The sequence below is a fragment of the Aulonocara sp. 'chitande type north' Nkhata Bay genome, linkage group LG5 (genome assembly GCF_057382095.1).
Source record: "Aulonocara sp. 'chitande type north' Nkhata Bay isolate Kocher_YH1m ecotype deep benthic linkage group LG5, A_spYH_male_GT1.1, whole genome shotgun sequence".
NCBI lineage: Eukaryota > Metazoa > Chordata > Actinopteri > Cichliformes > Cichlidae > Aulonocara > Aulonocara sp. 'chitande type north' Nkhata Bay.
Window position 1 is genome coordinate 42,915,751 of NC_141348.1, and position 120,490 is coordinate 43,036,240.

Sequence of the window (120,490 nt, forward strand, 5' to 3'; positions counted from 1 at the left end):
TCGTCTGGAGTTTTACTGCTGTGATCACTCAGTGTCTGATGTCAGTTGTTGTTGGCGTGTCCTTGTCATAAATTCTATTTTTGTCTATTTTCAATCACTCTGGTCTCTTTGTGATCATTTTGCAGAAACCTTTTGTTCTTTACTTTGTTGTTTGTGTTTTTTGTGTGTTCAGCTTGGTCTGTTTTTTTTTTCTCTTTGTTTGTATCTTTGATCACAACAATACGTTTTCTGTCTTTTACTGTGGAAGTCTATGGGGCTGCCACGCTGCTGCCTCTGCTGGACGTAAGAGGAATTGCAGATTGCGGCACTTCCGCGTTGGCTTGGAGATTTCCGCGGAGTGATCCTTCTTCCTCCATCAGGATCTCCACAGCCTTCACTCCGCCGACACGTCGATCGGGATTCTCTGCCTGGAAACATCGCAAACTAATCGGAACCGGCGGCCGACACAGACGGAGGGTCTCGCGGGCTTCGTGGGGGTCGATTAGGTGGGCTAAAATTAATCTGTGCTCCCCGAGCGGCTGTCGGAGCTCCTGTGCTCTCTGCAGGCGAAGCGATCAGATGTAAACATGTTTGCAGGCTGGAGCGGACCCACACGTGTCACCAACACGGAGTTAGAAAGCCTGAAACACGCGTGATCCCCTCATAATGGGTGACACACGATGCTTAAACAGTCAGGACATGTTTGGTGTTTGTAATGAGGAGCAGGCCGTGGAGGTCTGATGAGGCACAGCTACACAGACACAAACAAACACACTTCTGGTTCCGGGGTTGTCCTCTTAGACTCCGCCCACATCTGCACAGGTGTTCCTGCAGAAGGGAAACATGAACCTGCAGCAGCTTGGGCGTGGTCTTTGAGTTCGCGCGCCTTTAGTTTTCATGCATCTTTTCAGTCATCGGTCTGTTTTTGTTGTTTTGCGTGTATTTTAAGTCTATTTGTGGTCATTCAAGCCTATTTTTAGACATTTGAGTGTCTTTGTTCTCGGTTTGTGTCTGTTTGTGCAGATTTTGCACCAGTTTTTAATTGTTCTGTGTCCCTGACGTCATTTCTACCAATTTTTAGTCATTTTGAGGCTCTTTCTGGCTGTTTTGTATGCAGTTTAAGTTGTTTTTGTATCTCTTTATACTGATTTAAAGTCTTTTTCATCTCATTTTCAGTTCTTGAGTCATCATTTTTGTTTTTTCTTAGTCATTTGTTTCTGCCTCCCACAGACTGCTTTCTTTGAGATAACTGGCAGGCTGACAGTTCGAGTCTGAGCCAAAGCCAGCATGTGTGATTTAATCTGATCATGTACAACATTAAGCACTTTTATAATCATAAACCTTTGCTGCAGTATTTCCAGTAGACATCAGAGATTTCTGGTCTTGTTTTTTACAGAAAAGGCTGATGTGGGATTTTAACCTGCGTATCGTATATCAGCGAATAAAGAAGCTGGAAACATTCAGCACATTTACAGTAAAAATATTAAAGTCGTGGATCTATTACGCATGAAGCAGCGTCTAACGTCTGTCAGCTAACGCCACACAGTCCTGAATCGGTGACAGCCGTTCATCAGAGCAGAGAGAGAATAAAACTGAGGCAAACTCACTCTGGCTTTAATCGAATCAGTAATGCAGATAGGCTGTAATTAATCTGCTGCTGAGAGATTATTTATCTTAATTATTTCCTAGTGGGTGGACCCCATTCGTGCCAAAAGTCTTTCATTACTGACAGAAAAAAAGCGAGAACTGAAGTCAGCATGGTTTGTGAGGCGGTGTTCGAGTATAGCAGCATTCAGAGAGACGGCCTTCTGTGTAACTTTGGTCTCTTTGTTGTCACTTTGTTCATTTTTTGTTGTTTTGCAGAAATATTGAGTCTTTTTGCATTTCGTCACAGTCATTTTCAGTCTCTTTGTGGTCTTTTTGCACCTGTTTTGTGTCATTTTTTCTTTTTTAAGTTGTTTTACAGAAAATCTTTGTGGTTTTTCTGCATTTTGTCATTTTATGTCTCCTAGATGTCACTTTGTCATCTTTGATGTTGGTTTCTGTCTGTTTTTAGTCATTTTGTGCCTCATTGTGATCATTTTTGTGCATGTTTTGTGTCTGTTTTCAGTCAGCTTGCCTCTTTGTGCTCATTTAAAATCATTTTGCATTCACCGTTGGTCTCTGTGGAGTTGTCAGATCGGAGGTACCTGCCACAGCGTTATGCTGTTGCAGCCAGCAGCTGCTTTCTGTGGGTCACATGTAGTTTTGTGTTCAGATGGGAGCCCTCGGGCTGTGGAAAAGCCGAATCAGTTTGTCGTGAGCTGAAGAGGGCAGCGGCAGAGATAAGGAGGCGCACAAGTCAAAACAAAACAATATCTGAGAGGAAGGAGCTATTTTTAGCTCGGGTTTCTCTCCCGCTGTGATCCGTGCTGCACAGAGTCGAGGAGGGAAGCGAGGCGACTGCTCTGAATGCTGATCGAGACACTCTGAAGTTCAGCTATGAAACACACGTCGCTGTGATGAGTTTGTTCGGTGCTCGTTTGTTCCATTTTAACGGGACTGCTTTCTGACCTGACTCATTTCTAACCCATTAATGAGAAGAACTTTGGGGGTTGCCAGATTATTTGAATCGTCAGGTCAGCTCTGTGAATAAAGCCAGTAAACAGCAGATTTATGAATATCTTTATTTATCCAGGAACAAGTATCATGATCCTTTTTTTGTGGTGCTGTGCGGTTCACCTACAAACTCTGTAGCCAGTGATGAAACAAGTTCAACATGCATTTTTCTAAAAGTCACCAGGGGGCGACACCTCTCACCCAGTGCAATAGAAATCTGTGAGAAAACGAGTTCACCTGCTCCGTGACCTCGGTAAACACTTTCCTCGTGAGTTTCAGATCTTTAAATCTCTCGTGTTCCTTGAGCTTTTACCGAGCATTTTTTTTGTGGTATAGTTCTATAAAAATGGAACGTGGCCGCCGCACCATCACCTGTTGGTTTGTGGCGTCCTAATATGAAGACTCAGGTTGGGCATTTTCCACTTTGTGTTTCGAAGCCGCTTCCTCACTGACCAACAACATGTCCCCAAAACATCTGTTTCTTGGAGCTGCCATCACTTAAGAAATGGGCCTGAATGTCTTGGCCCAACTGGAGTCGATGGCTGTTTTGATGGAGGTCGCCGCCATGATGTCACCTGTTGGTTTCTGAAGTCACGTTTTGAACTTTTATGAGGCGCCTGATGGCAGCAAGCAACTCTTAATATATGCAAAACAAACCAAAGTACACAAATCTCCAGTAAAGCTCTTTTTTATCTACTTGGTTCAGATGAAAGGTGTTTGAAACGAAGCCATCAGCATTTTTACTGTTAAAACAATCCAGCTGTTCTCTTTCTTTCTTTGTGCTCCACTTTAACGCTCATCCAGCAGATGAGCCTCCTCTGGTGTTAGATTTAGATCTGGGCCAAAGGAGAGGCTCATAATCACATTTATGTGAAAATTATCACAAGTTACTGCCTCGGGGTCCAGCCAGAAGGCCACAGTCATTACACATTTGTGAGGCAGTTAATATCTTCTTGTTTTACTGCCGCCGTTTCTTCCACTGGCTCGCCGGCGGTGTTAGAGACTCCGTTTGTCTCTGTGCCTTGAATGAAAAGTGTGAAAATATTCAGCAGCATTTTGTTCTCGTTTGTTCCAGAAACGTCCCAGCTGTCCCCGAGCTGGTGCTCATGCGTCTGAGTCTGGAGCGTCTGGAGCCGCAGGCCGACCAATCAGAAGCTGAACGATTAGTTCAGTTGTTTTTCTCTAAGGATGAATCATATTTAACATCAGCACTTCTTAACGGTAGGACTCGGTCACACAGACCGGTCTGCAAACATCTGGCAGCCGCCGGCCGTTGCAGCGGTTGCCCATAGTTTATTTGGGTGACACCAACCAAAGCAAGCGGGTGGAGGTTATTGGTACAGCACCATCCTCCAGCAGCTTCCAGCAACGGTCACCAACCAGGGCACAAACATCCCAGCGCTGCTGTGGCTCCACAGGACATCAGCAGCAGGTGTAGATGCTGCTTCCTGTTACCAGACAGAACTGGCTCTGGTTCGGCCTTCAGGGGAGGACTGCAGAGGAACTCTCAGATCTGAGTGGATGAGACTGCATGATTTATTCAGACTCTCCAAACAGCTTCTGTTCAGACAGTTAATGAACTTAGCAGCGTTTATGCTTTTAGCTGATGATGGCGGTGTTTTCTTACTGTTCCAGCTCGTGAAGCACCGACACACTCGTGTGCTTTATCGTCAGGGTAACACGATGCTGAAAAGCCCTTCTGGTTATGTGTAATTTCCCAGCATGCATTACACATGGCCGGGAAAGCCTGGGCAGCTCGCGGCGATCGTGTTGAGCAGAGTAAGATGATCCCTCGAGCTGCGTCCGGCGAGCTGATTGTGTTTGTCTGATTGGATTGGTGTCCTGGACGGGATTAGGGATGTCCGAGCTGATAACCAGGAGTGGCGGTGATGTCTGCTGTCCTCTTCCTCTCCGTCTGTATCTCTCTTCCTCGCTATCAAGGCCTTTCTATCTCTGTCCTCTCCCCGTCTCATTTCACCCTCCACTGCATACATTGCACCGCCTCTTCAGTTTAGATAGAAGAAGAGTTTGTGGGTAACAAGCCTTTGACTTTTCACCCTCTTCACTCTGCGGTTTCTTTCAACCTGCCATATTTGCTATTTATTAACCCCAATTAAATGATAAAACTTCTCAGGTAGTCACTGCTCCGTCTTCTCATTCGGCTCTGACTGAAACCAAAAGATCTTTTTAGTGTTTTCCTTCTGTAAGTCCTTTAACCTCAGCTTCCACCTGTGTGCTTTTCCTCAGGCGGGACTCTTTTTCATGACCAAAGATGGGAAGTGATCAGAGCCACGAGAGGAAGGCTGAGGAGGCCGAGAAGGAAACTGAAAAACACGAGCAGTGTGACACAACTGAGGACGCGACTCCTGAAGGTAAACGCTCGACTCCACGATGGAAGCACAGCGATGTGTTTGTTCTCCTGCGTTCACGCCAAGAATCTGGTGTATTTTTAGTAACTGTTGACCTGTAATTATAAAAAAGATTGTTTCCTTTCAGAAGAGGTCGTACTCAGATTTTCATTTTACAGAAGTAAAATGTCACCGCGCACTGAAATTCATGCAAATTTCAACATTTTTGAAACGTGTTTCTCTTCCACAGAGGTGCCAGGAGAGCTGCCCCAGTGCAGGATGGGAAACAGGAGGGTGGACAGCATGTGTTTCATGATCTCGTGCACTAACTGGTACTGAACTGGTCCCCGTGTGTTGGGCTCGTGATGAAACAGACGCACACTGGAGGATCTGTCTGCGTCTGTGCTGCTACAACAACAAATGCACCGGACTTCACTTTCCTTCAACTCGAAAACAAGACTAATGATAAGAGGAAGGGATGGAAAAGGATTTCAAACGATGGGTCACAAGAGTCGTGGACTGTGTGGGAGATGCTTGGATTTCTGGTCATGCCAATAAAGACTGAACAAAAGTAAAGAAGTGTTGCTCGTCATGCTCTGTGGGTCAGAGAGACGCGAGAGCTGAACTAAGGTTGCTCACTTCAGCTGTTGATGTTCAAAAAGAATTAGACTAGAAAGGAAAGGAAAGGAGGATGGAAGAGGGAAAGGAAGGAAAGAAGGAGATTGGGAAAGGGAAGGAAGTAAGGAAAGGAGAAGGAGGCAAAAAAAGGAAGAAAGAAAACGAAAGAAGAAAGGGGGTTAGGGAAGAGGCAGGAAGGAAGGGAAAACGGATGACAGAAAGAGAGGAAAGGAAGGAAGAAAGGAAAGGAAATGAGAGTACCTAAGGAAGGAATGAAACGGGAAGAAGAAGACTAAGAAGGAAAGGGAACAAAGAAGCAGGTAGGAACAAAGGAAGGAAAGAAGGATGAAATAAGGATAGCAAAGGAGAAGTAAGGAATGAGACCAGAAAGGGCAAATGAATTAAGGAGTGAAGGAGGAAAGGGAAAATCAAAGAAGGGAGCAAATATGAAAGGAAGTAAAGAAGGAAGAAAAGAAGGGAACAAAGAAAAGGAGACCTTTGGGTCTAATTTGTTTCACTCAAAGCTGTAAAAATGCAAACACACTGCAGCGTGTTCAGAGTTCAGCAGGAACGACATTAATCAGCAGATCTAAAGACGTTTCAGTTGAAGACGTGATGGATTCATCAGGAACATCATTATTCAAGTCTGTGATAAGATTAATGCTGCATATCTGACACTTACTGTCTCATAATTATGAGAAAGTCTTCAGGTGGTTATAAATCATCTGTGCTTGAGAGGACGGGGCGCCGAATGATTTAAGTTTAATGAATATGAGCTCGGGTTCTAACACAAGTGGCTCCTTTTTCCTTTTTTTCAACAAAGTCGTTCGGAGAACGTCACAAAAGCCCCGACTGGTGTGAACAGACGGGGAATTTTACAGGAAACAAGACGGATGACGTCCCAGCCGGAGACAACATGAGCCTCAGTTTGGTTATTATATCAGATATTACAGCTCGACTGAAATAGTAAAGGAAATAAAGAAGGAAACAATAAGGAAGAAAAGAGGGGAAAAGGAAGCAGAAGGAAGAATGACAGAAGTAGAAAGGAAGGAAATATGAAAAGGAAAGGGTATGAGGATGAAGAAGTTGAAAAGGGAACAACAAATGGAAAGGAACAAATGAAAAAGGAAAGGAAGCAAGGAATTAAGAATCAGTGATGGAAATAAAGAAGTATGGAAGGAAAGGAGGAAAGAAAGGATGAAGGAAAGACATTAGAGAAGATGATGGAAGGGAGGAAGAAAAGGAAACGAATGAACAAACTTAAACTGTAGTTCCTCCTGTGACCACTTGAGGCTCCAGCAGTGACTCAGTGCCTGTAAACTCTGTGCTATGGATCGATTCCTCCTTCCTAACCCTGTACGGGGTTTACAGGCTTTATAACCCACCCAGCTGATGGGTCCAGTCTGTGTCAGAAAGCAGGAATCAGGACTAGAAGATAAGCCTGGTATTAAAATGTCCTTTCATGCGCTTTAACTCGTCCTGAGCAGCCGCCTACAGTGTCTCACATGGTGGTAGAACTTTTAAAGTTTACCCAGAATGCACTTTTTTGGTTTCCTCTGCTGAACTATGAGAAATCAGATCAATAACGTAGCAACGCGTGCTTCTGTGTCTCTACATCACAGACATTACGACAGGAAGACGCCCTTTTCACGTGTCACGGTTCTGGTACAAATAACAGAAATGTGAATTTTGCACAAATATAAGCTAACAATAACTTTGATAACGCTCATGTTGGGCAGACTTACTCACTACTTCCTCTTGTGGTCCAAAATGGCATTACACCAGAGAATCCTGGTGCTGTTTTAACTTTGGGGATCTGTTTTAGACAGAACATCATGGATGTTGCTTCTTCACGTTCTCCTGGTGGGTTCAGTTAATTTTACAATTAAAGAAACATCTTTTCATTTGACCTTCAAGATGAGAAAAATAGCAGCTGTTCAGTGAGGCAGGAGGACAGAGCGTAAGTCTTTCCATAGCAGAGTGTGGACGCGTGTCCTTGTGAGACGTTAGCAGGTCAACTCCTCAAAAACCTCCGAGGGGAACCCTTAACTTGCTAAATGGTGATGCACTGACCCATTTCGAGCAATTACAGTTTCAGCCATAAAGCGTATGAAGTCAAAAGCATATGAACGACCCAATGATCCATTTGGACGTAATAAAAGAAGTCAAATTTTCTCCAAATGACACATTAAATCTCCATGAAATTAAAACGGAGTTGGAAGGCATCAGTGTCTGAGCTCGTCTGCTCCGTCACATTACTGGGCAGGTGGCTGAACATATTGCATTTCATCAGAAGAGCAGCATACGTGTCCCTAAAGGGGCATTTCTGCAAAATACCACAAGGCAGATTTATGATGCACATCTGTTAGATTTTTCCTGCTCGTGTTGCAGATGCTCCGGAGCAGTTAACGAACCTGCGAAAAATTCATCCCCGATCAGGACTATTAAAAAAAAATGAAATGTGCAGATTAATGCATGTACAGAAAACACAGGGAAAAGGCTTGTTTTCCTTTTTAGATCAATAAAAATATGTCTGTTATGCAGCAGCTGTCTGACACAGTCGTGATGAAGCAGGGAAACGGCATTAAAGCGAACACAGAAAGATCAAAAGTTAGATTAACGACGTTCCTGATATACAGAAGGAAAAGGAGCACAGCAGGAAAAAATTAAATGATGCCCTCAAACAGCCTGCGGGGCAGCGACACAGAAGTCAGTCAGAAGTGTTACCATGTTCACGGGAAACTCGGGCGTCCACCAATCAGCTCATTTCAGTTCAACTCAGACAAACATTATCTTCATAATGTGCTTTATAGACCAAAAAGCTCACAACAGAGAGACAAGCCCAACAATCACACAATCCCCCAATGGTGACAGCTGGGAGGAAGAACTCCCTTTTAACAGGAAGTGACCTCAAGCAGAAGCAGGGTTCATGGGTTTCAAATGTAACTCTGGGCCCATCAGAGATGTAATCCATGACTCATGACGAGTTATTGATCTGCAAAAAAGTAAAAGACGCGTCTTAGACGATGAAGTTTTCACTTTTATTGACAGTTCATTGTTAACAGAACAGGTGTTATTGGTATATGACCAGCGTGGACAATAAAACCAAAGCAAACATAGAAAAAACAACAACAAACATCTCTGTTCCAGTCAAGTGTTTAAATAAGAAAACCGCAATTATAATTTTCTCGAGTCATTAACGTAAACATGCCTATCAGACATAAGCATCGTCATAAAAATGGTACAACGTCGTGTGCAAAGGATGATGAGGTTCATCTTAAATAAGAGAGAAATAAAGATAGAAAAGGTTCTATTTACAGGATGTCCGACTGGAACACGAGAGAATCCAAACTGTGCTTTAGTTCGCTTGTAAAGAAGTGAAGCCAAGGTCCGATTTTTTTCATTTTAATTTTATAATCAACCCATTTAGTCATAAAAACCCAAAAATCCAAAGAAAAACCAAACTGTATTTACAGAAAACGTCTTTTTCTCTATAAGAAAAACAAACTGAAGCGAATCTCTCTTAAAGCTATTTCTGATAAAATCTCCCTAGAAGTAATAGTAGTAGTGAAACTATCCAGAGAACATCAGTATATCTTCAAAAAGTCTGCCAGACTACCTTTGATATGTTTTTATTCTCCTACATTTTTTAGACAACGTTAGAAACTAAAGGCAACAACAGGCAAGTTAAAGGAAGACTCAGCCACGTGACGCCACTCCCAGACCTCAGCGACGCGTTTGTGTCGGTGGAATTTAAGAAAGCAGGTTTTTGCATTCGTCGTGATAAAAACGGTTCTGGATGCAGTAAAACGTGTTGTTTTGGATTTTACAGGCTCCACAGCTTCATACGACTCAGATTTGTGTCTCAATCACAACATAAAGTGTGTTCAGCTCATTCTGAGTCAATCAAACACTGAAACATTCAAAGTAGAAATATAAAAGAATCTGCAATGGAAACGATTTAAATAGATATTTCACATAAAATAAAGATTTCATAGTTTCTGTAACATTTTCTTTTGAACAGATCAGGTGAGCATAACTAACAAACATCATTTCATCGTCGTGTTATTGTGACTTCATCCTATTTTTATTTATCTGGTTGTTTTGAACTATTTCAGTGGTTTGACTTAATCAGCTGCGGCGTATCCGACGCTGTAGGCGCCGCACTGAATGAAAAACATTTGACTTGAATAAACATATGTATATGAAATCCAGCAAAATAAATATTTCCTACTTCCTGTAAGTTAGCAGCACTAAAAAATATGATTTATATTTATCTATAATTAATTTTCGCATTTGACACCATCAATAAGAGTAATTTTCAGCTAATTATTTTCCTTTTATATGAATTTAATTATACAAACTTTTTTGTTATACTGTCTGAAACTGCTCTTGTAAATGTGCGCTGAGCCTCGATGGGATTATCTGATTGAATAAAAGAAATAAAAAATATTTGAGGTCCTTTCTGAGGTATTTTCACTGCAGCTGCTTTCTAAGCAGCATTTAGTGTCTTACAGAACTGCTGATTTTTGACATTATAAACAATGTAAAATAAGCTACAATGTAAACCTGTTTGCTCAAAGTAATTAAAGATTGTGAGATAAATATATATATTTGGATAAAGACGATCCTTTTTCAGATATCTAAACTCATTATTATTTATTAACTTGACAAATGAGATTTTATAATCAAAAAGTTTCAGGTTGAGGTTATAAACCATGACGTTTTTAAACCTCTGCTCGTGTCATGAAACAGGACTTTGTAGATGTAAACCTGTAATCAGGAACTGGAGGCTGTCTGTGGTTACTGCGTCCATCCATCATCTTCACTCAGAGCTTCATCGGAGCCTCGGCTTCTCCTGCTGGTCAGGATGGAGCACAGAGAGGATTACAGTGGAGCTCATTAGCTGTTAAGCTTGTGATTGATTTCCAGGAGAAAGAGCAGCTAACGTGTTATTGATCGGAAACACAAAGATCGATTTAAACCCGAGTACATTTCTATATTATTACAGCTCCTCATATTTGTTTTGCTGCCGTGGACTCTGTAGGATTCGGCATGTGGACCAAACCAAAGCTATTCTGGGAGCCAGTCATGCTGAAACACATCTGACATCACTTTAATGGTCGTTGGGACAAAGTCAACTAAAATAATCAAAAAGTTTCATGATTTTTGCCCCAAAAATCTTTTAAAAAAATCTTTTATCTATCGCCATCTTTGCCAGTTCTCTCACCTTAGCTGCTGCACACTGTACGGATAATAAATGGATATTCTTTGGAACCATATTTTTATAATGTATTGAAAATATTGTGCATAGCATTGTTTGCGTAATTTCCAACCGCCTTCCCTGTTATTCAATTTCTCAAATGTAGAATTTAAGTTAAAGCACTGCTGCATGGATAACATGTAGAGGTCATTATAATAATTGGGCCTATAATGGGATTTGTGTGAGGTGCTGCAGCACTTGGGTTTGAAATCTGCTGAGCGTTTGGTGAATTCAGGAGCCTTTTGCTCCCCGTGTGTCTGGAGTCCCTGAACTGTCGCATATTTGCACAGCTTTGTGTGCTCGGTGCAAAAACACACCGATTTACTGTTTCTCTTATGTTTTTGCCTCCTCTGTGGATTTGTTACTTAAACAGGTCAATGAGCAGGTGAAAGCCTCGTGCAATCAGTATATGCAAGGCCCCTGCTGACTTTAGCATCTTCTAGCTCAAGTTATATATTAATATTATTTTTGTAATATATTGTGACGTTGATTTGAAGAAGCCGTGAGCCTTGGTGAGTTCTCCGTCACCTGTGGTGTCCCTCAAGGATCTATTCTTGGCCTGGTTCGATTTTCTTTACACCCACTCCCACTGGGATCCACTTTTGGAGAGCTCATAATAATTTTCAGTTTCATCTATATAGCACCAAATCACAACTACAGCTGGATCGAGGCAGTGTTTAATGTAAGATCATCTGTTCCACAAAAGGAACCCAAACTCTTTGCAGTTGCTTTTAGATTTTTTAGGATCTAAACTCAACAAACATGCAATAAAAACCTGCGCATGACTTCAGCCAGTGTGCTGACACTCGACACAGACGCCACCATCGAACACTGGCTGTGGTGTACCGGCCTACAGGGAGGTCTCAATATGTTGTTACATCAGCATCAGTTTATTACTTCCCTGTTTATTTTAAAATTAATTTTAAGGTTTCATTATTTACTTTTAAGCCATTAAGTGGGCAGATTTTCTAACCAGTTGCTTTTCCTGGTCTAAATCTTTGACCACTTTTACACTGATGCTCAACACATACTGCATACGGACCTGGATTTTATTTGAGGTATAAGTAGGCAATGATATACTTATTATGTATTGTATATGAAGATTATTATAGATTTGTTGTTAGACAGTGTATCAGTGTTTTGATATGTACAGCACTGAAATCTTCAGATTATATTTAATTTCAGGGAATGTTAGGAAACCGTTGGACCTGTAAAATAAAGTGTTACTACATCCACGATAGCTGCATTTCTCAGAAACGTTTTAAAAAATCAAAGATGTTGCTTTGCAGCGTCTCGTTGCTGCCGTTTCTTCTGAACGACCATCTCTGAGTGTCACCCAGATCAGGAGTGGCGGTGTCAGATAACTAAGTCTACCTTTAAAGGCAACTCACTGTTGTCCGAAGCCACCAGAACATCGTCCGCAGACCTGGGACAACATGACACAGACTTCTGTTCACTTCTTTGATCTTTTTTCATTCCTGGCGACCAAGTTTCTCCTTTTGTTAAACTGAAGCTGACACACAGACAGTCATGAGAGTAGGAATGTGGAAAGAAGAGAAACCAGGTGCCAAAGTTGACAAATCCAACAACGGCAGCAGAAATGAGACACAATTCAAAGACAGTTTATCCCAGGTCTGCATATCCATAAAAGAGGACCTTTCGCCCTCTGTGACAAACACAGAACTGAGCTGAATAAATACGTTTCAAACTGAAAGAGCTGTGGACAGACAGTGTCCTTCACATACTTTAAAAATCTCATGTACATATATCTTGTCTCTATGCATGTCCCATAACTAATATGAATAATCTGATCACAACAGCATGTTTTCTTCCTGTATCCTTCTTCACGTTGCACAAACAGACATCTGCTGAGAACACTGTAAACAGCTATTCTTCTGTAAATCTCAGTAAATATATACAAAGACTTTTCTCCCAGAGGATTAAAGTAGAGGTGGTGGTGAAACTTTAGTAAAGAGTGCATGATTTAAAAATATCTTTATTTTTAAATCATGTAAAATACGATGGAAAATTTACCAGCTCACCACCCCTCCTGTGTGAAAACTGAATCCTCTCTTGAAGTACTGCAGGCCACTCGAAAAGCTGAACTTGCTGCTTAACTGAGAAAAAACCTCCATAAAAATTTGTTTTGTACAACTATTCCAACCTGATGAGGATGAATGAACACAAGGTCTGGTTTTACAAAGAGATTTTAGTTAGATTTTCTTTTTTTATGGTTAAAGCGTAAAATCTGTATTTTTAAATAAAAATAAAAAATAATCTATGAGATCTACAAACGTTTAAATTTCACTGTTCAGCTAGTTAAGGTTAGCTGTTGATCCAGTTTTAATTAAATCCAAATTAACCTCCTTATACCTGTCAGAAAATTTAAAAAAGTACAATATCTGAGTTACTGAGACTATCACTCTGTAGTAATCTGAAAGCTAAATCTGAGATTATACTGTAGAAGTATATATAAGCCTGATGCAAATTTCATCTTATTGTGGTTGAAAAAGTAAAATCACAGTCATAGGTAACTTTTAGATAAAAAGTATCGTTGCATTAATGCATAGTTTACCTTTTGAGACAAAGCTGTAAATACAGTACAGCCATAAACATGAGTGTAAAATTAAACTGGAATGACACCAGATAATTACAATAAGCAGATTTAACTAAACCAAATATTTCACTTAGACTTTAAAATCTAAAACATTGTTCTTAGGATCAGAACATTAACTCTAATAGTTAAATACAAATCTAATTTTAGGAATTTTTAAATTACAAATTTTAGCAAATTAAACTAGCTAGTGTCAGTATGACTTTATTTCAAATGGACACGTTCACTGACCTCATAATATTACATTAGAATATTTATTATTTATTTAAAAGTTTTCAGCCTTTCACATCTGATTAGTCCGACTGAGAGGCAGCATTCAGAGGTCTAATTGAGCCTGACGTTAAAGGTAAGCAGACTACAAGTCTGTCTTTGTGAAACCAGCCCTCAGTCACTCATGTCAACCTTCACAGGAGCCTGAAAAAGAAATACGAGTCAAGCGACCCACCGTAAAGCTGGCAGCTTTAACCCGAAAAGTGCTGAAAAACCAGCACCAAGAACTGCATGAAAAGTGTTTCTCTCAACATGAACAAATACTGCTGAAGTGCCCTGGAGCAAGGCACTTAATCCCCAACTGCATCGGTGCAGCGACTCGGCGGCCTGCGACATGTAAGAAGATGTAAAGAGATTTTTAATCTGCCTGCTACCGTCATACATACAGTAAGTACATGACAACAACACTGACATTAGTAATAATGCTGTGTGCGAGCTAAATAACAGCACTCTGAGACTGCGGATCAGCACCGAGAGCGAGAAGAATGACGTAGGAGACCGTTATTATTACACGCGTGTGCGCTGAAGCGGGGTGGGAACCCCTCGTTAGTGTTAGCGGCATGAAATGTTTACTCCCTCAAGGTGAAGACACTGCAAGAACACTACAACTCTCTATCTCCTCCTCGTCTCTCAGAGCAGCTATGACAGCGCCGAGCCTGGAGCTACGCTATTTACAAACCACAACAAACAGCCAACTACCAGCTTAACAAGCTCGAGGATCACACGACATCTGCCCCACGTTTCCTCCAGAAAAGTCAGGAAGGCAACCAGCTAATATACCCGTCGAAGCAGTTTACAGTTCATCAGCTCTGTTCATGTGCAGCATGTCTTTAAGCTCCGTTTTTAAAATTAAGATTTCAGTGTGACAACAGTATTAAACACTGACCTGCTGAAAAAGCCTCAAGCTGAGCATTTTCCTCGTTGCTATCAAGACGTTTTGACCAACAAGAGGAGGATCTGACTGCATGTTATTGACTAACAACGTGACCCATATAATGACCATAACGTGTTTTAATCACTCAGACGTGAGACGAGTGACCACAGAGTCAACAACAAAGTGTTTACTGAGGTCACAGCGAGGAGCATAAACGTCTGCACGAGTCAAACCCGGGCAGCCATCAGAAACTTTGCTTTCTTTTTACACAGAAGTGCACCATGAAAAACAGTAAGTCACCTTTTTGGTCATCAAGAACTGACAAATAAAGTCATCTGACCAAATATCAATAAGTATCGAAGTTAACCTTCTGTTCATTGTACAGCCAGCTGTTTGTCCTCTGCACGACTGCGGTACTTCGTGATATCCCAACAGAAAAGCAGTCAAACTGTCGGTGCACAGCCGCTGAAGTTGGTTCACGTTCTGAACCTTAAAGTTTCTTGTACGCCTGTGAGAACGGTGATCGTTTCTAACTCTTAGTGGAGCCGCCGTGTTTGCTTTTGCAGCATTTGTACATGGAAATCTCCGATAACACCCAACCTACTGATGACAGCACACGTGACCCCGTCGTTCTCATTACTTTTCAGAGCGCAGCTTTTCAATTTTCCTCTTTTTAAATTTCACCCGCCGAGGAGCTCTGTTCAAACCATCGAGCTGAGAAAGCACAAAGAGAAAAGACGCGTTTGGTCCTGGAGGCAATTTTCTTTGGATAGACGTTCGTGTTTCCGTTAGCTACACGACCCTCCCAGCAGACTTTTTCTGCATGCTGTAAACAGGCTTAAAGGTAAAAAAGCAGCAGAATGTCTTGTTCTGCATTTATTGGACACCTTCAAGGAACAGATATGCACTTTTCCAACCTAGTCGAAATAGTGCTGCGGGGTATTGAACGCCATCGATTTGTGCTGAATGCTGCGTGTGCTGAATTGCTCTCGACAGCAGCGAGTAATTGCAAGGATATACGCCGCGAACACATTCAATTACTGCAGGACAGAGAGCTTTGTGGATGAGCCGACGAAGGCAGGGTAGAGAGAGGGAAAGCTTTTTAAATGTTTGGGGTCTCGAGTAGGTTTGTTGCACCTACTTGTGCAGGAATCACATCATTAAGTGTTTTAGGAACAAGATAAAACAGGGACATTGTGTTTGCCTGGGCTTAAAGCAGGCCTGTATAAATGTTCAGCTGCGTCTGGATAAACAGTGACTCAGTCGGGATGTCCCAGCGGTGTTTTTTAGCTGGAGGTGCGAGGTCACGGACGGGGGACTCCAAAGCCCCTTTGGGGAGCAGAATGGCCTCCGCGCGACCCATTATGAGTCATGTTAGGAGGGTTAATGGCATTTAAATGAGCAGCTTGTGTGTTTAAATAAAGCAGCCTTTATAGTTAGCACCGCAGCGCTGCTGGAGTGTTACATAACAGCACTCAAATCTGCTTCTTTGAGGGTACATCGCTGCCTTTGCGAGGCCAGATGGATAAAACTTTTCATCAAACAGCACAGACATCTTTATGTTGGCGTCCTGCTCGGCAGCTGTTAGAAACGTCCAAACTTACGCCCTAAAATTTTTCATTTCAAAGGATTAAAATGGAAACAGATTGGATGTAGATTTCAGTCTGTCCTAACAAACCTTAATGTACCCAAACACATATCGTATAACTTCCCACTTTAAATGCATCCATATAACTTCATATTGTGAGTTGACTGAGCATATTTGCACAAAGCTAACACGTAAAGATGTTTAAAACCATAAAACCTGCCAAGTCAGAGCTAAAGACGAAGAGGAATATTGGCACTTTTTCACACCACACTGTAGCCTCCACGGTGAAATCGCTTGTCAAATCAAATTTATCGAGTTAGTGGTGCTCACTGGACATGACAGAGGCCTTCGTACAGATGGATTTAAATCCTAAAAAAAAAAGACAGGAGAGGAGCCCTGATGGATTCAGGAGGTCGAGGGGGAAACGATTAGAAGGACAAAGAGACGAGAGGCCGGACGGATGAGGAGAATTACAGCAGGACAGCGAGAAAAGACAGTCGGATTAAAGCGAGGGATGCGAAGGGCATGTAGCCCCTATTAGAGCTTTGTGAACAGAAGTACTTCATTAAGCTTGGTCAATGTCGCGGCGCCGCAGCCGGCATACTAATGCAGACCCACGCTCTCCAGCTCCCTGCAGTCAAACCTCTCCTTTAACTTTGTGTTTCCTCCCTTTCTTCACTGTAATTAGTCTTTCATTAATGACATTTATAGAAAACTGAAAATATGCTTTGGAAGAAACATCTCTGCGAATTTGGTAAAGTTTCCACCAAATCATCTTTCCATCGTGTTAATAGACTGAAGGTTGGATCTGGTTTAACCGCATCCTGCAGAAATGCTCATGCTCAGTCTCTCCTTATGTTGAACTGACGAGGATACTAAGGCTACGTTCACACTGCAGGTGAAAGCGCATCAAATCCGACTTTTTTGACCCTCTGCGACCCATATCCGATCCTGGTGTGACAGTGTGAACGGCACAAATCCGATATTTTCAAATCCGATCTGGGTCACTTTCGTATGTGGTCCTGAATCCGATACCTATCCGATGTTTCAGAAAGCGACTGCTGTTTGATGGTCACGTCGCATTAAATCCGTCTTTTACGTCACCGACACAAGACAGACGCCAATTATCAGCGCCGGAGAAGACACCGCGAACGCTTCCTGGACATCCAGCGTAGATGTTAGTGACAAGACAACGTTGGAGAAACGTGAACATTTTATTTGTACTGTATAATCTGCAGATTCTGACAGAAATCTGCAGCTATCCTTTGAAGCAGCGCTCCTCTAAAACAGCAACAAGGATCATTATTAGGTTATTTACATTATTATGTGAATAACAAAATAACTTAAAGCAAAAATTGGGAAACGTAAAGTCCGAAGTCTTTATATTAAGGGCCATCAGTCAAACAATATTGTTTGCTCTGGGTCTGAACAGAGCGCGTTGTGTGTGACATCATTTTATTTGTAGTGTGAACGAGCAGACAAAAAAATCGGATTTGATCAAAAAATCTGAATTGAGCATTAAGACCTGCAGTGTGAACGTAGCCTAAGTATCCCTCACCAGGTGACCCGTGCAGTCGTAAGTAATCGGTCACCACACCGGTAAACATTCACAAATTTTTTCTAGTTACAAAGAGGCTGCCGTCTTATTTTCACTCTGATTGGGTCACAACTAAAATAAGTTTGATGTGCGTGCTGTAGTAAAACACAAAGTCAAAGGTGAGAATAAATACTGACTATTATGTAACATTTAAGAGAAGCTCTGAAATCATTATTAATCACATGTATGTTCAGAGGAGGAAGAGCCAATCAGACATGAGGTTACTTTAAAGTTCATTCCTCAAAAATAAACCCTTACAATTTACCCAGTGATATGTTTGTAGCTGCATAAACACGAGTAGCTTTTCTCTGCGTGTCCAGTAACAACAGTCCGATATATTTTATAACATATAAAAAGGGACAGAAAGAAAATCTCCTGCTGGTAAAAAAGTTAAGTCAAAGAAATGGTTTTAAAGGAACTCTGAACTTTCTGTTGTGGTTAGCACCACTGCTACATGCCATGAAAGGAAACAAGATTCAAGTAAAAAGCACAGCGAGGGCATGAATCCTTTTTCCTGGTTCATGGTGCTTCATGAATGATATTTTCTACAATCATTAAAAAATGTCTCATGAGGCGTTTCATGGATTTATAGAGCTCCTTAAATCTGAGAGGATGTTTAAGAAGTTTAGTGTTAGCATTTTGCTAAGCTGTAGAGCTTTTCCACGTCTATACGCCGATGACTTGCTATTCTACGCCTGCAGAAACCAACCAGTGTAAACAGGCAGTGTAAACCAGTGCATTTGCTTTTTGATTTTAGATGGACCAAGACAATAGTGATGTTTTTTGTGAATGATGAAAAAAGAGAGAAAAAGATCCTCTTTGACAGTTTAACATCTCAGAACAGCTGAACGCAAATCAAACAAACATCAGTGATCCACGGAGAGATCCTTGGTTTTTTTGTTATGGCCTTTCTACCTATATTCTATTTTCAAGTTTGATATTTGAAACTGTTTCTCTTTTTTTCTTTAAATTTCATCTGACTTGTAGCAGTTCACATATACAAGTTGTTAAAACAAGCTTGGAGGTGATATCTGGCTTAGAGGAGCATCTTTCTTTCTCCACTCTTTTTAAATTTTCACTGAGCAGGAGAGCGGTGTGTTGTACGTCGCAGAAGAAGGTTTCAAAGTTCATACGATCCCATTTTAAGTGAAAGCACAACCAGAAAGATGCATTTTGAAGTCTTTTAGATCGTTCTGGATGTGCTATAAGAAACAAATCTCTCCCACTCTGAGCCAGAAATCTGAATCCACTCCCAAAAAGACATTTTGAGTGAGCCTACATCTTTAAGCAATCGTTAGCGTTTTGTCCTTTGCTAGCATTTTTGGCCATTAGCCTACATTAGCTAGCTAACGCATGACTACAGCTCGACCGTCCTTCAATCCACGACCTTTGACCTATTCTGAATCAAGTTGGCTGTCATACCCACTCCTGAACAGGGTATTTATAGTAGTGCTGTGTCATGGTGTTTTGCTGCACTCCTTTGTTTTTAAACTGAAAGATCGTGTACACGAGCACCAGGATGCACAGCGACAGAATGCAAGGGATCACCACGGCGATGGCATTGACTGTCGGGGGGACGTCGTTGATGGTCACAATGATGCCGACATCATCCGGGGGCAGCTGGCGTTCCCCAGGGTTACCGTTGTTGCCGGAGCGCTCCATGTCGGACTGGTCGCAGCCCATCCAGTCACGCAGGATGGACTTTGGATATCCAGGCTCCACAGTCAGCTTCTGGTTATCGAATTTCCAGTACTCCTTCCCCTTGTAGAAGTAGGTGTAGTCTGAGGATGGGAAGATGCAGGGGCAGGAGGATGGGAGAGTGATATCAATGAAAGACCAGAGCAGAGGAATCAGTCAGGTGAACTTTTTTTTACTGAAGCAAAAATAAACAGAAGACACTGAAAGTACAGCAAATTAAGCAACTACCCAACGGCCTCCGACACTACAGGGACCCAAAAGACTTGAGGATATGTTGCTGTGCCTGATAAACGTGGCTTGGTAGAGACACACAAGGTATCTTTGGGTATGGGCGCATTGAACGGTTTTTTCAGATTAGTCCAATTTAGTTTGTGGAAGGACTGGCAGTGCATTTGTAGGTTTGTGTAGAGTTTTGGGAGCTGTTCCTCGCTTTCTTTACTTTAAACCAAGCTAATCTGATTGCATTCAAAACCAGTGGCAAAATAACAGCGTTTGAGGCAAAGCTGTAGACTGACTGCAAACTATTCATTGGCTGGACTTTGGTCAAGTCTCCTTAAAACTTGTTCCAAAAGGAAAACTGTGACATTCAAGACACTCTGCTGCTTTCGAGAAAACACGTGTTCAACATTTGTTGCCCTCCAACAATTCTTGCATCTCTTTATCTGTTATCTTTTTATATATTAGAATAAAGCAAACATAAATAAAGGCTTCTTGAAAGAATGAATGACAAGAGAAAAAAAGTTGCGACTCAAATTCAGGATCTCCAGCCAATGGTCGCATCCCCGGGTTGATGATGCTGACATCAGAGACGAAGAGGCGATGATTATGAAACTAAAGTTTATCACACAATACATGAGCCATAGTTTAGATAGAACCATTTATATGTATGTACAATGTGTTATCACAAACAAACACGCTCCAGTAATACTAGTTATTGTTGTGTTTGTCATTGAGGCAGGACACAGAGGCTCCACCACCTCGACTTCTGTGCAGTTAACTTCATACCTGTTCATATGGAATTTCCACATATTTGACGCACTTTAAATATAGCATCTTGTAATTTCCAAAACGCTGTTTGTTTAGCATGTAGCTAAATAGAAATCAGCACTAACCCCTAAAGCTATTTGATTTTGACCTGCTGGACGTTACGATGTCAGAGTCATGTGCCCAACCTTTTAGCTTTTTTAATTAAGAAGAATCGTGAGCTTCAACATAGCCGCTGGATCATCGCCCTGCAAGCTTCAGAGCTCCAGCTGTGAACCATCTTAAACATCTACTGTGGTACCACAGGACCACAAAACAAACACTTCTCAACCATATTACACACATATTGCATGAGCAGCTACTGGTTCAGTGTCAGAAACACTCGAGGTTTCTCGGGTGAAGTGGCGCTGCACTTACTAACACCAAACAGCGATTAACAGGAAACTCCTCAAAAACTGTCTCCGAGGGAACGAACACGTCCATGCACGGCACAGAAAAACGCCGTCCTCCACTCTGAAACTGTAACTCATCCGTCTGCAGCTCTGGTGTGTCCCTGTGGTGGTGGATCTTATTAGAGGCAGTATCGTTTCTGCTGTGATGTGGCGGCGACCATATTCTGGTCCCAGCAGTGGATGTTCTCACTGAAGGACGATGTTATGCAATGCCTGCGAGACGGATGCTGTAACAGGAAACACTCAGCGACACGTAAAGAGAAGAGTGCATTTGTTAACTAATATTACTGTTTTATAAATATCAGCTGTTTCCTCTTCAGGCGTGTGGAGGCAGCCCTTCAGTTCAGCAAAGAGACCATCTTATAAAGTCATGCATTCAGAATTTTACTGTAAAAACAGAAGCAGGTGGTTGGACGTTCTTTAAAAAATGAAACAACTTCGGGGCTCAATGGATCCTCCCGATGGATCAGTTCGTCTCCATGGTCACTTAAATCCTGTTTGTTGTTACTGGATGTGCCAGCTATGATGTCACTAGAGCCCATCATCATTTAACTGGTGGTAAACAAACCAGATCCAGTTTGTAATAAAAGCTAACGTTTGCTCTAACATGTTGACACGCTGCTCGTCTGCACACACGCGACGGTAAAGACTGACTTTGAAGGTTTTTCTGAGGACACGAGGTGTCAAACATCACTCTGGTTGTTGCTCTGGAACAAATTCTCAATATCAAGTTGTGCAAGATGATGTGCAGCGTCTGGCAAAGCAAGAATTTCTGACGCAGCGACTAAAACACGGTTTGAACCCAGCTCTGTATGTTTACTCCTCCACAGACTCCACTGTGAGGGGATCACATGCCGAAGTAGCAACAACAGAAAACACCCACAGGGCTTCTTGTGCTGTCTGCCTTTTCGTCTGCTCCATCACCTCCGAACAGCCCCGAGGAAACCAACGCACAGTCGCACACATTTGTCTGTTGCCTCTAAAGTCCCTGCAGGACGGTTTCTCATCTTTGACACCACACCCGGCTGGCCGTGTCGTCCTGTCACCACGTCGCGCATAGATCGGCCTCAACTCCACAGAGGAAGCCGCAAGGTCACAAGGTCACCGCTCAAGGAAAGGAAGTGACGATGGACAGTTTTCTGTGTCTCACACCTCTGTCGCTGCATTTTATGACCCTGCAGCATAAACAGCTGACTAACAGGGTTTTTACTCAGGTGTCCGAACGTACACGAGTATTTTTGAAAACGCAGATTTTTATATGCGTTTGGACCTTTCGTCCACACGTAAACGGCGTTTTTGATCACTGAAAACTGAGATTTTCAAAAACTCAGTTTTTGCGTTTACGTGTGGACGAGGAAAACGGAGATTTAGCAGATAGAGACAAAACACTGCTGCTGTCAATCTATCTGCAGTTTGTCCACGCTTACATACACACACAGTTACTGTCCCTCCATTTACACAGACAGGCGTCAGAGTGAACATTCAACACAGACACTCTCACAGTCCTGACGTCGTCGCTTTTGAATAAATGAAATTGTTTTAAATTAAAATTTGTGCATGCTGTATGCATTTGGTTCATTCCTAAGTTGTGAGTCTACACCAGCCAAAATGCTGTTTTTGGTTATTGACATTTGAAATGATGACTTGAAAAGTAGCACAGAAGTAAAGCCTGTTTACTATTTCCTGCCCTGACTTCTAGACTTCTGATTGGCCAACATTTCTACACGGCTAGGATTTGGCCTGTTCTTGACAACGTTTGACTGCGTTTTTGCTGTTTACATGTGGACAGAGATATTTTTCAAAACTGCACGTGTGGACGTGGCCTCAGTGTAAATATAAGCTGCTGATTGTGACTCTGCATTGCAATTCTTCTTCAGTTTACAGTCAGCTGAGTTCTATGGAAAATGGAAATGGACGTATTTTTCTGTCAGCGCTATGTTAAAAGTAACGTTTTTGCATTAAAATTGCTTTTACCTGATGTCTGTATATTATGTAACTGACTGGAGTCAAACTCTCATAAAAATAGAATTTAATTCAAGGAAGTTTATAAGAAAACAAATGTAGGAGACAAACGGTAAATATGTTGGAAGAAATTATTGCTGTCTGCGTTAATCTCGCTAAAATGACATTAACGCCATAAATGCATTAATGCGGCAAATCTCTGTTAGCGAGGTACCGCGGATCGCCCCGTGTGTGGGGCTGCACGGCGTCAATGGCTTAGCACGGTTAGCTCGTTTAGCTCGTTGACACGCTGACGCGTTAATATCAAATGTCCAAAACCTTTTGTTTGATCTGTAGTAGAAATTCTTCTTCAGCTTGCGCGAAAATCAGTGTCAGAAAAGTTTGAACATTAACACAGAATCAAAACTAAATTATACTGAAACCATTGTTTTTTCTCGTGTTTTGAAATCTCTCAGCTCCAGTGTTGCCGTCGGGCACGAGGCGACGCTGAGATCGATGAAGGATACCTCCAATTTGACCGGATTTCGTCCCACGCCTGAAACCAAAAGAATAATTAGCTGCCACTCACATCCCTCCCTGCTGATGAAGGCCCCCTGCGGAGCGTCCGGTATTCCCTTCCACACAGTGATGGGTTTGGGGTATCCTGCGTCGGTGGTGTGCTTCTCCTCGTTGTAACGCCAGTACTGGTCCCCTTTGAAGAAGTACGTTTTCCCGACTGGCTCCCACCGCAGCGCCGTGTCGATGCCACTCTTGGGGAGGGAGCTGCCCAGCTCCACCAGGCTGTGAGGGTACCCTGGCTCAGCCGTCACCTCCCTGAACACCCAGTATTTATCACCTGGAACCAGCGTGAAGAAGTAAGTGAGCATTTTAATATTTTCAGTTTGTGTTGTGATCTTACAGAAGCAGCAACAGAACTGCCATAAATGCAGTTCCTTTGATGTCCACTGGGGGCTCCAGTGAGTCAGGCCCCACAGACCCAGCAGGTTTAGTCTTTACGCTTAGATTCAACCATAACGACCTGGCTGCCTCCATCTTCTTTATACAGTCTGTGGTTCTGAGCACAAATAGCTGCTCTCAAACTTTATTGACTTGAACTAAATTATTTATCCTCCAAACAGTCTGAGAAAATGTGTTTCTCCCTCAGTTTCTCAAATGATTATTTAATATTTGAAATTCCAGATATAGATCATGAACAATCGATTGTTCTCTGGCAGACAGCCGATCCGTCTGCCAGCTTTTCTCTTTGTAGGTTTCAAAATAAAGCCGCTAGCTGCCAGGAACACTAACAGAGGCGAAAACACGACCTCCCCGGCGTCGTATCATAAATAAGAATCTTTATAGATACTCTTGTTTTTGGCGGTGGGGTTGCACAGGACAGAAGACTGTGAAATTTAACAGCCGTGGTTAAAGAGCGTCGATTTCCACTACAGCGAGAAAACAAAGATTAAAACAGCTGCTCTGTAGCTTTGTTAAATATTCAGCTCTCACTGTTCGGAAGAAGGATATGGGCGAAAAGGCAAAGAGACATTAAATAAATAAAAGTACTCCACGAAGCCCCTTTTAAAGGCTGATTAAATATCCTGCTGTGACAGACGCTCCTTTAGGAAGCCTGTACTGATCATCTGGAAAAACACACACAGTAAAAACAAAGATTAATACAAAGCCACTGAATCCCAATTATGTCCTTTACAGACACTAATAGCTACTCAGCAGGCATTTAAAGCAGTTTGTAATGTACATTATGAATTAATGGGTAGATTTAAGCAGGAAATTACAGTTTCTGATGTTTTTTTAATGTCTTTTACATCCTTTAACTTGAAGGCTTCTAAACTGGAAAGTTTGATTCAGACTTATTTAAACATTTTGGTACAAATATGTGTTCGTCCTCACAAACATGAGAATAAAGCTTTGCAGTGCGTGTGAGTGTGTGTTCACATCTTTGTGGGGACCAAGACTTGTAGGTTTGCTACGAGTTTGAAGCCATTTTTGAGACTTAAAATGTGATTTAAGTGTCAGGGTTACAATTAGGTTATGGTTAGGTTGGGTTAGGGGAGGGGCTTGTGTCAATTAGATGCCCCCACAAGATATGAATACCCAACGTGTGTGTGTGTGTGTGTGTGTGTGTGTGTGTGTGTGTGTGTGTGTGAGAGAGAGTCAGCAGCTGAGAGCTCAGACAGAGCAAAGCTATTAATTGCTGCTCCTGGCTGGCAGAAGACGTCGATGAACGAGGGGTCCAAAAGTCTGAGAGCACGGCTGAAAATCCTTCACTTTATTTCATTTACTTGAGAATTTGTCACCAAACGTTTTATTGCAAATGAAAATATGATGTGACGGCGTTCCTCAGAGCTTCCCGTCACTCAGTCCTTGTAAATGTTCAGTGGGGTGAGGTCGGGTTACCGCAGGTTTTTCTCTCCTCTCGTCCTGCCTGTGACACGTAAATCAATCTGGACAGTTGATTTTGAAGCACGTCCTAAAAAGCACCTGGAGCAGAGAGGAGGTCGCACAGGTGTGTCCTTTTCACCTGTGGCATGAGGCGCCCACACATCCAGATCCTGTCAGGAGGAGGACTGCTTCTTGGATCTGTGTTGCTATCCTACCCAGCTCAGCCCCTCCCATCAGCGACGTGAACAGAGGATGAGCTGGTTAAACAGTCCATCGATTCTGCTTTTAAAAGGACACGCCCACGCGTCCTCCAACATGGCGTGCTGAGATTGATTTCCGGTTCACAAGCAGGAGGAGACGAGGAGGGGCAAATTGGAGAAATGAGAAAAACCCTCAGCCAGAGTGGGTCTGATCCTGGTGCCTCTATCAGTGCACTTCCTGTTTTATTTTGAAGGTTAGACGTGACTTTTTTCTCACTGTTCTTTCCTGAGAGTCCGTTTGACTGTCAGCTCCTCGCACTCCTCGTTTTTCTGGGATGAACCTCCTTGTCCGTTTGAGACGTTCCTGCTGCCATCGGCCTGCAGCGCTTTTTGTTGTTAATCATTAATCACGTGTTTCTTTGGCTCTTTTCTCATCAGTGTGACGCAAATCTAAGATTAAGATTTGAACACAAGTGAACGTGATGTCCTCAGGAGTGATGCAAAGACAGAGTGTGTCAGTGCTGACGGGAACGTAAGAAAGAGTGAAAGAAAACGAGAGACACAGTCAGCAGGAAGGGGACGAGGGGCCTTTGGGCCGGGTGCTCCCCGCCGCCACACCATTCTCTATTTCACACTTTATTAAATATCAGGAGAAGGCGGGCATGCACAGAGCAGGACAGAGCCTCATAGCGCTGAAGCAGGTGGCAGATTCTGGAGAATTTTTCAGCTTATCAGGTAAAATCAAGAGATTTTTTTAGAGCAGGTAAATTCAGCCTCAGTGAAAATGAGAGACAGAAATCTTTAAGCTCAGACTGAAGGTGGAGGAAGGAGTCAGACCTGAATTTATATTCCTCTGTTTAATTCTGCATACCTTCTCATGTAAACATCACACAACTGTTAAAAAAATCTGATTTAGATTTGGCTGATGTTCTTATCAACATCATCTTTTGTGCACCTCAGGATGTCTGTCACTGTCACGCTAACAGAAACTGACCTGAATTTCATGTGGAAATGATTCAGCAGTGTTGGGGAGTAACATGTACCACTGTTACGTATTTAAAATACAAAATATGAGTAACTGTATTCTGTTACAGTTACCGTTTAAAAAGGTGGTATTCAGAATACGTTACTAAATACATTTTGGGGCATGTAATCTGTAATCTGTAGTGGGATACATTTTAAAAGTAACCTTCCCAACACTGTTATTCTGGGTGTAAATGCACTGATCCAACATTGAAAGGACAAGAGGACCAGCAGCAGCACACACTTTGCTCACCACTTGGTCGACATCACAGAGTTACCTCCCTGCAACTTTGTCGACTTCTCAAAAAGGTAAACGACACTTAAGGATCGCTGCTTTGACACAGTGGAGGACAGCGAGTTTCCATCACAGAGGCACAAGAACGATTTAGCATAACGTGACTTTGCTGAGAGATCTCAAAATATTTGAAGTGGTGCACGAAAAGCCGACCGTCAACACGACAGCAGGCTGAATTTAAATGTAAGGCTTTTGATTTTTATACACCTGCTCTCAGAAAACAGGCCGAGCGTGTGATGCCTGTTAGTACGGCTGCTAAATTATGCAAAATAAATAAGTTTGGTCAGTAATGAGATCACATAACATCAATACAACATGAACCAAATGTCCCTCAGTGAGTTTACAGTTTCATTGAGGGTCAAATAAAATTCAAAGGCAAAAGGAGTGAATCGCTGCCCGTGCCTACTCTTAGAATGCTCCTCCATCTGTTGATGCCATTAACAAATACGACAGTTATCTATACATGTGTTTGGACCCTCAGAAATAAAATCCTAGTTCCAGCAGGACTGTGACGCACCGATATTAACTGTTAGTCAGTGTAGGAAAAAGGAAACTATTTGTATACCTCAAATTTTATTCCACATACCTTTGAAGAAGACAAATTTGCCGTCAGTCCTCTCGTAGGCGGCGTCGATGCGAGGTGGCAGGCCTTTCCAGAACTGATCGATCTGCATGGGGTAGCCCTCCTGCACCTTGTTGTTCCTGAGACGCCAAAACCACCGGTCCTAAAAAAGCCCCACAATTCATCACTGCAGAGCGCTGTGCTAAAACGGCGGCAACGTCCCGAACTCCATAATTAGACAAGCGTGAGAAGGAGTTACAGGTGACCTGAGGAGAATCTGAGTCATGCAGCTGGTCATAAAGGACGGTGAGAGGAGAGCGAAAACTGGCAGAGATAAAGAAGATGTGTCCTTAGTGACGGTACAACAGTGAAGTCCTCCAGCAGAACCGGAAGTGCTTAATGTGTAACAGCTGAAGCACAACAGTTATTATCAAATATTCTCATCGTTAACAAAGTTGGCTTCATTTTTTTATCTGGAGCTTTTGTGGAGAATGTGTTTAAATGTTTTCAACAAAAGAGAGAAGCTCAGAACGACAACAGAAACCACTGTGAAGGTAAGAGGAGAAGAAATAACTGGAACAAAAGACGAGCAAAGACGAGACAGAGACTGAGATGTGAAAGAAATGATTATGCAAGTTAAGAGGAGGACTACAGGGAGGGGCGGCAGCAGGAAAGAGGAGGCGAGCATAGAGGAGAGAGGGGAGCTGAAGAGGAGGAGAAGAAGGCGAGCATCAATCTGAGCTCATTATCATTTGGCTTTCGTGAATCTAGGACACAGCCAAGCTAAGTCCCCCCGCTGAATGATGTGCGCGCGCAACCACACACACACACACACACACACACACACACACACACACTCGCTTGTGCTTCTATTTTTGTGGGGACTCTCAGTGCTTTTCCACAGAGGAACAGCCTAAAAATGTCCTCGCTTTCTATAACTGTCAGTATAAGTCGGGTGCACACGCACGCGCACTGCTTCTCGCCTGGCCTAACATCATCGAGTGGACGCTAATGCTTTTCTGTCTGAACCCAAACAGAGAAGAAAAATCAATGCTTTGCATTCAGCAAAGAAGCCATGAGTGCTTCTCACAGAGGAAACATCCCATAATGAGCGTCTCCTTTTAGACGCCCACCAGCTCTCGCTGCTCTTTATGTCCTCGCGTGCCCCCGTCCTCCAGTTTAAAGGAGACAAAAGATGCTTGTTTTCCTGACTGATGATGGTGCATTCAGGGACCCAGTTCTTCCGTGGAAATGGCGGCTTCATTTTTAACTATTATTGATATTTATTGGATGCTTGTCTGTGTCATTCAGGGGCACACGAGAAAAGCTTTGTTTTGTTTATTACATGTTAGTGCCACCATCTGTTTTGTAGGTGGCATCAACTTTATTTGTCAAAGGAAAACCAAAATGAGCTTTGTGGGTTTGTGAGTTTTTAAAGTGGCCCAATTTTGTGTTTCTTTGTTTCCTGTCATATTTCTCCTGTTTAGTGGTGGGCGTTCATATTAAAGAGGTTTCTAATAATAGATGCAATCCCAGTGCGCTGTTTTAAACACTCAGTTTAACCTGCTTTTAAAACTCTTGAGCCTGTATGATATTACAGAGAGGACATATCCAGCATAGGCATCTCAGGTGCAGGAGCTCCGCCTACCCGCCTTGTGTTTTTAAAAGGAAGCCGATCAGAATACGACAGCATACATTAGTACTACTTTACATTTCTGACTTAGTTTGACTCAAGAATCCATGCTGGCCGCTGATCTAGCAGCCACAGGATCCTGTTTTAAGTGATGATTGAAGATTTTCTCCTGTTTTTGTCACAATGGGAATGAATCCAGCTGAGACTGACAGAAAACAGAGAGACTCACTGACAGGCAGGAAGGACAGAGAGCCAGACGAGTCTGTGACCTTTTCGAACATTCAGTTTAAATATCAAAGACATCCAAAATGAATTTTTCTTCTGCTCAGGATGAGATTCTGTCTCAAAACAGAGGTAGGGCTAGCTAGCTAACTGCAGGCTGTAAGAACAGTAGGTGAGATCCAGAGAAGGATTTATGTTTAAGCTAAAGAAGCATTACAAGTTTTACAAGACAAAAGTTAACGATTGGTTGGTGTGACATTACTCTGCACCATGTTGGACTTTTAAAAACTCGGCACTGTCCAGTATGAGGCAAAAGAGTTCGAGGCTGCAGGGGCAACGGTTAAGCCAAGCTAGGCTAGCTAGCCTTTAGCAGTGCTAGTGGTGATGAGTTTTCTGAGAAATAAAAAAACTGGATTTGTTGCTTGTGTCATATCAAATTGTTATTTTTTAAGTTACTGGAGCATCACATCAATCACGTCTTGCTGTAAAATTAGCTTTAGCACCCAAACCTGCACTTCCACTAATGTCCACTCGAGGCTGTCTCCAAAAACGAGTCAGTCTTCATTGACGCCCATATTAAAATGATACGAGTCTCTATGGGCTAGCATCCTGTTTATACAAACGCTACAGGTGGTAAACTGTTTATAACTCACATTTAAAAACTATATTAAGAATTAAAATTAGTCTCATGATTTAAACTCATTTCAAATGCAGTTAAGTGACTAAAAATTCATCTTACTTTGTACTTAACTGCACAAACAGACCTTCCACATCCTAATATTTTATTTATATGCTGCGTCACACTGATGTGCAGGTATCTGTGTGTGTTACTTGGCAAGCTTGCTGGTATTAGCTCATCTCTCTACAGTCTTTGGCCTGTTGGGTGCTTTGAATATCTAAACATTTAAAATATAAAATTAAATAAAGCCATACAGTTTATACTACTACATGCAACACGCTGTAAATGTGCACGCCTGCTGTGTGCTGGCATGCAAGCGCCTACAGAGCTGCATCGGTTGGTTACTAACTGTACTGGAAGCATATGGCTGATGCTAATGATCATAGGCTGGATAGCGCCATATGCCACTGGGCTGCTTCTTTCATCTGACGGCACCATGAGAGTGGTCGTTTTTAGCACCAGCGGCCCCGCGGTGGCGTCCAAACCCATAATGTTGGCAGTGTTAAAGCCATCGTTACCTTCCTAAACACTAATCTGGACCACGCCGTCCAAACCTGCGTTTATGGATAATGATTATGAGACATAAACTTCAACCATACTTCCAACATCATTGCTACTCTGCATCCTCCTCCCGTAATGTTCAATTAAGCTTTATCTAAATCCCCCAGTGACACCCTGTTTTTTATAGCAACCCACGGCTGTGTGACTCACCGTCTGTAGGAGATAACAGCCATTAATTACAGACACAACAGCATCCTGTTCAATAAGCTCGTGTTGGAACGAGCACTCAGGTTCTTTAACAGGATGAGATATCAAAGACTTTTATTGGTTTGATGCATTTAAATATTTCTTATTTAGACGTTTTAATGTTTCTGTTATTTGATGGAAAGCAGTTGGCACTAAATGTTTGTTCTGGCCTTTTTTCATATTTTCATTTACAAATCTGGAAAATAAATAATAAATTAAAATATTTTGCTCTGCTTTTACCCAGTGGTCTAATTGTTTTTTAATACTTAAAAAATAGTTATTTTATGTTATCGTAGAGATATCTTAATGTGATATGAGATTTGTTGTTGCTTTATTTTAATGGAGTCCCTCATAATTTACATTGTTTTGGTGTTTTCAATGCTGTTGTTGAATATTTTCAAAAATATTTTTAATTTGTGTCCTACATTTTTTTTTAATATAAAATTAGTATTATTTTAATTATTATGATGACGATGACGATGATTATTTATCAACGTGTTTGATACGTGTTGTGCTACTTGCTTCATCATTGTAATCACCTGTAAAATAATAATAAAAATAATAGGACTAATTCGATTATATATTTTCCTAAATTGGGAAATGTAGTTAAAAAATTATGTGAAATTATTTAAAAACAATTAAAAGTGTTGTAATGTAACTTTTGTGTTGCATTTGTGGTGGAAAATACAACCTTTGATGAATCAGAATTAAGATTGAGTTTGATATTTTATACCAGGTCTTTAATGTATCCCAATAAATCACCACAGAAAAGAAAAATCCAGGAGTTAGAGTTCCTGGAAAGCTACAGTGACAGGTTTTCTTGGGCGTAAAGAACAGAAATGTGATGAATCATCGATCTTCTGCCTGTTTGTCTGCGAGCTGCTGCCTGATCGGGAGCTGAGCAACCAAACTTGGCAGACGGGTACATCGAGCATCCTGAAGGCTCTTATCTCTACCAGATATTATGATGTCATCGCATTGCTTAGCAACCACATACCAACTTGCAAAAACGACATTTTTAATAATTATTATGCATGCACAGTATCTTACAATACCATCCTGTCATTTTGATTTCACAACAATAACACCTCATTGAAAACTTGAACTTCATCTGTGGAGACGACGTCAGCCTGCCAGCTGAAATGATCTATCATTTTATTTTACTGGAGATTCACCAATTAATCAAAGGGAAGAAAACTAATGTGAAAACTGATTCACTCCAAAATAACATTAACTGTCTTGATTTGTCACCTTCGTCAGCTGTTACAAGTTTCTGGCTTTGTCAACAACGTGAAAAAGTAATCAAAGAATTCAAAAATGAGCGACTGTTACTGAACACTGTCAAAGAGACCAGCAGCAGGCGTCTGCGCCGCTACGTCTCCGCTCACCTTGAACACGAACATCTCCCGTCTGAAGAAGGCCACAGTGTTGAAGTTGCCATCGCAGATGTTGGGTTTGCCGTTTCCAGGCAGTGCGGGCCGGTTACCGGGCGGGTGCGGCGGACGGGAATGCCGGTCGTGCTTGCGCTCGGAGGTCGAATGCGTCCGTCGAGAGGGTAAGGTGGGTAAGGGCCGGGTGGGTTCCAGCATGGCTGTGGGGATGCCTGGAGAATCACGTCAATCACAGCATGAATCAGTCGGGCACCGTGATTGGTTCCAGAGGATCATTAAGAGCACTGAGACTCAAAGACCCACAGCAGCATGAGTCACTGGTCATCAGCTGTGCGAACACGACTTCTTATGTAAGAGCCTGTGAGACAGCATTATGCAGACCGCAGAAACACAACTAGTACATTTGGTTCAATGACTCATTTGTTTTTATGGGCAGAAGGAAAACCTCGGATTATAAATCTGTTTGCTTAAATCGCTGCCTCGCATCGACACGGGAGCGAGACGCCTGAAACAGCAGTGCGGCTCATTCCACCCCATCTCGTTTGTCCATCGTGCGTGTTTTTGTGTCTATTTGTGGTTGTTTTGTGTGGTTTTATGTTTCCTTTGTGTCTCTCTGTGTTTGGGTTTTTCTAGTTGCGAGTCTCTTTGTGCTGCTTTGTGACACTTCTGGTGATTTTTTTGCATCTTCTTATTGTTGTTTTGTGCCAAGCAGCCAAAAATAGATCATTTTAGGCCTCTGCTGTGGTTGCTTTGCTCTCCTTTTCATTTCTTTAGTCTGCATTGTTTGGTGTCCGTCTTATTTTCATTCTTTTCCACTTCCTCTGCCTTTTATTAAAAAACAAACAGAAACTCTTTCTGTTGCAGATCCGTCCATGACAAAGACGCTCAATGTTCCAACAGGAAAAGAAAATCTATTCTCTTTTTTCTAAGCGTACCAACACGAGTCGGTAAATTGCACAGAAACAGTCTCGTTGTAAAATGAACAGTGCGGTGCTGTTGTGGCGGCTGGTGTTGAGAGCAGCACATCCAGCAGGATGAACTTTGAGCAGATAAAATAACAGGCTTTGTTATCCACACTGAACAATGAAGTGCAGCGGAGAAAAACCGCCGACTGCACAGTTCTGGCCGGTATTTCCCTTCAACGCTGACTTCAAATGTCACCTGTGTATCACGACCTTTAATGTGAGGCTCAGTTGTTCTGAGGGCCGAGATAACCTTCTTGCTTTGATTATTAAAGGAAACCAAAGCAAAGAAAAAGAGAAGCGTGATGAAAAAAGCTGCAGATACAGTAGATTTCAGCTACCTGGGTGTTTTGTGAGAGATGGTGCAGATAGAAATGTTCTTATCTTTAACAGAGCAGACGTGTTTCTTTTCCCTGCCTTTTCTTTGTGTCTCTGCATCACAAATAAATGTTACACTACATTACAACAGAAGCTGTCGTGATTACTTCAGCGCAGACAGAAAGCCTGTCAGGAAACGCGCCTGCCGCTGACAGGCCTTCGCTTTTCTTTGTTTACTTAGAAACGTTCAGTGAAATGCGAGGCTTTGCGCCTTTTCTGAAATGCAACACAGCGTCTCTGGTGTAAACACAAAGGGAAAGACTCGCGTTTTCTTTCCAGGCAAAGACGGCTCAGGTCTGCTTATCAGCCGGGCTCTTCTTCACGTTCGAGCTCCGCTGCCGGCCGACGGACGCCGAACACTCCTGCAGCTGCACTCGGGGCTTTTTCAATTAATATTTCATATTCAAATTTTACTGGTTTTTGTTTTAGCGTAAAGTCACCTGTTCAACCAGTCAGAGGCAGAAAAGAGTCAAAACATCACGTTTTTCATTTAACGCAGGCAAATTTCTTCAAATGAAAATGTGCAGTGACTTAAAAGATCCCTCGTTTCAAAGTGAAGAGCTCTAATATGAGCTTCATATATTTTCCTCTTTGCTATAAAATACACACTCTGTCCCGGAGAAGGCGTTTGCACAGCACAGACTCAGGATTGACCATGCATCTATAACGTCAGCATCTTCCTTCTGCTTAAGGCATGCAGGCTTTTCATAAAATGAAATCATAAAAAGTTTAATTATAAAAAGTTTATGAAGCTCATCCTCCTGAAACGTGTCGTAAACCTTTTATTCACCGCAGAGGTTATTTCCTGCGACGATCCAAAACCCTGTGAGAAGCCGCTGGCTGTTTAGAGGAGATGCTGACGTTCAGGTTGCTCATGCTCTGTCCTGTGCGTTCTTGCTCAAGGACACGTCGGCAGGGTCAGAGATCAAACACACAATTAGCCACAGCTTCATGCTCAACAAAGATTGTAACCATGATTATTTTGTTCAACGGTGATATTTTTAACTTTACTTTTCAAACACTGTCCATCAAATATTCCATGAAACTCGTATTTATTGCTCCTCACCGACTCTTTGACATTAAACTGATTCCAAACTGCTGCAGGCTGAAGTGTGTAGGAGGATAAACTGGAGCGCCGCAAAGAAAAGAACGAAACGAGAGCGCTCGAGTTTACATTTCGATTCACTGCGCGGTCCTTCTGCTTTTATCTTCACACAATATTTGTGTATTTTGCGTCATCCTGACCCAAAATTGTCGGCGTCAGTACACCGTAAACAGAATGATGTCCTCAGCTGGATACAAAACAGACATCTATGAGAGGAAAGTCTCTTCATTTTTTTCAATAATTTGGAATAAGTGTCTTTAATTCAAATTCGATTTTCTTGGCTTTTATTTTGACATTTGTTGAGTTCTACTTCCTGTCTATGTGCTATTAAAAAAGGGAATTGGCTAAAATCAAACCTGGATGGATATTTGGGGGATTTTACTTGTTTCTCACACTTGGAGACAAAACTGACGTCAATGTTTGTTGAATCGTCTGAAAAGCTGAAATAAAGAAGTGACTGAAAATCTTTTGTTCTTCAACTAAAAGGACAAAAACCCAAACTAACGATGTTTCTTTAAACAAATGACTGACTTAAACCCATTCACTCAAGCACCGTTTCTTAAGGACCTTCTCGCTGACATTGACACAAACTTGGCGGTCAGTATCTCGCTCAAGGAGAGGCAGGAATCGAACCACCAACCTTCCGATTAGTAGACGATCTGCTCCACCTCCCGAGCTACAGCCTACACAGAACTAAACCCGAGAGCTCACCGTAGATCTTCTGAATGCCCTGCAGGTCGTCCAGCGGCAGCTTGAAGTTGTGCGTGTCCATGTACTGGTAGAAAGGAGCCATGATGGCACTGGGATCGTTGGAGTGCTCCAAACCCAACGCGTGCCCCAACTCGTGCACCGCCACCAGGAACAAATCGTTACCTGGAAAGAGAGGAAGATGATTAGAGGGGAGAGGCGACAAAGAGGAGGAGGAAAAAATGATGAGATTAGAGAACGCAAAGCAGAGAAGCAGCATCGCTTTCAACATCACTCACAGCGCCTTAAAAGCTTGTTTCAGAAATCAGGTGATAAAACAGAAAACAGGAGCATCTCTGTGCTGCCTGCAGGCCGTCGCTGCCGGTTCATTAAAAGAGAATCAGTTTACTGAGAAAGCCTCAACATCTCCCTCCTGTCTGAATCAGAACAAAGCCTCCCCAGTGTAAACAGCAAAGACCAAAGACGGCGTCAAAGGCGCCGGCAAAGTGAGCTAAAGTTAGCCTGTGATGTGTTGACTCATCAGCTGTGTAATATGAATCTCACATCAAAAGCAGAATTGGCGGCGAATGGAAGCGACTGTCAGGCTGGTGAATCCAAAGCTCCTGTTTCTAAAGTCCAATTCTTCAAAGGCTGCTGCTTGACGGGGATTACTTCAGAGCGCGCCGTACTGTTTGCCTGCAAAATTCACAGAGTTCACAGTCTCACAGAAAGCGACTTTAAATTCATAATCTGCAAATGTATAAATAATGTACGGCTGTTTTCGAGACTAAAATACGCTGGAGAACAAGCAAACATGTTGAATTTGGAGCAGGAAGCCATCAGAGTGGAGATGCTCCGCAGTCAGGCTGTTTCATTAATGCTCCTGTGATGACGGGAACGCTGCATGTTTGCTGTGGCACAATGGGCAGTAATATACAGCACTGGATCATCTGCATATAAACTAGTTACAGTGAGATGAAAATGTGAAAACAATCCATGTTCATGTGCACAATTAATGCTCCGCGACATGTTAGAAACCTTATGTGAGTGGATCAAAACTCTGCTTTTTTAATTTGTCCCATTGTGTATATTTATTTAGTATCTTTTAGCCATAATTAGTTGTCAGTTTGTGTCACTGTTGGTCATTTCAGTCTGTTTCTGGCCTTTTTTATTCCCTTTTTTTATTCACTTTGCATCTTTTACAGCCGTGTTGTCCTCCTGTCATTTCTAAAACTCTCCTTGTGGGTGTTACACATTTTCTATGTAACTGCTTTTCATGAGTCAGGTGCTAATTAGTCATTACGTGGCCGTTTCACACCTGGGTAGTTGTTTTGGACTTCTTAGTTATCATTAGTTGTGTTACTTTTGGCCATTTTGTGCAGTTTTATGGTCGTTTCACGTAGAACAGTTTATGCACCACAGCAGAACCAGGTGTGATGCATCCTCACAAAGTCTCAACAATTCATCAGAGCTCACATATGCAGACGTAAATAAACAGGATTTTATTCAGATTAAGTACCTGAGGTCCAGGAAGTCTTTGGAAAAAACTGAAGGATGTGATCGAAGCACAAGCTGAGGTTCTGGAAAAAACAGACTTTTCAATAGTTTTCAATTAAATTCAGGTTTCAATTTTCCAATTAAAGCACCTGATAGCAGCCAGAATAACAGCTCCAGTTCTACAGTTCACGCTGTTACGTGTGCTCTTATCACAACTTATCAAAAGTAAAATTACGAAGGAGAACAGAAGGTCTTGTTTTCCCGGACGTCGTGTATTCATGTGGGGTCTTTATTACAGCCAGACTCTGAGCAGAGATCCAGAGCTGCTGTCATGTGTTTAATGACTTCTTACTGTCTGAATGCGGAGCTCAAATTAATACTTTCCCTCAGCTTTGTAATTGGTTTGACTCTGTTTGAACCAAATTACACAACATAATTATCTTTTTCCTTTACCGAGGCCACTCTGTTTGAAGATTATAGCCTCGGTGGCCTGCGCCTGACTTACAGACTAATGGAGATGGAAATGAGCAGACGCTGACGACCGTTTGTGTCAATCCTTTTATTCATTTTCAGTTCCTCTTCCCGAGGTCTCTTCCAATTCGACTCATTGTTTCCTGTCTCGTTTGTTCTATTCAGGAGAAATGATTTTTACTGACCTATACACTCATCAGCATGTCTCCTAAAGTTTAAAACCAGTCATTTTAGAGTCAGTAACGGGTAAAGGGCTTCCTCTACAACTTGTTTTATTTTTTTAGAAAAGACTGAAGTGATGTCAGTGTGAAATTTCTGTGTTTCCTGTTGAAGTTTAACGGGGTCCAGTTATATATTTTTATTTCCTGGCAAGTTGCTGTGTTTAACTGAATCCAGTGGTTTTATACAAACTTGCAGCAGCACAGCATTATGGAGAAACAGCCAATCACCCCGTCCACCTCTGGCAGCCATTACAGCGTTTCCTGTTTGACTGAAGAGGAAAACAAACCCTGAATCTCAATTAGAAAACGTGCAGCATTTTCTAAAGAAAACCCAGACGTGGCTGAGGACACACTCAGCGACGTATTCACAGATTTTAGCTGGAAGGACCAATATTAGTACGTGCTATTTCTGACAGACCGACAGAAAAGTCACGATCAAGAATGAGAAAAATTAATTTATGTGAGGACACATTTCTCTGACAGAAACACGATCACGACTCGAAAGCAGGGAAACTTTCCTGAACTGGCATGCAAGACTTTAGACAGTGAGATATGAAATGAACATAATCGAGTGAAGTTAAAAACGCCAAAGCAACAGAAAGCAAAGCTACAGAGTGTTGTGTGCCCACCTTATTACTAAATTAGGCAGAGCACTCCGAATTGAATCAGGACATAAAGCACGGTCTTTATGTTGCTTTATTGAACACTGTCCATCTTACAACTAGCCACTTAACGGGGCTTCCTCCGGACAACCACCTCCGGTTCAAAGGTCATCACCTTAAGGCATAGCCATATCAATACATGACATCCCCCTTTTCCTTAGACTCAAACTTTAGTTGTAATAACTTTGATGTCTTTTTTTTTCCAACACTGAACATTCTTCTCGTCTTACTTTCTAACAAGTATATAATTTAACTGTCTCACCACACATGTACCTTTCTTTTTTCAATATATACATGTCGAAATACACATATGAACTTGAAACTTGCCAACTTTAAGTTACCTCTTCACCTTAACATATTATAGTTCATTTCACCACAAAATCACGAAACCTCTCGGGTATCTTTTTAGCCCTCTGTGATCTACTTGGTCTCTCTGGCCCCTGGGAGCCCTCTTGTGGTGTTGGAGTGAAGGTGTCAGTCTTTGTGGGTGTTTCACCTTCCTCCCTTTCAGGTATTGTGTCATAGTGTCCTTCTCTGGTCTCATTTGTCTCGTATTTCTTCACATGTGTGGTATTCCGGTGATAGCGAGCTCCTGTTGGTGATTCAATAATGACTTGGTTTCCAGTTCTGCTTACAACTTTGTGTGGTTGCGTCGAATGGTGTTGTAAACTTGTCCACTTTGTCTTGTTGAACCAGCACTGTGTCTCCCGAGTCAACTTTTGAATACTCGGCTCCCCTTCGTTCATCAGCATAAATCTTTGATTTTCCTTTCTGTTCAGCATCTCTGTCACGCACGTCCAACTCCGTTGTTTTTGCCTCACTGATGTTCGGTAACTTTCCTCTCATTTTGCGGTTGAACAGGAGTTCTGCGGGACTTTTCCCTGTGGTTGGATGTTCAATGCTGCGATACACTGTTACATATTTTCGTAGCTCTCGCTTCCAGTCAAGTCCTTCGGCTTGTGCGATCCTGATTCTTTTCATCAATGATGCATTTTGCCGTTCCACTTCTCCATTTGCTTGAGCCCATTTTGGTGTAGTTCTTATATGTTTGATTCCATTAGTTTCACAATATTCTCTGAACAGCTCAGATTTGAACTGTGGGCCGTTATCAGATTTGATGGTAACTGGTAGCCCATGTCTGCTAAATATACAGTCAATAGAGTCAATGACTTTTTCAGCAGTCGTAGACGTCATTACATCATACTCATAGTACCGACTGTAGTAATCTATCAGTACAAGTATTGAGTGGTTCGAAGGTAGCGGTCCCAGTAAGTCTACCGCCACATCTCGCCATGGTCCATCCGGTAAAAGTGTGTTTCTCAGTGGTTCAGGTGGATCTGGTCTGGCTACTACTTGACATCCGTGACAAGATTTACGAAATTTTTCTGCAGCTTTGTCCATCCCTGGCCACCAAACTTTTGTTCTGAGATGCTGTTTGGTTCCAACAATTCCTAAATGTCCTTCATGAGCTAGTGACAGTGCTTGAGCTCTGAGGTTTTCTGGCAATACAATGCGAGTTCCCCGCAAAACTATGTAGCCGATGACACACAGTTCATTTGCAATGGGTGCACATGTTTTGCATTTTTCAAAGTGTCCATTTTCAATAGCTCTTCGCACTTCTGTTAATTCTGAGTCTGTAGCAGAGGCTTCTTCAACCTCTCTTGTTGTGAGTGCTTTTGGAGTAGCATTAACTGCAACAAATCTCACATATTTGTCAGATTCATGCTTATGTGTCTCTTTGGACGTGGTGTCAGACAGCAGTCTTGACAGTGAATCCGCAATGTTTTGCTTTCCCGCAATGTGCACTACTTTAAAGTCATATGGTTGCAGTCTGAGAACCCACCTTTCTATGCGTGCCCAAGGTTTAGATTTCTGGCTGTATATGACCTCCAATGGCTTGTGGTCTGTGATGAGGTCAAACTTCCTGCCATACACATATGGATGTAGTCTCTCACATGCCCATACTAGTGCTAGGGCTTCTCTTTCTGTTTGAGAATATCTTCGCTCACAGTCTGTTAAACTCCGACTTACGTAGCACACTGGTACCTCTTCTCCGTTCTGTATTTGAATTAGCACTGCGCCCAAGCCTACAGGGCTTGCATCTGCTATGACTCTGGTTGGGGCTTCTTTGTCAAAATAGGCTAGGGTACCTGCTCTGGCTAACTCAGTCTTTAGTCTTTCAAATGCTTGCTTTTGTTCTGGCCCGAATGTAAACATAGTTTCTTTTCGAGTTAAACGTCTTAGTGGTTCAGAGAGTGTAGCAAACTGTGGTATGAACCTGCTACTGAAGCCTACCAGTCCAAGAAAGCTTCTCACCTCTGTAGCATTCTTTGGTTCTCGGGCTTCCACCACAGCTCTCACTCTTTCTTCAGTCGGGCCAATGCCTTTCTGTGTCAGCAGTATTCCCATGAACACAAGTCTGTCCATGTTGAACTGACACTTCTCTGAGTTTAGCGTCAGGCCACAGTCAGAGAGTCTCTTCATCACAGCATGCAGGCGTTTATCATGGGTTTCCTGGTCTGGCGCGTGTATGATTACGTCATCTGAAATGTTCTCATCTCCTTCAATGCCAGCTAGTGCATTGGCAATCTCATGCTGATATTGCTCACTAGCTGATGAGACTCCAAATATTAGCCTTTTGTACCGGTATACTCCGTTGTGCACTGAAAATGTAGTTATCTCTCTTGACTCCGGGGTAAGCTCTAGTTGATGGTATCCCCACTTGAGATCGAGTTTGGTGAAGATTGCAGAGCCGTTTAGTCCTTGCAAGATTTCATCCACAGTGGGTATGGGGTATCTTTCCCTGATTATTGCCTCATTTGCTTTTCTCATGTCTAAGCACATTCTGATATCTTTGTCACATTTCTTTGGGAGTACCACTACAGGATTTACCCAAGGTGTAGGTCCTTCTACACGTTCTACAATGTCCATGTCGATTAGTTCATTGATCTTTTTCTCCACTGCATTCCTCAAATGATAAGGTATGCGCCTCAGTGGCTGTGCTACTGGTTTCACATTTGGATCAATGTACAGGCTGATCTGTTTGGTGTTTAGCTTTCCTACTCCTTTGAACACTTTTGGATACTTTTCTTTAAGAGTGTGCTTTAAATCTGTGACAGCCGCCACATTTTCACCTATTTTCAACACTCCTAACTTTATGGCAGTCTTTTTCCCCAGGAGTGGTTCACCATTACCTCTAATCACAATAAATTCAGCCTCTTCAGTCCTGTCACCAATCTTGATTTCACATCTGAATGCACCTTTAACCGTGAGTGCCTGTGCTGAGGAATATGCATATAAATTCCTCTGCTCTTTGGGTACATATGAGCGACATTTTATCTTTTCAGCTTTTAGCTTTTCCCATATGTTTTCTCCCATCACATTACTTGTAGCTCCAGAGTCAACTAACATTTTCAACTCTATTCCCCCAACAGAAAAGGTAAGTTTCTCAGGTACATTATCATCATTTACAGTAAATGCATAATCATCTTGTTCAACAGCATTCACATTTTGTTTCTTTTGTCTTTTTGTACGACACATTTTTGAAAAGTGGTCCTCACCATTACACTTGTGACATGTTTGTCCTCGTGCTGGGCATTTGGGATCATTGCCCATGTGGTCAGTATAACCACACCTGTAACACTGTCTGTCTGTTTTATTATCATCTTTCATTTTTCCTTTTGGTCTGTTGTTCTTCTCTTTCTTTGCTGTAAAAATCCAGCTGACCGTGTCCTCTCCTTTCTTTTCCCCGGCGACGCTCATCGCCGCCATCTGCTCCTCCACGCGTTCACAGTGTGAAGCCACCTCTAACGTGCGAGTTAGGGTTAAGCCTGGACCCTCCTCAAGCAGCTTTCTCCGTACATATTCAGAAGTGCATTTACTCAGGATAGCGTCCCGTATCTGGTTATCATTGTCAGCTTGAAAGTCACAGTCTTTTGCAGCTCGCCTCAAACGTGTACAAAATTGTTGCACAGTCTCACCTGGTGTTTGGGACAATTTGTGGAAAGTTTGGCGTGCGTATGGTGCATTCACTTGAGGAACAAAGTAAGTGTTGAGCGCAGTCACCGCAGCGCTGTAATCCTTTGCCTCTCCCGTCTGTGGTAGAGTGGAGAAGACGTCCTGCACATCCTGTCCGGCCATGTGCAGTAGAAGAACGCGTCTCCGCTGTCTGATCGCGTCTGTAGCATCATCCGTCAAAATAAGACCTTTCCCATCAGCAAACAACTCGAAGGATGTTAACCAGCGCGTCCATCTTGGTCCGAGCATAGCTGGATCAGTGTAGCAGGTGAACGGTTGAATACCCGACTTTTCCATGTTAGCCCACAAGTTTTTCGCTAACACCGTGCCGCCGCTGGGTCTACTTCTCACAAAAACAAATCCAGGTCCGTGTCGTCCTCGTCGCCATTGTTGTGTGCCCACCTTATTACTAAATTGGGCAGAGCACTCCGAATTGAATCAGGACATAAAGCACGGTCTTTATGTTGCTTTATTGAACACTGTCCATCTTACAACTAGCCACTTAACGGGGCTTCCTTCGGACAACCACATCTGGTTCAAAGGTCATCACCTTAAGACATAGCCATATCAATACATGACACAGAGTGGCTCGCTAATGATGACGATGTGCCTGCACATCATCCCTGGTTTGAATTTCGATTTAGTGCAAGAAGTCAGAGAGCTAACTTCTTCAATGCCCAGGAAACACGCCGCATGTAGGGCAAGAAAAACAATGCGATGGTTGCATCAACTCAGACGTCCTTAAAGCTGTACGGTGCATCAGATTAGTGCAGGAAAGTCGCGCAACATGGAAGTGAAATGAAAACACTTTTATCATGAAAATCAGTGAATAATAATCATGACGAATGAAAGTGATCTTAATACTGAAAAATCATTGTAGCCATAGTCAGAGTCACTCGTGGGGCTGAGAGGATAATTCCAGAAGGACAGTTCCCGGCTTTCTCCAAAACTGAGTCCATCTTTATACAAGTGTTAGACCTGCGATTAAAGCAGTGGTTCTCAAAGTGTGTGGAGTTCTGACAGGCGGAGGTGCGCCCCAAAACAGATTTCCAAAAGCACAGGGGAAGTGTTTCTGGGGAGACAATAACCCGACGGACCAGTTGCAGGAACCAAAACATGCTAGGTAAGTGTGATAGGCTAATAGTTAGGCTAACACACCTCTCATGTTTTCTTTCCTCAAAAAACCGATAGATCCTCCACTTCTTTTAAGTGTCTCTCAGCGCAATTCTTAGCATATTTTGGTTCCTACAACTGGTCCGTCGGGTTATTGTCTCCCCAGAAACACTTCCCTTGTGTTTTGGTAAATCTGTTTTTTCCTATTTCCGTTGTGTTTTTGTGCGTTTGCAGCGTTTTTCTTATTGCTGGTGTCTCTTAAGTTGCAGTCCGTTTGGCCTCAAAGGGCCACCGTAGTTTATTATTGAAATAAAGTTGCAGTTCGGCTTTTCTGTCATTGTTTCGTTTAGAAAATGAAAATATTTCTTCCTGCCATGTGGGGAATGATGTAAAAAGTTTGAGAACCACTGGATTAAAGGAACATTGCATGTTTGCTGTGGCCGCTGAGCAGAATGGGCAGTGAAATACAGAACTACATCATCTGCATAGAAACATACAAAACAGTGAGATACAGATTTGACTATTTTATGTTCCAGTGAGAAATGTGAACACTGCATGAATGCTTTAATTTTTGCACCCAGGTTTAAGAAGTACGTGTGGCTACAGAGTAAGGTTGTTACAATATTGGCTTAATCTTCATGCCTCCTGCTGCCGTTACTCTGTACTGTGTTCTTTTATTCACTTTCTCACATCTTCACAGATTCTGGCTCTTCTGTCCTTGTGTGCTGCAGTTTCTTTCATCCCTCTTTTTTATCTCCCCCTCTCTCACCACTGCTTTCCTTTTCATCCTCCTCCTCCCCCCGCATCCCTCCAGCAGCTTTTATCTCCCCTCTCTTTCTTCCACTTTGCAGGAAAGATTAAGATGATTTCAGAGCACAAGACGTACACTTCATGTACAACGGCTTGAGGAAATCCCCCTGCGGTCGCTCTCCATTTCTCTGCCCGTCCCCTCGTGGTCGGTCTGCCTTCCCGCGGTGAGGATAACGACTTCTTCTATCACGCTTGCCCCTGCACTCGTCTGTTCGCCTGTGATAAAGACGATGTTTGATATGTCTGTGATGAAACCTGTTTCTCAAGTAGTCCCAGTCTGACGTGTCCACAGAGCCTGCTTTGTTAAACTGGAACCCGTCGAAATGAGTTCATCTTATACCAGCGATCAAAATTACCCACCAAGAATATTTTTTCCTGTCTGGCAAAAATCATTAACACACTGCACATTTTTCATAAAACCACAATTTATCAACGTTACCAACTTCTGTCTAGAAATAAAGTCCTTTTTGAAATAGTCTTACAATTAGGAGAGGACAGATTTATTTAACCCTCGAGTCATCGCCTATACAATCAAGTCTGTAAATCGTAAAAATGGAAGAACATGTCCCCCCCTCGACTCGAGACAGAAACATTAACTGTTGCGTTGGTTAAGCTTTGAAAGCAGAGAGAGCCGCCGTACCCTCTCAGAATCAGACTTTTTATTTACCTTTATATATTTAATGAAACAATGTAACGTTTTAGCTTCATGCAGGAGAAACTGTTACAGTTACAGAACCTCAAAGTTCATTTCACCTCATTTTTTACGTCTGTTCTGAGCCATCATAAAAAAGCGGAGATGTCCACATGAGATTTTCAGGGCTGAATAACGTTAAGCTAATTTTTAATGCACCAAGAGTCTAAAGAAAAAGTCTGCTTTTCTTTGACCAGCTTTGAGCACCAGTATCATAGGATATATCCCAGTTTCAATAACCTGTACCAGTTTAACGTCTATGATGTAGAGCAGGGGTGTCCAACTCCAGGCCTCGAGGGCCGGTGTCCTGCAGGTTTTAGATCTCACCCTGGGTCAACACACCTGAATCACATGATTAGTTCATCACCAGACCTCTGGAGAACTGAAGACATGTTGAGGAGGTCATTTAGCCATTTGAACCAGCTGTGATAGATCATCTAAAAACTGCAGGACACCGGCCCTCGAGGCCTGGAGTTGGACACCCCTGATGTAGAGGAACAGAAGCAGGCATTGGTACGCTGAACGTTTGATCTGTTTCTGATCATTCACAGCTAAAAACTCTGGGGGGAAAGTGCATTCTGGGTAAATGCTGAATGCTCATATCACCACGTGGGATCGGTGGCTGTTTAATCAACTGACAGCGTATGTAAGTGTCAGGGACCCTGGGTCTGAGCGAACCAGGGTCCATGAGCAGTTGTGGACTCGTATTATATTGTGTCTTTTCAGCACTGTGCTGCTGTCCTGTTTCCATGCTTGTGTATGTATAGGCATCTGTGTGCGCGCGTGTGTGTGTGTGGGTGTGGCTGTGACGGGCACCTTCAGGCCTGGTGGGTGTGTCCACACATAAGGACCTCACACACCTGCAGCTGATCAGGATTGTCGGGGGAGCTACATAGGAGTAGCTGAGAGCTCCTCGACGCTGGATCGTTGAGTTAAAGTCCAAGTGAGTGCGTGTCTAAGTGTAGCGTCGTGCTGGTTGTGTATGCCCGCAGGAGTAAGTGTTTGACGGCTGCCTCTGTTGTTTCCTGCAGGAGGAGCGTGGAGCCAAAAAGGGCAGCACGCACGGGGAGTGCAGAGAGACACGGGAGTAAGAGGGAGCTCACCGGGATTAATTGTGTTCTTGTTATTTACTCCACTGTAAATAAAACGCACAAGAGTCCTGCGTTTGGGTCGTCCACCCCCACGGTCTGCCAGCGCAGCTGTGACAGAAGGTCTTATGTCTGAAGGACCTTACGTTTGCCTCCCTTTGGCGACAGCATCATCTTCTAGTTGAGATTCCTTCTGTGTCACAATCATTTTCTAATATGGGATACAGAACGGGAGAAACCAGCCAAAGAGCCAAGAACACCAGCCGTGCACACAATCAGCCGTGCACACAATCAAGAAGAACCGGACTTTTCTATACTTCCAATGCTCATCTCAACTGTCTGCAAATATCTCTCGAAAATGTAATTTTCTGATGAAAAAACTGTAAATAAGTGGTTTTGCCCCAAATCCTCATCCAGCAACGCTCCTGGCTGTGATGGGAAAAGCCCGCTCAGGGCAGCCGCACATGCACAGGGTGTGATGAAGTTAAGAATTTAAAAAAAATCCGACATGACTGTAAAACTGATCTGGTTGCAGTTTTTTTAACAGAGCATAAAACATTTTTTCAGCTGTAAAAATGTCCTGTGGACACGTCTCACACCCACTCACGATGGTGCGCCTGTAACTGAGGCAAAGATTTCTCAGGGCCTCATTAAATATATTGAAGTTATTGCAGGTGTAAACACCCGTTTGCCTCACAGGTCGGCTAATGCTCCTTCAGGCCGCTGCTGCTGGCTGAAAAGCAGATTCACAGACAGTCTGTGGGATTTACAACAACAGAAAAGAGCCAAGAAAGATCAGGGAATAAAAGTGTGCGTCTGAATCCTTTACACTTTATAAATACATGTAGTTACACGTAACACTTCATTCATAAAGTTTTCCTCCCGCCTCTTCGTGGGAACTCGTGCCCTCAGCTCTGTCCTGCAGGAGTCAGCAGGTTAATAATGGAGACCGTCCCTCGTCAGGTTTTAAGCCCAGGTGAAAATGAGGTCCGTTCGTCCTCCCAACGTCCTTCAGAAGCTGATACCGTGAATTAGTTTTCACAGAGTCTGAGAATTTCCCCGTCTCACTATCTCGTCTCTAATCTTTCAATTACTGCGTGTGTGTGTGTGTGTGTGGAGGGATTTTAGAGATAAAGAGGCTTTTTGAGGACGTGCAGAGAGGACCTGTGACCACACAGACACATGCTGAGAGAAGATTCAGCGATTAATCAATAATTTTACCATTTTATGTAAAAACCTGGTGCATTTTCACGGCCGGCTCGACTGCTCTCTGCCTCCATCACAGGTTTGAAACTGATCATTGAAGCACTGTTACACGTAAAAGCCAACGTTGTTACAATAGTTTAGTTGCCACAGTTAAACAGTCAGTGTTTGTGTGAATCTGGTTAAGTTTCTGGGGGTAGAAGCTACCAGTTTCATATTAATTTTGCCTAACTACTGCATTCACTCATTTAAAAACAACAAAAACAATCAAATGTCCAACCTTATCTCTTTAAAATGCTGACGTCTTAGTTGTAAGACGCTTTTCTTCTTCACTCGCTGTTGGTTCAAGTTTAAGCACCTCCTTGGTTGAGGTTCGGGAAATAACACAGTTTGGGTAGAAATCAAACTCCGGGGATTAAAAGTGAAGCCGGCGTCTCAAAGCTTTTATTCAAGGCACTTCCCATCCTTGGCTCTTAATTAGCCATCAGCACAGTGACAGCAAAGAGCGACCACACAAGGAGCTGGTCTTACCATCTGGGCACATTTGGGGATCAATGTGTTGCTCAAGGACGCAGTCACATTAACATCTCTGATCTCTTTCTAATCTCTTTATGGTTGTTCTTTAATTACATCTTTATAGTTATGATGTTAAAGAGGCACAAAAATCTTTTCTGTCTCTCAGCGTTTGTTTTATATCTCGATTGGATCATTTTGTATCTCTTCGAACTCATTTTGTTTCTTTGCACTTTTTTCTGTGTCTGAGTTTATTTCCTTTGGTGCACTTTTGAGTTTCTTTGATGTTTTTCTGAATTTAAAAACATATGATACGATTTCAGTGCAGGCTCATAACTGAATCTGAGCAGTTTCTCTAATGTCCAGTTGAGGCTGGCGGGTCCTGAGTGTCAGTTTCCACAGACCTCCGTGTAAAAATGTCCAAAGTTACCTCAGAAATATGTTTTCAGCCTGACACAGAATGCAGCTTTGATCTTTACAGCTAATTTCACTGTGAAACTAATCAAGTTAGAGAACCTGAGCAGATAATGCCAACACCCCCACAATAACCCATCTTTCATATGCAGTCAGTGGGTAACGCGAGCCACATGCTATAAGCACACTGTAATCTAAGATAAAGTAAAAAGCCATTTTCTTTGAATGCTGGACAGCGTCTAAAACATTTAAATAGACTTGGTTTGTTTAGCTGTTTCGTGCATCAGGGGCAGCTGTTCTGCATCACCATCTTATAAACAGGTCGAGCTGAGGATCAAACCACAAACCTCGCAATTGATCCGCTCTTCCACCTGAGCCACAGCCGCCTCCCATCTATTCTTTATGTTTAATCATTTGATGTTCAGACCCCTGCTGTCTGCAGAAACAGCGCCTGCAGGAGGAGAATCAGTGGTTTGCTACGTTTATACGTGCGTCTGAATAAAAGTCTTCATTAAAATGAAAGCGTGGACGTGTCCTTGGATGCTTATTTCAGCCTGAAAGAGAAAAAAAGAAACTCGGGCTGTAATGTGGGAACGCAGAGCTTCTCTGTCAGAGCTAATTCTCGTTTGTGCTAATCTTTCAAACCAGATTCCTTCTCCCGCTCTATCAGTGCGCCCTCCCCGCGTCTCGCTCTCTCTCTGTCAACACGTTAGTTATTCAAGCAGAGGGAATCTGGCACAAGTCATTTGTCAAAGTGAGATAGTAGAAGAAGAAGAAAACTACAAAGTGAAGTGTGTTTTGGCCTCCACTTTTCATCCAGTGACTAAACAGAGCAGCGCTCAGAGATACGGCGCCGACGACTGAGGACATCTTCGCATTCGAGGAATTTAATTTGCAAAAGTTAGTGAAGAAAATAAATGATAATTTAATCCATTAGCTGGTGTTTCATAACCGTCGCTCAGCATGTTTCAGCGGAATCGGCGCGAGCGCCAAGGTCAAAGAGGCAAAGACTCGGCTAACCGTCGTGGTTGGCGTTGCCAAGCGTCCAGGGCTCATCGGAGTCAAAGTGCGTGTCTCCTCCGATGCCGGCGCCGGGGAAGTAAGCGTGGGCCAGGAAGCCCCCCTCTCCGTCGAATGGGGAGCTGTCACCGTGGAAACCAGAGGCGAAGAAGATCATGATGTCAGCCTCTTTGCCCTCGTTCTTGATCTCCGAGTACGGCACCTCCTGAGCGGGATCAGAGGAACAAACAAGGAATCAATATTTCAGAAGATTAAAAATACTGTGAGTTTCACGCGCTCGTTCAGGCTTCCTCCTCAGAAACGACGGCCTGACTTCTACTGCACACCAACAGATACTTATTTCATATAAAAATGACAGTGACTGTAATCAGAGCTTTACTCTTTTAACAACATACGTTTCGCTGTGGTGTGTCCAAAAATGGGGGAATCAGCCGTCCGTGCTCAAAGACATCTTCCTTCACTGAAACGTCTTCTGGGCTGATAAACAACAGGATTTCTGCACATCTGTTTCAGCTGAACAGCTGTTTTCAGCAGCTGGACTAAAGCTACCTACGGGTACGTGTTTTTATACCCAGCCATGACGCCACAGTGAGCAACACAGATTATAAACCAGACGATAATATCACAGGTTATTCACTGATTGCTAGAACAGCTCGAGTGCTCGATCAGTGGGTTTCACCTCGAGGCCACGACGACACTGCTGAAGGTCGCAAACCAAAGCACTACGAAGCTCTTCTGTTTATTACAGCGTCGAAGGATCTTCTGCTCCTTGTGCACTGGAGAAAGGTGAACCTGATCCAGAAACCAAACTATCGATTGATGAAAAGAGTCATAATAGCAGCTCTTGTTTCACCTGTATGTTATTGTGTCTGCTGTGGTGTTTAGAATTTACTGACATATTTTCCGTTGTTTGGGAGACAGACACTATCTCTACTTTCAAGATTAGGCTTCAAACTTTCCTTTTTGCTAAAGCACATAGTTAGGGCTGGATTCCCATGATGCACTGAGTGTTTCTTCTTCACTCACCATGTACAACTCTCTGCATTTAATCATTAGTTATTATTAGTCATTGTGTCTCTTCCACAGTGTATGTTTTGTCCCGTCTTCCTCCCGTCACCACCGACAGCAGACGGACGCCTGGTTCTTCTGGAGGTTTCTTCCTGTTAAAGGAGTTTTTCTTTCCCACTGTTGCCAAGTGCTTGTGCACAAGGGGTCGTCTGATGTTGGGTTTTCTCTGTTATTGTACTGTATAGTATCGAGATGATTAATGAACACAGAGCATGAGAAGAACTGGTTTAGAATAATAAAAAACTCCCCATTAATCGATGTAATATTTAGCTTTTTTTAAAGGTTACATGGAGGAGTGCAGTGTGTGTGTGCGATGTAACCTCTCTGTCCAAAGCAAATTTCTCGTTCTCTTACAGCATTAAGTGCCTCGAGGCGACTGTTGTGATCGGGCGCTACATATGTTCCAGCTTTCGACCTGTATGACTCAGGCGTGTATCTGGACGTCTCACCTGGAAGGAGAGCGGCGTGACGGCCTGCCACACATTGAAGGCTTGTCGAATCGCTCTCTGGGTGTCCTTCTCTCCAACTTTGGGGGTGAAGTTGGATATGCTGCGAGAAAGAAAAAGACGCCACAGTTCAAATAAACAGCGTGTTCCCACATTCACTGTGAGGTGAGCAGAGGTCAGTGAGTGCGGCTGTGATGATTGCGTTGCCTGTAAAACCTGTGAGAACACAACATGTGCAAGGAAGCATCGGCTAAAACAACAACGACAATAAAAAGTGTCTTTGTTGATGCAAAGATCCAGACCTGTACACGCTTTAGTGAAATCAGCGGATTAGGATTCAGTGTGAGTCAACGAGCAGCGCGGTTGGCACGACGGCTGATGCGTGTTCGGCTGGAAGAGACGAACGAGGCAGAAAGGTCATTATAGAGTAATTGCAGGAGACGATGTGCCACCCATAGCTACTCTGCTGCTGCGAGAGAGAGGATGGGAGGTATATCATTACATGTTTTATCACTCACTTCACTGTCACTGGAAACACTTTCATGTAGCGTCTTTAAAAGCAGCGTTTTAAACCTTTGCTGTCACCTTCCAACACTGTCGGAGGAGACGGGAGAGCGAGTCGAGGAGCGAGGGAGCGTTAGAGGACAGATGGGAGTAATTGGCAGAGGCAGAGAGGGTGGAGGATGGAAAAGAAAAGCCAGGACAGGAGAGGGAGAGCAAGGAAAAAACACGGCGGGATAAAACAGCAAAGCAGGCGGCTGAGTTCATTTCACACAATCTGTCTCTCGACGGGGGAGCAAAGGCTTTGTTCCCGACCAGAAACATGCATTATGGAAATAAATATCAGCACATTTACACAGTTGCTGTAACTCAACATTCATTCATGAGCACAGCAGCTTCCTGATGTGAGAAAAATAAGTCCAGCTGGCAAAGAAATAGAAATGTTTATAGCACTTTACAGGTAGTCCCTGGAAATGGATTAAAAGTTGTTGCGAGCTGTGATGGAGTGAATAAAAAAACGTCTCCAACGATCTAGAAGACAGATGCCGATCGAGACTCGATGAGACGCCAAAAACGAGTTTATTTCACCGCTGAATGCAGCTGGTCATGAGTCATGCTATGGTGCTTCGCTGGCACGTCCCTCAAACCAAACAAGCCCCTCAAAACTGGACTAATGCCCTTTGACCCCCCATCTACTCCATAAACAGGATCCAGAGAGCTTCTCCTACAGCTGATGGGCCTCCACCTGAATCCTGACTCCACGATGGGGAGTCATCACGAATCCCTGTTCCCTCTCCAAAGCTTAAATACCTTGGGAGATCCAACCAGGGGAAAGATGCCCTCAGCAACGTAGCTGCTTGGGTCAGAACCACACACCACGTTAGGGTGGAGCTTCATGGGGCGGCAATTCTTTGGATTCACAATTAGTTGCTACCCCAAGTGGAGGAGTTCAGGTATCTCTGGGTCTTCGTCCGTGTGTCGGGCAGTGCAGACTGGTTTGCTGTGACAGCGAGGCTGTAGTACAGAGAGACGTGAGCACGAAGCTGTCAGCTAGCTACGTCGCCACGCCCACCCGTGAGCACGACTGAAAGAATAAGATGGAGCAGAAATGAGCTTCCTGTCACAGGTGTGTGGGCGCCTCGTTAGAGATTCAGGAGGAGCTTTAAGCTGTGCTTCATATTTCACATGGACAGGATCCACCTCAGTGCTTCAGTATCTGCTGTGGCTGCACCCAAACACCTCCTTGTTGGTATGTTTTGGGCGTGTCCAACCAGCAGGCCACCCACGCTGAAAAGGTTATGAGTGAGGAACACGAGAAAGAGAACGCACTGGAGGCAGACAGTAAAATCCAAATCCTTTATCCAGGCAGAGGTCACACACAAGTAATCAGTGAGTGAAGCAAACAAATCCAGCAAAGGGAAGACAAAAAGATCTAAAACACACCCAAAGGTCACACAGGAGGAAACCGAAGATTAAAGACTGGAAAAAACACAAAGACACAAAACTAGAAGCCTGGAAAACTTGACTTGGATTATTTAACATGTCATCGAATTTAATAAAATCGTAGAAACACAAGGGACACACAAACACATGCACAATCCAAACTGAAGGGAAGACTGGACTATGGACTAATCAGGGAAACAGGAGGGCAACGAGATCCAGAGGGAACACCAAGGACCAGCAAACTCTAATACAAACAGACTCAAAGGATTAAGGAAATCTATAGAAATCAAAACAGACATAACACCCAGACTGAGAGAACCTTCTCATCAACGAGAATATATTAGAATTAAACTCCAACAAACCTGAAAAACCTTGAGAACAAACTGCGAGTGGTGACAGGAGGCGGCGGCCGGGGACAGGTACGTCCTGCCCCTGCAGCCCACACCTGATAAGCTTCAGCTATCGTGTACGCAGCAGCCTGCACAGATGGGGCCTCCTCCATCAGGTTAATGTATGAAAACTCAAACAACTGGAATTTTACTGACTGATCATCTGCAATATGTCATCAGAATCACGTCATTTGGAAACATCATTAATAAACCTATATTATAGCAAAGTTTGTGCTTCTTCATTTTTTGGTTTGGTGTTCAGAAGGAATTCAAAATGAGGTCAGATAACAGGAAATGAATCGTGTGGACAGTGACGGCTGTGACAGCAGCTCACTGCGAGTTACATAAAGTTCATCTTCACTGAAACCAGATCAGAAAACAAAACAAGATCATCCTGGATTGTTGTGCTGGAGCTGAAGTGAGCTGCTCTTTGAACACATGAAAGAGAATCAACGATCAGCTGATCCGAGAAATCATTTTAACGACTCAATAATACAACGATCAGCTGATCCAAGAAATCATTTTAACGACTCAGTAATAATTCTTCAAGGAAATCTCCAAACATGACGAGCAAACATCTCGTTTCTCTTGGTTCTTGGAGTTTTTTGATCAACATTTAAAGGTGCAGTTGATTAATCAATATTAAAAATAATCATTAGTTGCAGCTCTATTAGTGCAACAACATGATAATATCATATAAGATCTGTTTGAAGTGGACAGAAGCACGTCTGAGGAGATTTTACTGCATTTCATTACTGTGCCTGCAAATCCTCTACGAAGTTTATTTATAAATCCAACTCCCACCCTAAAGCCTGGTGATTAGTGTGTGTGTGTGTGTGTGTGTGTGTGTGTGTGTGTGTGTGTGTGTGTGTTTGTGTGTGTGTCAGACAGACAGCCAGGTAGCAGTTGTCTGATTTGAGTAAATGGTGTGTAACGTTACAGCAGTGAAACTGGCCAAATGACCTGTGGCCAAAACACACAGATGGTATACTGTCTGACACACACACACACACACACACACACACACACACACACACACACACGTCTAGCACTCGGTTGGATATGCAGACACTGTAGTCTCACACATTTAATGCATTTAGATAATGAAATGTGCTGCACAGATTTCAGGTAATGGGCGAGAAAAAGAGGAAATCAGAGGAGATGACTCCAGGAGTTCTTTGGAGAATCGGAAACTGAATCCTTAAAAGGGAAAAACCCAAATTGACAATGCTGACAGGTCACTATCGTTTGCAATTAACAATTTCTTCCCACAGGGTGGGGGCTCTCTCACGGCTCATGGTTTGGGCGCCCTGTCAGCCAGTGGCGCTGGACAACTAATGAATTATAAACACAGAACCGTAACATCAGATTTTTATCCACCATGCAGAAACATCTGGAAACATCTGATTGGCACCAGCTTCATTTTTCAACATGACAATGATCCCAAACACACGGCATGTGCCATAAAAGCATAGCTTTATATAAAACACACAGTGGAACACTGTCAGCCATGGATTGGCCTCCACAGAGCCCGGACCTCAACACTCCTGAAGCAGAAGCTGAAACACCCAAAGGAGAGCTTTGGATGTCCCTCAGAATGCCTGGAGAGCTATTCCCAAATATACTTAAAGACATTCCTGTTTTACCAGCAGGATATAAAGGAATGAGGCATCTGCATAGTACTGCATGTCCACTCTGAAATCATCTGTGTTTACAGCCTCTATTTTAAACATATCCTTAACATATTTCTTTCCTACAGCCAATACTTTCCTCCATCATCCACAACATTTTTAAGACGTAGGCGAGCATTAGCATTAGCATTAGCTGCAGGACGATGCAAGTTACTGAACCAGGTAAAATAATTTTAGCTAGTTAGCTTAGCTTTAGCACAATTTGCAAACACCAAAGAGAAGATTAGGCACAAAAATGATTTTCATTTGGAATAATTTAATATCTACCTGCTGATGGTGCAAAGTGAGGAGGATAAATCCTGAATGGAGCATGAATATGTGTGCTGCGAAAACATTTTATGTCACAGTGAAAGGGATGAACCGTGTGGAGGAAAGTAAAGGAGGGTCCAAGCAGGCACTCGTTGAGGTGCGAAGGAGTTTTATTATAAAAATAAGACACAAGTAGAAGATGGCAAACAGAACTAAAGCTAAACTATACTGGAAAAAACTAAACTACTAAACATGAACACGAACAAGGGTGACCGGAAGCACATGACGGTTGATAGCAGACACACACAGCTGATTCACAGGAGATAAGCAGACGGACCAGCGACTACAACAAAAGAAGACACGACTAAATACACACAGAAGAACACTGAGATTACACACAGGTGGGGAACACAGCTGGAAGTGATTGACGACACGAGCCAAGGGAGGCAAAATAAGACACGGACTTTCACAATAAAACAGGAAACAAGAAACCATTACACAAAGATGCAGACTAGACACAGAACTAAACCTACACTAAACACAAACCTAAGAACTAATCTCTTGTTATAATAATAACAATAACCAACAAAGCACCACAAGAGAATGAGAAAAGAATCCATAATGCGAAATCACACCAAACGTCTGACCACATGTTGAATTCTGAATTATTTAATAAGTTGCATGTCAGGGAAGAGTCACGTGAATCTGGGAATTCACCGTCTGGATCAAAGTTCATGGAAAAGGTTTCAGCAGCTGTCTGGATACTTCACTAATATACGGATCAGAATTTATGGAAATGCTTCACAAAGAACACAAATTTCTACACGGCTGAAGGGATTCGTCCTTTAGAGGAGCTTTAACATCTTTATCTGATCGCAATCCATCGCTGAGCTCAGTCGGAGCAGCTCTAAATGCAGTTATTCTCTTCTTTTGTTTCTGTCCTTTGATTGACTTTTAATGAATTTGCTTAGTTGCAGAGGCATCGGCATAAAAGGGGAAACATCATTCTTCTGAGTGCTCTCTCAACTTGCTTTGGCCTTCACTTGTATTTTCTTCTTCTTTCCAGCCTTCTCGATTCTTCTTAATATCTGCCTTCTGCACGGAGGCTTTACTGGAAATTTTCACTTGGAGATGCGCAGTTGCATAATCCTGCAGCTACAGTATCGAACAGCGGGTGTGATTACATGCAGCCCTGAAATTCCTCTTAATGCAGAGCAGAGGCAGAAAAAATCCTCCTGTCTGAGCTCATCGCTGTCACTCAGGTAAGCGCACTGAACGGCAACCACCTTCAGATCGTATTGTTTTGATGCAGCATGTGAGCCGGGTATGTGTTGGATACACACAGAGCAAAATAAGGTTAGGAGCACACTGTGTGGGAGCTGCTGCTACTCTCTGGAGTTGTTGTGTAGATGTACACGTATGCTGAGTTTCCAAAAGCAGCTCCTCTGGATGATTCACCGCCTTAAATCTAAACCTTTAGCGTTTATTATTAATCTCTGTCTCTCTTCCACAGCATGTCTTTATCCTGTCTTCCTTCTCTCACCCCAACTGGTCGCAGCAGATGGCCCCGCCCCTCCCTGAGCCTGATTCTGCTGGAGGTTTCTTCCTGTTAAAAGGGAGTTTTTCCTTCCCACTGTCGCCAAAGTGCTGCTCATAGGGGGTCATATGATTGTTGGGTTTTTCTCTGTATGTGTTATTGTAGGGTCGACCTTACAATATGAAGCACCTTGAGGTGACTGTTGTTGTGATTTGACCCTGGATAAATAACATTTGCTTTTTAGCTACAATGAAGAGTAAAATCTCACTAAATGCTTGGAACATCTTACAGTTTAATCTGAGCTAAAATTCCTGCTACAGTGGCTCAGTCAGCCTGACATCTTCAGATCAATGCATAAATACAAATGAGTCTGGAACCGCTCAGTTCATTTCTCACATTCAAAGGGCTGCAAACCAGAATCTCTCTGGAACAGACAGACCTGTAACCAGCGTTAGCTTCTTCATCGTTCTTCTCAACACAGATTTTAAGAGCAGTTTTGTCTCCTTCAGAGAAACTATCCTGTAATTCTGTGTGTGGGATGGAAACGTTCTGCAGTCCGAATGAAAACGAGTTCGTGATACTCGGGTTTTAGCAAAGGGCTGCTCACATTCAACCTGCAGAGCTGCAAAGATCATTCATAGTTTCTCTGCTTCCAGTTAATGAAGCATTGGAAGCTTAAGCTCAGCTCCTGCACTTTCAGTGAACCAGAGGTACGCCCATAATTCATGCAAAGGATCCTGGATGTGACAGTAAGGTGGCCCGAAGCGCAGCTTGGCAGGTGAACATGAATACTGCATGGACCGTAAATGATGGAGCACAACCAGCCTAAACACTGGCTCCATATCACAGAGTGTGAGTGGAAGAGGAGGAGGCTGGTCTGGCTCTGGAGATGGGCCGGTGCCTCGGAAGAAGAACAATCGAGTTAGAAATGATTGGAGCAAACGGCTCGAGCGACGGCAGCCGAGCTGAAGACAACACTGCGAGAATGCGACAGCAGATAACAGGTGAAACACGAGGAGGCCCGAGGAGACTCAGATGCAGTAAGGGGTAACCGGATAGCGCCGATCGCACGCTGTGGGTTTTATGTAACGTTGTAGAGTGGATCCCAGTAAAGCAGCAGAACTGGGATGGGCCCAGAGTCTCGCGGGAGCTGCGTAATTTACATTAGACCTATAAAACTCTGAGTGGGATGGTGTGGAGAGACGGGGGTGGAGGAAAAGCAAGAGGAGGCTGAAAGGGGATTCAAACATCTAAATAAGAAACTGTTTGATCTCAGATGTTGAAGCAGGAGAAGAACAGAATTAAACAAAGACGTGGAAAATTTCAGCGAGAGGAAGAAAAGCAGAGACGATGAATTTAACCAGAAGGAAACGAGAACACACGATACGACAAAACCAACCAGAGATATAAATAATGTTCACACAGAGGTGCTGGAAAATGACAGAGAAACAAGGATTTCTACAAAGAGATACCGAAAGGGAACTCGTGGTGGATGAAGGTGGAGCTATCAGGAGGCTGCTGCTCGCATCACACTTCAAATCAAAATGGAGGATGCTGTGATGTCACTGAGACTTACAGGAAGGACTGCATTAAAGCTCTGCAGAAACCCTTTCTACTGAAACAAGAGAGGGAAAAAAGGTTCATCCTGGACTCACAAGTGCCGCTCATCGAGCAGAACCACAGAGTTCTGGAGTATTTGGAAAGTCGTAGCAGATAACAGTGAATGCTGAACACTAAATGAGCTCAACGAGAGAGAACGAGACACTAACTGTTGCTGACCTCCACGACAAGCTAAACCTGGTGCTATGCTTCTCCTCTCGTGGCCCCTGATAAATACACAAATACAAACTAACCACAGCCCCATTCAATAAGGAACATTTTGCTTTTAACAGTTACGACGAGGCAGTTTATTAAAAACAGCCACAAACAGTTAAAGTTCCCTAAAAAAGGATTTTTGGTCCCCAGAGCGGAAACTAGAAACAGAGAATGGAAACGAGGAAGAACAAGATGGCGCCGGTGAGGTCGGCTGCCGTCACGACTGCTCCGACCACTTTTTCTTTGTCTTTGTTTTTTAAGTTAGTTTTCAGCGTTACAAGACATAATGTGGATCGCACAACACTGGACATTATATTCTTCATTTCCAGTTAATACTTGTACAGCTGCTGTTATTGTGTATTTATTTATTTATATTTCTTCATACATTCTTATATAGTTCTATATTGTGTATTTTGTTGTACAGTTATTTTATTTTCAACTTTAATTTATATATTTTATCTTATTCTTCCCAGTTAAATTTACCCTTCATTCTAATTTGTGTTGTACAGTTATTTCATTTTTAACCTTAATTTATATTTTATTCCTTCCTAGTTAAATTTACCCTTTTTTATTTTTCATATTTATTTCCTATCTTATTCATAGCCTTTTCCTTTTTTGTTTTCTTTAGGTCACGAGCAGTTGTCCAAGCATTTCACTGCATATCGTACTGTGTATGACTGTGTACGTGACAAATAAAATTTGAATTTGAATTTGAGGCGTTCAGGGCAGCAGTGTTTACTTACTGTTGGTCATTTTTACCAAGAAACTGTGGAAATACACAAGTACTGTTTCAGTTTGATTCGTGGCACTGAAGCTGGATTTGAATTTGAGAGACACGCAGTCGGGGAACAAGAAGCAGAGAGAACTAAAGTAGGAGACAAAGAGAGAGACGGGAGAGAGAAAAAGTGGGCAGGAGCTGGGATGCGTTCAGAGTCCCGTGGGATGGCTCTAATCTGCATTAGACCCACATTACACGGCCGAGCTGCTGGTTGGATCACACAGCCGAGGGTTTTACCGTACGTCCATAAAGAAATAAAGACGGAGAGATGTGGGTGGGTGGATGTAATGTATGGATACGTGATGTGTTCAGGGTACCCTGGGACGCAGCTGATTTACATTAAGCCCAGGCTGGGAGAGAAAGAGGGAGGATGAAGATGGAAACAGAGAATTAAGAAAAAGAAACACTCACTCAGCATCCCATTAACATGTGTCGGCCTCTTTAATAGCCATGTTAGCTCAGAGCGCTCAGTTACTGCCATCTTAGAGCTCATTATGGAAAATGAAGTCAGGTATGCACACCTGTACGAGATCCTTTTATCTCTCCACTTCTGTCCCGTCAGCGCGTAGCGTTTGTTCCTCTGCCGCCGGCTGGTGTGAGGATGATCTGGGACGCCACAGCGAGGTCTCCTCATCCACCTGAACACAACAGCAACATGTTAGTGTTTTGGCACAGACTGGGTGGTTTCAGCTGAACAACAATGTTCAACCGTGTTTATTCCAAGCAGCTTTGTTTTTAGGGGAGACACAGCTGGAGATGGTTATGAATTAGTTTTGCATTTGCAGTTACAGGACCAACTAAACGATCTCATGTCTGCTAATCATCAGAGCCATTTTTAGTTTCTCTTAGCTGTTCATTATTCACCAAAGCAGCGCACCACAGCCGGCAGTTTCACATATTTGCTTTGACACAAGAATCGATTTCACTGGACGCCTGAACCTGGGTGCTTTCACATGTTGATGTAAACTACGTGTAAACTGTGAGGCCATTTAAAAGTACTTTTGGTAATGAAACTACAGAATTGATCTAAAACTGTTATCAACAGGGGGCAACCAAGTGTGCTGAGATATTTTCGAATGTTTGCTGACGCTCTGGTTACCAACTTCTCCTTAGCAAGCTTTGCTTTTTCCCATCAGAAATAAGAATGACATACAGGATGTGCTCGGAAGCTCCCGGGACACAGTTTTTATGCTGATGTTAAGTGTAGAGGACGTTTGGAAGAAGTTATCGAGCTGGGAGAGTGTTGGTGACTTTTAGGCACCCGCCTCTCGTGCTGCTCAGCGCTTTAACTCTGTAACATTTAGAGCTGATCACTGAATAAGATAAGATAAGATAAGATAAGATTAGATTAGATAGAACTTTATTAATCCCTCGGGTGGGTTCCTCTGGGAAATTCGATTTCCAAAAAAGCACAGCACCGACAGAAGTTACAGAGTTATACACACACACATATATATAAATACAGAGACAATATAAATAAAATATACGAAGGGGATAAATAGAATAAATAGGAATAAAAATAAAAATACAAGTGAATTGCACATTTCAAGTATTGAGTCTATTGCACCGTTGACTATTTACAAAAGTATTGCACAAGGTATTGTACAGTGAGGTGCAGAGGCACTACAGCTTAGTTGTTCCCTTCTTTGTCCTCCTGTTTCCCCTCCCTCTCCCCTCCAGAGAGGAGTTAAACAGTCTGATGGCGTGTGGGACAAAGGAGTTTTTAAGTCTGTTAGTTCTTGTCTTGGGGAGAAGCAACCTGTCACTGAACAGACTCTTCTGGTTGTTAATGGCCGTGTGCAGAGGATGCCCAGCATTGTTCATAATGTCCATCAGTTTCTTTAATGTCCTTTTCTCTGCCACTGTCACCAGAGTGTCCAGCTTCATGCCGACCACAGAGCTAGCCTTCCTGATCGGTTTCTCCAGCCTGGATGAGTCCCTCTTTGCTGTGCTGCTCCCCCAGCACACCACAGCATAGAAAAGTACTCCAGCAACCACCGACTGGTAAAACATCCTCAGGAGCTTCCTGCAGATGTTAAAAGACCTCAGCCTCCTGAGGAAGTACAGTCGGCTTTGGGCTTTTTTATACAGGTGCTCTGTGTTGCATGACCAGTCCAGTTTATTGTCCACCCACAGCCCGAGGTACTTGTACTTGTTGACCACCTCCTCCCCCTCTATCTGAACCGGCAGTGGACCTTCTCTGGACCTCCCGAAGTCCACAACCAGTTCCTTAGTCTTTGAGGTGTTGAGTTGCAGGTGGTTTGTGTGACTCCATGCGACAAAGTTCCTCACCAGACTTCTGTACTCCTCTTCCTGATCATCCCAGATACACCCCATGATGGCTGTGTCGTCTGCAAACTTCTGAATGTGGCATAATTCAGAGTTGTAGCAGAAGTCAGAGGTGTACAGGGTGAAGAGAAGAGGGGACAGCACAGTTCCCTATCGGGGAGTGATAAGACTGATAATCTCTGAGTTTAATGGAGATGCACGATCTTCCAAAGAACTCTTGGAACATAACGACAGCCATTAGATTTCTGCTAAAACATTTTAAAAAGCAGACTGTTGAAGATGATGTGAGGATGAGCAGCACCCACAGGAAGCAGATTCACTTGTGGAGAGCAGTTTGTGTGCTGAAGCAGAGGAAGCACATTTAAATTGAAAGCAGTGAGGCTGATTGCTTCTGGGTGGATTAAGTGTCTGTGAAATGTCAAAAGGGGGTCAACGCTCAGCTTCGCAGAGCTCCTCGGATTCTTTAAATCATTGTTTTGAGTTTCTGGCTCACGCTTTACATTCTGCTTCAGTCGTATCGTTTTCACAGCGTTGTTTCAGACGCTTCAAAAACATCTGAAGAACAGCTTCAGACGACGCGCTCAGCAGCAAACAGCAGGCGGACGCCGTCAGAGACAAGCTAGTAAATGCAGAGCAGCTAGAGACGCTCAGGTTAGCAAAAACAGAAGAGTGTAACACTTTAAACTGGTTACACTGGTGGGTGGTCACGTTAGCGATCAGAAAATGAAGCTTCTCTGTTTCTTCTTAAGTGGAAATATTCAACGGTAAATGTAAGTGTGGTCCATCGTTTGGAGATCACTGCTACAGACACACCAAAGTCAAGAAGCATAGCTCACAGGCAGTGGGTGCTGCCCCTCAGTAGGCTTCTGGAAGCTGGCCAATCAGAACACAGCAGGCTTTCATGGAGCAGAGCCTTAAAGGCGCAGGAGCTACTGTTTTGTTTCAGGTAGAGGATGAAGTGAGGAGCACCAAAACCCAGATTAACCAAAGTATTTTTTTGGACTGTGAATAAAAATAAAGATTCACTTATTGAGAAATGAGCAAAGTTGCAAAGAAATAATATCATGTAGTATAATACAGTGTGTGTCGTTTGTGTGTTAGCCATACAAAAGGAACATTTACACAGTTATTTAAAGTATTAATACAATATTTACTGATTATTGAATACACATGATCATGATAGTGCCAAGAGATGAAAACTGACTAACGGGATTGTCAGATTTCTCTCTCGCTGCCTGTGAACACGCCTTCCCCCCTTTCCTCGTCCTTCGTGTTTGACCAACAGTAGCAGATTTTCCAACAGCACCGAAGGCTATTAAATCTACCTCCGACTGATCTGGTATGGAAATCTCATTTTTTATGATACGCATGTTTGGTTTGGCCAAGATGTTACACCACATGCCCTTCATGATGCAACGGTCCCCGCCTGCACGAGGAGTGCCCTGCCTTTCCCACTTTTACGGAAACGTCCCGATTACTCACTCGATAGTCGTCTCATCCAACACTCCCGTCACAGGGATGCCGTAGAAGCGCTGCATGGCGGCCACGGCAGACTGCATGGCCTTCTCCTGCCGCAGGTCTGATGTCCGAACGTCGTGAGGCAGCAGGTAGCCGTAGTTCTTCAGCCACGTCTGAGAGAAACACGGACAGAAGAGGTCGGTTACACAGGACTAACCTGCTAGACAGTAGAGCCACAACAGACTTACTGTAGATCCTTCTTAATTCCCAATTATAGAAACATATTAAACATACATCATAGACTTCTCTAGAGTCCATATGCACAATAGAAAGCTGTGGTAGTGTCCATGGTGCTGAACCGCAGGCCAAATGTAACCAGGTCGTGTAACTTAAAGACTAAGGTGTGCTAGTTATTTTGTCATGTTGGTTGCCTTAGACACACACGTTTATAAAATAATTGCAGACAGCTGAATGTGACATTTCTTTGAGTTTCATGATGTCAGCGCAGCACCGCCCGCAGCACCGCCCCTCCCCACCTTCCCACCAATAAGCTGACAGCTGCCATTTGGATTCAAATCCACGCTCCTTGCAGGGTCTCACAGGTCTCCCTCTGACCTGCTGAGGAAACCTTTGATCATAACAATATAACCCTTCAAATATTACAAAACAGGCTGTGCTTACAGCCCCAGAGAACAATCGCACATTAAAGTTTCCCTCAGTGTTCAAGTAATTCAACAATAACTCCTGCACATCAGCAGGTTTGCAGCAACATGCAGCTGCCAATAGCTGGTTCAGTTTTTACATCAAGTTTCAGGTTCCTGTGGCCTCAAAACACCACAATTTATTGGAACAATAGTTCAAAACGCAGAAAAAAGGTGTAACGAGTAGGCGGACAAAAAAGATTCAGGGTGAGTGAAAAGAAGACATTGAACATGTCGGAGAGAAACTGGGGAGCCAGTTCCTCCGAATCCCAGAAAATCGAATTCACACCGATCCAAAATCGATGCTGAATCCACAGTTTTCCTCGGATGAGTCTTATTACGTCGTATTTTTCATTTAGCAGCCGCCTGTCTCTTTAATGTGACATAACACAATCTCACAAGCCTCCGGAGGGAGAGCGAGGAAAGGCAGAGAGGAAGGCGGGTAAATGAAGAGGAGAGAAGAAGAAAAGATGGAAAAATAAAAAGGAGGCTGTTGAAAGAGCGAACAGCAGCACGGAGAGATAAGAGGCAGAAGGTTTCAGAGGGAGAGGACACGAGAGGCGGGTGAGGTAATGAGGGGGGAGGCTGAGCTGTTCTCTACAGTAGGTCATTAATAATTCAGAGCGAGGCAGCCTCTCCCAGCAAGTCCGGGCCCAGAAAAGCGAACGCCGGCCCGACCACAGCTTTCCAACACCGAGGGCATTTATGGAAGCCCGTTTCCCCCAGCGAAGACGCGTCGAGCAGGAAAACACGACTAAGATGATGTTACATTAAAGTCAGTCAAGATAAAACCTGAGTGTGAAAAACACGACGTTTGACCAACGTTAACTTAAGATTATTGAACCACTCATGAGACAGATTAGGGAACATTTTTCCATAAAAGGGAGAATCGTGAGATTTCAGTTCAATTATTTTATTTATATAGCATCAAATCATAACACATACCACATGATGCTTAAATTACAATATTTGCAATTAAACAAAGCACGTGAGGTCATTGTTTAAGCCAATAAGTCAACACAATGAATTATTAGGTGACGCTGAAGAGATTAAAACCACAAGATTTCGAGGAAAGAGTCAGAAATATGATAGAATAAGTGAAACTGATGTGGCAAAGATAAAGATTTAAATCACTATAAACATAATAAACAGAAGTAGAGATAAAAAAAAAATCTAAATTTGTAAACATAATTTTAAATAATGGTTTTATTTATCAAATAACATTTTAAAGAGTTAAAATAGTGCAGCTAGTTTAACATATCCTGAAAGCACAGATGCTCTTCCATATTTCTAGTCTGAACAGAGGAAACACGAGTCAGCATGAGCGTGTCTTTCTTGTATTATAATCAATCATTTTACTGGACAGCTAATTGCTGTTGATGCTCACATGTGTTTAGATTTGAGATGCAGGGTTTCTGATGTGAGAGCTGGTCTGTAACTCCGCTGTTTAGCTAACTTATTTAGACTCTGTGCCGATCTGCTTTTAATCCAAAGTGTAAATGTAGACACAAAGTGCCACATGGTCCATGAGCTGAGAGGAAACTGACTGCTTACAATCCAATTAAAAGCTCCCCTGCAATAAATCTGTGGCGATGACAACTTCCACTGCAACAAAACATCTAAATCTGATTCATGTGATTTCATCCTGTCCCATCTGCTCAGGCAATAAAAAACAGAAACATATCTGAGCTCCGGGCAACAAACACAAACTCTCTTACAGCATCTGGCAGGCCTACGTTTCACTGTGAGAAGGAAACGAGTCAGTAAGGAGCAGCGTGCACGCCAAACTCTGCAATTACAGACACAACGAGAACAACGAGCCCGTTCGGTTTGTGAGGACCGGGAAATATTTCCAGGCCTCTGAAACAAACGTGAGCCCTAAAGCTGTGATTCACTCGTCGTACATCTCTTTGAAGGCTGGTCACCTGTAGGAGCTCCAAGCTCTGGTTGCCTAGGTGACCTAATTGATTTATTACCAGGTCAAATGTCAATCAACATATACATTTATTTGTAGCCGCTTCAGTCGCTCGTATGGAAGTTGAGAAATGCTTAGCTTGAATCCCGCTCGGTTCACCCTCGTCGTTATTTCACAGTCGTGGGTAGCTGCAGGTCAGGAGGTGCAGCAGGTCGTCTACTAACGGTAAGGTTGGTGGTTCGATCCCTGGTTGCTGTGCGTGCCAAAGATACTGAGGTCTAAGTTTCTCTCTGATGGTTCCATCAGAGTGTTTGATGTTAGACTGAAAGCACTCAGGCGCAGAAAAAAGCGAACGAGTCATGTTGTAAAAAAGCCCTTTGAGAGCTCAAGTAGAGCCGGTGCGTTTATTTTCTGTTCCAGTGTTTGCATCGCTCAAAGACAAATGTGAAGCAAAGTTTTCCTTTGGTTAAGATATTAAAGAAAATCTCTAAACCATCAGCAGCTACTAGAAGCGGAGGATAAAGTAATTCTTTTTGCTGAGCATGAAAGCAAAGCTTACCCTCATTTACGGTCACAAACTGAGGGTTAGACTGCGGCACCCACGAGCTGGACCTGGATAAGCCACAGGATGACCTGATGGATGAGATCAGCCTATCCACGACACACGGTTAGTCACTAATATGTCATCCATTGCAGGAGCAGCTGGAAACAGGGTCAGTACATCCAGAATTAACCAGCCGCTAGAGGAAGAACAAAATAAAGGAGGAAAATGAGTGAAATTATATTCCTTAGAGGTGTTTCCTGAAATATGTTACTGTTATTTGAGCCCAGCTGTCAGCTGTACTCCTCTTTTCTCCCCTTGGTGCTTTTCTAAAAACATGCCAGTAACACAAGGCCATCCTTTGCTTCGAATGGAAATAACAGTCTGCTCGGGTCCAAGTGGCAAAAAGCAAAAGTCCATGTGCCCTGCAATGTGTTGTCACTGAGCAGAGCTGCCTGCCTACACGTTTTAACTGCAGTGCATGCGACCGTGCATGAGCCATCCGGGCAGAGATGAAAAAAGTAAATGGTCTGTATTTGTATAGCGCTTTACTCGTCCCTAAGGACCCCAAAGCGCTTTACACAACCAGTCATCCACCCATTCACACACACATTCACACACTGGTGATGGCAGCTACATTGTAGCCACAGCCACCCTGGGGCGCACTGACAGAGGCGAGGCTGCCGGACACTGGCGCCACTGGGCCCTCTGACCACCACCAGTAGGCAACGGGTGAAGTGTCTCGCCCAAGGACACAACGACCGAGACTGTCGGAGCTGGGGCTCGAACCGGCAACCTTCCAATTACAAGGCGAACTCCCAACTCTTGAGCCACGATCGCCCCAACAACAACAGCAACTGATGGTGTGCAGCTGTCCTCGTCCACATCAATGAGCGTGAGTCAGGCCTCAGACACACCTGATTCAGATCTCAACGCCTCTTTGAAGTTGTCCTCCGAGCGCCTCGCTACGATCGTTTTAAATCCACACGCACTGAAATACTGAACTTTCTGCTTCTGTGAGGCCTCTGAGGACCCCGTACTGCACCGGTCACCGTGTCTGTGAGTCCTCATACATGTGCATCCATGTGGTTGTGTACGTCTGTGTGTGTTCAGAGCTTTGATGGAAGTGTAGTAATTGTTGTATAATAGCAGCTGGTGAATTATTTAATTCAAACTGCTTCCTCTGAGCTGGCAGCTGCTGGGTGAGCACACACACACACACACACACACACACACACACACACACACACACACACACACACACACACACACACACACACACGTTTTCATCACTTCAGAGGACGTTACATTCACTTACATTTATTTTCTGAACACTTAAACTGACCATAACTTTAAACACATCCCCATTTTAAAACAATGATTCATGACTTAAAGATTTTCTTTGTCTCTGAACTGAAACCGAGTCAAATTGACAGCCCATGCGTCCTTCTGCTTTACGAGGTCTCGTTCTGACATGATACCCTCTCTGGGCTTTTATCCAGCCCACAGATGGACCGAGTGCCACCCGGTGTTTTCACTGAAGAGCTCAGAGTTGCAGCTTTTGTTCAGAGCCATCATTTCCTGTTGAATCCAGAAACTACCAGATAACTGGTGCAGGGTGTTAGCTTTCACAGTCTGAAAGGACAAACCTCTCTACCTCAGACCAGAGTGATGCTAGAACAACAGTACAACAGGTAAAGTAATCATCTTTGTAGAAAGAAATAATCCCTTAAATAAAAGCTCCGTCAGCTGGAGGCAGGACAGCGTCCGGGCCGACTTCTGTCACACAGCTGTCAACCAACGACCACGCCGCGGACAGCAAAGCCTCCTGTAAGCCTTCAAATCTAATTAATGGGCCAATAATGTCCCACAGGACGAGCGGCACACATATTAGAGAGCCTGAATTTATCAATGGAGGCCATAATTGCTTGCTGAAGAAATGACAGGCTTAGTATTTCTACTAAGATGGTGCTTTCTGAATGGAAGTGAATAGAACTTCAGCGGGAGGTGTTCTGAAGCCACAATCGAGTGACCGTTACGTGTATAATTCACTTTAAGCTGCTTCCATACTTCTTTGAACTGCGGACTGATCAAAAACACTTTTAGCGTCTCTGAAACTCACAAGAAAAGTTCAAGAGTTCAAATCTCACTGTCTGTTCTTCACATGTGGCAGGAAAAGTGGAAGGTGAGGCTGACAGGTGGATTAGTGTAGGCGGAGCCTCCTATTTCCCATGTATCATTCTACAGTCCTCAACTTTGGTCACGAGATCTGGGAATGAGCGGAAGAGCGAGTAGATGCAAACAGCCGAAATGAGTTTTCTCCAGGAGCTCGGAGCAGAGTGGAGAGGAACCCTCCGAGGTAGCTCGGGTATCTGATCGGGACGCCTTCCTTCGGAGACTCTTTGGGCATGTCCAATTCAGAGAAGTTAGGACCCAGCACTCATTGGGGATCTGGCCTGGGAGCTAATCGGGATCCTTCAGGAGGCACTGGGAAGTATTCTTGCTTTGCCAACTGCCACTAAGACTTCACTTTGGTAACTGGAAGAACCTGGATGGATCTTCTGTCACTGGTTGCACTTATCCAAGAACACGTGTGTTATTATATCATGGATATTAAATGAGATTAAAACAAATGAAGCACATGTGAGTGAACGGGAAAAGGGAGAGGACAATGATCCGCTGTGAAGAGTCTAAGTTGGGAAAGCGAAACTACAACGAAACCACCTCTGTGCTTCATGTATGCGCCTCACACAGCGGGACTGCAGCGGCATAAATCACCTCCAGCACTGAGCCCTCCACACGTGAACATGTTTAATTCATATTCTTATCTGACTGGGACAAATGCTCTCTCGCAGCAGGCGAGCGGTGATTCATTAGACGTTGTGGGAGTTTCCGACGCCACGGCGGCACGCCTTTTAGTAAATGAACAAAATACTCGGACCGTTATCCAGAGAGAAGGACTGAGGCAGGCAGCGGCACATTTCCAGCCTCAACGCTGCTTATGCTTAAAAGAAAAAGGCAAAGATTTATGATTTATGGCCTTCAAGGGTTGATTCTGGTAACAGAGAGACGTTCCTACTGCTCAACAATCAGGGTCTGAAATATCAGATACTAGAACTCTCAGTAACTTTACGTCTACCGAAGGGAATAAATGAGACGTGTTTCAGACATGTCTGTCTGCTGTCGGCTGCCCTCACTGTCAGGTGTGGAGAGGCAGTTTAAACCATGGGAGATGCCCACTGGCCTGATATCTGTGGACAATCCATGCAGAAGGAAACACCTGACAACAAGTTACACCTGTCACAGTCTTTTCATCGAGGGAGGCCGAGCCAGAAGGCAGCAGAGACAGAATAGAATAGAATAGAATAGAATAGCCTTTATTGTCATTGTACAGAGTACAACGAAATTGGAGTGCCACTCCCTTGGTGCAAGTTTCAATAATAAATATAAATGTAAAATATAAAAAGTACAAAAAAAACAATCGTAAGTACTCAAACAATAGTATGTACAATATATACAGGATAGCAGCATTAATATAATGACAGTATGAATAGCAGCATAATATAATGACAGTGACGGTATGGAATAGGTTCAATTGTTTTTGTGCTTCTTTACTACGGTGATAGCTCTGGGAAAGAAGCTATCCCTGAATCTGTTTGTCCTGGTTTTATGTGACCTGTACCGTCGGCCTGACGGTAATAGTTCAAACAGTTGGTTGCTGGGGTGAGAGTGGTCCTTGATGATATTGCCAGCTCTGCTGAGGTACCGAGAGTTTGCAGTGACCTCCAGGCTGGGCAGAGAGCAGCCAGTGATCTTCTGGGCTGTGTTGATGACCCTCTGCAGTACTTTCCTGTCTGCAGCTGAGCACCCTGCATACCATGTTGTTATGCCGTACGTTAGGATGCTCTCTATGGTGGCTCTGTAAAATGTCACCAGCAGCCTCTCCTCCAGGTTGTTCCTCCTGAGCACTCTCAGAAAGTGGAGACGCTGCTGGGCCTTTTTAACCACCGCTGTAGTATTTGCTGTAGTATGTAGACAGAAACGTGACGCTGTGCTAAATGCTGATATGTGCAAATCATTTTAATATCAGACACCAGAACTGGGAAATCTTTCTTTTGGAGAAATAGCGGTTCATTTTGAATTTGAAGTTAATCGGTTTGGACGTGTGCACAGAAGAGACGGTGGATTTACTGGGCAAATGGAGCTGACAGGCAGGATGACCACAGAGGATGCTGGGATAGGGTGAGATGGAGGCAGATGATTCGCTGAGGATAGTCTGAGTTTCCTCTGTGGGACATTATGACAATTAACTCGTTTAAAGTCCAACATTATCTTTATCTTTTTAACAGCTGTAGTGCCAGTTATTGGAGCATTTCAAGTTGCTGTATCAATACAACCGTTATATCACAAGTTTTAATAACATGTATGCATTAAGTCCATAGTAACTAGATAAACTGGAAAAAAGTGCAATAAACTACAAAAACCTGAAAATCATTTGGTTTCTACACATAGTTACAGAAATTTCAGAGGTTTATCCCTCAAAACTGTAAACACAAAAATTGCACAAAATAGTTTCCAACCACAGGAAATCTGTCTTCATAGTTTAACACTAATTTTTATAAACTGTGGGAAAAATGAAAATAAATGCTATTGTGCACAATTTGCAAAAAAACAGCATCAAAATAAACTATTTCCAACAGTGCAGTCTACCCGGCACGGATAACCTCCGTTAATGCTGAGATCAGGGCGTTCTGGAGATGCTGCATTCAGACGACGTCTCTTTGAGCCATAACCACATTCTGCAGGGATACAGCGGACCTGCCACCCACTGAAAAGCTGTTCACTGTTCATGCTTTTGTCAGTTTTTGAGTAAATGCAGGTGACATTTAAGGGAAGGAAGAAAAATAGGAAAAAGGAGAGAACGAAGGAAGGAAAGTAAGATGAAGCTACTGGAGCATAAAATAACAAAGCCATAAATAGGAGCGCAAATAAAAACCACGAGGGTAACACAATAACAACAAGAGAAGTGCTTTAATTTCAATATTTTAATGGTGCTAAATCATATTGTACTTGCATGAAGGCTGCAAGTGAGCGCTGCATGCTGATGATTCAGGCCTCACTGAGGCAGCAGCCCGTTTTAATGCTGCTGCTGCTGCTGCTTGTGGGGGGCGGCTGATTCTGAACCTGAGCTTCAGAAACCCCCCGCAGGCCGCTGAAGATGACAGAGAACAAAATACAAATCAAAACAAAATGAAGCGTGAACTCTAATTTCTGCAGCCATTATTCAGGGGTCAATAGTCACTTTGAGCTGAGTCACCCTCTTCTCGGCTCGCTGATGAGAAGGTGTAGCCTACAGTAAAGTGTCCGGCTTACAGAAGGTGACTCATCTTTCACTCTGACATTAAATTATGAAAAACGAAGAAGGAGGCTGCCGGCTAAAGGATTACTGCTTTGAAATGTATGTATACAAAGCACACAGCTCTACAGCAGAGACACCGGGATTCACATCCAGGCTCCTGTCAACGAGACGCAACATGAGCACTTCCACTGAGCTTTGATTAAACACGGTGTTTAGATGAACATTAGACAGCATGATCAGATATTTTAGCAGAAGAAATCACGTTTTCATACCATTTTTAGCAGAAAATCGTGACTGTTCTCTGAGATATTCAGAGGAGGATGCGAGGGCAGATATCAGGATGCCAAAACTCGTCTTCAGTTGGCTCAAAAATGCCACATTTTTATTTTCATGTCTCCACAACATTGACTAAGAAAATTAAGCCAAAAACTGCAGTTCCTCTAATGTCCACTGGAGGCTCCAGCAGCGAGTCAGTCCCACGTTAAAACATCCACCTTTACAGCAGAAATAAACGTAACGTCTGGAAAGCATTTCTGCTCTGAAACATTTTAATGCAAATATCTGATGATTAGGGATGGGTACCGGTTCTGTCATAAACTGTAGTAACCAGACCGAAAAGCAGCGCACATTTCGGTGCTTTATTTCGGTGCTTTTTTTTTTCCTGAGCTGTGATACACTTTAGATTCTAGCCAATCATTTTACCTTTCCGAGGATAGTAGGCGGGTCCAGGTACGTGCGTTCTTTTAGAGCAGAGCTACAGATTAAAAATGTCCAAGGCGAAGCGGTCAAAGTCTGGCTGTACTTCACAGCAAAAGATGCAAACTCAGCAGCAACAAGTGCTTTAAGCTGATACTGTGATACTGTGAAAGGAGGTAACACCTCAAATCCGATGAAACACCTGGCGACGCATAGCGTTTTTTTAAAAGCTGAGAAATGCGCCGTATTTGATAGCTTGCTGCGAGACCTCACACCGGGCACATCTACTGCGGGTGTGGTGCCTGTTATCGGACCCAGAGCAACATCCCCCAAAAACCCGAAGAGGAGAGTCCTGGCCCCTAGCCCTGCCAGTGTAGCAGAAATGATGAGGATGATGATGCAGCAGCAGCCGTTCTTCTCTGCGTGAGGAGCTTAATGTTGTTCGTGTGTAATTTACATTGAGTAGGCTAACCACGTTATTACATTAATGCATGTAAGGTGAACTAGCAAACACCATCATAGCTACATGCGGCTGTCTTCTTGTTTGATGGCAGATACTCCCTTCACCCTGGCCAAAAAGGCTAAAATGACCAAAGGAAAAGTGGAAAACAGCTAAACATGAGAGGTTTTTGGACCAAGTTTGTGTTTTTTCCATTGTTTAAGCACTGCTTCCAGTCAAGAGTGATACCATATATGCCCCATAGCTGCAGAAAAGGCTAACATTGTTATCTTTTTACAAAAAAACAGCTGAACATGAGAGGTTTTTGGACCAATTTTGTGTTCTCCATTCTTTAAGCACCGGTTTGAGCACCGTTTAAGCACCGGCACCGTTTCAAAAGTACCGGTTTGGCACCGGTATTGGATAAAACCTAAACGATACCCATCCCTACTGATGATACAACAGACCGTCTGGACGTTTTCGTAATCCTTTACCTGCTGCACTAAATTGTAGCTGCCAAATTCATACGTCTAATTAAACAAATAAAAAAAATGAAAAAGCCAACATGAGGTTTAAAAAAATACCAATAACAATGACAAACATCCAGCTTTTAAATACAGTTTATGGGAGGAACTCGACGAACTCATAAAACAACAGTTGGGCCGGACAAACCCCGCTCCTCAGTTACGACCATGGATATAACTCTTTTTTTAAATATAAATTAATCTGTCTATTTGTTTATCAGTGGAGGACTGTGCAACATCTTTGTGTGACATCTTTCTCAAAAAAGCAAGAAATTATCTCATTTCTAAGGGTGGAGGTTTTTCTTTACTTACAGTTTATGCTTCAAAAATGACCATGAACTCATCTTCATCAGCTGTTTGTATCAAGCTCTCCTTTTAGCTGTAATAATGATAATAATAATGAACGACAGTATCATGGTGAAAAGGAGCCAACCAAGCTGTTTATGCCCAACTCTAATCAAATACAGGTGAATCTGTTCAGGCCCGCTGATGTACAGTGGCTTGCAAAAGTATTCGACCCCCTCGAACTTTCCCACATTTTGTCACATTACAGCCACAAACATGAATCAATTTTATTGGAATTCCACGTGAAAGAAAGTGGTGCACACGTGAGAAGTGGATCGAAAATCATACATGATTCCAAATATTTTTTACAAATAAATAACTGCAAAGTGGGGTGTGCGCAATTATTCAGCCCCCTGAGTCAATGCTTTGTAGAACCAGCTTTTGCTGCAATTACAGCTGCCAGTCTTCTAGGGTCTGTCTGGATCCATCTTTAACTCCAAACACGGATCGATCTGCCTGGAAAGAGGAAGAAAATACTTTCTTTGACCTTTAATGAAACTCCATTAGGGCCCCGTGTTTGGGTCAGGGTTCTCATGCAGACCACTTTAGTCACAGTGAGCTCCTTAACGCTAAAGACAGGTAATGAAAAGATCGGCTAATGTAAGCATGAGACGCAGCCAAAGCGAAGGCACAGCTGCATTAATGCGCTGTTAATGCAAGATTAGAATAAGATATTAGAGGAGGCTTCACTCTTTAATGTGCTGTTTGTTTTACGGCCCGGAACGAGAACCGGGACAGATCGTAATTTCTCAACGGCACTTCAAACCGCAGCCTCATAATCATTAAAGTGTTTGCCTGAAACCTCGACAGATTCACTCTGCAGCCACACACAACAAAGAAAAACTACAAAATGAGACATCTTGGTGGAAGCAAGTCTTCAGATATTTTTGTCTTTATGAACATTTCTTCTGATTGATTCGTTGATTAACTGACTAACAGCTGATATGTGCCCACGCCGGCCCTGCAGGAACACTAAAGCCACTTAAAATGTGCTGTGGGCGCTGATATTTCTTCCTCCTGGTTTGTAACAGCCTGTCTGTTTGCATCTGTGTCCACCTGTCTGCCCGTCCACCTGATTGGCTGCGTCCCTGTCCGTCTCGGAGCCTGATTGGCCGTCTCTCCCCGAAGCCTCAACCTGTGCGTCAGCCTGCCAGTGTGTCTCCTCCGTCTGTCTGCTGCGATAAAAATAGACCTCGTCTCCCCCGGCTAAACTATTTACCGTCGCAGCTTGAGTGCAATGGGTGCAACCCGCCAGGCGCTTCCCCCGTCCGAACACCGTGCACGGCCTGATAAGCGGGTGTTTAGCATGCTGCATATTTTCTCTAATATTAGTTTGTGAAAAGGACCAGCGTGTTTTACTTGTTCTGATGATCACCAGGAGAAGCCGACGATTATTAATCTGCCATTTTCTTCATACATTTTACTTTGTGCATAGTCTGGCAGAGAGCTCAGATTCATCTCAGTTCTTCCATCAAATCTTTCCCTGCACTAAACATCCTGAAAAAACAGTCTCTGCAACTCTGAAAGTCTCTGTGTGGTCAACAGCAGACATGCATTATGCCCATATCGTGGTGTAAACCAATCAGAGATAGTCAAGGGCGGAGCCTCTCAGATGCCCACGCCCACGGTAAGATGTTCAGATATTAAGATGTTCAGTTCGAAGCCTTTGAGGCACTTTTAATTTTGACTTTCTTTTTATTTGATACATCTCGTAATATTTTAAGTTTAAGTTTCAGCTCAGTGAAGCACAAGAACATGTTCAGTACTGTATTTTCCGCACTATAAGGCTCACTTAAAATCCTTTAATTTCCTCAAAAGTGCGCCTTATGTATGAATTCTGGTTGTGCTTACTGACCTCGAACTGATGTCATGTGCTACACGGCGCTCAGAAATCTGTCAAAACATTTTAGCTCGACTTTGCTAAGCTACGAAGCCGCACCGCTTGATGGATTGTTGGAGCATTACGGAGCCTCGCGGAGTGATACGTACTGTGATTCAACGTAATATTATATTATGTGTGTATAAGGACCACAAAATGGCTCCTGTTCGGAGACATGCTTACCTATGCTATCTCATCTGACTGTTTTGTTTCGCTTAATGTGCCTTATGGTCCGAAAAATACGGTAACTTATGGACAGCTATTAAATGAAGGCTGAAAATTTTGGGTGCACCTAACGCTGGTGCAGCTGTGACAAAAGGTTAGTCGAGAGGCCTGTAATATTAGGAGAAAGCTGCTCTTTCTAGTTTGCATTTGTACTCGGTGGTCAGGAATATCACACTGACGTTCATATAGGTTTTCCATATTGCAGCTTTAATCTCTCTGAAGCTATTCACTTAATCTGGACTGTTTTAAAGACTGTTGTGTTCTCTGTGTATGAGAAGCTGTAAGTAAAATATATCACACATGTGGTCTCCACAGGCCTCAGAGTCCACTGTGAGAGATCACACACATATTCCACTCTACAGAGTTCACATTCACGGAGCCACAGGACCTGATATTAACCCTAAAACATCTGAAAAGCAGATGTTTTAGCATTTTAGTTCTAAAATGCCCCTAAAAAAATAAATCATTATTTTTTTGATGCTATGGGAAATTTTCCATAATTCCTATTAAGACTTGGAGCTTTCTCATAGAACTGTTTTAAAGTGGTTCCCCATGGTGCCATCACATACCGGCTGGCACCGTGCACTGGTTCAGTATCAGTGATGCACATAATGGAAGGAAGTGAGTCTGTCTGAACTATGGCAGAGAGACGATAGCGTCAGTTTGCACTAAAGCATGAGGTCCAGTGCTTCCCTTTTCACTGTAGCATGAAAATGAAAGCACCAAAATATTCAGGGATGATGTTTGATCAGAAATGTCAGGAAAGGGAAGTGAATCCTTTTGGACTCACCTTCTGCTGTTTTTACAAACACCACGCTCAGTAATATGATTCCACAGCACAATTTATGAGTCAAAACAGAGCGCGGTGCCGTGCGGTGAGTGATTAATGAATGAAATCAGCGCTCGCTGTCCCAGAGAGCTAATGTCTGCTGCTGCAATTTGATATTTGTGCAGAAAATGAAAAGTCGGCATTGTGTCTTGTCAGAAAGGATTCCCTCGGAGAACAAAGATCGGAGTGAAGAGGAAGAATTTGAGATGTTTGGTAATGAAATTTATTCCCATCATTTCTGCACTCTGCCTCTTCAGCCTGATTAGACGAGCGAGACGCAGCAGGAGACGATCCAGAGACAAATCCCTGATGCGATCAGATTCATCATGTGGTACAAAGTCAGGGCTTTCACCCTGGAAACTGTAAAAACCGACTGAGTCGAGAAACAAACAAGAGGACATCATTTCCACCCAGGATGAGGACGATGCGTCTCCCTCACTAACTGTTCAACCATCAGGAACCAGACTGACTCAAATAATTCACGTTAGTGACATAAAAAAAGTCTTCAGATAGAATCAAACTACAATGAGACACAAAATGATGATAGAGAGGCTCCAAACAACAGATTTAAAACTACAAAGACTCAACATGTCAGCACAGAAACCCAAAAACACAACAGGCACCTCACGCGGTAACAAAAAGGCTCAAAATGCCAACAAAGCCTCAACCAGCCACAAAAAACTGCTTTCAGCTACTCTGTTATCCACAGGAAGTCAGCCCACGTTTGATTTAGCAGATTATTTTTACATCAGTCCCAGTTCTTCATGGAAATGTGTCAACCACTACAGTTTGTAGCAACAACGGAGACGCTCAAACTGCCAACTAAAGGAATCAAAGTGACAAGAAACAAGCTTGAAATGAAACAGGAAACCCCCAAAACATGACCACACTCAAAATCCAACAGTCTCAGAAACAAAGAGACAGCAACGTGATTCAAAGATACGGCAACAAAGACTCAAAAATAACAACAACAGACAAGAGAACAACGAAAGAACAAAGACAAGAAAAACAACAACATCAAAGACTCAAACAGCAACAAACGCTTGAAATAAAAACAGACATCAAAGAAATTCTGAACACCGAAAACTACAACAAAGAAATCCAAAATTACAGGAACAAAGACTTAAAATGGCAACGCAGAGACACAGAAACACAACAAAGACACTTAAAACTACAACGAACAACACAATAACAACAAGAACGACAAAAAACAAAAACAGATTTAAAACAGCAACAATAAAGGATTCAAATAAACAACTGAAATTTAGAAAGATGAGGGCAACGAGGCCGAAGATGATCAAAAAGAAATTCCAAACAGCTTCTCCTAATATTTCGGAAGCTCGGGGGTCGGTCTGATTGTGGCCGTGCACGCAAACATACAAACCTGCTGTTCAAGCATTCATTTTATCAGTACAACAAAGACGCTTCATTTTCCTCCATCGCGAAGCCTCGCCGTCTCCATCTACGTAGCAGCACAACAACAACAGCTCCCTGCCGCCGGGGATGCATTTGTCACAAATGTTCAGCAAAGCTTCCCTCACACACTTTCTCACACTCGCTCGCTGCCTGCTGTGAGTGTTTCTCATCCGTCAGCTGAATATGAGTGCTGTGGCTTGAAGGGGGCACCTGAAGAGATTGTAAAAGCCTGAACGGGGGCTTTATTTTTGGCTTCCTGGCACCAGCTCCAACCGTTGGTGCCGTGCAGCCTCGATGGAAGCTTTGATTTGATGTGACTTGATAGAAAAATAAATAAATATGGAACGAAGCTTTCTCTTGTGTGCAGAGACTTACAGATTACTCACATCCTGTTGTTCTCTATGTTTCAGTGTTTGAAGTTGACAGTATTCACTTATGTTCATCACCAGGTTTGCTCGTTTATCTGCTTCCTCAGAAAACCAGCACACGCCGTACTCCTGTACCTCTCCCACCCCCTGATGGACCATCAAAAGCCAGATTACAATCAAATTAGCAGAATTAAAGGTATATTTTATATTCTGTGCTTGTTTTCCTCTCCTGACACCTACACTGGCACCTTCATTACAGAAATCCTGGTTCCATTTTCCACTTGATAAAATGCCCGGATTTGTTGAAAACACACAAATCTATCACTCAACTTTGATTAGGGACACACTTCCCTGCAGGACGCGCGTCTCTTTCCAAGCCTCTCTCTAAAACATATTGCAGTAACATTCGGTCAGTTCCAAGCAGCCTCTGGGGCTCAAAAATGGAGCCAACGCTGTGCCGCCCAAAACTGCAGTTCCTCTAATGTCCACTTGAGGCTGGCTGCAGCAGTGAGTCAGACCCAATGTTAAAATGCCTGAAATTTACAGGAGAAATAAACATGTTTTGGTCTTTGTAGCTAATTTCCCCTTCATACAACATCTCAGGTGGCAAAGCGGGATTTCATTCACCCAATTTAAACTTTATTGAGGCTGAAAGATGCCGGCATGACCGCAGAGAGAGGCAGGTGTGCTGACAAAGATGGCCGTAGCTGTTAGCGGTCCGCTAGCTAACTGGAGACCCTGAACTGGACCGTTTGTGCTGTTGGAGCCTTTGTAATTAAATGATCTGACCTATAATGTGGCTGCTGTGCAGTAAATTTTAAAGCACGTCCACAAAGTCTGACCTCCAGTTTTGGCGAAATTCTAGGATTTTAATTATCTGTTGCTTAGAGGTGATTAAAAGGTGTGTGTGTACTTGTGTACTCCACCCTCCAAATACTGTCACTTCAAGCTTCAGAAAACCAGCATGAAAGATCTGCAGGTCTGCTCTGTCTGCAGGACACGCTGACGTCTTTTAGGGAGTCGGGACTGAGGACACTTTACGACACAGCGACGGCCTCTGCAGGCTTCTATGTGGTTGTTTGATGGAGAAGGACAAGACACAGATTAATAGACTAGTAATGAGTGCCAGCTCTGTCCTGGCCAGGCCCCTAGACTCCACAGAGGAGGTTGGTGAGTGGACGATGTCAGCCGAGCTAATGTCCTTTATGGACAACACCTCTCACCCCTGACTGTGGAGGCCTGATGTCTTAACTTTGAGCCGTGAAGCTTCATTCTGTGACGTTTGTTCATCAGATCAGCCTGAAGAAGCTGCTGCTTCATGTTTCAGTAACAGCGTCTGTGCTCACAGGGATGGGCAAACTAAATTCCCCTTCTTCCCACACACCACGAACAGAAATCAGACGACATGAATAAACGGACCTTGAGGCCAAAAATCAAATTAAACTGAAGATGATCATCTTCATGCATTAAACGCGTGAAGAGAAATCCGTGACTGAGCCAAAAGCGCTGTCAGTGGTTTAATCCAACACCCTGCAGGGCAGCTCAGAGAGAACAATGCAAACTGTTGTCGGATCTGTCGATCACTCAGTGACGGACTCGGTGAGCTGAAGAACTTCAGGAGAAAGCCAACTCGAAGGAGAGCGTGAGCACAAGCTTCAGAAATGCTGACTCTGAGCTGTACTGATAGAAAGCAGGACTAACACAGCAGAGGTCAAAGGTTAAACTCCCACGGGGCCAATCCGAGCTTCAGGTGTATGCAGTGGGTTTGCTGACGAGTGTGCTCAGACTCACAAATGCCAAACTTTCACAAACTGAAAATAACAGCACTTCTTCAGGCACGATGCATTCTGGGAGGTTCCCCCTGTGGGACCTGAGAGGTTTTCTTTCCACTCAGCCGTCTCCCGGCTCAGCTCACAGCTGGATCGATTTGTTGATAAAGACTTCCATAACTAACATTCATGTGAAAGGTCAAAGTTTTAGATAATCAGATCAGTGCATGCACAAGAATCCCCGTGAGTCTGAAGCTCAGATTCTCACAGTTACTGTGGGGCGGGTCCTACAAAAGGCCACGCCCCATGGTAACTGTGAGGCGTGGATTTATTTGGATGTTCCTGAGCACTGATTGGCAGTTATCATGGCTTCCTGTCCAAATATGGTCATTTTCGGACAAAATGTTCAAAGTGTGACTTTGAAATGAGTCCAGACACAAATGTGCGACATCACGTTAAAAATGAGGAAACAAATTTAGTGCTGAAAACAGGTCAGTGTTACCAACATTTTTTTTTTGCTTGATTTTGTTGTTTTCTCATATTTGTCCTATTTTTAGTCATGTAAATATTGCCACTTTTTTGCCCTCACAGAAAAACAGGTCTGGTTTTATGTGCCTCTGCGTTTACATGTAAACACACTGTGATCAGCACCATCCACAGTGAGCAGGCTACAGACGCTCCAGCACAAAAACAAGGGTCATAAATTGTCAGATGTTCCAGAGCCGGCAGCTTTTCACAGGTTTGTGAATGTTCAGGAAATGTTTGTTTACATCTCACAGTAAATAATTACTCCTCCATCACACCAATTGCAGCACACATGGACTCACACGCTGCACTTCAACGTGACGTCTAACGTAGAAAACACTCGTGTTTATGTAATATGAAACCCTTTTGAGGAACGCCCAGGTGGGACTGATGGGCTCACAGCTATGACCTCATGTCTGTGGTTTCATATAACGCTCACACGCTGTCCACGGCGACACACGTGCCGGACGATCAGAGCGTGCAGGATGTAGCGTAGCTGCTCGCCTTTGTCAGACAGAGAGGAGGGAGACGCAGAGCTGGGAGATGTTAAACAACAGCTTTCCTACATCGCCACCTTATCCAGTCCAGGGCTGGTGTTGCTCCTCTTCCTGTGCTTCCTGTCTGCCTCTTACTGCTCCTCTGTGTGATCTTGGATCCGCTTCCTTTGAAGGGTAGCTCCTCATGTGGCTTCTCTTTTTTTTACATCCTTTGTTCTCCTTTGACTTCACCGGAGCCTTTCTCTGTTTCTCTGAGAGTTTAGTCTGAGCGCGCTCCCTCAGTCTTTGTCTTGTTTCCAATTTATTTGCAGAGTTCGGATCCTTTGCACCACCTTTGGACATCCCGCCTCGCACCCACAGCACCTTCTGTTTACTGCAAGACTTCAGAAAATAAAGTATTTGATTTTGTAACTGTTGTTCTGCCCCCTTTGGTGTCTGGATCATCACCTCATTGCAAAACCAACAAAAGAAAAACACCACAGGAAATACACAGCAGGCTCCAGATACACGGGATATATCTGACTGATCCTAACATCAGCAATCAGGCTAAGTGGTCACATGAAGCTGGTTATCAACTTAATAAATCCACCCGGTGCTTATTAATCTAACTAAGAGACAGAATATAACCAATTACTAAAATGCACAGGTCCACTTAGATAATCAGAAGTGTAATATTAGAAAAGCAGCAACAGACACGATAATAAGCACTGTTTGAATGTTCGCGTCAAGTGCTTTGGTCACATAATTACAAATGTATATTCATATGTTTGGACGTACATGGAGTGAGTCTTAGCTGTGCAGCATAAGTCTCTGTGCAGATGTGGCCCTGTAATGTGGGCGAACACCAAAAACACAGGGGTAACCCTGGAGGTACCTCTCCCCGCTGCACAGTGAAGACCTCTGCAGCAGCTGCGCAACAACAGCAAAACACACACGAGTACATCTGAGAAACGTTTCGTGGAAATGCGGCCAGCAGCCGTTCAGATGCATCCGCCTCGATGGATCGACTTCCCTAGAGCTGCGAGCGTGAGCGAAAATCCAGCATCAGTCAGGGTGTGAATCAAAGCTGTGGAAACGGAGGAGACTCGTGAGTCAACGGGAGCAGAAGCTTTACCTCCACAACATCCTCAATAATTTAAAAAGCCCTTCAGGTGCGCAGCTATACCGGTGATGCTCCTGTCAGGCCATCCCGGCCACATCCAACTGGAAGACGGGACGGGGGAGCCATCAGCAACCATCGGCAGATTTATCGTTTTGAGGCGTCATTTCTGGTAAAATGTTTGTTGTTGCTTGAAAAGGCCGAGCTCCTCTGTGGTGCTTTTAATCAGAAGATTTACAGATGAGAAAGATATGACGAGAGGAACGGGAACGAAACTTCATTTTTCTTTTGACTGAAGCTTCAAACTTTATAAGCGTATTTTTAAGCAGCTGAGCTTTTATTAAGCGTTGTTTACAGATTGCATGAATAAGAAACAAGGCTCTCAAACTTCAAAGCAACTTAAAATATACCAACATAAAAATGTGATTTTGGTGTCTGACAGGCCTCAGGTGTATCCATCCATTCACTGCCTAAAGCTGCTCTCACGAGGATTATTACCCATTTATTTATTGTTGTAGTTATCATGTATATTCTGACGGCATCATTTTATGCTTCTGATGCATGCTGGTGCTCACATGACAATAAAACATGTGATCCCGCTGATGTTTGAGGAACAGGCCATCATAAAAAGTAATCGTTTATTACATGATGAAAGACACAGCGCTGAACTGAGATCAGATTTAATAAAGTATCTGCAGCCATGCATTATTAGATGAAGTGGCTACTGTGTTTATGTGAGAGTGAATTATTTTACACCAAATGTTATAAAGAATTAAAGGTTCGTAGAACTAAAGTGAAACAGGTCCAAAGCAGCTCAGAGGTCATTTGCATGAAAATTTAAATTTAATCCAAGCGCCCGCTTTAAAAAATAAAAACCGATGAAAGACTGAAGCTGCTCATGTCCACTCGATAAAAAGTTAATGCACAACCTGCAGGGAATGGCTGAGAATGTAAAAGGGTTCAGGGCGGCTGTTCAACAGGGTCCATGGAGCTCACGCTCATTTTAAACGTGCACTCCGCCGAGTCACATGTTCAACTATACAAGCTGCTGTTCTCCTCCTGCCTCGATGAGCAAAGCTGTTCTCGTTCTGCAGCTACCGTCTTTTATGTTTTCCCCAAATAAGGCACTTCTTAAAATGTGTTCCTCGGTCTTCAGATTGTAGATCAGGTCGGTGTGAGGGGCGGATCGCTGGGTTGTGGGGATGAACGGTCGGCTTCTCTGGTATTTTTATGCGATTTGATTTTTGCACTTCGGTTGGATCAATCGGATCAAAGCGTACGTTGCTAATCCAGTTTATAACGCAAGATCCAAAACGTCTAACAGCAAAGATGTGACCGCATCACTTCAGCATCGTTTCAGCATGCAGCGAAGGCTCGATGTCAGCAGTGCCGTCTCAGGATTGATGGACAGATGGATGAACAGATTTATCAACAGATCAATGGAGATTTTATGGATGGATGAAGCAGAAGGGAAGAGGAGGTCTGAGTGATGGACAACGGGATGTGGGAAGTACTTCTGCTTTGTTCAAACTGCTGTCAGCTTCCAAATGCTAGTCTTCTGAGCTCTGTTCAGACGCACCATAATCAGATAACAGGCTTACAGCCCTGCGCGTCACGCCTGTGTTTTCGCTTTATTTTTGAAAGTTCACAGTAAAAATTCCTGACAAACAGATCAGTTAGTTTACGATAGCGATGCACATTGCAGAGGTACACCAGGATGATGCGCCCAGCTGCAGGCGCAGAGCGTAATTAAGTTCACATCCTGGTGTGAAATGGTTTCCTCTTCCTGCGCTGCCACACTGATCAAGCGTAATCCTTCGGCGGCGCACCCGGGGAACTCGCGGAGAGGCAAGATGCTCTTACTCGCCGCACGCACGGATTCATTTATAATTAGAACGGCACTCACATTTCTGTCCTGCTCAGCATCTCCAGCGCGCTGCAGGACTCTCATCTAAAGCTGCAGCCTAATGATGCAAGAAAACACAGTGCTGTGGTATTAACAGCCATCTAACAGCCTCTTGACTGCTGTATGTCTTACACAATGGCTTTCCATTAAAGTCCTGCTGGTGTTTTGCTGTTTACGCTTGTGATTACATCACGACACCAGCTTTACTGGATGCTGAAACAATTACTCGATTTAATCAATTAGCCACCTGACTGAGAATTAATCGGCCTCTGTGCTGGGAATCGTGTCTGAAAAACCTCTGTAATATTGTTAGGCCCCTTTGTGTGCAACTTGATTTTATAAACCTTCATTAAAAAGTTCATAAGATGCTAAAAAAACAGAATATTAAAAGATCTGAATGTGCAGCATCTTCAATCTCTGAGTTAATACTTTCAATCATAAAGCAGCTGCACAGGTCAGAGGCAACCTGTCGCCACAACATCATGGTGCGACTCAGACCGACTGCAATCACTCGCAGACACGCTGGAAACGGTTTGCAGTTAATCTGAGTTTGTGCTGATGAACACAACTCATCTTTGCACTCGACTGAACGGGTTCCACACAGCTGGGTTCTGCTTAAGGTTCCATATAACTGCTGATTTGTGGTTTTCACTGATTGTCACAGTTAATAATCATATTATCAAACTGACTTAACTGATGGGAGACAGACTGTCTCCACCTGTCTCCTTCGATCTGACTGTGATCACTGACCTTTTCCCCCCATGTGACCGTAGCACGGGACAAATGATTCTGCAGCATTAAATAAGGGAACAGCTCAGAGCTCCAGATTAGGGGACCGTGCATGGTGTAAAATGACAAGTTAAAATAAAAATATGGAGTAAAAACAGATCAAACTTCACATTTTCACATTTCATGAACATTTACGGAAACACAACGAAGAAGCTGAGATGTCAACAGCACGTCTCGGTTTTTGTGCATTGGTGCAACCACAATCGTCGCATTACAAACTACAGTTTACTTCCTGGAAGTCGCATTTATGATCCAAGCAATTAATCGAGATCTGAAAATATTTGGAACTTTCAGACGTCGTTGTGCCGCCTCTCTCGCGTCGTGAGACCGATGCGTCTTTGTAGACGTTAGCTCCCGCCGGGGGCCGTTTCCCTGGATGGCAGCCATGTTTACGCGTGCACAATCTGATTAAAACTGAGATTAGAGCTTCAAGGTGATCCGATCCTGACGAGCGTTTTGTGGATCAAAGGTTTCAACAGATTCAATAATTCTGATACGTGCAGAATTGTCCATCTTCCCAGAAATAGTAGAAGTTGTGATTTCCGACTGTCAGGATTTCTCACACTAACACAGACCAGTTTTCTGTCACTCCCACCACGTCTACCACTAAACTAACTGACCTGCACCGTAAGGATAAATTCTCTCCAAACATGAGAAGAAGTGTTTGCACAAATCCAATTAATGATTGACGCAACCACCTGGAAATGTTGAAAATCTTCTGACTGGCTTGTTTACATAAAGCATTTTTATTCCCATCAGACCTTTGATCCGGTTAAGCGCGTCCATGTAAACATGGCTAATGTGTCAAGACACTGCTGCTGATGTATACCTGGAAAGGTTTGGCAAAAGGCATTTATGTGTGAACACGCTGTGATCCTGCTGAGAACATTAAGAAGCTCTGCCAGTCAATCACGACAGCGAGGACCGGTGACAGTCCTTCCTCTGCCAGTGACACATCAGACTGTGCACAGAAGGAGCAGCACATCAGGCAGTCGTGCATATTATGAATTTATATCATGGCGGTTTGAAAAGCACGTAAATTATTAAACAGGGCAGGTTGATTGAGTTCAGCTGAGCCAACCATCCACCGCATCTCTGCTTCCAAGTCCTTTAAACGGCTCCTCAAATGTAGTTTGTCCTCGGCTCGCTGCACCCCGACAGAACAATACCTTCATCAAATGCACAGTGACAACTCCTCTTATTTACAGCTGCAGCTCGCACCGAGCGAGCGGCAAAGGGTGGGTGAGGAAGACAATGGCTGAGGAGGGAGATGGACGGGAGAGAGGAAGACCGAGGCAACACTGTGGATCGGGAAACTCTGAAGAATAACGTCGGCACTTCACTCCAGCGATGGCAAATCGGGACAAAGCTTATCGATAACAGGTGCGAATTCACACCCGCCCACACAGGGCTCGGGTAAGTACAGCACAGCAGGCTCGTTTAGCCCATTTCTCAGGTGTAATGTGGTGTTTATAAGCCTCCAGGGACGGCGCTCCCCCCCAGCGCTCCTCTCCTCCAGGGAGGGAAGAGAAAAACAAAAACCAGCCTAGAGAGGTTTGGAAACGTGCTTTCCCCGTCATAACAACAAACCGCTGCCATCACGATAACTAGGCCTGGACGTTCTCCTCATCGTCATCTTCACATTATTTCTGCCACGTCACCACCACTGGTGTCATTATCCACATCCACAGCGTTATAATCCCAGCAAAGATACTTTGAATCAAAGGGGCATGAATGTTACGCTGCACCGCTCAGTGTCTTCAGCACCCAGAAACATCTTTTGTTTAACAGTGACTCAGCTGATTGGCTGCTAACCTGACATTGGTTAACACTGGGTTAATCATCTGTTTATGAAGCAGCAGCACAACAGCAGCAGCAGCGCCGGCCCACACAACAGTTGTTTGTTTCTTCTAGTCGCAAATCCTTGGATTGAAACACATTTGTAGGTTTGCAGGCTGCAGAAATTTGACCAATTGTGTAAACAGGCGAACAGACAAAGGAGCGCGGACGAGCGAGTCAGCCTCCTTCTGCCTCCGCTCCCCCTCTTTCTCTGCCTGTCTGCACAGAGAAGCATCTGTGTTTTCACTCCTGAGCGGCGGCGTGCCCACCGCTGCAGGGCTGCGTGTTTGTGTCACCGCGGCAGCCTGAAGGTCGCTGCTCGGCCACGAGGCGCCGAAGGGTTCGGAGTGACGGCTGAGTGTCGAGAGATCGATAACTTTGATACTAGTTCAATGAGTGCTTCTGTGGTGGTTTTCACATCTGCATTTATTCATTTATTTGCATTTTTAAAAGATTTTTTCAAGAAGAACCGTTAAATAAAAACTCAATTCCGTGTTTTTACCATTTAAGGTAGAACGTCATTAAGAGCTTTAACCTCCTAGGACCTGGCGTCCACACATTTTGGGTTATTTAGACCAAAATACTCAATTTTGCTCTAGAAGGGCCTGATATCCACCTACGAGGACATTATGCTGCTACTGTTCTATCAAAATCTTAAACGAATATCCTCATATGTGGCTCTTATTTTTCTTAAAAACAAAAATAAGGTAAAAAATAAAATCTGGTAATTCTTTGTTTTTACATTCATCGGGCCCCAATCAGCCCAAATATCAAAGAGAAATTAAAAATGAATGCAGTGGAAGATCTTAGGAGGTTAATGTCTCTATAATGAAGAAAAAGTTCATCCATGCAAAACAATCCATTTAAAAACTTTATTTATTTAATTCATCTATTAATTGCTCTCTTTGAAGTCATCAATATGCAACATTTCATGGTTAGAAATGAGCAAAACGAAGCTTTCTAGTGTTTTGTTTTCACATCAGTGATGTCACAGGATTTCTCCTGCATAGAGAAGTATATTTAAGGCTGGAGTAGCTAAATGTCATTCATTTATTTAAAGGCATCAGTATTTATTTGAAGGCAGTCACTTTAAGTTGCAAAGACAAAATAAATGTGCCTGTGTATTTCAGGGTGAGACCAAATGTTTTTAATATGGAGAACTTGGAAATTGTGATTCAGCGTAAACTTGCAATTTCTTTATTACATTTTGCACCAGTGTTCGGGGGGTTTGCTGACAGAAGTGTGCAGAATAACCCTCTGCTTCGTTTGCTTCTCTTTCACCCTGAGAGGGCGTTTAATGAGAATGAAATTAAAGTAAAGCCCTTTTGTTTTAGAATTAGCTTTAATTTTAACATTGTGTGTTCACTAATCAAATATAAGCTTCGCTTTTCTTTGCGGGATTAGAAATATCAGGAAACGCATCGTTTTCATCAAACGAGCTAATACAGACTCACGGCACAGCCTTCCTCCCAAACCTCCAAGTACTGAGACTGCAAACCTCATTACATCCCAGCAGGAGAACTCACAATTTCAAACTTTCACATGATGAGCAGCAGCATGTGAAGCAGACACATGAATAAACGGCACCTGTGACGTGATCGAAAGCTTCCCAGAAAAACATGAAGGCCTGCACAGATGTGACCTCTGCAGCCTCAGCTGTCACACAAAGACTTCAGCATGCTCAGGCAGAAACACACACGCACACAACATCAGCAATCAAACAACTTCCACAATCCATGTGACGGCTGGAGCTTCAAGACCGAAGCTGTTAGGAGTCACCCGGTTCCACGTCCGCTGCCTCCCCACGTCTTCCCTGCAGGGGTTTCAGTAGTTCGAGCTTCAGTGGTTTTCTCAGCCCCGACCGCGTCCTCCAAATAAACACTCAGATCTGACAGTTGTTTCTAAAATAACCCTGTAATCCTGAAAGTACCAGTTTAGAGTTCAGGGCACATACGTGCACTTATTTACACCGCTGCTAGAAGTCGTTTAAACCTGAAACTTAACGGCATGTTGCAATAAGCTGCTGCACAAACATGTTGTTTGTTAAGCCTCAAAATGTAAAAAACCCCCAAAAACTTAGCAAACAATATAAACAATGCATCGATTTTAACAGTAAGAAACAAATGACGTGATGAACTGCCAAAAACTGCAGTTCCTCCAACGTCCAGCAGAGGCTGCAATAAATAGGCTCAAATAAACTTGTTTACAGCCTGATATATATAAATAAATAAATACTTTCAGAACAACTGTAGAGGACCTGAAAATGTTTTTATAAATAACATCTGTTGTTTTTCATCTGCTTAGATTGAATGAAGGTTTAAACTTTGCATTATTAGAGGCGTGGCCTCTCTGATTGACAGCCTATGGATGCAGCTTGTTAACTAAGATAGCTAGTATTGATAATTTAGTAATCCACTACTGCGAAACACATGTGGCCACTTGTGGCTCCATGAAAACTAACATGGCGAAGTCAGAAAGCCACAGCTTAAAAATGCTGTGGCTGCTTCCATCTTTTACATACAGTCTGTGTTTGGTACAGACTGTATGTCACATCGAACATTTAATGTTGACCAAAGGCAGCTGAAACTTAAACAAGGCAAACAGCGGTGACTTTTAAAAACTGATAAAAAGTCGTTGATGTTTATTTTTTCCATGAAAAAACAATGAAAAAGACCAGATTCCATTTTATTCCATGAAGTCACTAACATTTAAAATTTAGAGGGCTTTTAAGTTTTCAGCGAGATGTTAGGGGACATCACCCTGAGCGGAACATTTGTGGAAAGGCATTCAAATGAAACTGAACAACTATTCTGAGAGTACTGATAATGTTTTTGCAGCATGTGTTGAGTAAACGCAGCTGAAACAAACACCGTCCTGAGTAACTCGTATTCATTTTTGTTATTTTTATTTCTTTATAAGAAAATGTTGGAAAATAAAAAGAGACAAATATCTGCAGAGCTCCGCGGGTCAGAGGAGACGTGTGTTTCTGTTCATCACACATCAGCGTCATTACAATATTTCGGGTTTGTGGAGCCTTAAACAAAGACTTCACCTTCAGCTCTGCGACACGTCACGATGGTGCGGGTTTGTGTGTGTGTGTGTGGGGGGGGGGGGGGCGGCGGCGGCTCATTGGTTGTTTGTCTCAGTTGGAACCGCTGCAGCTCAGACGGGTCTGTGACTTCACAGCCGCGCGCGGCACAGCCACGGGCGCCCCTTTGTCTCTACCAAAGTGTCACTTCACAAAGACCACGCGCCGAAAACACCCACTCTCATCACGCGTGACCCAAACGCTCAGCCAGGTATCATCCTGCCTCTCAGCAAACATCGCAGGACCGCACGTGCGCTCTCCACACTTGAACTTTCTGTGCGGCCCGAGACAAAGCCCGGCCCTCGTGCACGAGCAGAACAGGTCTGAGCATTCGCGCGCACCTCTCCTCCGACTCCCAGCCAGCTCCATGAATTATGGAGGGAGGCTATATTTGGAGTGTGGAGGCCGAGGGAAGGGGCTCGCTGTGCTGCTGGAGCTTTGTTCACTGTACGCGCTCATCATTTATTGACTGGTGCCACGCGCGCTCTCCTGCACGCGCACATTCACCCTCAGTTCTAATTAGGGGATGATGGGGGGGGGGGGGGGGGGGGGGGGGTTAACAGCTGTCCATCAGCTCCCCCAAAACGCGCGTGTCCCAGCCGAGAGTTTCTCACACTTGCTTCATCATTTAGGACCTACTCCTCCTCCACCTCCTCCGCACAGCCAGAGGAGGAGGACAGCCAGATATCTGCGATCCACGCGTGACGAGACAAAAAACTACCAGGAGCGTTCACGAGTAAAGGCAGCGGGCATCCCCCCAGGATGGGAACAAAAGACCCTCTCTGACTCCCGGGGGGTGGGGGGCTGTCACTTTAGAGTGAGGTTCGAGGCTGGGGAGGGAGATGATTTTTTTTTTTTTTTTTTTTGGGGGGGGGGGGGGGGGGGGGGCACGGACGTGAAAAACATCCCGAGGACCGCACGACTCTCTGCTCCAGCCTGCGCGCGTTAACGCGGGGAGTGATGACGGCGTGGGTGTTTACCCCACGTTAACACACGCACGCACACCTCCTCACTCACCTCCACGATGAACGTCTTCTCCTCCCCGCACGCGGAAACGACCCAGAACAAAAGCGGGAAGTAGCAGGTCTTCCAGCAGAACCCCGGGAGCCCCGCTTTCCTCCTCCTGCGCCTCACTCCTCCACCTCCGCCTCCTCCTCCCGTCGCCATGGCTGTATCCCCGAATTCCCCCCCTCCTCCGCCTCCGCTTCCCGCCGGTGATGTCCAGGCTCCTGCTACGCTCTTTTACCGGAGGAAACGGTCCGTGCGCTCCTGCTTCATCCCGGCCACGGTCACTCGCGTCTCCTCCTCTCCGGGTTCCACGCACCGCTGCTGTGATCGCGCTGTGGGTTCGCTTCACTTAAGGGGCGAGCGGCTCACGCAGGTGCAGCGGGAACAGCTGAAGGAAGCCTGGCTACAGTAACGCGGGGATGCTGCTCCGGTCTGTCCGGTAACAGCAAGGAGGAGAAGGGGGAGGGACCGAGAGAGGGAGAGAGAGAGGAGGAGAGAGATGGATGTTGTGATGGATGTTGTTGCAGTACCTCTTTGCCCACACCAGGAGCGCTGCAGACGCAGAGGACTCGTCTGCGCGTGTTTTATCGTCCCTTAGAGGGTCGAGATTTCAGAATCAGAAAGCTGGTTTGGACGCACATATTCAACTCTGTATATTTTATATATTTTATTATTATTATTATTATTATTATTATTATTTTATTTTATTTTTTTACTATTTAATTTGTAAAAATGTGTATACACACACACACACACACACACGTAGGAAAATATTTAGTATACACATCCAGAAATGCATACACTATTATATATTGTACATATATTTATTAGTTTCAGGTTGGCCATTCTTGTATTTTGCTCGTTTGTGTTGTTGTGTTTGCACATCTCTGTTGCTTGTGGGGCTCGCACACAAGAATTTCACTCGCATGTGCTGTGCCAGTGTGCCTGCACATGTGATGTGACAATAAAAAGTGATTTGATTTGATTTGATTTGACGTTGGGGTTGAAGTGGGCTCGTTTCTAATGGAAAAAAGTAATAAAGAAGTCATGGAAACTTTACATTTCCACACATTACACAAAGATGATGCTTGAGAGGTGCGGTCAATGGATGAGAGGCGTTGTGTTTAAAGTCAGAGTCGTGAAGGTCGCCTAGAAACATTTTCAAGGACAGGATGTCTCTGTCACGATGATCCCACACAGCTTCAGTAATGCTGGGGCCCGGGCTCTGGGGGGGCCCATCCACGACTGATACTGTGTGTGTTTTATATCCACTTTATTTCACTGCACTGCCAGGGTTTGGCATCATTGTCCTGCTGAAAATCAAAGTTTACAGATAGCAGATCCGACTCTGGTGGTCCTTTTCTGAGTTCATAATTCATCAGTTTATTAAAGATCTCCAAAACCACTGACTGACATGATGCTGAAACCATGACAGAGCCTCCGCCCGGCCTCACAGATGGCTGCAGACTCTCAGTGTTGGACCTCCTCCTACATACTGACCATTATGTGGATCCATCTCTCCATCAGACCTGTTCCTCTGATCTTCAGTTCAGTTCTTGTATAATTTTCATGCCTCAGTTTTCCTTTATTAAGAACGGCTTCCTGACAGCTGCCAGTCACTGAGACATTTCTGATAATCAGCTAAACGTGCAGATCATCTCTCAGGTCCTGTGTCAGGGCTTTGCCGGATTTCTTCCCGTTTCTTAAGAACATGAATTTCAGATGCTGTTCATTTACTCTTCCACGTTTTCAGTTTCTTCACGTGTTTAAGGACACACTGCACACGCTGCAGAGATATAACAGGTTACAGGCTAAAAGCTCTTTGGGAGTCACTTTGTTGGTGCAAAAATACTATTTTTCATCAAACTGCGTTATCTTTGATCTAATTTAGATCTAATTTAACATTGATTAGGTTTTAGGTTGATCTTATGCGTAGATGCAACACTGGCTCTTCCAGTGAGTTAGGCGTTTTGACCTTGAATGACTCAAAGGTTCATAAACAAAAGAATATACTTTCAAATGAGTCAGGACGGAAAAAGAGTTGTGAAATTTGGAGAACTCACTTAAAAAAAACAAACAAAAAAAAAAAAAGACAGTCCGGCTCTTTGGAAGCAAAATCTAAAGGCATGAGGTGTGGAGGTTTGACACCTGTGTGTAAGCAGCACATTAATGATGCCACCAAACGAAGTGCAAACTGTGTGTTGCATTACCACATGAATATGAATGCATGAATATGTTTTTACGCTTGGTCCTAATTAGCTGCCGAGTCTGTTTTGCACTGCTGTGGTTGGTAATAGAAAGAAAATCAGCCAGGCTGTTTCCACTCAGAATATTCAGTCAGTGAAATTAATTTCACTTTGAATTCAGCCTGATTTCCAAGCTCACCTCTGGGACGGCGTCTGAGCTGAACTCGCCGAGTATCTTGTGATATTTGAACGTGTCAAGATCTCGGAGCTCGAGTGTGCAGACGTTGGCTCTGTGATGAAAGTCGGACGGAAGTAAGTGAGGCAGCGTTCAGAGTGCTGTTCAATCATCACTCATTCAGGTGAGAAGAGACTTAATGTCATACATAATTTAAATTGAAATAAAAAACAGCTCCACCACCATCGTCGCCTTAAAATAAGGACTTCACTGTGTGGTCTGATCACCAAAACCTTCTTCATCATATGCGCCATCAAATAAACCACTTAATGTATATTTATGCCTTTCAAACGAGTCTTTACTGATTGAAATTCGCCCACAGAGGACTCGTCTCCATTTAAAGAGGCTGATTATAAACTGAAGACAGCCGTGGTCCTAATTAAAGATGACAGTCTGCTTTAAGTATCGTTACAAATATCACAGAGGGGTATTAATCGTTTGATGCAGACACTTTGGAAGATGTTTGTTTAAAAGAAAAGGATTTGGACTGCTTCCCGTTTCTGTGTTCGATCCTCTGGAAAACATTTCCAGCTTTATTTGTGGATTTTCTGAGGAAAGTGGGCATCTTTTCAGTGAGACAGAAGGCTATAGTAACACTTTGAGTCACATGTGTTTATCTGCAAATTACTTACCATTTTATTGCTTCTCAGTTTTCCACGCTGTGCCCGAACAGCTCCTGATTAGCAGATTACTGGATTATTGCTGTGGTAATAATGGGACGGATGGCTGAGCCGGATCGAAGCTGCGACGGGGTGACCTTTAATGTAACCGATGGCCTCTTGAACCACCCGGCCGCCCTGCTGTTATTTATTTATTTATTGCTCGCATCCACAGAGTGCTAAATCTGAAGCAAATCTCCTTGACTACAGCTGCGCCGTGCGTCACTTGGCATCATTTGACAGGCTCGCTCGGACTCCCGCGACGGCGGGTTTGAGCAATTTCCGTAAATCCACACGTGCTGCACGTGCACGCAGATGTGACAGTGCGTGCACGTGTGTCAAACACACAAGCAGAGCAGAAATGACAGCGCCCCGCTCGCAGTGCACCGTAATTTCCTTTTACTTTAAATGGACTGTGGCTGCAGGAGCAGAATCAATGTAATGACAGTCGTGTCCAGCCGGCTCTCGGTTCAAACCATATAATTGAATCTATAGTTTCAGACTCTGCTGACGTCACTGCGGAGACATTTTCCTCCACCTGCTCCACAGGAGCTTAAATTATGAACGAGCTCATAGGTTATATGTGTGTTCAAAAATATATACCTGACCGCCTCTGTAGTTCTCAGCTTTGCTGTCGTGCATTTCTTTTCCCTTTATAACATCTCCAGTTGTTTCACAGTATTTTATTTTGTGTCTCCTTCAGTTTCTGAACACTTTTTTTTGCTTTTATTGCCATTTTTTTTTGTTCTGATGTCTGAGTCGCAAAACTGCACAAAGTGACCAGAGGCAGACAGAAAATGCAAGAAAAGGTGCAAAACTATCACAAAAGACTCTAAACAACCCAGAAACAACCACACGGTGAGTGGGAGAAACACAATTACAGCAAGAAGACAAACAAGCACCAAAGTCAGCGACTCTACAAACAGAAAACGACACAAGAAAGAAAAAGACACCAACGAGAAAAAGACACAGCTCAGCGGCTAAGAGGTAAAAGATGTAAATGAGACAAAACAGCAGAAGGAAGAAAAATGCACAAAAGTCACAAAAACAACAGAAAGATGCAAAATGTCAGCAGAGAAAAAAAACCATCAGTATGAGAAATACAAAAACACAAACAGAATGTCAAAGAAACTGAAGATGACCTGAAAACGAAATAAAACACGAGCTTGGAAAAGATAAACAACAGAACAAACAGGAAATGACCTCAGACGCAGGCGTCACCACCTCCTCTCCCAGCATCCTCCTCTGTGCTCCTTCACTACATCCACGAACCTCCTCTGAGCTCTTCCTCGTTTCCTCCTGCCTGACAGCTTCATCGTCATCATCCTTTGTCCAGCTCATCCACCCTCCCTCCTCTGCACTGACGACAAGAAACGTGTATTAAATGACACGAAAAAAGCCAAAGAGGTGCAAAAAGACAGCAGACACGAAACGACAACAACAAATGCTTCACAGCATTTACATTTCTGCTGTAAAGTTGAACATTTTAACGTGAGGGTCTGTGGGGTGGACGCACTCTGGGGGCCAGCCTCGTGTGGTCATCAGAGGAACTGCAGTTTGTGGCGTGCTGACTTCAGGTGCCTAAACATAAACAGACTCCTCTGCATCATCCTCACTCTCATGGATTTCTGCAGCCTTTAACGTGTCTGTGTTCAGGATCTTACTGTGCCATAGTCCTTACCCACAATCCTCTGTGCTCACTGGCAGGCGGCATGTGAATAAACACTATCTGAGAAGAAGCCAGTTGCCAACATTATTCAGATTATTATCCATTCTCTGGCTCGTCATCACACACTCGCTCCTGCCACTCTTCTTCACCTCAGCTGTCCACCTTCGCATCACTTGGTTGCATCATCTGTGAGCTCCATAAATCAGTCTGCCGCAGTCGTCCTCGCTCTGGTTTCCTGCCTTTGTTAGAGGGAACTTGTCCTTTCTCTGCTCTCACTGACTTTTCACACTCATGCTCTCTTCACTCTCTATCGTCTCCTGTTGTCTTGCGGCCGTTTCATGCCTCTCTCTCCCGCCTGTTCATGTCGAACAGTTTCTCGTTTGTGGGTTTGACCCACGTTCCTGCAGCAGGCGTGTTCCCCGCTCTGGTCCGCGACCACGACTCCCTTTGTTCCGCAGCCTTTTACAGTTAACAGCCTTTCATTAGCGCTCCGTGTGTGACAACACTAACGAGTATCCAGCGAACGCTCGCCACGCTCCACTTATTATGCAGCTGACATTTCAGCAGGACTACAGCCGGCGTTTTATTGCCCTCCTTAGATCACCGGTGTCAGTTTCAGCCTGAGGTTTTTACACTTGGTCCACACCATGAAGCATCAAGCTCTGACGTTCATCAACAACTCAGTGGTGAGTAGCTTCAAACTGCGAGTCCACCACGGATTTTGTACCTCAGGCATTTAAAGACCTTCATACTGACCCCTTAAACCCCAGGTGACTTTTCTGGAGCTCCCTCTGACAGGTGGCTTCATCGTGTGATACAGCATGGACGATAAGGCCACGAACACAGCTCGGCACATCACCGAGCCTAATCTGCCCCGCTGACAGGAGGCGTGCACCCGGCGCTGCCTCAGGAAGACCCCGAGAGCTTGAAAGGACACGGCAGCTGTTCCCCCGATGCCCTCTGGCAGGATTCAGGATCCACGGATCACAGCAGAAGACTGCAAACGGTGCGACCAGTGAATAAATAAAAAGCAGAGACGAGCAACACAAACCTGGGCTTTTGTTTGATACTGTGCAGCTCTTTTCTGTGGGAATTATTTTAGATCATTTACAGTATGTTTTCAGACACACATCAAAGTGACGCGTAACACATCCAATCACATGACCTGATGAGTCACACGCCGTCCCCGTCCACTCAGACATGAGAGCCTGAGCAGTGAGAACAGGAAGCTGCTGAGGTCGGTCCTGAGGCCTGCAGCTCGGTGAGCTCGCTTCAGGGTTAATTCTTCCTTTTCAGTGTTACTCAGGAAGAACGGCCATACAGATGGTATAAAAACAAAAAGGACACTTCTAAGCGAGGTATGTTTATGTACGTCTAAATCCAGCTTCATTTGTTGCAGGGTGAACGACGGTTGGACTATTACAGCCACCCTATTTCTGTTCCCGGTGTCGGCATCATAAAGTCAGGGATGTGAGCGCTCAAGTGTGAATTTAATTAGCTCGGCGAGAAAACGAGTGTGTGAGTCTGAGTCACCACTAGTCTGTTTTTCTTCTCATTCTACCTACCAGGTTTTGTTTATGCCGCTTTCGTCTAATCAATAAGGAGACGGTGGAAAGCAATTCTGAAACACAAACTTTCCCTGGAGAGAAACTCTAACCTGGACGCAGAGGCAACGCCTGGTAAGTACCTCAAACCAAACTCTACGATTTTGGAAGCATTTTGTAATCGTGACTCAACATCGACCACAAAACCAAAACATGATGACGCCGACTGAGCCATGAAATGTTTGCAGGTACAAAATCTTTGACATGACAGCTGGGACAGCCTTCAGCCCCCCTCCATCGACCTGACTTGGACGGACGGATATAGAACAGTTGGATGCTGCTCAGATTTATCAAAGCTCGGCCTGCTCAATATGATATGCTCGCTGTAAACAACGACTGTCCAATCATATTGCAGCAGTATTCACCGCACCTACAGGACTGATCAAATGTCAGGTAACAATCAGGTAACAATATTATCCATAAATGTTTGTGCGCTCCACAGCGGGAAACATGACCCTGAGCAAGCACTTTGGCGACAGTAGGAAGGAAAAACTCCCTTTTAACAGGAAGAAACCTCCAACAGAACCAGGCTCAGGGAGGGGCGGGGCCATCTGCTGTGATTGGTTGGGGTGAGAGAAGGAAGACAGGATAAAGACATGCTGTGGATTAATAACAAGTGTGATTCAGTACATAAAGAGCAAAAACCTGAAATAGACTCAGTGTGTTACATGTTTTATTAACTTCCTCTGTGCCTATAAAGGCTCTGTTGTTGAATGTCGTGACGTGTCATAGAGGCCATGTAGTTATGGAATGACTGTTGGTATTTTGGGTGACATGGTTAAATGTATTTGTGTGTGGATGATAGCCTGGAGAGATGAGGACACGCCCACAGCTGTTCCACACCATGTTTGTGGAGGATGTTATGGCTTTGACAGCACTGAGTCAGCTTGCTGGCAGCAGGCACCCACTCAGGAAAACCAGCAACTGGACTTCATGCAGGAGAGACCGCCTCCGTGATGTTTGACTGTAAATCACAAATCATTCCCACAGAATCTGGCAAAATTAAGAAGGAAGTTTGGAACCTGTAAATGTTTTACTGTCATAAAGTTGAAGTCCGTCATGTTGTATATGTAACATGAACAGACTGAAGGTTAAAGAACAGGTCAAATCACTGCAGTCACACTGATGACGGGACGCACAAGCCAGGTGAGTAAAGCCAAGTCTGGCCAGTAAGAGCTTCACTGCAAAGCTGTGAACTACTTATACCTCCATCCATCTTCTTCTGCTTATCCGGGGCCGGGTCGGGGGGCAGCAGCCTAAGCAGAGAGGCCCAGACCTCCCTCTCCCCAGCCGCCTCCTCCAGCCGGTCCAGGGGAAGCCGAGATTCTCCCAGATGGTCGTACTTCTCACCCCATCTCTAAGGGCCAGCCACCCTTTGGAGGAAGCTCATTTCTGTCGTCGGTCACTACACACAGCTCGTGACCATAGATGAGGTTAGGAACGGTGGTCTCATCTCTGCTTTTCGCAGATGACGTGGTTCTGTTGGCTTCATCGGGTGATGGCCTCCAGCTCGCACTGGAATGGTTCGTGGCCGAGTGTGAACAGATGGGAATGAGAACCAGTTCCTGGGGCAGGACAAGTTCCTGCCCCAAGTGGAAGAGTTCAAGTACTTATACCTATTTATTAAAAAATAAATCAATAAACTTATTTGTAGAGCTACACATTCAGCAAAGAACATTATCCACCTGTCCCAGTATTTATTTTCACCGTATGAACGCCTGTCTAAAGCTCACTGAACAGACCAACACCTGTTTTAGAGTTTTTTCCTTCTTGTTAAAAATGCTGCTCGTAAAGGGAACGAAATGCTAACTGCAAGAAGTTCTTGATGCACGCTCGATAATTTAGGGAAGGAAATGCCATAAAAGTTGATTCGGTTTAATAAATGCAACATTTTCGCTCATCCAGGTGACTTCTTCAGTCTGAGTCAAATGTAAGATTTCAGCTGCTCATGCAGCAGGAGAGCTGGAAGACCTGCAAACATGACAAAGGTTCCTCGCCTGTCTTATTTTTCCCTGTGATGTACAAAGTTCTTAAACAGGAAGTGGTTTTAATGCTGGATTTGCTCTGAGCAGACAGAACCTTCACCTCTGCCTTCAGTGTGAGCTGACGTTCACAAAGGAGTGTGTGCAGTCGTGTGGTGTGGAAGCGTGAAATCAACACACCTGTCAGACAAATGAAAAACATTTTCCTCTTTTTACAGTCTGACAGACGGGAGCTGCTTCCAGCTGAGCGCTGACCTACTGAACTCATTCCTGACACGTCTCTTCCCTCCAAACTGAAGAATAAGTGCAGCTTTCCACAGACAAACATCTGCACACAGAGAGATGTAGTTAAAACTACGGTAATAGTTATTTATTGTAATTAGCCCAGCTGCTGTAGCGGAGCAGCGACAGAGGAAAGGAGCCGGTGGAGACCAAAAACAGAGCTAAAAGAGAGAACACTGGATTTACATCCACCGTCGATCTGAACTCTGCAGCAGGAGACAACTTCAGGTTTGACTCTAAAAACCTGACACAGAGCTACTCACTGCTTTTCATCTCTTTGAATCTTTGCAGTCACGCGTCAGTTCACTTCGAGATCAATCGGACCACTTTGAAAAATCTGCAAATCTGAGTGTTTGCACTGTGCGCCGGTCATTGAAAGCAGTAAGTAAAATTTATTTGTATGGCACTTTTTAAGAAGGGAATCTATTACAAAGTGCTTTACAGGGAATTTAAAGACATCAGACAGAACAACACATTACACAAGAACCCGTCTGAATAGAGGAGTTTTCAGCTGGTTTTTAAAAGAAGCCACAGAGTCAATGGTGCGTAGAGGGGGAGGTCAACTGGTCCACAGTTTTGGTGCTACGGTTTGGAAAGCATGATTCCTGTTTTGTTTTCAAACAGGTCCGTGCAATAGGATGAAGAAACTCGATGATATAAGTGGGGCCTCTCTTTGAGTGAGGATTTTAAACTGATATCTGTATCCAGCTGGAAGCCAGTGCGAGGACTTTAACAACTGAGTGATTGGAGAGAATTCATGACTATGGATTAAAAGCCTCGCTGTAGCTTTTTGAACCCCTTGAAGGTGATTTAACGAAACCTTTGACAGACAGGAAAAAAGAATTACAATAAGCTAATAGGGAGGAGATGAACAGTGTTGGGGAGTAATGGAGTACATGTGCCGGCGTTACATACTTAAAATACAAAATATGAGTAATTGTATTCTGTTACAGTCACTGTTTAAAAAGGTGGTATTCAGAATACAGTTACTTTGTTGAAATAAATGGATTACACATCGTTCTTTTCCTGTTTCATATGTTGGGCTGTGTCCTCTCTATTTTTAGTAATTCCATGCAGGTGGAAACCCAAACAAAACACACATTAAGAGGCTCTGATGCCTGTGTCTCAATCTCACGTCTCACAATGTCGTGAAGAAATATTTAAAAAAATTATTGTTCAAAAAATGATTTGAAGGCAACAGGCATCGCCCTGAAGGGAGGGAGAATGGACTGCCATACCCGTTATTACGTCTTGATGCTCAGTCATCCAGGTAAGTAAATCTCCAAAAGTTGATTCTGTTCATCTGGACGTTTTCAGTGGGAGAAATGTTTCATCACTCATCCAAGTGACTTCTTCAGTCTCAGCTGACTGCAGGTTTCCCCAATCTTATAATTAGTACATTTGCATAATGACTGAAACCAGCCCACTGAAGGAACAATGGGCTGGGAGGTCATGAGAATTTGCATATTAAGGATCAGGAACTGACCTGAAAACATCCAGATGAACAGAATCAACTTTTGGGGCCATACCCGTGATGTGTCTGTGAGCGAGGGAGGGAGAAAAAGGAAAAGTACGAGCTGTCACGGAGCAGAAACAGGAGCTGGAAGCATGTAAATATAATAATAACCACTGCAGCCAAACAGAGAGCCTGACCAGTCCAGCTGTAAGTAAGCTGTTAAGACTCGACTGTACGCTGTGTTCGTGTTTCCTCTGAAACAATAAGCTCAGTTGGAGCAGCCTTTCAACGCCTCTCTCTGTCTCTCACTAGCAAAGTTGACCAACACAACAAAGTTAAGCTAGTTTTCAGCTACGAGCCCGACACGAACCCGACGTATCAGCCAGAGGTCCCTTTACTACGTTTCAGAGCTGCGGACCTGTTTTATATACGAGGTCGCTGCAAAAAGTGCAGCCTTACCTAATATGCACCTACTGTTACTCATTTATATTAAGATTTAAACATCTGGTTGGTGTTGGTGTGGAGAGTAACCTTCAGTAATAGTAATGAATTACAACATTTCAAAAATGGGAGGCTGGGTTACATTTTGTCTGACTTGTGCAGAGGAGGGTAGGCGAGGGCTCTGCAAAGCTGACGGAGCAGTGAGGGAAACAACCAGGACTCCAACAGGTGAGTGTTTGTGAGGACGGCCCACAGTGACCTGTGCAGATAATCTGCAGTGTTCCAAGCAGTCCTGTGACTCAGTGTTTAGAGTGAGCCACAGCAGAAGATTCATTCAACGGGAATCAAAGAACGTAGATCAGGGGCGGAGCGTGGGGGTGGCTTACGGGGCTTAAGCCCGGGTTGTTTTGTCAGAAGCCCGGTGTCTTTTGGAGTGTAATTTTTTCATAGTTAGATGCCTGGCTGACAACTGTATAAAACAAAAAGTACACACAATATTCGAAGCACATAGTGCACACTGTGGGAATTTACGACTGTGCGTGAATCCCCCCCTGATATTGGTATGATCCGAGCTCAGGCACTAAGCGACTGAGCGAGGGGGCGGGGCAGCTGCTGCCCGTGAGTGCGCTGTTGGAGAAACAGAGCCAGCCATACTAAGGAGAGCTTAAGTTTGAGCAGGTACCAAAGCAAATCATTCGTACCGTACAAATAATGTAAATATGACGGTGCATCACGAAAGATTGATATCAAACTGATCACTTGACCAATATTACGTTACTCGCTCTTCAAGTGAATCAACAAATGGCGAAATGAAAAGCCGAACAAATGCTATTTTTTTTAGAGTCTTAGCTTACGTGTGTTTATTTCATATTTTCAGTTCTTACCCTCCCCGACTAAATCGGTTTCAGTTATGTACTGAAACATAAGAATGGACATTCGAGGCTTCTTTCAAAGAAAAAACTCAGGTAAATGTTATTTTATATATTATGCTTTGTATGTTGTTCAGTATATTTCTATGCAAAACAAGAGGGATTTCAGTACACAGCAGGATATTCACATTTGTAACCAGATATTTACACTTTAGGGAGAAAACATAAAACATTTTTACTGTACAACATCAATTTAGAGTAAACTTTTGTTTTAGATAAATATTGAAATATATTTTGAATTAGTTAAATTTCAGAATAAAGAGAGACAGAGCTATTTTTATCACTTTGATCAAATGTAGGAGTACATGTACACTAAATTTATTGTTAATTAATAAGAAAACTGCAGACGATTCCATTCTGAGCTGAAGAAGCTTCTGATAGGTTAGTAGAGTCCATGTGAGTAAATTGGTGGCACACCTGTGGATGCATATAAGGCAAAACACAGAGCCTGTTTCTTTGACATGGGAAAATCAAGAGATATCAACCAAAACACCAGGAACAGAACTGTGGACCTCCATAAGTGTGGCTCAAGTTTGAATACAATTTGGTGCCATTTGCAATTAAGAAATACAGACAGTTTCTCTCTTTACTCTTAAAGTTAACAAATATGTTTTTATATTAATCTAAAAAATAAACATTTAGTCTGATTTGATGTTACAATTAAAAAAGTGTTTTTATCTGAAGAGTTTGTAAATATCTGGTTTCAACTGTATATTTGATGATTGTCAGCACAAAGAGGGAGAGAGAGGAACAGAGATGAACAAGAGCAGGTGAGACAGACATGTTAGTCAAATGGTTGTTTACCAAAGTATCACCGTATCACAGGTCCTCATGTGTCTCGTACCTAGTGTTTCTTTTTAGGTTTGCTATTTTTCAAATTCTATATTAAGTTTTGCAGGCTTGTTTGCACAACAAGGCTAAATAATTATATAAACTTTTCTCAATCTAAATATTGTACTTTGGTAGAATTAAAAAATAAGTGTAGTGCAGGTCTATGATGATTTTTAGTGCTACTATCATCTAGTTCTGATTCTGGTTCTGTCTTGGTTAAGTCCTCAGTAGTCCTGATTTTGAACTGTTGTAGTCCTGTTTTAATTCTGGATCAGTTCTGGGTCTGGTTGAATTGGGGTTTAGTCCTCGTGTCTTGATACAGCCCTGACCTTGTTCTGCCTTGCTGCTTAATTAAAAAACTAGTTTAAGGTGTCCTGCACATGTGATATATATTTTTCCCTATATGAAGTCATTCTTTTTTGAACAGAGCCTATTAATCTTTCAGTCATTTCTACACCCCCCCCCCAAAAAAAAAAAAAAAAAAAAAAAAATCCCACATGCATACTACTCTTTGGGCTAAGCCCCGGGTGTTTCAAATGTCTGGCTCCGCCTCTGACGTAGATGCTGATAACTGAGTCTGAATTCTTACTTTACTGTTTCTCCAGAACTGAGGGGGGTCAGGAGCGGCGAGCACGAGTTTTCCAGAAGGCTGATGCGGTTGAAGGCGAGCAGGCAGATACGTTTTGATACATCTCTTTGGTTTTTTACAGAAACAGAGCAGCTCCACAATTCAGCTCACCAAGAATTTCACCTGGCAGAGAGAGGAGAGAAAACCTGCCCCCAACTTTTAACTCATTTACTCTTAGTTACAAAAAACAGTGAAGAAGGCCAGAAACAAACATCTGAAGCTCCGTGCTAAGATTTAGGATTATGTAAGCGCACATTTAAACCACAAGATGGCAGCACTCTGACGTCCTTCACTCTGATGCTCCTCAGACAGCACAGGTCACTGTCTTTACCTGTGAGATGCATTTGACATCACTGAGTAGTTTTCTTATCTCAGCATGTTTCACTTTACAGTCCAGAGAATAATCAGCCTTATTTCTCTTTTCTACAGTCTCTTATGTGTCAGCTGCTGCAGGTCAGTCGTGTTTGACAAAATGAGTCTAAATGATAAAGTTTGGTGTAAATAACACGACATAAATACTGTGCACGCTCTTCTCTCTTCTGTTAGGTGGTCAGATCAGATTAGCTGGGTCTGGGTCGACTCGCTGCTCTGGAAGAGTTGAAATCTATCACAATGGCTCCTGGGGAACAATCTGTGACGATGCCTGGGACTTAAAAGATGCTGAGGTGGTCTGCAGACAGTTAGACTGTGGAACAGCACTGAGAGCCACTACAAAAGCTCACTTTGGTGAAGGAACCGGGCCGATCTGGCTTCATTATTTGGGCTGCGCAGGAACTGAAACATCTCTACGTAAGTACGATCATGGAGGCTTTCGGTAACAAGACTGGACATCATGAGGACGCTGGTGTCATCTGTTTAGGTGAGAGATGTTTGGATTACGCACGGTGTATCAGATACTGTAAACACATGTTTTTGGCTGCACTGTACATTAAACAAATCTGTTTTATTATCCAGCAGTTCAGGTATGAAATGTTTCCTATTCAATATGAATGCAGCTGTAATCCACAGAGAAAAACATCCACTGTTCTCTAAGCTATAAAACTGAAAACAACTTTGTCCACACAGCTATGTTATAATTATGTGACACCTGTCTCTACTGAGAGGGGCCCTGGGTTCCTGTTGTTACTTAGTGCTGATTCCCCCTTTCTGATGCTTGTGAAATGAAATATGCACTAAACTACACTATATGGAAACAAACCACACACTAGCAGGTTAATAAAGTTAACACTGCTTTAGTGACTGATTAGTTCCAAAAACACAAAAGAAAAGAAGTAAAATTAATAAAGTTGGTTGAGCAATGGTAAAGTATTTAACATCAACTGAAACCAAATAATTAAATAATAGTGTGGGCCCACTCTGTCACGGCTGTGGCAGCAGTCATGTGGTGTAGTGAAGGAAGGACCCAAACTGCACTGGCTGTGATGCGAGTGAGCTTTATTACAGAAGGTGAACATAACAAAGTGAGGGCAAAACTAAAACACAACCTAAACTGGGAACAACTAAAGAACAAACCTGAAACCACAGAAACACGGGATGAAGAGCAAAAATGGCACGGAGAATGTTGGGCAGAGAGACGCAGAAATTACACCAGGTTACACAGACGACGCGACAAGGAACACAGGCAGGCACACACTATAAATACACACAAGGTAAGGAGGGAATGACACACCACAGGGGAACACAGCTGAACCTAATTAGACAAGACAAGGAAGTAAAACAGAATACAGGACCTTCAAAGTAAAACAGGAAACACAGGGAAGTGTCCAAAACTCAAAAACACTGGGTCACCGACACAGGGCCATGACACACACACTCTCACTGACACACACACCTTAACTGCAACAGTCTTTCTGTTAGCAAACACCTCGTTGCAGGCCTGAGTTGTGGCTCGGGTGCGTTGGGACTAGGGATGGGTATCGTTTAGGTTTTATCCGATACTGGTGCCAAACCGGTACTTTTGAAATGGCGCTTGAACCGGTGCTTAAACAATGGAAAAAACACAAACTTTGTCCAAAAACCTCTCATGTTTAGCTGTTTTCCACTTTTTCTTTGGTCATTTTAGCCTTTTTGGCCAGGGTGAAGGGAGTATCTGCCATCAAACAAGAAGACAGCCGCATGTAGCTATGATGATGTTTGCTAGTTCACCTTACATGCATTAATGTAATAACGTGGTTAGCCTACTCAACGTAAATTACACACGAACAACATGAAGCTACTCACGCAGAGAAGAACGGCTGCTGCTGCATCATCATCCTCATCATTTCTGCTACACTGGCAGGGCTAGGGGCCAGGACTCTCCTCTTCGGGTTCTTGGGGGATGTTGCTAACTCCGGGTTGATAACAGGCACCACACCCACAGTAGATGTGCTCGGTGTGAGGTCTCGCAGCAAGCTATCAAATACGGCGCATTTCTCGGCTTTTAAAAAACGCTATGCGTTGCCAGGTGTTTCATCGGATTCGAGGTGTTACCTCCTTTCACAGTATCACAGTATCAGCTTAAAGCACTTGTTGCTGCTGAGTTTGCATCTTTTGCTGTGAAGTACAGCCAGACTTTTGACCGCTTCGCCTTGGGCATTTTTAATCTGTAGCTCTGCTCTAAAAGAACGTACGTACCTGGGCCCGCCCACTATCCTTGGAAAGGTAAAATGATTGGCTAGAATCCAAAGTGTCTGACATCTCAGGAAAATAAAGCACCGAAACGTGCGCTGCTTTTCGGTCTGGTTACTACCGTTTATGTCAGAACCGGTGCCACCCATCCCTAGTTGGGACCTAAAACAACATGGTAAATGGTCTGATTCTTATACATTCTTATACTCTCCCGGAGTACTCAAAGTACTGCATACAACATGCTACATTCACACAAGCACTTTCTCTAACCACATTCACACACATTCATACTCCGATGGATGCATCTGAGCAACTTGGGGTTAGTATCTTGCCCAAGGATACTTGGCATGCAGACTGGAGAAGCCAGGAATCGAACCACCAACCTTCCCATCAGTAGGCGCTCTGCTCTACCTCCTGAGCTACAGCCACCCATAATGACAACAATGACATACACACATGTTCGTTGTGTTTTGTGTTCAGGGGTCAGGCTAGCTGGGTCGACTCTGTGTTCTGGAAGAGTTGAAATCTACCACAGAAACTCGTGGAGAACAGTCTCTGATGATGGCTGGGACTTCACTGATGCTCAGGTAGTCTGTAATGAGCTGGACTATGGAACACCAGTTAATGTCACGCACTTTGGTGAAGGATCCGGAGAAATCTGGTTTGATAATGTGACGTGTTCAGGAAATGAAACATCTCTAACTGAGTGCAGAAGATCTGAGATAAAAAGCAGCAGACTCCATAAATATGCTGGTGTTATCTGTTCAGGTGAGTTACATTAAATATAGTTACTCTGTTATATACATGTTTGCAGAGTGATACTAACTTCTGTGAGATTATATCTACAGCGCTCCCTCGTTTATTGCGGGAGTTACGTTCTAAAAATAACCTGCGATAGGTGAAATCTGCGAAGTAGTCAACTTTATTTTTTACAATGATTATAGATGTTTTAAGGCTGTAAAACCCCTCACTACAACCTTTATACGCTTTTCTCAGACAGGCATGAACATTTTCACACTTTTCTCTCTTGTTTAAACTCTCAAAGTTCAAACCTTTGTAGAAAAACACGCCCAGTGTTATAGAATGAAAGCAAAGATCAAACCCTGCTTTCAGGTTCAGAACATGAAACAACTGAATTATGCTCTTTGACAAATTTTGGCTCGTTTACAACTCCACTTTTCCACCTTATCTATCCCCTCTTGAAGTTTCTTAAAAAGATAGACAACAATCCTCCCCCTTACCCATACCGCTCCGTTATCAGCGAAAAGTGATTTACCATAACTATCAGATATATCTTTAAAAATATCATTAATCATAACAGAAAACAACGTTGGACTTTCTACACTTCTCTGCGAGGTTCCATTTTTTGTTTTGCATGGCTTTGACACGTGTCCCTATCTTAACTTGAATGATTCTGCCATATAAGAAAGCCCATATCCAATTAAACATCCTTTTTCCTATTCCTACACCATACAATTTAATCATTAAACCCTCTCTCCTGAGCATATCACATGCCTTTCTACATCAAAGAACACAGCAACTTCTTTATTATCCCTGTGTTCCTAATTTCACCCACCAGGCGTAAACCGGATCCATAACCCCTCTTCCCCTACCAATCCCCGTTTCCTTACAGCTCTGAAGATAATACTCAGCCAGATTTCTGCGCACCACTGTTGAAAGTAGTTTTGAAAAATCCCAGGGTTTAACAAGCAGGTATTAAACTAAACTAAAGCTTAAACTAATTTTCCTAATTTTAAACTGCAGCGTTTTGCTATAAAAAACAAAAAGCTAACCAGCACAATTTGCTTCTACAACCGGACTGTTTGGTCGCATGGCAATGATGTAAATCGCGACCTCTTCCATTTAAGGATTCACTGCTCAGTTCTGACACTGTAAACTACTTAACAATATATCAGGAGTCCCTTTACCACTAAGAGACAAATCCTAAACAGTTTATGTGTATACATGTTTGTTTTATTTACAATAACAGGTGTACTTCCAATATAATCACCGCTGTATAAGGAAACCGGAGACAGAATGAGTCGTAAGTTTTAGCTGAGGAAACCTTAAAGCATTAGGTGTATGGGATGCACATTTTTAATGCCAGAATAAAAATGATCACTTACAAGAATGAAAAAAAAGTTTTTAAAAATTAGCTGTTTCCATTTTAATAAACATGAAAAGATTTTTATTTCGTTTACTGTCAGAGCCATAAGGAACCCTGTAAAAAAGGTGTGGTTGGGACGTTTTATAGGAGTGGTTCTCAAACTTTTTCTGACATGCCAGGGTTCACACACAGAGCCACCTGAACACAGCTTAAACTAGAATATTTGGTTAATAACCGACAACAGTTGAGAACAGCGTGATGATCATATTATTTGAAATGAGTAAATGTGTCTGTATATTAGTGTATTATGCATTTACCTTTTAGTTTTTGTAAAATATGAAAGCCATCACAAAGAGTCGTTAATGGACTCTTCACCCTCCTGCCCTCTGGGAGGCGCTACAGGAGCCTCCGGACTAAGACCACCAGGTACCGGAACAGCTTCTTCCCCACAGCTGTCAGACTCCTGAACTCTGCCTCCTGACATCTGACCCACGTTAAACTCATGGACTGAACATACACACACCCACAATGGACAACTGTACCCTCAAACACAATAATAACATGGACTGAACCACCACTCACAACCACTAGCACTTTATATACCTCTGTAGAAACTATCTACACCCTCACTTATCTTAACTGCACTACTGTATAGCTCTGTGTAAATAATCATTCTGTACATACGATAATTTTCAACCCTACAACTGTTTATAACTTACATAGTTCACATTTCTGTATAGCTGTATATCTCAGATTCCTGTGAAGTTATTTATTTCATATTCTGTATAGTTTTTCATATTTATATCCTGTTCATAGCCTGTACATAGCTTGTACTCACTACAGCCTGTACATACTTATAGTTATAGAATATTCACAACATACTTCATACCGTGTACATTATAACATAATAGACCCATTTCTGTAATATACTCACATATCTATACTATTGCTAATATATATTGTAATATATCTATATCACTAAAGCACTTCTGGATGGATGCAAACTGCATTTCATTGCCCTGTACCTGTGCATGTGCAATGACAATAAAGTTGAATTCTATTCTATTCTATTCTAATGCGTTAATTAGAGAAATTTGGTGGAATTTGTTGATTGAAAATTAGACTTGTTTTGAGATAAAACTTACTTCATTGTTATGATTTTAGCACAGATTGATATTAATCACTGGATCGAAAGCATCGAACAACACAGTGATTACAAATACGCTTATCCCAACAACGGGAATTTAACCCTAAAAGTCTTGTAAACAACCTTACTCGTCAGTTAAAATGTGAGCAGCTAACAAGCCAATCTTTACCTCGTGTCCTTATTCAAGTCCTTTCACCACAGAGATCAGCCACAGCTTCATCCTTTTTTAAAAAATAATATCCATTTTACATGCAAACCTTATAATAAAACTGTTTTCTTTCACTCTCTCACATGTCGTTTCTCGTCTCTGAATAATTTTAACCGCCTCTTGAAGAACTGGAGCGTCTTCTCAGCAGGTTTGAAGCGCTCCTTCTTCTTCTTTGAGTTTGGTTGACAAACCAGCTTCCCAGTGCATTAGCGCCACCTATCGCTATGTGAAATGGCCTGTATCCCTAAGGACCCCAAAGCGCTTTACACATTCAGTCATCCACCCATTCACACACTGGTGATGGCAAGCTTTATTGTAGCCACAGCTGCCCTGGGGCGCACTGACAGAGGCGACGCTGTCGGACACTGGCGCACCCTGGCCCTCTGACCATGTGGTGTGTTTTTGTTTTCTCTGTCACTCTCCTCTCCACTCCACTCACTCTCCACTGTGTGCCTGGGTTGCTATTTAAGTTTGCGAAATGTGAACAGGCTAGTTTGTCTAAGTAACTGGCTGAATGAGACGGACAGTAAATAAGCATGCACAAACACAGAAATGGAAATGAAAAAGAGAGTAGCATGACAATGCAGCGTGTGATCTGGACACAAGCGATGGAGGCACAACTTGTAGAGCTTTGGCAAGCTCATCCTAGCCTTTTCAATCTGGCCTCACAAAATGATCACGACTGCACCAAATGTGAAAAGAGCTGGATGGACATTGCTGCTCAATTATGTTTTTCATCAGCAATTTAGCAAAGTTGATGGTTATGATGGTGTGTGTGTGTGTGTTAGTGAAAGACAGAGAGGGAGAGCGAGAGACAGATTTTGTGTTACATATTAGCTTTGTAATATAAGTTTTGGTAACACTTTATCACCAAGTTCAAATTTGGATGCAAAATGTGAGCACTCTGTGATTCTGTTGTACAGTTTGAGCAGGAGCTGAATAACGCAACTGGGGAAAAATAAATAAATAAATAAATAAATCGCAGTGTATGCCCAGCTTAGCTCCACAAAGAAAATGAGCTAATAGGAAATACCATTTTTTATCAATACATCTGGAATTTAAGAATACCCTGAAATATTTGGTTATATATGATGGATAATATTTCATAATGATCTTTTTGGAGGGAAAGAGGTTAAATGATTTAAATGAACAAAAGATAAAAAGGAAATTCACTCTTCTGCACTGTTTGTGTAGAATGCAAACTTGTTGACTGTGACTGTATATGTTGTTGACAATTTGTAAGGAGGAAATAAAGATCCCAGTTGTTCACTTCCGAGACAACCCCCTTTTGTAAATCTCTAAATCAAAACCACCTCAATGTCTAGGATCTCTACTGAAATTGATATTGTACTGGTCTTGACTAGAGGCACTACATATACCAGATATTATTTTGTGTATGAAATCAGTCAATAGAGGATAAGAGTCCTGGGTTTATATGTTTTATTAAAATGGTTTCCTGGCCTCAAAATGTCTTTTATCAAAGCACAGCTGCTTCAAAATAAGAATTTTTTTGAAATTTGACTAAGACATTAATACATTTCCTCTCTTTATGAATCTTTAAAGAAACACATACACCAAAAACAAAATAGTAGACACAGAAGTTTGTTGTTTCATCTCTTATTCAGACTTGTGCACCCTTAAGCGCTCTCTGAAATGGCATGAATATAAAAAAAATCTGCCAACAATTAACAGCATAAATATAACTTGTAAAAAAAAAAAATAAATAAAAAAAATTCAACGGAGCCAACAACAACATACTACAGCACACGTGTACCTGACAGACCTGCTTGGCAAACAGAAATATTTTTATATAATAATAATGACAATAATGTATTCTTAATTGTTCCCTGTGGGGAAATTCCTCCCTGCATTTTACCCATCCACTCAGTGAAGCAGTGGGCAGCCACTGGGCGCTGGGGGAGCAGTGTGTAGGGACGGTACCTTGTGCTCAGGGATACCACACAGTAGCCGTTCAGTGGATTTGAATCCACGACCTTCCGATCATGGGGCCACCACTCTACCTACTGAACTATCTCTGCCCCTGCAAAATACTCACATTGATTTACAAGAGAAGTGCTGCGGGTTCAGTTTAATCAAGTATTCCAACATGAGTACACATGTTTAACTAACCTGAGTTAAATATGAGTTTATATTCTTCACCATCTGTATGACAGCTTTGGACTGACAAACCTCATATTTTAACATCTCAAGTCTTAACATTATGGGTCCCTTTTATCTTAGGTAAATTTAATTTTGCATTTCTTATTATTTATCAATTTTTGTTAGAGCTACAATTATCTTAATCTGTTATGATGAAAACAAACCATCACTGTCCGTATTAATAACATAAATGTCAGAGAAATCTCCAAAAGTTGATTCTGTTCATCTGGACGTTTTCAGTGGGAGAAACATTTCGTCACTCATCCAAGTGACGTCTTCAGTCTCAGCTGACTGCAGGTTTCAATCTTATAAACAGTACATTTGCATAATGACTGAAACCAGCCCACTGAAGGAACAATGGGCTGGGAGGTCAGCATGTGTCAAGAAATGTCAGAGAAAATTTGGTCAGCAAATTATTTATAGAGCTGCACACTTTTATGTAAGAACACATATCACAATGACATGAAGTCATTTTGCCATTTTGACAAAAGTCAAAATGTGTTCTTCTAACAATATCTGAGTAAGACAGTATAATTACTGTTTGGAAGCACGCTTTGATTACTTTAAGCTTAAAGTTAGGCAACTACAGTAAAACCTTGTACTTTGGTGCATTTAAAAGAGGATTTCTTGAAACATCTTCATGTCATTAGCAAAGCTTTCAAATGCAGCTCAGATCTGTGCTGAAAATGGGAAAGTAGTCAGGAGTCAGGAGGAGCAATGTCCTGAGCCAAGACGAAGAAGAGTTAACTCAAACCAACTTGTTCACCTGTCCTGATTAAAATCTCAGATGTATCAAAGGGGGGAAAAACAGATTTAAAGTACCACCACTTCACACTTTTGAAGGTTGTTTAGAATCAAGAGCACTTTACACCACACCAAGTTGTCCGTTCTCTCTTCTTTGTGAACCTGCAGGAAGGAAATCAAAATATTCAAGAAGCACACAACTACACTGGTCACCCACTGAATGGAGCAAACAAAGTATTTATCTTCTTTGACATAAATCAAAAGGTTAAGACCTAACATCAGGGAGTCATGAAGAATTTGTGATATTATAGTACAGTAGTAAAACTCACCTTTCTTCACACAGTGTTTTTTAAATGTAAGCCCAGCCACAACACCAACAATAACACCAACAATAACACCGATGAGTGCAGCAGCCCATACGGGGAACCCTGAAGAAGAAGAGAAAAAAAATTCCAACTGTGACTACATGTCAGCAACAAACAGCAGGTTTAAACAGCGACCTGAGTGATGTCAGCATAGATAATTCTGTGAAGGAGATGTTCTCACGTCTTAGTGGGTGATGCCATTGACTAGCCAATCAGTGGCATCCAGTCTGTTGACATCACATTTTCGACACTTGCTTGGAATCTTAACCAAGTAGGTACGAGAAAAAAACAACAACCCTTAAATCTCTGTGTGGCGGGGGCGTGGTCTCTGACCTGCTGCAGAGGAGGGGTGATGCAGTGTGCTCACGGGGTGGAGCGAAGAGCATGTGTGCCTGGGCAGGGGATTAACGTGGACTTGTGTTTTTTGTTGTCAGTGAGAAGCAGAGAGGCAGAAGGCAGCAGTGAGCCACCAGGGGAGTTTCTGTGTCCCAGGCTGAATGAGCAAAAACCACAGTGTATTTGTGTGTGGCAAGTAAAAGGGCTGCTACCCAAATTAACCATCTTGTGTGGCGTATGCTTTGGAGAAGAGTTACGTGTGACACTCTAACTTTGTCTTAGTTGCATTTTCATGGAAGCTTCATCTGGACAAACATATTTATCACCTCACTGAAACGTGTAAAATGAATAATTACAGGTTTATATTATCCTGCAATCCAAAATCTTCAAATAGGATTAATATCATTTGACTCTAATAATTTGTTATGATGAAGACAGTGTCCTATCTTTTAGCTTCATTATAATTTTAATTGAAAAATAAAAACAGTAGAACCAAAGTTGTATTAGTGCCCTTATTTTCTTCCACATGTGTGACTGTAACATTGCTGGGTTTTTACATTTTTTCCCTCCATCTAATCTGCCGAGTTATCACTAAAACACTCAGTGGTACATTTGGCTCAATGAGTTTGTTTTCTTTTCACTTGTGGTTTAGAACATATAATTGTTTGTCATGATCTTATTTCCTAAGGATGTCTTTTTATGTCTTTAACAATTGTGTCACACCAGCTTTTTCTAAATTCATCACTAAATTATTGTGAAGTGTATGAGATTACTGTGAGTGTGTTTGAGTGATTTCACAGAAGAAATGTCTTTCATGTCACTTCATACTGACTCATTCCTCCTCTTACAACCGCATCATTAAAACAGAGTCTGTTTTTTTGTTTTAAATTAAGTGAATTTCTTTGAAGGTTAACCCTAAAAAGTCTCAGTCGTCATCAGTGACCTTAACCCTCAGACTATTAGAATGTGATTTAAAACAACAACAACAACAACAACAACAACTAATTAAATACCACCAAAATAATCACAGATCGGGCTGCCTGGCATTAATGTCATCCCCTCCCTCCAACCAGAGGCTGTTCTGTTGCCCCCTTGTGTCTCTCCCCATTTCTCCCCTGCTTCTCTCTCCTCCTTCTGTGCTCACTGGATCTGGTTGTCTGTGGTTCTCGGTGGTGGGGGCTCGCCCAGTGTGCCTCTCCTGGTGGCTCCATGGGAAATGGTATGCCAAGGTCTGATGGCTTTGGGAACTTCCTCTTCTTTCTTTTCCTTTCCCCTTGATCTAACCCCCTGTGCTATGCCCAGTCCTCTAGAGTTGGGTGGAAACCTTCCACTCTCTCAGGAGGTGGCGAGCCGGATGGGCACTCTGTGGGCTGGGTCATTCTGTGACACTTGTGCCTTGGTTGCACCTGTTGGATCTTGGGAGGTGCCTTGAACACTGGTGAGGCCTTCTTGCATGTTTCTAGCTTGGCATGCTGGTGCCCACAGCGGCTTGGTCTTTGCTGTAGGTTGCAGCTACTTGGAGTTTCTGCTTGTGTGGGTTTCTGTCACAATTCCGTGTGTTTGTGTTCAGGCTCTGATAATTTGGAATGCAACAAACATGAGCCACCAAACTACTTGCTGTTTTGTCTGTCCTTGCTACGGTGTTTGGTTTCTGGATTTCATGGTGGTGTATTTTGCCCTCTTTGATGGTAGATGGTTTTTCAGGATATTGGGGGTGAGATGTTTGTGAGGACCTGCGCACATATTCACGGGGGACAGACGGGGTGACTGATGTCTCACGCTTTACCAGCTGGCTTATATAACATTTCAGTTTGCTAATACTTTCTTTCTTCCTTGCTTAACACTTAAGCCCCCTCCCCCTCGGCCCCATGATGCTGCCATCACCATGCTTCACTATAGAGATGGTGTTGGTCAGGTGATGAGTGATGCCTGGTTTCCTCAAAACATTATTTTTGGCATTCAGGCCAAAGGGTTTAATCTTGTTTCATCAGACCAGAGAATTTTGTTTCTCGTGGTCTGAGAGTCCTTCAGATGCCTTTTGGCAAACTCCAGGCAGGCTGTCATGTGACTTTTACAGGGCTTCTGTCTGGCCATTCTACCACATAGGCAATGTTCCCTCTAATTTTTCATGTGTTTGAGCAAACACACAAACTCCCTGAGCGGTCCCTTGGACCACTGTGAGCGACATCAAACGTGTGCACTGTGGTCACGCCAGCATCCAATCCATCCAAGTCACATGGTTTATTAAAATAATCAAATTACAGCATTTACATTTATGTTAGACTACTTTTAATTGACTGCTTTAGCCCACTTACAATGAAAATGTAAAAAAAAAAAAATTCTTGTTCATGACCTGTGTAGTATGTTAACACTATTGGAAGTAAAAATAACTTGAACTCCAATTTTAAAAACACAACTTTTTTTTTTTATAAAGCCGGCACAAGGGGCCGCTCAGGGAGTTTGTATGTTCGCTCAGACACATGAAAAACTAGAGGAAACATTGATAAGGACGCTTTCATGGCCTGTCAACGACGTTGATTAGCTGCGTATATACGAATGTGAATCGCATTATTGGCTGAACTATGGGATAAGGTGGCATCGTTTTAAGATTTTTTTTGTGCGCAACGCAGATTTTCTGTGCACAGAGACCGTGCCAGCAGTGTGCAATTGCGCATGCAGCTTAGAGGGAACATTGCTTATAGATGTGATTGATGAAGTGCTGCAGAAAAGTTTCTTCTTGAAGAGTTTCCTCTCCACAGAGCAATGCTGAAGCGCTGCCACTGACAGATGACTGATGCCTCTGTGCTCACTGGGTCCTTCAGTGTTGCAGTCACTTTTTTCTACCCTTCTACCAAATTTTCATTTTTCTTATTGAATTGAAAAATTAATTTAATCCATTTTGGAATAAAGCTGTAACAGGACAAAATTTGGAACAAGTGAAGTGAGACAAAGTTTTTAGAATCACTTCATTTATAACTCAGCACCATAAAGTCTCATCTGTTATAAAGTTTAAATTACATTTAAATTAAATGTTAAGGTTTTTCTGACATTGTTATAAAGGTATTTGAGGCTGAGTAAATGTTGATATATCATACAGCATTAAATTATAATGACTGGTACTCCTAATGTTGTGACCCACACAACACACAAAGTTACTGAAATCTATTAACTCCTTTGCACAATATAAATATGGCATTCTGAACAAATCCAACAAATTATAATATGATAAATGGTAAACCTGCACTGTGATTTCTGTAAAGGGATCGATATCTGATTTTACACATGGAAATATGCAGGTCCTGAGCAGTGTCACTCTGCCTGTAAAAACTGCTGTAGAACATATTCTGTCGCTCAGGAGAAGCTATGTATAATCTTTAAATAAAGTCAGAATAAAGCCATCAGTGTTTTGTCTCCTTCTGAAGAAGTCAGTGAAGCAAATCAAATATAAAACTGACAGTTGCAAATTCCATTTTTTAACGTCATTCCTCTTTGACTTTATAATTTCTGCTCACTTTGCACTCCTCCCTATTTCTCTTTTTACATTTCTAGCCTTCATTAATCTAAAAGCCTGTGCCTGCATAACTTGTAATTTCAACTGCTGAAGTAAATTAAATATTTTTAAACAACAAATATTTCTCCTGTACTTCTAAAAAATTAAACATTACATTATTCGATTTTTTTTTTAAACTTTACCATGACTTCTTTATGTTCCTAACAGATCTTTTTGTGTGACTTATTGTGCTGGTTCCTGGAGTTGGTTTTTTTTTTTGTCATTTACCTTGCTGACTGGCTGGTATTTTGGACTTTACCTGAGGGTGGTTGATCCATCTTGTCAATGGAAAATTGTATTTAGTAGTCAGTATAATCTTTTAGTGATATAAGTTTGCATATGGTAGAATACTGCATGTAGTTATTTGTATTAGAAAATATTCAACCATGTATACTTAGAGGCATATAATTAATTGTGTGTGATCTCTAACAGGCTGCAGGCTTGGGGTGCATCCCAGGAATGCACCCCCACGTCTGGGAGCATGAGAGCTCATACCTTGTTTTATTGTTTTACGGCAGGATTAACGTAGCTATGTCTGTTTTAGTTTAAGTGCTTCTTTACATATAGATGAACTTCTGGACTTCCTCACCATGTTATCTAGGGTGGGGGAGACTACCCCCTTTCCTGACCAAGGATGTACCTTTTGTGCTCTCATGACCCTTTGATCAGCAGGACACACACACACACACACACACACACACACACACACACACACACCTACTGAAGTATAAATAAAGATTGGGGCAGTTTCTTAGTGCGAGTCTCAGTCTGGAGGCTGCCCTTGCTAGCAAGAAGTTCTGTGTGTTTCTCTTCTCTGAGTCTTTACTGAAGAAGTGTTTTAGAATATTTTCCCTAACACATCTTTTCTGTGGAAACAGTACAAAAAGTTTCTCATTAGACAAGTGTAACAGACAATGATGCATACACATCAGAAAACAACATGAATTTGAGAAAACAAATTGTGTAAAATGGTGACCAAACCTTTCCAACATAAATGTTCATGATCAAATAGATGAGGTGGCTCATAAAAATACTTTTCATTTACTACACTTACTCCAAATAGTAGCAATTATTTCAGTTTAGGTAACAAGCTCCATGTAAAGTTTGGCTACAATAGGTGACACCGGGAGCCCATGGCACATCCATGTTTTTCTCTGTAGAAACCTTGTTGTATTTAAAATATGTGGTGGTAAGGCAGAGGTCTAACAGTGTGCAAATCTGATCAGACGTGAAGCTGGTTCTGTTTTCTAAAAAGCTGTCTTGTTGTAGTCATTTTCTGACAGTCTCCACTGCCTCAGTTGTAGTTATGTATGTGAAGAGAGAGACTACATCACAGGAGATTAGTTTCATCATGATCCATCATCTCGAGTTTTTAATGTGATGGGGCATGTTCCTCATGAGGGGAGCTAGGATAGTGGTGAGGTCCTTGGAAATTTTGCAGTTAGCTGAGTTAATATTGCTAACAATGGGGCAACACTGGCCAGAAAAAAATCCCTCCAAATTGGAGTCTATTAGATAGATATGATACAAACCACTGCATGCACAGTAAAGAAGGTCAGAGATCAACTAGGGAGAAAGACAAAGTCAGCCCTTATGTTGCAGGTTTATCAGAGAAACTCCGGAGATTCTTCTCCAAGCACGACATCCCAGTGTACTTCAGACTCAGCCACACACTCAGACAAAAACTGGTTCATCCAAAAGACAAAACTCCTAAACACAAACTTAAGAACGTAGTGTATGGTGTACAGTTTAGCAAGGAGTACTCAGATCTCTAGACTGAGGAAACCAAACAGCCACTCCATAAATGTATGGCACAACATAGAAGAGCCACCTGGACAGAACAAGAATCGGCTGTACATCTGCATCTAAAGATCAAAGCATCTACATGGATGTTAAAATCACCCACAATAATTATTTTATCTGAGCTCAGAACTAAATCAGATAAAAAGTCTGAGACATCAGACAGAAACTCTGTGTAAGGCCCAGGTGGACGATAGATGATAACAAGTAAGACTGGTTTCTGAGGCTAAGCTTTCAGGCTTTCAAGTGAATTAAAAGTCTGTCTTGGTCTTTCATTAATTAATAGGCTGGTGTGAGAAATTGCTGCCACACCGCCCCCTCGGCCTTCGAGGTTTCTGGTAGTTAGAATGACTCGGGGGTGTTGATTCATTTAAACTAACATAATCATCCTGCTGCAACCAGGTTTCTCTAAGACAGAGTAAATCAATTTGTTGATCAATTATTAAGTCATGTACTAACAGAGACTTGGAGGAGAGAGACCTAATATTTAATAATCCACATTTCACTGTTTTACTTGTTGGTGCAGTTTTCTTATGTTTAAGTTGGTTTGTGCAGATTTTTATTTTTATTTTGTCTGTTTGGAAGCTGACACAGTCTCTATGGAGATGGGGGTTTTTTTTTGGGGGGGGGGGGGGGGGGGGGTAGCAGGAGGAGAGAAGCTGCAGAGAGGCGTGCAAGACTGCAACTCTGCTTCCTGGTCCCAACTCTGGATAGTCATATTTTGGGGGGTTTAATAAATTTGTCCATATTTCTAGAAATGAGAGCTGCTCCATCCAAAGTGGGATGATGCCGTCTCTCCTAACAAGACCAGGTTTCCTCCAGAAGGTTTGCCAATTAAATCCCACAACGCTTTTTGGACACCACTCAGACAGACAGCAATTTAAGGAGAACATGCGGCTAAACATGCGAGTCATGGTCTGACTAGGGAGGAGACCAGAGAAAACTACAGAGTCTGAAATTGTTTAAATTTCCATCAATGTTGCCTGCTCTGACCCCTGGAAGACAATTGACTATGGGTGCTGTTGTCTTTACCTCAGGGCTGAGACAGATTTTGGTAGCCCGACTGGAGAAATTTTGCGAGCCCTGTACCTTCATATGTCTCAGAACAGAATCACCAATTACCAGAGTTTGATCCCTGGCAGGTGTGTCGCCAAGTGGGGAAAACAGTTAGATACATGAATGAGTTGGTGGTGTACCTGGAGCTTCTGTTTAAGACTGTGCTTCCTCCTCACCGTCACCCAGCCATCCTGTTTACCTGGCTGCTCAGGACAATATGCTGGGGCTTATGCTACCTTCGGCTGCACCGGCTACAGGGGCCTGGCTAGCTTCGGTTGTTCAAAGCCGTGATGTTAAGTCTCCAATTCAGTAATCCTCCTGCAAAGCTGCAGAGCTGCGGCTACATTTATTACAAGTATCATTATTACTAAAGGAGGCCGAGGAGTAACCAGATGTCTCACACACTGAGCAGGAAAGTGCAGAGGTACAAGTGAAGAGGACACACTGCTAGTGAGTCAGCTACGAGTCAAGCTAGCAAATCCCTAAAGAGATAGTGAGTGAATACTAGGACTATAATTAGCGAGTGAACAAACAGAGTGCTTCAGACAGGGCATACGAAGATTATACTATGAAATAAGACAATAAGACAAGTTTTTAATTAAACTGGGTACACAGATAAGTTACACAAAAACACCACTGTGTCCTAACAGCAACACAAAATGATACTCTAGAGAGAGCCAACACCAAGTAATAGCACCACCCAGAGTGTGAATATGATCCCATTAATGTTTAAAAATGAAAAATAAAGCAGAGTGAGATTTACCATGGAAGTGTTATTTCAAGAGTCTGCAAGCATGCTCAGGTTTAAAAAACACCAATATTTTGATAGAGAAATTAGCTTGGAGCATCATGTAAGAGTTCATAAACAAATCAGTCACAACAGCAAGTTCATCTTCTATAATATACAGTATGTGTTTGCGAGTTTAGTTTTTCAACATTCAGTTAGAAACTGACAGCTTTTTTCCAGCATGCACATCGTCTTTTATGTTCATGTCTTTCCTCCCCGACCACATTCTTAGTGTTCAGTCTAAGCACATATTCACATTTTAGTGTTCACACTTATTTGAAGAATTATATCCCACTCACCATGATGCACACAGATCTCTGAAGAAATCCGATGCCATTTTTCCATCTGTGTGGCTACACAGTGATAACAGCCAGGCTCAGTTACAGTAGTCTGGACGGTGACGTGGAAGCGACCTTGTTGTTCTTCATCCTGCACCGTCTTAAAAGGAAGTGTTTTGTTGTCACTGTCC

General features: G+C 43.0%; 1 protein-coding gene and 1 long non-coding RNA gene across 3 annotated transcripts; one reads left to right on the forward strand and one right to left on the reverse strand.

Annotated features, from left to right (window-relative positions):
• The first annotated feature begins 202 nt into the window (after window positions 1-202).
• LOC147331422 (uncharacterized) lies at window positions 203-10,186 on the forward strand. The gene is made up of 3 exons (XR_015129188.1): window positions 203-485; window positions 4,825-4,949; window positions 5,176-10,186. It is a non-coding gene; the product is annotated as an uncharacterized LOC147331422 (long non-coding RNA).
• On the reverse strand, window positions 8,571-90,427 carry mmp24 (matrix metallopeptidase 24). 2 transcript variants are annotated; one of them, XM_086293729.1, is made up of 10 exons: window positions 90,262-90,427; window positions 62,520-62,668; window positions 59,270-59,386; window positions 50,349-50,448; window positions 48,832-49,036; window positions 35,136-35,297; window positions 31,977-32,191; window positions 27,332-27,470; window positions 23,414-23,680; window positions 8,571-19,530 (listed from the first exon to the last, which is right to left on the reverse strand). In XM_086293729.1, the coding sequence occupies exons 1-10, from the start codon at window positions 90,409-90,411 to the stop codon at window positions 19,166-19,168; spliced, it is 1,869 nt and encodes a 622-aa protein (XP_086149855.1). In that variant the 5' UTR covers window positions 90,412-90,427; the 3' UTR covers window positions 8,571-19,165. The 2 variants fall into 2 exon arrangements, with proteins under 2 accessions (XP_086149855.1, XP_086149856.1); XM_086293730.1 differs by lacking the exons at window positions 59,270-59,386; window positions 62,520-62,668; window positions 90,262-90,427 and adding an exon at window positions 54,637-54,943.
• Window positions 90,428-120,490: the final 30,063 nt, after the last annotated feature.

What these genes read in the sequence shown, in the direction of transcription:
- mmp24 (XM_086293729.1), bottom strand. Translation starts at nt 90,411, where the DNA reads ATGGCGACGGGAGGAGGAGGCGGAGGTGGAGGAGTGAGGCGCAGGAGG. An exon ending in TCACGCCGCTCTCCTTCCAG is followed by an intron (nt 49,037 to 50,348) that starts GTGAGACGTCCA and finishes GATCCCGCTCAG; the next exon opens with GAGGTGCCGTACTCGGAGAT. An exon ending in TGGCAACGCCAACCACGACG is followed by an intron (nt 35,298 to 48,831) that starts GTTAGCCGAGTC and finishes CTCTCTTTCCAG; the next exon opens with GTAACGATTTGTTCCTGGTG.